Source organism: Pelophylax lessonae, assembly GCF_965119305.1.
Source record: "Pelophylax lessonae genome assembly, chromosome: 1".
NCBI lineage: Eukaryota > Metazoa > Chordata > Amphibia > Anura > Ranidae > Pelophylax > Pelophylax lessonae.
The window spans coordinates 454,305,714-454,449,892 of record NC_138768.1 but is presented as its reverse complement, the minus strand read 5'-3'; the positions used below and the strand labels follow the sequence as shown (position 1 = coordinate 454,449,892).

The window sequence follows — 144,179 nt, the reverse complement described above, 5'->3', positions numbered from 1 at the left end:
AATTAGGATGATGGCAGCTATGAGTTGGTATGTAACTAACTATTTCTGTCGGTGGTTTTGAAATGGGTTCTGATGGATAGTCCTTCTTCATTTTGTTGTATAGTGAGGTCTAGGAAGTTTACCTCTTTTCTGTCCCATGTTCCAGTAAATTTTATGTTGTAGTCATTGATGTTTATTTCTTGAAGGAATTTCTTTAAGGTGTCTTCTGATCCTGTCCAAATTATGAAGATATCGTCTATGAATCTTTTATACATCAAAAGTTCTTCTTTGTGTGTTTCAAAAATCTCTTCATTTTCCTACTTACTTAGAGATACATTTGCGACACTAGGGGCATATCTTGCCCCCACTGCAACTCCCTTATGCTGTCTGTAATAGGAACCCTGGTGCCAGAAATAATTACTATTCATGGCAGTTTTTAATAACTTCAAGAGGAATTTTCTTTGCTTCTGTTCCCAATGTGATTTCTCCTCTAAGGGCCATTTCACTGCTGATATTGGTGTAGAGGGATTCTACGTCAATAGTCGCAAGGATAACTTATTTTTCTTTTTCCATTGGTGTGTTATTAAGGAGATTGATTAGATGCTTGCTATCCTTTAAATGTGAAGGGTATTTATCCACTAACAGTTGCAAATAGATATATTCTCCTATCCGGGAGAAAAGGGAATTTATCCCACTAATTATGGGTCTTCCAGGTGGTTTTGTAGGATTTTTGTGGATTTTCGGGAGTTGGTAAATAACCAGCAATTTTGGTGCTTCAGGGAGTAGATAGCGGTATTCTTTATTAGTAAGGATTCCTTTTTTTTTTGTGCTTTTTTGAGGATTTTCTTACATCTGTTTCTATATTTTTGTAGGGGGTTCATTTTTAGTTTCTCATATGTTTCCTTGTCATGCACTAGTTTATTTAATTCCTCATAATAATCTTCAATCTTCTGAATAACAATTCCTCCCCCTTTGTCAGCTGGACGGATAACAACGTTTTTCCTTTTCTCCAACTCTCGTATTCCTTCCCAAATGTCTTCTTTTGGTTTGTACCATTTCTTCTTCATTGTTTTTATATCTTGTTCCAATAGGGATTTAAATGCATCTACAAAATGATTCATTCCACACTTGGGGTTGAAGATGGATTTGTTTCTCAGTCCACTATGGACATATTCTTTGTTCTCTTGTGGATTAATAGTGTTGGTTTTGTCTTAATATTTATTTTTCTTATACATTTCTGAATATCAATATATACATTAAAAGGATCTAAAAGCTTGTCAGGTGCATATTTTAGGCCTAAATCTAATACTGCTAATTCTTTGTCTGAGAATGCTTCGCCGCTTAAATTGAAGATACCTTGGCCTAGATGTCTCTTTTTCATTTTGTTCCTACCCCCTCTACATCTTCTGTATTTCTTACCCCCTCGGGTCCTTGTTGGGGTGGTGGTAGTGGGTAGTAGGGCCGGTATTGTTGGTGGGGGGATGGTTGCCAATAGCCTCCCCTTCCCCCCTTACCCTTCGGTAGTATGGGCGATTCCAGCCTCTGTTTCCTCTGTGGGGTTTGTAGTGGTATGGCTCTCTGTCTCTGTAGTTGTTTCCTGTCGGGGGGTTCCCTGGGTTCCCATCTGGGAAAATCCCATCTTGGGGGTCTCTCTGGTGTGTAGTAATTCCCTTGTGTATATTCCAAGGGTTGGTAGGGGTTGTATGTATGTAGGTACATTATATGTAGTATTTTGATAAGACGGATGTCTATATCTTTTCTGGTCCTGATGATATGGTGTCCTTGATTGTTTTGTGTCCTCTATTCTATTCGTCCAGGAGTAGGTGTAAGAGTTCCCTGTTGTTCTCTTGGTGGGATTGATTGTGGGGGTCTCTGATTTGGATAATACTCCCTTTCTATTGAAGATGATCTGGAGTAGGTAACACTCTCAACTTTGATTTCTTGGCACTTGTAAACTAGGTTCCGGTTGTAATCACCTATATCCCTTTGGCATTTCTTTGTCTTTTTATATTGGGTATCTTTATCTAATTTGTCTAAAAATGATTTTAGTTGTTTGTATTTCTCTTTGTATTCATTTGTGTTAGCATAGGGATCTAATTGTTCTTTGAGATTGCTTATAATGGTTAGCATAGGGATCTAATTGTTCTTTGAGATTGCTTATATTTTCATTTATTTTTATCAGGTTCCTCTTTCTTCTAGCCACAATTAGTTCAAGCAGATTTTTCTCACTTTTATTGAAGAAGGAGTACCAATCCTTCTCAAGTTCCATATCATCCATTCCATCATTGGGTGCAATGTCCCATCTAATCTTTTCTATAGCTGCTGCTAAAACATATATATAAATATATATATATATATATTTTTTTTTTTTTTCTTTATTCATATATCATCAGGCGCGGGGAATATACTCTGGTATATTTTTTCAAACTAGGGGATTGTCTAATGTAATTTTTTTTAGTTTACCAGTAATGGCGGCAATCAGCGATGTTCAGCGGGACTGTGACATTGCGGCGAACTGATATTTTTGACACTTTTGGGGGAACCAGTGACATTACTACAGTAATCAGTGCTAAAATATGCACTGTTACTGTATTAATTACACTGACAGGGAAGGGGTTAACACCAGGGGAAATTAAAGGGTTAAATGTGTCCCTGGGGGATGCTTTATAGCAGTGTGGGGGATGGGCTTTCTGCATGAACACAGAGACCTGTGTTCCTAAATAAGAGGAACACAGGATCCCTGTGTTCATAACTAACAGAACAGTGGTCTGCTGTTTTTGCCGCGGTCTCCACGAGGAGCGATCGTGGGTGCCCGGCGGCAATCGCGGCCACCGGACCTGCTGATCGGCTTCCTCTGGCCAATGGGTGTGCACGCGCCCCCGCTAGCGGTTGCGTGAAGCGACGTACAGTTGCGTAGTTTCACGGGACAGAGCCGATACGCCGCAGTAAAACTGCGGCGGTCGGTCTATAAGTGGTTAAAAAACTGATATTGACGGGTTGCAGATGTAAACTGATGTAAATGGATGATCATCCAATCACATCCGTTTTTCCATAGCGATGCATTGATGTCCATTTTTCATCCGTCAACGGATGGATGAAAAATGGACAAATGGACAGCATGTGTGAAAGGGGCCTTCATCCATTCAAAAAAACGGATGTTGACGGAAGCGGACGATCATCCATTTCCATTGGAATGCATTGATGTCTGTTTTTCATCTGTCGACGGATGGATGAAAAACTGACGAACGGTGTGTATGTAGGAAGCAGAAATCACCAACCAGATAATTACTGCTAAGTTGTAACTTGTATATTCTAATAATAACCAACTGTAATTATTTCTTGATTGCCTAATATTATGAAATATTTTTAAATAAGTAGCATCGTCAGCAGTCGGTAATTCACTATTACCTTAGACTAAAGTCAGAATTAACCCTTTATTTCTAGCCTCCTTCTAGCTGTCAAATCCAGAAGAGAACCACAGCTGGAAGTGGCATGTGAATACTGTCATTGTGCTCAAATGTTGGATATTCAAATGAACCAGTCAGTGGTTTGTTCTACCTAAATGGGAGATGGTGGAACCCTGATAAATAAGTATAAGAGGAATAAAACATTTCTGGAATCACTGAGCAAGGTAGGTTATAGGGATTTGAAGGTGACAGCAGGGTTTTACTTTACCCTGTGACATCAGCATTCAGGTAGCAAAGCAGGCAAGCAATGAAAAAAAAAAAAAGATTTTTTGTACTCACTATAAGATCCTTTTCTTCAGTACATAACAGGGGGACCTCCATGGTTAAGCCCAGAGGGTGGGGTGAAATACGTTGGGGGCGGGGTCTTGATAAATCATGCTTTTACCTGCTAACTGCTCGGCTTGGCAAGGTGTGCAGCATCCCGCTATTTATATTATCTATACAAATCCAAAAGAATACCTGTTTGTCCTGATAAAATTCTTGTGAGCTGATAACTTCCTTATTATTTAGATTAAAAAGTTGTAGGGGGGGTTGAGGAGAAGCCTGTGTCCTTTGCGATCCATAATAAATGAGGTAGGCAGGGCTGACACCACATGCTTACTATTTCAGAGCTGAAAAGTCACTGGGAGGAATCTAATAAAGGAGTTACAAACCTTTTTTGGCAACATGGCACATTTTAAAATGGCCTGTGCATAATTCAGGAAAGCTTGGTAATAAAAGCTTTCTGCAGAAGCAATTAGTTCTTACGTCCATCACTTTTAAAACCTTCGATATAGCTGCAACAGATTATAAAAGAATTACTGCCCTTCCGTAGATAAGAAAACTTGTAGTAATTTATTTATTTCAGGTACTTAAATAGCGCTTTACATATACAGTATCTCACAAAAGTGAGTACACCCCTCACATTTTTGTAAATATTTTATATCTTTTCACGTGAAAACACTGAAGAAATTACACATTTACAATGTAAAGTAGTGAGTGTACAGCTTGTATAACAGCGTCAATTTGTTGTCCCCTCAAAATAACTCAACACACAGCCATTAATGTCTAAACCACTGGCAACAAAAGTGAGTACACCCCTAAGTGGAAAAGTCCAAATTGGGCCCAATTAGCCATTTTCCCTCCCTGGTGTCCTGTGACTCGTTGGTGTTATATGGTCTCAGGCAGGGCTGTCTTTAACACAGGGCAAAAGGGGCAGCTGCCCCAGGCCCAGTCATTGTTGTGGGGCCCAAGGCAGCTTCCCCTTGAGCCTGCACTGCCCGAAAATAGTTGATAAGTGGATTCGGGGGGCCCAAGAAAATGTTTGCCCAGGGTCCAATCAATAATAAAGATGGCCCTGGTCTCAGGTGTGTTAAATTTGGTGTTATTGCTATCACTCTCTCATACTGGTCACTGGAAGTTCAACATGGCTCCTCATGGCAAAGAACTTTCTGAGGATCCGAAAAAAAGAATTGTTGCTCTACATAAAGATGGCCTAGGCTAAAAGAAGACCCTGAAACTGAGCTGCAGCACGGTGGCCAGGACCATTCAGCGGGTTAACAGGACAGGTTCCACTCAGAACAGGCCTCGCCATGGTTAACCAAAGAAGTTGAGTACACGTACTCAGCGTCATATCCAAAGGTTGTCTTTGGGAAATAGACGTATGAGTGCTGCCAGCATTGCGGCAGAGGTTGAAGTGGTGGGGAGTCAGCCTGTCAGTGCTCAGACCATATGCCGCACACTGCATTAAATTGGTCTGCATGGCTGTTGTCCCAGAAGGAAGCCTCTTCTAAAGATGATGCACAAGAAAGCCCGCAAACAGTTTGCTGAAGACAAGCAGACTAAGGACATGGTCTACTGGAAACATGTCCTGTGGTCTGACGAGATCAAGATAAACTTATTTGGTTCAGATGGTGTCAAGTGTGTGTGGTGGCAACCAGGTGAGGAGTACAAAGACAAGTGTGTCTTGCCTACAGTCAAGCATGGTGGTGGGAGTATCATGGTCTGGGTCTGCATGAGTGCTGCCGGCACTGAGGAGCTTTAGGTCATTGAGGGAACCATGAATGCCAACATGTACTGTGACATACTAAAGCAGAGCATGATCCCCTCCATTTGGAGACTGGGCCCCAGGGCAGTATTCCAACATAACAACATCAAACACACCTCCAAGACGAGCACTGCCTTCCTAAAGAAGCTGAGGGTAAACATGATGGACTGGCCAAGCATGTCTCCAGACCTAAACCCTATTGTGCATCTGTGGGGCATCCTGAAAGAAAAGGTGGAGGAGCGCAAGGTCTCTAACATCCACCAGGTCCGTGATGTCATTATGGAGGAGTGGAAGAGGACTCGAGTGGCAAGCTGTGAAGCTCTGGTGAACTCCATGCCCAAGAGGGTTAAGGCAGTGCTGGAAAATAATAGTGGCCACACAAAATATAATGACACTTTGGGCCCAATTTGGACATTTTGACATTTGGAATATGGGGTGTACTCACTTTTGTTGCCAGTGATTTAATGGCTGGGTGTTGAGTTTTTTTGAGGGGACAGCAAATTTACACTGTTACACAAGCTGTATACTCATTACTTTACATCAGTGGTCTCCAAACTGCAGCCCGGGGGTCAAATGTGGCCCTTTTCTTGCCTTTATCAGGCCCCTGGGATAGTATTTCTCCCACTGATACAACATATTATTCCTTCTACACCAACAATGGGGCATAATTCCTGTCACTGATACCAACAATAGGGCACTATTCCTACCACTGACCCCAATAATTGGGCACTATTCTTACCACTGACACCAACTGCAGGGCCCTATTCTTCCCACTGACACCAATGATGGGGCACTATTTCCTCCACTAATACCAACAATGGGACAATATTCCTCCCACTAATACCAATGATGAGGTATTCTTTACTCCCATTGACACCAGGGTACCACCACTGGACACAGTCCAGCCCCTGCCAAGTCTGAAGGACCATAAACTGGCCCTTTGTTCAGAAAGTTTAGAGACCCCTGCTTTACATTGTAGCAAAGTGTCATTTCTTCAGTGTTGTCACATGAAAAGATATAATAAAATATTTACAAAAATGTGAGGGGTGTACTGACTTTTGTGGGATACTGTATATGCAATATATGCAATTGCACATTTATTTGTGAAACATGGTGCTGATGAGTATTAGAGCAGTGTTGTCTTGGCGGGTACAATTATCTGGGTGTCTTAAGACCAATTGCAGACAAATGTGACATGTTGTATGTACAGTATGTCTTGTAACTTCAGCCTAGTCAAATGATTCAATGTATTTTGTTATTTTATTACAGCACCATATGTCATCACTTTTTAATGCTCAGGAGCAACAATGTAGTCTCGGATTACTCTGATCATCTATGGTAACACCAATACAGTATGTGAAGAACAAACACAAAGTTCTACACTAACACAGCAATGCATTTTGCAGGTAAACATGTATTCGTGGAAGAACACAGTTAATGGCATATACCAAATGTGGCATGTAATTAGAATTGCATTGTTCCTTTTGTATCTACTATGTGTTCTTCATCTGTAAATGAAAGGGATATGATTTGATCTGCCCTAATTACCTCTTTATTTGACTTTTCCCCTTCAAGTAGAGCTAAAGGCAAAACTTTGTTTCATTTTAGATAGAGAAAGAGAGGAAGGGTTACTGTCAGTTTTTTGTTTTTGCCATCTGTGTTACATTTTTACTCTGAAAGGGCAGATCTTTGATCACTACAGTGGAGTGATAAATTATTTTAAACTTTTAACCTCTTCCGGACTGCCCGCCGTCTTTTTACTGCGGCAAGGCAGCCCTCCCGAGCAAACCGACGTAGACCTACGTCGGTTGTGTGCCTGCAGTCAGGGGACGAGCACGCGCCACCGGCGACGCGCTCCCGCTCCCACTCGTCAGCGGGGACTCCTATGCACGGGGCAGGGGGCTCCAATTGCCGCCTGACACCCGCGATCGTTCCCCGCTGAGAGAGAAGAACGGTCAGCTGTTGTAAACACAGCTGACCGTTCTTCTCCCTGGAATGATCATAGAGCCCCTGTGACCCTTCTATATAGTATCACAGATCTCTATGATCATTTCACAAGCCACACCCCCCCCCCCACAGTTAGAATCACTCCCCTAGGCTCACATTTAACTCCTTGATCACCCACAATGTTAACCTCTTCCCTGCCACTGTAGTAATGCCACTGGTCTCCCCAAAAGTGTCAAAAATGTCAGTTAAGGGCCCGATCTGTCCGCCACAATGTCGCAGTCCTGGTAAAAATTGCAGATTGCCGCCGTTACTAGTAAAAAAAAGAAAAACAAAAAAAATTACATAAATCTTTCCCGTAGTTAGTAGACACGATAACTTTTGCGCAAACTATTTAAAATACACTTATTGCGATTTTTTTTTTTTTTTTACCAAACATATGTAGCAGAAAACAAATTGGCCTAAAATGTTAAAAATTTTAAATGTTTTTTTTTTGAGAATGTTATATAGCAGAAAGTGAAAAATATTTTTTTTGATCAAATACCATAAAAATAAAAATTCAGCGCTTAAAATCAAATGGATGGGTAAGCAGCTGTACACCAGGATAGGTCAAACCTACCAAAACCTATAATATGCAATAAAAGAAAATAAAGTGAAGCGCTATAAAATTACAAATAGTGCATAAAATCATTCACATTAAAATGTATAAAATGCACAATAAAAAGCATGTGAATCATAAATCATAAAGTCCTTAAACGCTGATTTCCAAAGTGAAAAGCAGGAATAAGTAAAACGACATTGCAAACGTGACTCCTCCACCACAGATAATACAGCCTCTCACCTCCTGTATTCGACCACTAGGGGTCACAACACTTTGTATCAGTAAGCATCAATATGGAGACAGCCAGAAGATCTGTATATCCAGGACCCAACAGGTTCTCAGAAACTCATGTATGGCAATCCGGAAAAGATAAATAAAACGATCTAATGCTCTCCGCTTAATTAAGGACATTTATTAAAGTAAAAAATAAAGCATCACACTCACAAGCAAGGCACTGTCACAGTGCCAGATAAAAGCGAAAGTGCAGGCATGTGTTCCAGGATCTCAGAGAGCTGCGGGTGACGTCAAACTCCTTCCCCTGTAATATCAATTTTATTTGGGTACACTGGAAGATTTTCCTGCTTAATGACCAGGCCCTATTTTGCGATTTGGCACTGCATTAAACGGACAATTGCGCGGTTGTGCGACGCTGTACCCAAATAAAATTGCTGTCCTTTTTTTCCCACAAATAGAGCTTTTTTGGTGGTATTTGATCATCTGTGTGATTTTTATTTTTTGCACTATAAACAAAAAAAGAGCGACAATTTTGAAAAATAACAATAATTTTTCACATTCTGCTATATAACATTCCCAAAAAAAAAAATTTTGAAATCAAAATTTACCATTTTAGGCCAATTTGTTTTTTGCTACATATTTTTGGTAAAAAAATATCGCAATAAGTGTATTTTGATTGGTTTGCACAAAAGTTATTGCGTCTACTAACTACGGCAAAGATTTATATCATTTTTATTGTTTTTTGTTTTTTTTTACTAGTAATGGTGGCTATCTGCGATTTTTTTGCGGGACTTCGACATTGCGGCGGACAGATCGGACCCCTAACTGACATATTTTACCCTTTTGGGGGTACCAGTGACATTACTACAGTAATCAGTGCTAAAAATATGCACTGTTACTGTAATAATGACACTGGCAGGGAAGGGGTTAACACTATGGGTGATCAAGGGGTTAAATGTAAGCCTAGGGGAGTGATTCTGGCTGTGGGGGGGGGGGGGTTGGGCTTCTGAAATGATCATAGAGACATGTGATCCTATGTAGTAGGATCACATGGTCTCTGTGATCATTGCAGGGAGAAGGACAGACGGCTGTGTTTACATCAGCCTTCCGTCCTTCTTTGTCATCTGGGAGAGATCGCCGCACAGGCACAGGCTTCCCCGCTGACGAGCGGGGGCGGGAGCGCGCCGCCGGTGGTGCACACTTGTCCCCTAGCCTCCTGAGAGCGAGTGACGTAGAGCTACGTCGGTTCGCCTATGGGCGGCTGCCTGCAGCAATAAATCTGCGGCGGGCGGTCGTAAAGGGGTTAATAAAATGAAAAATGTGTATTTGTCTTTACATTTTTGCACAGGAGCCTGTGGACCAATGCAGCTGTGAGCAGTGCATTTTTGGTGCAATGCATAGGTTCCTGCAGATTTTTCCACCAGCCTCAGGTCCATACAGAGGTACAGACCTTTATGATTATGGGGCTGGAATGAATAAAGCGTGGACTACAAGTGCAATGAAGTCACTTGACTTTCACTCCACTGAGATCTACAAGTCCCTCTGACAAGGTGGTAGATTGAATTGTAGTCTTCCATTCACAGATCCCACATACAGCTGCGCAGAATTTAAAACATATCAGATGTGTACAGAAAGAAGAAGTCCCCAATTCTGATAAGTGGGGAGCAGTTTGAGGGTGGAGGCTGTGGAACGAGACCATGTTTTATGATGCACTTTAAATATGGGTTTAACATAAAACATGGTCATAATGGTGGACTGTGCTTTTAAAACTGCTTTGTCCATTAACCACTTCTGGACCAAGCCCATTTCTGACGCACGTTGTTTACAAGTTAAAAATCAGTATTTTTTGCTAGAAAATTACTTAGAACCCCCAAACATTATATATTTTTTTTAGCAAAGACACTGGAGAATAAAATGGCTGACGTTGCAATATTTTTTTGGTCATGCGATATTTGCGCAGCGGTCTTTCAAACGCCATTTTTTTGGAGAAAAAATATATTTCACTGCATTTAAAAAAAACTAAACACTAAAGTTAGCCCATTTTTTTGAAAATGTGAAAGATGATGTCACACCGAGTAAATAGATACTAACATGTTACGGTTTAAAATTGCGCCCACCCACGGAATGGGGACAAACTACGGTCAATAAAAATCTTCATAGGCAATGCTTTAAAAAATTTTAACGGTTACCATTTTAGAGTTGCAGAGTAGCTCTTTTTTTTAAATTATTGCTCTTGCTCTTGCAATCGCAGCAATACCTCACGTGTGGTTTGAACAGCGCTTTAATTTGCGGGCACATTTTTCATTTTAGCACAGGTTTAAAAAAAAAATAAAAATCTGATCACTTTTATTTCTGTCACAAGCAATGTAAACATCCCTTGTGACAGCAATAGGCAGTGACAGGTACTCTTTATGGAGGCATTGGGGTCTAAAAGACAGTGTTGCTCATCTTACTTTAAAAAAGTAATTAGTTACAGTTACAAATTACTTCTCCCAAAAAGCAATTGAGTTACTGACTCAGTTACCACATTGAAAAAGTAATTAGTTACTCAGCAAAGTAACTGTGACTTTTTTTACTATTCTATAATGCAATTACGTTCTATAAGATCTTTAATAGTGGTGGCGGTGTGGCACACTGTGGGGGTCTGAGTCCTGAGTCCTCCTAACTGTGAGTAACTGTATTTTGTTTTGTTTTTTGGTACCTGCTCCCTGAAATGGTGGTGGCAGTGTGGTGGCGGTGTGGCACACTGGTGGTGGTGGCGGTGTGGCACACTGGTGGTGGCGGTGTGGCACACTGGTACTGGGACAGTAGAGCAGGGTCCCCATAGATCCCACTTTAGAGCAGGCCAGGGTCATCATCAATCCCCCTTTAGAGCAGGGTCCCCATAAATCCCCCTTTAGAGCAGAGTCCCCCAAAGATCCCCTTTAGAGCAGGCCATGCTCCCCATAGATCCCCCTTTAGGGAGGGGTCCCCATAGATCCCTGTTTAGAGCAGGGTCCCCATAGATCTATGGGGACCCTGCTCTAAAGGGGGATTTATGAGGACCCTTTTCTAAGGGTGGATCTATGGGGACCCTTCTCTAAAGGGGGATCTATGGGGACCCTGCTCTAAAGGGGGATTTATGAGGACCCTGCTCTCAAGGGGGATATATGAGGAATCCTTTATAAGGGGGATCTATGGGAACCCTTCTCTAAAGGGGGATCTATGGGGACCCTGCTCTAAAGGGGGATTTATGAGGACCCTGCTCTAAAGTGGGATATATGGGGGACCCTGCTCCAAAGGGGATCTATAGGGCCCCAGGGCCTGTTCTAAAGGGGATCTAGGGGGACCAATTTCTAAAGGGGATCTATAAGGGACCCTGCTCTAAAGGGGGATCTATGGCACAGATCCCTCTTTAGAACAGGGTCGCCATAGATCCATCTTTAGAGCAGGCCAGCGTCCCCAAAGCTCCCCCCATAGATTCCCCTTTAGAGCAGGCCAGGCAGGGTCCCCCATATATCCCACTTTAGAGCAGACCAGGCAGGGTCCCCCATATATCCCACTTTAGAGCAGGCCAGGCAGAGTCCCCCATATATCCCACTTTAGAGCAGGCAAGGCAGGGTCCCCCATATATCCCACTTTAGAGCAGGCCAGGCAGAGTCCCCCATATATCTCACTTTAGAGCAGGCCAGGCAGAGTCCCCCATATATCCCACTTTAGAGCAGGCAAGGCAGGGTCCCCCATATATCTCACTTTAGAGCAGGCCAGGCAGGGTCCCCCATATATCCCACTTTAGAGCAGGCCAGGCAGGGTCCCCCATATATCTCACTTTAGAGCAGGCCAGGCAGAGTCCCCCATATATCCCACTTTAGAGCAGGCAAGGCAGGGTCCCCCATATATCTCACTTTAGAGCAGGCCAGGCAGGGTCCCCCATATATCCCACTTTAGAGCAGGCCAGGCAGAGTCCCCCATATAATGGAATATTGTTACCAATACTTACCGTAATTTTCCTTTCCTGGCTCTGCGTCATGCCATCATACTACGGGTCAACTCCGCCCCTCTGACCCCCATAGGACATCCCTGAAATAGCATAAAAGGCAGGCAGTACCTGGTGGAGGTGTTCTGTATGAGCTCGTGACGGACCAGGGAGGGTTTTGTGCTGGCATGACGCAGAGCCAGGAAAGGAAAATTACGGTACAGTTTTCCATTTTCCTGGCTCTGCGTCATGCTATCATACTACGGGACTTAACTAGCCACAACACAGGGTGGGAAGAATAAATTACAAACACCAGGTACTGCTGCAAGAAACTAATTGTAATATCTTGATACAGCAGAAGACACTACTGAAGCTCCCATCTGAGCATACTGGGATGACATCACATCCAGCTTAGTGTTTTATGCAGGTATTAGGAGATCTCCAACCTGCTGCCTTACAGACCACGTCTGCCGATACTTTGGACCAAACTGCCCAGGAGGATGACACCGCTCTTGTGGAATGTGTTCGGATCTCCTGAGGAGGGGGAAGGCCTTCCAGGAAGTAAGCTGTTTGGATTGCTTTAACTATCCCTGTCGAGAGGACTCTTGGAGGCCCCGGCATACCCATCCTAGGACCCTTTGGGAATACAAAAAAAGAGCATCTGTTTTCCGGAACGAGACCGTTCTGGGCAGCTATGTCTGTGGGAGAGACTTCATATCCAGATCATACCATCTAGGCTCCTCCAAGTCTGATTGAGAAGGTGAAAAGGCTTGGGAGTACCGATTCCCAATTAAAATGAAATTCCGACGAGACTTTAGGAAGGGACTTCGGAGAAGGTTGTAACACTATGCTGACCTGAAGGAAGGTGCAGAACGGCTCTTTGTAGGAGAAGGCCGCAGCGTCTGAGCCTCATCTGGCTGAGACCAAAACTGTCAAGAAAACCGTCTTTAATGTCAGGTCCAATAAAGGACTGTCCGAATCTGGGGAAAAAAAGGGGCTTTTTAGCAACCCCGTTAATACTAACAGTAAATCCCACTTTGGAAAGAAAAGGACGAATAGGCGGGTATATCTCGATTGCCGCACGGAGGAATCCAACTACTAGAGACTCCTTTGACCATGAGGTACAGTAAACCCCCCTCCATTGCGGGGGTTACGTTCCGGACCCAGCCGCGAAAAGTGAAATTCCGCGAAATAGAAAAACCCTATTAAAATGCATTGTAGGCATGTTTATTTTACTGTCACTGTACGTGTAGAAGCATTTTAAGGTCTTTAAACACACTTTTAAAACAATAGAAACTTATTTAAACACATAAAAGATACTAAGAGACATAGCAAGAGCTATGGAAAACACAAAAATATTTCATTTTTAATGATTTATATAGTAAAATAACATTACAAAAAAAAACGCGAATTACCGGGACCGCAAAAACTGAACAGCGATGGAGCGGGGGATTACTGTATTGGTAAGGGCCAAAAGTGCTGAAATTTGTACTGTAAGCATGTTGAAGCTTAGTCCTGAGTCGAGGCCGTACTGCAGAAAATCCAATATATTCGCCACTGAGGGGAAACGGAAAGATAATCCCTGTTAGACTGAGAAATCCTCGAACCTCTGCCACACTCTATAATAAGTGGCCTTTAGTAGATTCTTTCCTGGATTACAGAATGGTGGACATTACCCATTCAGAGAGATCTAGATTCTGGCGCTTGCTCCTCTCAAATTCCATGCAGTCAAGGCCAGACAGGCCGAGTTGGGGTGAGTGTGGCCGTTGCAGATCCCTGACCTGAGGGAGCCTTATTGGAGGACACACCGCCAGACGACAAAGAAGGGGAAACCATGGCCTCCTCGGCCCGAATAGAGCTATCACAATAGCGGGTACTCCCTCCTCCATGATCTTCACCAATGATTTAAGGATCAGAGTAATTGGTGGAAATAGGTAGATCTGCTTGAAGCCCCACTTCTGATAGAGAGCATCCTGTGCCAGAGCTTGCGGGCCGAAGAAGTGGGAAAAAAAAAACGTGACAGTTGAAATGTGTCGCCATTAAGTCTATCTCGGGAACCTCCATTGCTCGACAAATATTTTGGATTTTGCATCCATCCTGTGTAGTTGGTGAAGTTTCTGCTCAACTGGTCTGCTAGGGTATTCTGAGGGTCCGGGAGACACAATGCTGAACAGTCCAACAAGTGGGCTTTGGCCAAGGAGAAGATCTCTGCAGTTACCTGGAGAAGTTTCAGACTTCCTGTCCCCCCTTGTTTCACAATGTGCGATACTGCCGTTGTATTGTCCATGAGAAGTCTGACTCTCCTGCCTTGGATTACGAGCTGAAACGTCTTCAGCGCCTCCCTGGCCGCTGTTCGTTCTAGGAGATTCAAGGAACATGGCAAACTCTGGTCCACACTCCCTGCACTTTCAGTTGTAGGCAATGCGCCCCCCAACTCTGGAGACTGGCATCCGCAGTAATCGTGATCCAGTCTCCAGGGCTGACGGGCCCGCCCAGGGAGAGGTTGCTCCTCTTGGTCCACCACAGAAGGTTGTTGGAAACTAAGCAAGGAACCTGGAACCTCTGGCTGAGAGAACCGCGGCGCCACTGGCTTAGAAGGCAGAACTGAAACCTTCTCCTGTGCCACCGTGCCCAAGGCACTGCCAGGATACAGGCCATTAGGAGACCTAAAAAAACTCATGCCTCGATGAACCGTGATTTCCTTTGAGGACCTAATCCCCTTGGTCCCCGCACAGACTCGATCAATCTTCTCTCTTCACAGGAAAATCTTGTATTGGACTGTACTGAAACCGCCTGCCCAGGTAGGTTAGGCATTGGACGGAACAAGTTGGCTCTTCTGCACATTCACCATCCACCCAAATTCTGATTGGGTCTGCAAGACTTGATCTCGGCGGTCTATGAGAAAATCCCTGGAGTGAGCCAACACCAGGCTATAGTCCACATAATGCTCAGGATCCCAGGCCCCAGAAAGATGGGCATGACCTTAACTAGCACTGAACAGCTATCTAGGAGTAAGTAGACTGAATTCAATTCTACTAAAACTTGACAAGATGAAAGCTCTTGAGAGTCCTGCAGGCTAAGGTGTTAACTAGCAGCAGTGCTCCTAGGTCGCTCTAAGCAGGATATCACTGAGGAAACGAATGCCCTAAGGATAGAGAGTACCTCCAGAAGGGTTCTGGGGCGGGAACCATGACCATAAACATACCCGGACCCAGAAGGATGGACATGACCTTCGCTTGCAATGAACAGCGATCCAGGACTTAAGTAGTCTGGATTTGGATCTACTAAAAATGAACATGATACTCCAAGATCTAGAGGGTCCTGCAGGCAAAAACGTTACTTAGCAGCAGCACCCCTACTTCGCTATCTGCAAAATGTCACTTGAGGAAATAAATGCCATAAAGATTGATAGTACCCTCAAGAGGGTTCTGGGGAGAATGCCAACCAAAAACATACCATGACCTAGGTCAAGTCATTATCTACTAGAAAAAAACCTGAGTGCTGGCGAACCCAGACTATAGGAATATGTAGACTAGCGTTTGCTAAGTCCAGAAAAAGGCACCAGCCCTTCCTTACCACCAGAATAATGGTTTTCCAGGATTCTGTCATAAAGACAGGAACCTTCATAAATACCTGCATGTGCTTAGCACCAAGAATCATCCAAAGGCCATCTGACATTTGTGACACAAGAGAGGGAATGAATATTCATGCTCCACCTCTGCGTCCGCATCGAAAGAATGCCCTGAGCCAAAAATCACTCTTTAAAACTGTTGACAGATTGGTGGAGCATGGGAGCTATGGTAAGGAAGCAGGAAACTGCTGCAGAGATGAGAACATTAGCGATCATTGATCCTCAAACATTTAAAAATGTCTTCCAGGGTATGGGAGGTAATGCAAACATTGTACACTGCTTCTTTTTAAAACCTGCATCTGACCATAGCTCTAGAGCAGTGATAGCGAACCTCGGCACCCCAGAACCACACCTCCCACAATGCCCAACTATATCTCAGAGTGTATGAGCATCATGGGAAATGCAGCCCCAAAACATCCAGGGTGCCAAGGCTTCTGAAACCACAAGCCCCCTGTTGCCTCTGCATTGAGGAAGCATGCCTATGGCTGTTAGACTCTGCAAAGCCTCAGAAAGCAGAACATGCAAGGGCCCCCCATGGACTTACAGTGGTGAACTGTCCCCCACAGCACTGGGGCAGCTTGACTCAGAACCCTAGAGAAGCTAAGTGCACAATTATCAGTATTACTGCCCTCTGCTGGTTAAGAGGCATATGTGCTGCTGTACAGAACCTAGTGTTCCCCGGTGGTCCCCCATTCATCCACTAACCAGGTCTAAACCTGCTTAGCTTCTGAGATCAAGCACATACAGGGTGGTGTGGTGTGGCCGTAGGCTATCACCACTAAGGCAACTCTGATGCTGTAGTGCTGGGCCATCCTGAAGAGCCAGGCAAACAAGCCTTTACCTGAAACTGAGAAAACTTTACACAAGCTTCCCAACCAGAGCCCTTTCTCCTCCACATGGAGAACCTTATCTGCTCTAAGCAATAAGGACTAATAGGATAGCCACAGGCTGCACAAAGTGCCAGCTTATGCTGTTGTCTGTCACCTACAAACAGAACTAACATTGTTTTTTGTCCTTGCAGCAGGTAGCAGCAGTATTGTAAAGCAGCACAAGCTGTATGCCAACACTTGGGAATGGTAACTGCATCCAGTATTCACAGTAACTTTGTGGCTACAAATAGTGGACAGGAGAACCTCTGACTACCCCATTACGGCATAGACACATTCTCCTTCCTGGCAACGTATCCTCCCAGCACCTCATTGTGCTAAGCATGAGAGGAAGATCCTTGGACTACCTCCTTAAGGTCTTGCTGAAATATCCTCCAAATTAGTGATAAGATAATGTGAAGCATTCACAGCCGTGTCAATATTTCAGTATGTGATCTCCTGGGGAATAAAATCAAAGTTGCAGGGTGCTTAGTTCACATTCATCCCCACAACACTGTGGCTCCACACTCGATCAGGTCCATTCAGAGTGACCAACTTACGAAAATTTATTCCGTCCTGGCCACATACATTGCTCTCTCTTTTTTTTTCCAAAAAAGATAAAGAAAAACAAAAACGCATTCCTTCCCAAAAAACATCTTCAGTGCTTTGAGGCTGGCGGCAGCTTTAGACAAAAATACCCCAAGCTTCAACACAGGCAAAGTAGACCAGGATGTGCATGTACTCACAGTGAGGGCAGCAGAGACCCAGTTACACACAGTGTATTGGCCACAGAGGAAAAGGAAGCCAGCTGCACCTGCAGACTGTCTCCACTGATTAACCAAAAGCTCCAAGGTGATCAGAGGAAGCCTGGGCTGGCCCCCTCCCCCCACACTGGAGCATGCAAAACCACCATCTCTAGTGAACTACAAGAGCCAGCAAGCACATTTAAGGGGAGAAAAATACAGCAAAAAAATTGCCAGCCAGCTTCATAACATCATTCATACTGTAACAACAGCGAGGAAAGAACCTCCACTGTAATGTGATGTACGGCATCTGTGCCAGTTTTGACTGCCAATTAATGGTATCAGTATGAAAATGCAGCAATTTATACTGCAATGTAACTTACCCCCAGCACCAAGGGGAACCCACCATCGAGGGAGATTTACAGCCCATAAGAGGGGGTCTTCTTACCCAGGAGAGAGGCTGAACCTGGGAAGGCCACAAGGAAGGATAACATATTTTTCAAGGTGTCCGGAGCGAGGACGAAAAAAAGAACACCTCCACCAGGTACTGCCTGCCTTTTATGCTATTTCAGGGATGTCCTATGGGGGTCAGAGGGGCGGAGTTGACCCGTAGTATGATGGCATGACGCAGAGCCAGGAAATCCCACTTTAGAGCAGGCAAGGCAGGGTCCCCCATATATCTCACTTTAGAGCAGGCAAGGCAGGGTCCCCCATATATCCCACTTTAGAGCAGGCCAGGCAGAGTCCCCCATATATCCCACTTTAGAGCAGGCAAGGCAGGGTCCCCCATATATCCCACTTTAGAGCAGACAAGGCAGAGTCCCCCATATATCTCACTTTAGAGCAGGCCAGGCAGAGTCCCCCATATATCTCACTTTAGAGCAGGCAAGGCAGGGTCCCCCGTATATCTCACTTTAGAGCAGGCCAGGCAGGGTCCCCCATATATCCCACTTTAGAGCAGGCCAGGCAGGGTCCCCCATATATCTCACTTTAGAGCAGGCCAGGCAGAGTCCCCCATATATCCCACTTTAGAGCAGGCAAGGCAGGGTCCCCCATATATCTCACTTTAGAGCAGGCCAGGCAGGGTCCCCCATATATCCCACTTTAGAGCAGAGCAGGCCAGGCAGGGTCCCCCATATATCTCACTTTAGAGCAGGCCAGGCAGAGTCCCCCATATATCCCACTTTAGAGCAGGCCAGGCAGGGTCCCCCATATATCTCACTTTAGAGCAGGCCAGGTAGAGTCCCCCATATATCCCACTTTAGAGCAGGCAAGGCAGGGTCCCCTATATATCTCACTTTAGAGCAGGCAAGGCAGGGTCCCCCATATATCCCACTTTAGAGCAGGCCAGGCAGAGTCCCCCATATATCCCACTTTAGAGCAGGCAAGGCAGGGTCCCCCATATATCCCACTTTAGAGCAGGCCAGGCAGAGTCCCCCATATATCCCACTTTAGAGCAGGCAAGGCAGAGTCCCCCATATATCCCACTTTAGAGCAGGCAAGGCAGGGTCCCCCATATATCCCACTTTAGAGCAGACAAGGCAGAGTCCCCCAAAGATCTCCTTTAATGAACGTTTTTAAAGTTCTGGTTTTGCTGTTATAGGAGGACACACACGTCACAGTGCAGAACGAATGAAGAGTTGACTTACATCTCTCATGACTCAGCTGGGACCCGGGCGGGCTGGACACACTGTGCAATGCTGACACCGGCGACGGGCATGGCAGGCACGGGCAGCAGGTTAGAGGAAGAACTTGGAAGTTGCTTCCGTTCTTCCTTCAGAGCGGAGGACTCAGAGCCTGGGGGGCAGGGCAACCTGAGCAGCACTGCACCTGATTGGCTAGGATAACGACGGCAGCACGGTCCTACCAACCGACCTTGTCTGCGTCTCCTCCTCTTCTCTTTCCTGTACCGCAGACAGCGGTCATAGAGGAGAGGGGGAATTACAATTACATCTTCTGCCATCTAGTGGCGGTAGATGTAATTGCGGTAACGCAGCCGAAAGTAACGGCAGCGGCGTTACAATGAGGGAACGAGTACTCAGTTAGATTACTCGTTACCCTCAAAAGTAACTGCGTTAAGTAACGCCGTTTACTTAAACGCAGTTACTACCATCACTGCTAAAAGACCCTAGACCCCTCCACTACACTTCAATGTATTCAAAATGGCAAAAACTGCATTTTTGAATACTGTCACTTTTTTAAATTTGGCCTTTAGCCGCCAAATAATCCGGACATGACGTCATGGACGCCACTTCCGGGTTACATCATCGGAGACCCAATCGAAGTCGAATCTGGCTTTGTTCAGGACTCCAACCAGCTAGCGGATGTGCCGGCTGGTTGCTCCCATCGGGAGACCCGGGCAGAGGTGCGGGAGGGGGGTCCCCACCCGCTCGCTGGGGTAACAACTGAGCAGTTCCCGAGCCGCATCGGCCATTGCCACCTGAAAGCCGACCGCTGGCTCTAAAAAATTATACTGGGATGATGCCTCTAGTTGCAGGCATCACCCCGGTACAACCACTTCTTGCAGCCGACATAGGGCTACGTTGGTTTGCGGGAAGTTGTTAAAGTAGTAGTAAACTCCGCTTTTGAACTTGTACCTACAGGTAAGCCTATAAAAAGGCCTACAGTACCTGTAGCTACTTGCAGTGTTTAGGAGATATTCACACTGGATGCAGTGCATGCACTCTGAAGTGACGGCATACCCATGCCCTTCAGAGCCCTGTGCCATAAACCACTACTCCCCTGTAGTGTAGCATACGCGGGAGTGACATCATCGCGGCTCAGCCATTCAAAAGACCGGAGCCAGCAAACCTGGAAGGAAGACCAGGGGAAGATGGAAACCTTGTCAGTGGGGGCAGCGCACCTCTGGAGGGCTTTGTTCTAAGGTAAGTATTTCATAATCTGATAGTATGCAATGCCATTACCTTGCAGGTTTTTTTTTTTGAAAGGCCGTGGTTTACTACCACTTTAATGCCCAAATTATTTTTCTGTTTAAAAGAAGCCTAATGCATTAGAGGTGCATCAAAGGAAGGGGGTGGCCTGATGTGGCCTTTGAACGGATGCTCTTCTTGGCACCTCTCGGCTCTCCTCTGAATAATCCTGATTAATCCTGCTTACCTGGTCCCCCATTTCGGCTGAATTCTCCTCTGGCTCCCTGGAGAGGAATACGACACTCTTGGTGTGTGTTTTGGTGGACGGGAAGGCAAAAGAAACAGACCCCGGCCAAGATGAGTATCAGCACGCTCTCCTGCCAAGATGGCTGCCACTCCGCCGCTCCTCAATCTTCTCTGGCGTCCACTTCAGAACTTTTTGGAGAGGCACCTGAACCATCTCTGCCGCCCTCCCCAGGGGCATCACCGCCACCTGTGCTACCCTCGTAAACCTCTCTGAGCGAGGACGGGCTGCAGGACGGGCTGGAGGATGACCCGGTTCCGGAACCTACCCTGCTGGATGTCCTCAGGACAATTTAGGTAAACCATTCCGATCTCATGGGTAAGGTGGAGGAACTTAAACTGGATATCACTATAATGCGCCAGGACATGCATAAAATTTGAGATAATTTCTCTGCTACTGAGCGTCGCATCAGTGATCTAAAGGACACTGTCATCCCTACCTTCCCAGAAATTAAAACCTGTGGCACTCAAATTAAATCATTGAGGACACGGTGGATGACTTAGAAAACTGTCTGAGAAGAAACAATCTCAGATTGGTTGGCCTACCTGAGTGGGTGGAGGGATCTGACCCAAGTCCTTCTTGGAGAGCTAGCTCATGCAAGAAATTGGCGAGGATTCTATGCTGTTTCCTGCTACCCTGAGAGTTGTTTACCAAGGCCAAGTTCATTTTTTTTCCAATCCCTTGTAAATGCTCTTTCTTGGTTTGAATCTCTGCATCAGCCTGGCCAAGCTTCATCTAAGCACACCCCTGAGACCTGAAATGGGCACTCCCTTTGGAAGTCTAATATCTATTTTGAATCTCAGCTCTTGGAAGCGGTCTGCAGGGGCAGGTGACTACAGTTCTGCCCAGACAAGAGAAGTGTGTCCTCTTCATGCAAAGCTTTTCTGCCATTGATAGTTATAAGTTTGTTCACTATTTGATCCAATTTTTTTGTTCCATAAACTTTGGCTAAGTAGGCTCTCTACATTTGCCTTCTGTTTAGGGATAAAGCCTGTTCATTGTTTTTGGTGCTGGGCAGGGGTACAATTTTTGTGGTTTTGTTTTCTATGATGTTTTTGCCGGTATGTACAGTATGTGGTGTGTATGAGTGTGGATGTTTTCTGCTTTGCCTCCCCGCCCAGGGTTTGCAGCTGTGAAGGGGCCTATTGCAGGCCCAAGAGGCCTCGTGCCTATTTTTTATCCTACCCACCTTAGTTAATATTTACCTACATTATGTCCGCTGTCACGTGCATCTCCTGGAATGTAAGGGGACTTCATTCTAAATTTAGGAGAGCTTCTTTATTTTAATTTCTTAAATGTCACAAACCACATATCCTATGCTTGCAGGAGACCCATTTGATGGGATCTAAAGTTCTTGCACTTAAAAAGCATTGGGTAATGTATGGATATCATTCCTACTATTCTAACTATGCCCGGGGAGTGTCCACTTTAATCTGAAAGGGTCTCCCCTGTTCCTGTGTCCGGGTGATTTCTGATCCCAAAGGGCAATATGTTTTCCTACTATGCATTTTCTATGCCATGCCATTGCTTCCGGTGGTGGTATACGTTTTTCCCCCAGTCACAGCTGCAATCTTTACAGAATTGAGTGTTCATTTGTCTGATTTACAAACAGCATGTACCATTATCTTGGGAGACTTCAATTTGGTGCTTGACCCAACTTTGGACTGATTGAAACCTCTCCATTCTTAATCGAAACTGTTCAGTCAGTGGTTTGCTTCTTTTGGATATGTGGATCTATGGCAATGGAAATACCCTATGTCAGAGTCTATCCATGTCAGTTTCAGACTTATCATGCTTTTTCCAGGCTGGACTATGCATTAGCTACTAGAGACTCAGTACCATGTATTCAAGCAGTCTCCTACATAGGTAAAACGCTAACTGACCATTCTGCCCTTCGAGTCAATCTTACATTGGGGCACAGATCATATTTTCGGATGTAGAGACTCAGTCCTCTCTGGATCTCCACATCTGAATTTCAAAACCCCATTCACACGGACATGACTCAGAATTGGGAGCAAAATGACTACTCTTCCTGGACAGGACCCATGTGGGATGCCTTCAAGGCAACTGTACGGGGTTTCTAAATCTCTAATATAGCTCATCATCGACAGATAAATCATGCTACTTTACAGGCCTTAGGGACCTCTTTAGATGCAGCTAGGGTCCAGTATACAGCACAACCTACTCTAGATTCCATGGAGTGTTAGTCAGAGCGCATAATGCTCTCCAGCTCCATATGGTAAATATAATACAGAAACAACAGCTGTATTTATCAGGTAGATTACATAAACGAAGTGGTAAAAATGGGAAGCTGCTGGCTTACCTTTCCTGCACTGAATACACTGACTGTTCTATACCATGGATACAACTACCTGATGGATCGGTTTCTTCTGATCCGCTGATTATTAACCAGACATTTCGATCCTTCTATGAAAATCTGTACTCTGAGCAAGGGTTGCCCATTAAAACTGAATTTGAGGGTTTCTTTGAGTTTATTCACTTCCCTGCATTAGATGACTCACAAAGACTCATAAGCCTCTGATGATTAAGGAAATTAAAGAAACTTCCCACTCCTTTCCTCCGAACAAGACTGGTTGGTCTACCTGCAGATGGTACCAAAACTATGTAGATTACCTAGCTAAAAGGTTACATGCGCTATTTGGTGCGGCTCTGGTGGAAGGTGAGCTTCCTGCTTCCATGTGGGAGGCACTGACAGTGGTATTGCCCAAACCTGAGAAAGACAAACTACAATGCAGATCTTACCGTCTCATCTCATTGTTAGTGACGTGGAAGTGCTTGCGAAGCTCCTAGCTATATGACTGCAGAAGGTCATTCCCCACCTCCTACACCCGAATCAGATGGGGTTCATGCCTGGAAAGAGCACTTATAACATTCCTCAGCTATATCTACACATATAAAGCAGCCACTGACAAAGAGTGGTTTGGTGATTTCGTTGGATATATTGAAGGCTTTCGACACTGTCCGGTGGTATTTTCTTTGGGAGACTAAAGGGTTTTACCCTTCAATACATTAAATGGGTCCGCTTGCTCTACACCAAGCCAAGGGCCAGGGTATGTGTGAATAAAGATATATTGGCAATGTTCTCCCTACAAAGAAGTACAAGACAAGGCTGCCCTCTCTCGCCGATTCTATTCACGCTTGCCACGGACGGTGATGGTGGGGGGCATTTGCTATGGTGGGTTATCTGAGAAGATCTCTCTCTATGCAGATGATGCGTTGATATACCTAGATGGTTCGGAGACGTCATTTGTCTCTTTGTTGAGGATGGTGGAGGAGTTTGGGGTGGTCTCTGGCCTACGTGTTGGATGGGACAAATCCGTGGCTTTTCCAATCGGCCCCAACCTTAAATATGTTTATATGCTTCAGTCAAATCTGGCAATTTGGCCCACCTTCAAGCAATTGGGGATCCAAATTCACTTGGATTTATCCACTTTTGAGTCTCTAAATATAGCACCAATTATATCACATATGGAGACTAGGCGTTGGAAACATTGGCTTTCAATTTGATTGGCCGGGTAAATATCTTTAAAAAGGTTTACCTACCAAAATTTTTAAAGGTTTTTTGGGCATCCCCAGTTTTCTTGCAAAAATTTTTTTTTAAAAAACTTGACTCCATTTTGACCACCTTTCTTTGGCAGTGGGCTCACCTACGTATCGTTAAAACATCTCTCCAGGCTTCCAAATCAAACGGTGGATTGGCTTGCCAGAATCTTCTGTACTATTTCTTGGCGTCACAACTTACTTTTGTTTATGACTGGCTTTGTGAGTCCTCCTCAAATTCCTCCGCCACTCTAATGTCTGCATGTTATGGGTCTAGGCCCAGTGTTATTGGCGCACTACATAGATCTACTTGTAAACATTGCTAACGCAACTCTCCCAATTATGTTAGCTGGCTGGCCTGGCACGAGGGTGGTAAAAAGATATCACAGATTGTTAGCGTGTCTCCTAATGGCCCACTGTGGCATAATCCAAATTTCCCAGGGCTATTGGGTCACCCAGACTCTCTTTGGTGGACCTGAATTGGGGTCACCATTACTTCACACATTTTTGTTACAAACCTTTTTATTTAGTTTGATTAATTGAAGGCTCGGAATGAAGTGACAAATTATTTTTTAGGTACCTATTGCTACGTCATGCTGTTTGGGCGCAGTTTGGGGGTCTGACCCAGGAGCTCTCGGAATCGCCAATCGAGGTACTTCTGTCATACCATGATATCAAAAAGCTAGTTACCACTGTCTAATTATGGTTCCAGTCAGATGTAAGCAACCCCTTCCATTTGGCTCAGCAGAAATGGGAGGTGAGGATCCCTGGGCTGTCTGAGGAGAGATGGAGGGAGGCCTCGAAGGTCTGTTTTCAGGATCTCATTAGCTCTTATAATCACTTTACACAATTTAAGTTTATACATCATCTGCATTACTCCTAGTAAATTAGCTCGTATGGGCTTTGACTCTGCTGTTGCTGCTTGTTCCCGCTGCAATTCATTGGGAGCAGATCTTATACACATATTTTGGACTTGCCCTAATATTTCAGCGTATTGGAAATGAGTGTTTTCTTTTTTTGATAATACCCTACATATGCCTGTGCCTCATACCCCAGAGGTTGGACTGCTTGGTATTCTAAATGACTTTATACACCGAACACATGCATGTGTGTTACTATTTCTATGCTAGGAAATGTATTCTATTGAGATGGAAGGACGTTGCTGCGCCCTTGGTACAAAACTTTTACAGTTTGGTGAATAAATACCTGTTTACAAATTGATACATAAGGGTAGGGCCTGCCCTAAAAGTTCTTTAAAATCTGTCAGCCCTGGCTGTATATTGCAGACTCCTTCTGGAAAGATACCCCATTATCTCAGCATTTATAAAAGGTGATTATAATTCAATACCTTTATAGTGATTGTGTGGTAAACTTCAAGCTGTGGGCTTCAGGGCTCTCCTGCTAGATGGCATGAGAGATGCGGAGGGGGTATGAGTGTTGTATCTGTGTGTCTGGGTTACTGGTTGTTGTTTTTTAAATTTCATCACTGAAAAAGATGGCTGAGCTATGTATATATAATGGCTCTGTGTTGTCCAGCCCTGATAGCTTTGTTACTCTGTCCTATCTCTCCATATTGGGTAACAATTGTGTCACCTACTTTTTTCTTAATTGGTTGGTCTCTTAAGGCTAATTGTTATATTCATTTTATTCATATTCATTTTATTATTCACCCTTCCTTGTTAAAATGTTATGATTTGGGATAATGTGACAAGAAAAGAAATAAACACCTTTAAAAAAAAAAAAAAAGAGGTGCATCAAAGTATGTGCAAAGTGGTTTCCCTAAAAAGCAGCCACAGTCTATATAGAAAAGTCTGTCCCTTGCAAGCATGCTGCAGAGAAGGACTATTGTTCTCTGTGTGAAAGCAGTGGTCTCTCTGCAGAAGACTGACAGAACCCCTGCTAAGTCTAAGCCAGAGCTCTCCAGTTAACAGGGATTATGAGCTTTAAGAATTTCAAGGCTATAACTCTGAGGCTTGGTTCACACCTATGCAGTTTGCTTTTGATCAGTTTCTGCGGTGCTTTTTACAGTGTATTTTTGCGGGTTTTTTTGCACATGCATTTTTGGCGCATGTTTTTTGATGCATTTTGCATTTTCTTGCCACTTTGTTGTTGGATGGATTAAAAATTGCACTACATGCTTTTCTGCAGCTTCTCCATTAAAGTCTATTGAATCAAAAATGCACCGTTTTTCTTTTTGAAAAGTCCCTGACCCTTTCCAAAAACCCAGTGGCTGAAAAAAGCATAGATGTGAACGTGTCCCATAGGAAACCATGTTAAATGGACTCTAGTGTGTTTCTGCAAAATGCTTTAAAAAATGCATAGGTGTGTGAACAGAGCATAGGCGGCTCTCTAATTAGGCAAATTAGGCGGTCGCCTAAGGCCTCGCACCTACAGGGGCCTCGCAGCCAGTGGCAGAGTGCCAAACATTTAGAAGGGCGCAGTGAGGGAAATCTCCCAAGTAAAAGATTGTTTTAAATCCTCGGATATAAAAGTTGCAGCAGTGTGCTGCAGTCCCTTCACTGTAGCTGCCAGATGTCTGTTGTCCGCTTACACTTACCCCGCCTTCTCTGCCTGGGGATTGGCCATCTGATCATGTAATTCTAAGATGTGGAGGAATCGGTGGGCGTGTACCTGCATCAGTAAGAAGTGACTGCCCGGTCAGCTCACTCTGCTATCATCGGTTGTTGCTCTGGGAGGAGAGCTCTGCCTTGGCCCAGGAACATACGGGTAACCAGGCCCCGACTTGTCACTCTGCAGGCTGGTCATAGATTTATGGTGTCTACTATGCAAAGGGGGTGAGTAGCCCCAGGGAAGTTGGAAGAGTCTTAGAATGGTTGGTGCAGGAGGAGGAGAAGAAGAAGGCCCTGGGTGGCTGGGGGAGGTTAGGGTGGATGGAAGAGAAGGAGAGGGTCCCTGGGTGGCTAGGGGAAAAGGAGAGGGCCCCTGGGTGGCTAGGGGAAAAGGAGAGGGCCCCTGGGTGGCAAGGGGAAAAGGAGAGGGCCCCTGGGTGGCTAGGGTAAAAGGAGAGGGCCCCTGGGTGGCTAGGGTAAAAGGAGAGGGCCCCTGGGTGGCTAGGGGAAAAGGAGAGGCCCCCTGGGTGGCTAGGTAAAAAGGAGAGGGCCCCTAGGTGGCTAGGAGAAGAGGAAAGGGCCCCTGGGTGGCTGAAGGAGAAGGAGAGGGCACCTGGGTGGCTGAAGGAGAAGGAGAGGGCCCCAGGGTGGCTGATGGAGAAGGAGAGGGCCCCTGGGTGGCTGAGGGAGGAGGAGAGGGCCCCTGGGTGGCTGGGGGAGAAGGAGAGGGCCCCTGGGTGGCTGGGGGAGAAGGAGAGGGCCCCTGGGTGGCTAGGGTAAAAGGAGAGGGCCCCTGGGTGGCTAGGGGAAAAGGAGAGGCCCCCTGGGTGGCTAGGTAAAAAGGAGAGGGCCCCTAGGTGGCTAGGAGAAGAGGAAAGGGCCCCTGGGTGGCTGAAGGAGAAGGAGAGGGCACCTGGGTGGCTGAAGGAGAAGGAGAGGGCCCCAGGGTGGCTGATGGAGAAGGAGAGGGCCCCTGGGTGGCTGAGGGAGGAGGAGAGGGCCCCTGGGTGGCTGGGGGAGAAGGAGAGGGCCCCTGGGTGGCTGGGGGAGAAGGAGAGGGCCCCTGGGTGTCTGGGGTAGAAGGAGAGGGCCCCTGGGTGGCTGGAGAAGAAGGAGAGAGCCCCTGGGTGGCTGGGGGAGAGGGCCCCTGGGTGGCTGGGGGAGATGGAGAGGGCCCCTGGGTAGCTGAGGAAGTAGGAGAGGGCCCCTGGGTGGCTGGGGGAGAATGAGAGGGCCCCTGGGTGGCTGGGGGAGAGGGATAGGGCCCCTGGGTTGCTGGGGGAGAAGGAGAAGGGGCCCTGGGTGGCTGGGGGAGAAGGACAGGGCCCTTGGGTGGCTGAAGGAGAAGGAGAGGGCCCCTGGGTGGCTGGGGGAGAAGGAGAGGGCCCCTGGGTGGCTGGAGGAGGAGAAGGAGAGGGACCCTGGGTGGCTGGAGGAGAGGGCCCCTGGGTGGCTGGAGGAGAAGGAGAGGGCCCCAGGCTGGCTGGAGGAATAGGAGAGGGGGCCCTTGGGTGGCTGGGGAAGAAGGAGAGGGCCCCTGAGTGGCTGGGGAGAAGGAGAGGGCCCCTGGGTGGCTGAGGGAGGAGGAGAGGGCCCCTGGGTGGCTGGGGGAGAAGGAGAGGGCCCCTGGGTGGTTGGGGGAGAAGGAGAGGGCCCCTGGGTGTCTGGGGTAGAAGGAGAGGGCCCCTGGGTGGCTGGAGAAGAAGGAGAGAGCCCCTGGGTGGCTGGGGGAGAGGGCCCCTGGGTGGCTGGGGGAGATGGAGAGGGCCCCTGGGTAGCTGAGGAAGAAGGAGAGGGCCCCTGGGTGGCTGGGGGAGAATGAGAGGGCCCCTGGGTGGCTGGGGGAGAAGGATAGGGCCCCTGGGTTGCTGGGGGAGGAGAAGGGGCCCTGGGTGGCTGGGGGAGAAGGACAGGGCCCTTGGGTGGCTGAAGGAGAAGGAGAGGGCCCCTGGGTGGCTGGAGGAGAAGGAGAGGGCCCCTGGGTGGCTGGAGGAGGAGAAGGAGAGGGCCCCTGGGTGGCTGGAGGAGAAGGAGAGGGCCCCTGGGTGGCTGGAGGAGAAGGAGAGGGCCCCAGGCTGGCTGGAGGAATAGGAGAGGGGGCCCTTGGGTGGCTGGGGAAGAAGGAGAGGGCCCCTGAGTGGCTGGGGAGAAGGAGAGGGTCCCTGGGTGGCTGGGGGAGGAGGAGAGGCCCCCCGTGACGCCAGAGTCAGTTGCCAGGGAAGAGAGTGGAGCTGAGCCAGTCCTGTATATCTGACATCAAAGCCAAACATGGTGGAGCTGGAGCCCTTTGCCCTACACAATGACAGCACCCAAGGTGGAAGGTGAGGGGTAGCGGGGCTGTGACATTATATAGCATATGGACTCTGTACATTATTGGTAGTTTTGGTTGGAGTTGTCTTTTAGATGTTTAACTCTGTTGTTTTTCCCCCCAGCTGTGAGGGACTGAGGAATGACAGCCCACTATGGGAGTTATAGTGCCCTAGAATGTGGAGGACTGAGGAATCCTACAGTGTAAGGGGGATACTCTGGAGACTCTGATGTAAAGGGGACTCTGTTAAATTTGATTTAAGAGGGGGACTCTAATGTAAAGAGGAATTCTGTGGACTCTGATGTAAGGAGGGACTCATGACCTATAGGGAAATGCTGGGGACTGTGATGTAAGAGCATATATATATATATATATATATATATATATATACACATACCCGATGTTTAATGATCTTTGATTAAAGAAGAATTGGTTAGAGAAAATTCTAGAAACTGTGAATTCATAGTACAAAGGTTAAGGCTCTTAATATATTTAATTTATACAGTTAATTTTTATCACTTGAATTATTTTTCCCATTATGGGCGTGAGTGGGGCCTCGTGTCCAAGTTTTGCCTTAGGCCTCACAAAGCCTAGAGCCGCCTCTGGAACAGAGCATGAATTCAGCAGAGGGTCTGCAGAGAGAAACAGAGAGTAAGGGTCCTTCTTTGCATGGTGGCAAGGGACAGGCTTTTTTTATTAAGGCTGTGGCTGCTTTAAAAATATGGACTGTGGGACAATGAACATTTTTTTTTTCAGATGCACACTGAATGTATTTAGCTGACTTAAATTTAAATCGGGCTTTAAGATCAACCATAACATTTTATCAGTACAATATTTAGCCTTGACTCCTAACAATTCACCTGTGCAGCAAACCAGTATTTTTAAAACCCTTTATATATCCTTCAAAATGGTCAAATGTCTAAGATTGGGTACTTTTAATGCCAAATATTTAAAGGGATTACCTGCAGGTATATGGATCGATAACCGGAACACTTTGCAATACCAGGATAGCTGTTATTTATGGAGTATGAGTTTAGAAAATAGCCTTATAAATCTTTCTGGACATTGCTGATATTAAGGGCCTAAAGGAGAAATAGGGCCAAAGCTATTTTGGCCCTACTTCTCCTGTGGGTCACAGAAATGCACTTAGTTCTGCACTCTCGTGACTCAGATTCAGCCGACAGCAGGCCAAAGTCCACTGTCGGCTGACATTACTCAGTTGGTCCAGGTTCTGGAGAGATTCCAACTTTAATGTCAGAATTCACCCAGATCCCTGACCGGCAGCTGGCTTAGCCTCTCAGCACGCTGCTGAGAGACTGAACCAGTTGTTCCCGTCCCGTCCACAGCCTGGTGCTCTTGTGAGCATTAGATGGGCAGAGCAGAGAGCCGGTGACTGACAGACACTGGCTCACTGAAGACAGAAAATTGAGCAATCAGTGGTCTTCGAGTCTTAGAGGCGGCAGGGGACACATGCAGCATTGCACCGATGCTGTATCCAACTAGGTGAGTATGATTGTTTGCTTTTTTCTTATTCTTTTTTCTTATCCTTTATTATATATTTAATAAACAGCTTCTTCACATATCAATATAAATAGAGTCTGCCGGGGGAGGCCCCCTTGACCCCTGTGTCTGCCAGGAGGCAATTTACGATGACCTGGTCTATTCAACTGGTGCTTTTGTAAGTAATCAACATGGAACTAGTGTAGTTTATATTTTAATGCTTATGATTATGTAAAATGGTCACATTGTTGAGAATATATATCTAATTTATGGTTGTTATACTGTATTTGACAGAACATAAGTTCCTCCTCTTTTTATGTTTGGGTCCTGAAGAAGCCACGCTTACGGCAAAACGCGTTGACCTACGGAGGTTACTTTCATCTAGCACTATCCTCGGATTGGGGACCTTTCGTGACACCATCCCGGTGTTGGAGGTAGTCACGACTGGTCCCTCCCTTGGGAGGTTATATGTGCAATATGTTCTAAGCACCATTGTTCATAATGTTTTTAATGTATTCATGATTGATTCATGTCATGTGACATAATTTTAATGTTTTTAATAAATATAGTTTATTACACTTTAATAGGTGGAATTGGTCTCATATCTATGCCAGTAAAGTCCTCCTATGACAGGATGGGGTCCTGTTTTCTTCTTTTTTTGTTTGTTTTTTAATTCCCCAACTTCTTTTTTTAATAAATTTGGGGGCAAAGTCGTCTATAAATACAGAGGTACAAACACATTGAGAATGAAGATAGATAGTGTGATGCATAAGAATAGAAACTAGAAAATAAATGAAGCCTGAAATCAAACAATAATTTATTATTTACCTACTATAAAAGTCAACCTATGAGAGAGGTTATTGCTGTCTACAGCACTACTCGTGATATTCCTTTCACTATATTGTTCGCTTGGACACACAAAAAAAAATCCTTTAAAATGTACCAAAAATGTTACACCAAGTACAAAACCAAATCCCTTTTTATTAACCAGTTTCATATAAATTACATAGTAGCAAAGTTCTCATAACAAGTTATCATCCACATATAAAAACTATTAAACACATGTTTCCATACAATCACGATGGACTGATATACAGTATATTCAGCCACCGGAATCAGAGAAGAAAATTTCCCCTTGACGGCAAACCTGAGCCTTCCTAGTAGAAATATTTAGTGAGACAAGATTACAGTTAGTCTAAAAGAAATGGTTTAACATCTTGCTTTTATGTGTAATACTTTATCCAGAATTTGTATTCTGTGTACTTTTAATGTGAGGTTACATGACATATATATATATATATATATATATATATATATATATATATATATATATATATATATATATATTATTAAAGTGCGCTAACAAATAATGAACCAAGTGTTCAAAGGTACATGGATGGTAACCGGATTTAAAAAGTCATATGCATTCAGTCCAAAACAAAAGTGCAAAAACTGTGAAAAAGTCTTTCTTTTCAAATTGGAGTGAAGGTAAGGGAGTGTTGGGAGGTGGGTGGGGCCTCGTCCCAAAAAATGATCCAAAGTGATTCTCAGTGGCCTGATATACACATGTGGACACCCAGTGTTAGGAGTGGACTCTTACCACAATGTGGAGAGATGTGAGCATGTACTTGGTTGTGTCTAGAAGTCCCCAACTGATCAAGCTGGCAGAGATGGCTCTCGGAATGGACCGGAACAATCAGCTGCTTCCGAAGTGGGGGGGGATCTGTAGGCTTCCAAGCAGGGGGAGATGCCAAGACAGAGCAACCCAGAGAAAAGAAGAGGACTATAGTGCATTACCTTCGACTTTAATGATAAAACGAATGAGGGTACACTTACACATTCCGGACGAACAAACAGCAAATACAGGGCGGTCGCGGGTGTCTGCAGTACAAACCGGGACCTATGACAGCACGGCTGGCTCCCCCCTGTCATAGGTCCCGGTTTGTACTGCAGACACCCGCGACCGCCCTGTATTTGCTGTTTGTTCGTCCGGAATGTGTAAGTGTACCCTCATTCGTTTTATCATTAAAGTCGAAGGTAATGCACTATAGTCCTCTTCTTTTCTCTGGGTTGCTCTGTCTTGGCATCTCCCCCTGCTTGGAAGCCTACAGATCCCCCCCCACTTCGGAAGCAGCTGATTGTTCCGGTCCATTCCGAGAGCCATCTCTGCCAGCTTGATCAGTTGGGGACTTCTAGACACAACCAAGTACATGCTCACATCTCTCCACATTGTGGTAAGAGTCCACTCCTAACACTGGGTGTCCACATGTGTATATCAGGCCACTGAGAATCACTTTGGATCATTTTTTGGGACGAGGCCCCACCCACCTCCCAACACTCCCTTACCTTCACTCCAATTTGAAAAGAAAGACTTTTTCACAGTTTTTGCACTTTTGTTTTGGACTGAATGCATATGACTTTTTAAATCCGGTTACCATCCATGTACCTTTGAACACTTGGTTCATTATTTGTTAGCGCACTTTGGTAATGTTTTCCATATTGCCATCTTCTCACGTTTAATTTAAATTTCAGTGCTGCTTTCACTTCACTTCTCATCACTTCAGGACTGCGCACCTATTTTCTTTCACCATATATATATTATTATTATATAGGATTTATATAGCGCCGACAGTTTACGCAGCGCTTTACAACTTGAGGGTAGACAGTACAAATACAATATACTTTAATACAGTAGGAATCAGAGGGTCCTATATATATATATATATATATATATATATATATATATATATATACAGTGCCTTGCGAAAGTATTCGGCCCCCTTGAACTTTGCAACCTTTTGCCACATTTCAGGCTTCAAACATAAAGATATAAAACTGTCATTTTTTGTGCAGAATCAAAAACAAGTGGGACACAATCATGAAGTGGAACGAAATTTATTGGATATTTCAAACTTTGTTAACAAATAAAAAACTGAAAAATTGGGCGTGCAAAATTATTCAGCCCCTTTACTTTCAGTGCAGCAAACTCTCTCCAGAAGTTCAGTGAGGATCTCTGAATGATCCAATGTTGACCTAAATGACTAATGATGATAAATAGAATCCACCTGTGTATAATCAAGTCTCCGTATAAATGCACCTGCACTGTGATAGTCTCAGAGGTCCGTTTAAAGCGCAGAGAGCATCATGAAGAACAAGGAACACACCAGGCAGGTCCGAGATACTGTTGTGGAGAAGTTTAAAGCCGGATTTGGATACAAAAAGATTTCCCAAGCTTTAAACATTCCAAGGAGCACTGTGCAAGCGATAATATTGAAATGTAAGGAGTATCAGACCACTGCAAATCTACGAAGACCTGGCCGTCCCTCTAAACATTCAGCTTATACAAGGAGAAGACTGATCAGAGATGCAGCCAAGAGGCCCATGATCACTCTGGATGAACTGCAGAGATCTACAGCTGAGGTGGGAGACTCTGTCCATAGGACTACAATCAGTCGTATACTGCACAAATCTGGCCTTTATGGAAGAGTGGCAAGAAGAAAGCCATTTCTTAAAGATATCCATAAAAAGTGTCGTTTAAAGTTTGCCACAAGCCACCTGGGAGACACACCAAACATGTGGAAGAAGGTGCTCTGGTCAGATGAAACCAAAATCAAACTTTTTGGCAACAATGCAAAACGTTATGTTTGGCGTAAAAGCAACACCGCTCATCACCCTGAACACACCATCCCCACTGTCAAACATGGTGGTGGCAGCATCATGGTTTGGGCCTGCTTTTCTTCAGCAGGGACAGGGAAGATGGTTAAAATTGATGGGAAGATGGATGGAGCCAAATACAGGACCATTCTGGAAGAAAACCTGATGGAGTCTGCAAAAGACCTGAGACTGGGACGAGATTTGTCTTCCAACAAGACAATGATCTAAAACATAAAGCAAAATCTACAATGGAATGGTTCACAAATAAACATATCCAGGTGTTAGAATGGCCAAGTCAAAGTCCAGACCTGAATCCAATCGAGAATCTGTGGAAAGAACTGAAAACTGCTGTTCACAAATGCTCTCCATCCAACCTCACTGAGCTCGAGCTGTTTTGCAAGGAGGAATGGGCAAAAATTTCAGTCTCTCGATGTGCAAAACTGATAGAGACATACCCAAAGCAACTTACAGCTGTAATCGCAGCAAAAGGTGGCGCTACAAAGTATTAACTTAAGGGGGCTGAATAATTTTGCACGCCCAATTTTTCAGTTTTTTATTTGTTAAAAAAGTTTGAAATATCCAATAAATTTTGTTCCACTTCATGATTGTGTCCCACTTGTTGTTGATTCTTCACAAAAAATTACAGTTTTATATCTTTATGTTTGAAGCCTGAAATGTGGCAAAAGGTTGCAAAGTTCAAGGGGGCTGAATACTTTCGCAAGGCACTGTATATAGTATTTATTATCCTCAACTCTGATGAAGGGGAGCAGCCATCAAAATGTGTTGGCTCCTAAATTTTGTCCAAAAAAAGTTTTCATCTTTGTTAAACCATTGAACCATAATGTATTTTTTAGGAAGAAATGTCACTGGCCCACGGCCATACCTTCTAAAACCATTTATTACTTTCTTAAAAAAAAGAGAAGAGAATGTTTAGTAGACATCAGAGCTATCTAACAGGGACTCTGAACTGTGAGGTGAGCAGATCAGTCCTTATTCATGCTGACAACTTAAATATATTCTGATCTGGAAAAAGCACTGTATGCAGTTTGTGAAGTCAGAACTCCCAATCTTTCTTCTTGTACATGTCACTGAACAAGAAAATATAGAATAATAGATCAACATGACAGCAAGCCAATAAGCATTTTCAGAAGCAGAGATAAGCAATGGCAGGCCAGATATTTCTCTCAGCACATGTTTCTTTTAAAGCAATTATCTTTTCTTGTCAATACAAATGTATTAGCATCTTGTATCACTTTCACCATACTTCTGCAATTAGGCTGGGTTCACACTGATCCGATGCAGGAACCAGTGCGATACCTGTGCAGGTTCCCGCATCGCATCACTCACAGGCAGTTCACACTGCTCTCTGCGAAGTGCTGAGGGTGTCAATGTAAAGTTAATGACACCCCAAATTGGTTTGCAGAACACAGTGCGAACTGTGAAATAAATCGGACGGAAATCGAATTGCATGGGTCTGAACACCCACCCATGTGATCTGATTCCAGTGGGGACCAAAAAAGGGTTCTACACCATTTTGGTTTGAATGCAATGCGAATTCAGCCATACAAACTGTATGGCTGAATTTGCATCGCACAGACATCCCATGTGATGTGCACAGCAATGCGGTGCGAATCACATGCGGTGTCTGGCACCGCAATAGTGTGAACCCAGCATTACTGCCATCAAAACTGCCCCTCAGATCAGTGAAATGGCTGGTAAATGTTTAACAGATATAATATAATTCCACCTCTATTTAAACAAAAAGATGGTAATGTAAAAATATAGAAATAAATATTCTAATGCTAGAAAACTCTTCAATCTGTAGCCAGCTCTTTAAATTCCCTCAGTCACAAGAACCTACTTTTTCATATATATAAGACATTCAACAAACTTATTATTATTTGCATTCTTTAAAGAGTAGCTCAACTTTCTTGAGAAAAAAAACTAGCGAATAAAAAAAAAAAAATAATAATATTGTAACTGAACGTTATTAAAAATTACCTTTCCTTTTCAATCAGCAGCGCTGTGATTTTCTGAAAAATGAAATGCAATATGGCTACCTGGAGGTGTTCTGTACACATATTGTGCACAGAACACCCCCTGAAAATGTAATTTCCTGCTTGAGTGATTGGCTTACTGTTTTTCCCAGAAGTCTACACTAAGATACAAGTTAGATTTTTTGCATCCCCTGCAACAAAAATATAATTTTTGGTGAGATACTTCCAAAGAGAAGTTGCGTCTAAAGGGATACAGACCCTGCCATTTTATTCATTAGAGCCCTGCAGGTGCAAAAGCTGATTGAATTATAAAACCACTCCCTTTAGACTCACTGAGCACATGCACACACAAAAAAACAGCTGTTTCTTCAGAATAACAAAAGTTAGGAATCTGCAACAAAGTTTGTTAAAATCCTTGAAATGTACATACGTTACCCAGAGGGGAATTATTTTTCTCAGCAAAAGTGGAGTTTAATAAAAACCTGTTAGCTTTATACTGGACTTTACATGACATAGCCAAGAACATTATCATCAAGGCCTTGTGCACACTGGACATTTAGCCCCAGTGTATGAGACTCTAGAGTTTAACAAGGGGTCGAAGGCAGGGGCTCACTGTCCAGTCCCAGAGATAAAAACTCGAAATGCAGACTGCTTGCATTCTGAGCATGCATTCCTGGGTGCAACCTGCCCTAAACGTTGGTAGCACTTGGTGTACCGCTCAGCTGTGGCAGCTTTCAACCTCTCATAGTTTTACAGGCAGTGGAGATGGACATGTGCCTTCTGCACCTAAACATTGAAGTCTAATGCACTGGGGTAAATGTCCAATGGCCATGAGAACTCTGGTCAAAGCCATTTTTTGTTTTGGATATTGTAAAAGGTTAAAATGTATCTCCGGTTTTATTGCTGTCTAGGTTCTCATTAGGGAAAATTTTCCCTGACATTTTTTTCTGGTGACCATGGTTCTCTTTCCCAATCTGCTAGTGCTGTATGTCACAACATTAGCCACTTTCACTGAAACTGGACAGCTTGGTTACTATGTAAATGTCCATAAAATAAAAAAATGAATTTATGTCCCGACTATTGGGACTACTATCATTACATGTACAAATGGTTATGATAATACAATATTTTTCACAACAGTGGTCCCCTATAGTGCATTTGAAAAAGAGCCTAATCTTGCATTTTTTATCTTACAGCAACTCATTTGTTGAGTGACATTGACATTTGAGGTGAAGAAGCCAAAATTAAAAATAACATCAGGAAAATACTTTCATGTCCACTTATGTATCCCCTTCAGGTGTCATAAAATAGTTTTTCAGTTCTGCTGCGATCGTTACCAGAAAACCATCTTTTTTCTACACTAGCTAAACTGTGACCACTAAGTGGTAGCGATGGAGGAATTATGTAAAGAACAAAAAGTTTCTCAGTCCAAATGTATGTGTCACTACATATTAGTAAGACAGCACTGTCACAGAAGATATCACTGGTTACATTATATGCATACTTAACTATGTCAGAATGCTTCATGTAATCAGATTGTCCTTGAAAATGTATCCCATGTACTTGGCATGTGTTTGCCTAATGTGGTCAACATGTTCCTTTCCTGGCAGAGTGTCCCCAGTGCTGTTTATGCTTAGTATAGTGCTTCAGGTATTGAATATGTCTCTGGCAAGAATACCATGTGCTCAGAATGTGCCAGGTAGTGTGTTTCATGGCTTTAGCATGTTCTTGGTAGCATGCCCTATACACTCATTGGGAGAGATTTACTAAAACTGGAGCGTGCAAAATCCGGTGCAGCTCTGCAAAGAAGTCAATCAGCTTCCAGGATTTCTTGTCAAGGCTTAACCTCCCTGGCGGTATGATTCTGTCAGGAATTCTGTTCCAAAAGCGGTACAATTCTTTTCATGGAAATTTGGCGTTATGTATTATAGGCCTACAATTCTTAGTAATTACTGACTTAAACCTGACCAAAACAAGTCTCTAGTAGACATCCCAGATGTGAAAAATTTGAAACACAAACAAGTGAATTATAATCGAATCAATAATATTATTTTATTATTTAATATATAATATATACTGTATAATAAAATTATATTATTGATTAGATTATAATTCATTCGTTATATATTATATATATATGTGTGTGTGTATATATATATATATATATATATGTGTGTATATAGATATATATATGTGTGTGTGTGTATATATATATAACGCATGAATTATAATCGAATCAATAATATAATTTTATATATATATATATATATATATATATATATATATATATATATATATATATATATGTGTGTGTATATAGGTATATATACATATACATATATATATGCATATATATATATATATACATATATATATATATATATATATATATATACACATACATACATACATACATATATATATATATATATATATATATATATATATATATATATGTGTGTGTATATAGGTATATATACATATACATATATATATGCATATATATATATATATACATATATATATATATATATATACACATACATACATACATATATATATATATATACATATATATAATATAAAATGTGTTATGTGTGTTGTGTAACGTTTTTTTTTTTTTTTTTTTTTGAATTTCCCTCTCTAGTTCCGCTCCCATGCAGCATTGCTGCTGCAGGGAACGGAACTAGGAAGTCCTCCTACCGACAGACGAGCGGCTGAGATCTCACTGGCGGTCACAGCAATGAGAGCTCATCGCTGGATCGCCAGGATAAGGTAAGAGACGCTCCGCTGCGCTGTCTGCATAGCTCTGCCATTCACCCCGAGCGTGACTCGGGGATACCGCTAATAGCAGAAAATTCCTACCCCGAGTCACGCTCGGGGATACCGCTAGCGAGGTTAATTGAACAAGCCAAAGTTAGCCTGCGGTCACACCAGGTACGATTTATCCACTTCAGCTCTGGAAGGTTTACCCCCCTTCATGAAAAGGCAATTTTTTGCAAAACGGCACTGCGTTACTTTAACTCACAATTGCGCGGTCGTGCAATGCTGTACCCCAAAAAAATTTATGTCCTTTTTTTCCCACAATAGAGTTTTCTTTTGGTAGTATTTGTTTACCTTTGCAGTTTTAATTTTTTGCACTAACAAAAAACAATATTTTTTACTTTCTGCCATAAAACACACCCAATAAAAAGTGTAAAAAATCAAATTTCTTCATCAGTTTAGGCCAATATGCATTCTGCTAAAAAAAAAATCCCAATAAGCGTATATTGATTGGTTTGCACAGAAGTTATAGAGTCTACAAACTATGGGATATTTTTACGTTTTTTTAAATGTATTTATTTATTTTTTACTAGTAATGGCAGCGATCAGCGACTTGTAGCAGGACAGCGACATTGTGGTGGACAAATCCAACACTAAGTGACACTTTTTGGGGACCAGTGAAACAATTAAGTATTTGACAAATATATAACAAAAAAAATGTATAAGTGTAAAGACATTCGGCTTGGAATGGGTGATCGTCAGGATGCATGGAACATCATTTTAACGATTTCTTCAAATGACTCGACGCGTTTTCAGGTGAAACCTTTCCTCATGGGTATAGTAAATGGAGCTATGGGTATTCCTACATTATGTTAAAAGAAAAACACATTGTTAAATCTGTTTTGAACTGTATTGTCTTCCCTCACATTATAAAGCGCTGCGCAAACTGTTGGTGCTATATAAATCATGTATAATAAAAATAATAATAATATATAACATCATCACTGCAATATAGTTGCATACCAGTCAAGATATTCCTGGTGATCATAAGCCGTGTGGATTAAAACCAAAAACCAAGAAAAAAAGGGGGGAAAGGAGGATGTGGTTGTCTCTGCCGCACCACACGCTTCAGAATAGGGATACTGGTGCCACCAGACCCTTGTCAGTATCTCACGGAGGTCCTCACTAAAAGGTGGGCCAGAATATCCCTGCGTCCCAGAGAAAAGCCTTTCTATAAAATATCAATACATATGGTGTATCTGATACATCATGTTTAAGGGACGAGGATTTGAAACACTGATGACAGCATATAAAGAATGGGGCAAAAAGGAAGCACAGGAGTCCTAAATTATTTCCATTTTCTTTCAACTTAAAAAAGTAGTCAAAAAAAAGATGACCAAATTAAAAGACAGATTGCTACAAAGAGGGTATTCTATAACCTGTTTGAACCTGTTTGAAAACCTGTTTGAAAAAAGCATACAGACGAGCCAGTAGGTCAACACGACATGACCTTCTCTTTTGTAAGAAAGACAGCACAAGATCAAACAACTCAAAAACCGATACACTACGAATTATTACCAAATATACCAGACAGCACAAGAAAGATGGAAATATTACCAAAAAAATTGGCATTTGTTGCGCATTGATCCATCGCTATGTCCCAATATACCCAAAAATCCATCCATCATCACAAATCATAAAACAAAATCCCTCAAGGACCATCTTGTCCAAAGTGAGTTTGTGTGGGAATTTAGAAAGGATCCATGCGAGTGACTGGGCACATACATCATATTGCCAATTCATGAATACTGATAAAAATATTAGACTCCCTAATGGGAATATGTACAGACCCCGACACTATGCTGACTGTAGGACATATATATATATATATATATATATATATATATATATATATATATATATATATATATATATATGTGTAATATATTTGTTATACGATTGAAACAATGTGTTTCCATTTACTATACCCCTGAGGAAAGGGTTCACCTGAAACGCGACGGGTCGTTTGGAGGAACCGTAACAATGATGTTCAATGCATCCTGACGCTCACCCATTCCAAGCCGTGAAAATGTTTTATTGTCTTTACACTTATACATTTTTTTGTTGTACATTTGTCAAATACTTCATTGTTTCACTATATTCTATTATTATATGATTGGTAATAAAACAACGATTTTACTACTCTTTGATGTTTGGTTGCTTTCAAAGTCCCATCCTTATAGGGTTTTTTTTTTATTTACATTATCATGGGGACAATGGCCACCAACATTGTGGATTCTGAATAGTGGGGTACTCTACATATACTTTTTGGGGACCAGTGATACCAATACAGTGATCAGTGCTAAAAATATGCACTGTCACTGTACTAATGACACTGGTAGGGAAGGGGTTAACATAAGGGGTGATCAAAGGGTTAAATGTGTCCCTAGGGAGTGCTTTCTAACTGTGTGGGGGTTGCTTGTACTGTGGGAAGACAGAGATCCGTGTTCCTGCTTAGCAGAAACACAGGATCTCGTCTTCCCTTGTCACAGAACGGTGATCTGCCTTATTTACATTTTCTGTCGAACGATTGGTGGGTCCCAGCTGACCCACTGATTAGCTCCTGCTGTGTCCAATTATAGCGGAAGCTGGACAGAGAATCTCATATGGTTAATGTGTCCTTGGCAGAGTGCTCATTGTGATAAACATGTCCCTGTCATAATTTTTCATATATTGGGCAGCACAGAGACTAAGTGGTTAGCGCTCCCGTCTAGCAGCACTAGGGTCACCAGTTTAATTCCCAACCACGACATTACCTGCCTGGAGTGTGCATGTTCTCCCTATGCCTTTATGAGTTTCTTCTCACACTCCAAAGACATGCTAGTAGGTAAATTGGCCCTAGTATGTGTATGTATGAATGTGAGATAGGGACCTTTAGATAGTAAGCTCCTTGAGAGCAGGGACTGATGTGAATGTAAAATATATTCTGTATGTGTAAAGCCCGGCGTAAATTGATGGTGCTATATAAGTACCTGTAATAAACAAAATTTAGTCACCATGTCTCAGACAAAGTGCTGTTTGTCCCTGTCTCAGTGATCCTTGTGTCGGCATGTCCCTGGCAAAAGAATCTTTTATGTTCAATTGTCCCTTCTAGTGTCCTTTTGTCTTCACTATATCTCTGGAAGAGCACTGAGTGTACTCGGCATATCCCTGACAGTGTCCATAGTGTTGTAAATGTCCATGGCAGAGAGTGTCTTGTGTTTAGCATACTCAGTGTGCTTTGTATGTCCCTGGCAAAGAATCCAACATACTCGGATATGTCTCTAGCTGAGTATTAGTAAAGTTAGCATAGCCCTTACAGAAGATCTTTTTGTGCTTAGCTTGTCCCTGACAAAAAATCCCACATAGTCAAAACGTCTCTGGCAGAGAGATTAGCATTGCTCTTGCAGAGTGTTCCTTGTGTGGTGCCCAAGGTATACAGCATTTCCCTGGCAGAGTGCACAAGTGTGCATAGCATGACATTGCAAGGAGTCAGCTTTTCCGCAGTAGAGACTCAATAAAACAGAATGTCCCTGGAAGCATACTTCTTGTACTTGGTAGCTGAGTTCTCGGTGTGGTTGATACTTCCCTGAAAAATTGCTCAAGCACTCCGCATGTTCCTGACAGAGTGCTATATGTGCTCTTTTTTACCCTTTCAGTAGACTTCTATGTAGTTTGCGTGCTCCTAACGGAGTTACATTATGACCCTGAACACATTCTTGGGCCTCCATTCCCAGTTCAGCAGCTGCTGCTCTGTGTACTGAGCCTGCGTTGTTTCCCTTCACTGCTGCAGGACAATGACAGAGACAGAACTGCAGGCTTGGTATAGAGATAGCACTCTTAGGCTAAACAGCCATACAGCATAGCGTAGGTAGCTGGGTTAAAATATCCAATATTTTGCAAATCTCTTGGCAGATAACACAGTTTCTTTTGTTTCTAATTAGGAATTTAGCTATTTGTCTGAAGCGGCTCTTTCAAATATTACTACTTTTAAGCCTCATTCACACTTCACATAGTAGGAACATGCAGTCCCGCTCAGGTTATTTTTTCCCTGCGGTTTTTGTGCGTTTTCGCACTTCATGCCTAGTCCAGCCTGATTGCTTGAATGGGCTGCCCAATGTGTGACAAACACACCAAAAAAGCTACAGAACCTATTTAGGAGTGGAGTGTTGCACATTTTTTCAGCATGCGTTTTGGCATTTTTGCTACATGAAAAAATTTGCTAAAAAATGTACATCTGCTAACTGTGTTTGAGGTACCATTAACAATTACAGTAAGGGCTCTTTCACACAGAGGGACCGTTCAGATCCGCTTGTCCGTTTTTTTGGCGGATCTGAACTGTCCCCCTATGCATCCCTATGGGGTATCGGATGTCAGCAGAGACATGTCCGCTGACTTCCGATCCGTCAAATCTGGACGGATGGAAACCCTATTTTCCATCCAACCAACGGTCCATTCCCATCCGATTCCCCCATAGAGATATATGGGAAACTGAGAGCAGTGTCTCCGCAACAGTGCGGAGAACAGCTGTCATCCTCCTGCTCAGCGGGGGATCGGCGGATCGATCCCCCGCTGAGATAAACTGAGTCCGTCTGACAGACACATAGTGTGAAAGAGCCCTAACAGTACCTCAAGCTTGATGCGTGATTGCAGCGTGTTTTTTGCGCAGCATAATGCATGCTTTCTGTGCTTTCAGAAAAGGCCAAGAGTGAATGCGGCTTTAGGGCATACTGTATAACACATATCCTCAAATATGAAAGTAATACATACATGGTATACTAATACTTTCTCTTTTATTGTTGAATCTACTCTAACACCACTTACACTGAACTTGTGCCCAGACTAGGCATACTAAAGTATTTGCATATTCTAAACAAGCAGTTAAAGCATTTTTAAACAAATCGTCATTCACCTCTTTGGCTATTAGGAAGGTAGAGAAATTCAATCTTAGGCCTCATGCACACAGACGCCTTAAGGAATCTGATGTAAGTTTTGGGTGCATTTTGGGGCCCAGGAGAGAGACCTGTAGCATATAGCTGCCCTTAGTAATGAATGGCTGTATGTTAAGTGCATATATTCTGTACTTGCGTATACATGATGCACAAGGGCGTAAATCCTGGGAACGTATTGATTTACGCCCATGTGCGAGTTTACGAAAGCACGTCCTATACCTGTGTACAACTACTATCCAACCATTCATTATTTTGAATGGCTGTACACTGCAATTGTCTCTCCCAAATGTGGAATATCACCTGCAACATACATTGGCTGCCTCAAATTGCTCATGTGCATTAGACCTACATTTTACAGCAGAGGCACAAAATTTTGAGAGCAGATCTTAGCAGCTTTCCAGCCTTCTATATTAAACACTTAAAATGGGTTTCAAAGCTATTATAAACTGACTTCAGAGCCCTTGTTGAGGTTTTCAGAATGAATTTATTTCCATTACAAGCAGCTAGAGAAATCTCTTTAAGAAATTGACTTCAGTATCCTTGTTGAGATTTTGAGAATACATTACTTCCCAGTACAAGCAGCTAAAGAGGTTACTGATGTCTTGATTTAAACCTTTTTAAGCCTGCATTTACATCTGAGCAAAATGTATTTCTGGCGATTTTGAAGCATTGTTTGGGCATTTAAAGCATTTTCAAGTGGTTTACAAGTATTTTTGCAGTTCTAGAGATGGAGAGGAGTTCTTCAGGTGCAAACAAACAGGCACAACCATTGAAATCTATGTAGCCAAAAACACCTGATTAGGCTATAAATTTGTATTTCTTTGAATGCAGGGTGTAGAGCATACAAGTGACTAAAGCCTCATTTTTTTTAATTCAACCCAGCAGGGCTCAACAGAAAAAAACTACTGACAGCTCAAGAGGAGCCACTGTACTATGTGACTTTAGTACAGCGATCTCCCCTGCTGTGCCATTGTGTTCTGACAGAGAGGAGTCCCCCCCTCCCCCCCACCCTACCCACCAGAACTTTCTGGTCAGCGCTTTCAGTCATTGGGAGATGATCGTCAGACCTTTTTCGGTCATGCCCCTTCAACAGAAGCTGGCCGAACTGGACAAATGTCAGCTGGTTTCTATTAAGCTGGCCGATGCCGCCCAACATTTGGCCCATGTGTACTAGGCTTTAGTGTTGAAATGTGAACAGGCACAATTACAAACATGAGTTTCGGGATGTTGGGTGTAGTCAGGCATAAACACAATACAAAACTCTCAGGTGTGAATGGGGGCTTGCTGCTTGTTATGAATATGTAAACAGTTTAATGTAATGCCCATAATATGGGCAGGTATGCACTTTAGCAATGGACCTAAGGCATAAAATGAACTTTATGATCACTGCTTCCATAAGGTATAATTTACAGCCTGAAGTAAACTCCTTCTTGGTACCACCACCTACTCCCTCATTGACACTTATTTCCTATGAAGAAGCACTAACTGGCTTCCGTTTATACCTCTTACACAGAACCCACTAAAGAAGCAGCAATGTTAAAAATAAGTGGAAAATTAAACCTGGATTGAGATCCTTCTAGGATTTCAGGACTATAATTGGTATTTATGAGAACAGAACATCTAAAGTATTTTTTTAATAGCCGATAGGCTGGATTAGAGGTTTCAGTAAGCTTAACATTGCTGCCTCTTTGAATGTGATTCATTTTGATTACTAATTTTAGATATATATAATGTAGTGAAATTTCAGCTGAAACATCAAAATGTATGCTTAACCATGCAGTAATTAAATCCCAGCAATGCACTGAGAAAAAAAAAAAAAACAAACACTATTATTTTTAGTTTGTTATATTTAAGAAATACTGGAACATTTCATAAAATTTCTGCAGTAAATGCACCTTAATAAAAAAAAAAAAAACATAAATAAAAAAGATAATAATGGTCGATAACAAGTTAATACTCTAGTTTCCAGATTGGGAGAATTATGTAGCAGATCTGACAATACAATAGCTAAATTAAATTAAATAAAATTAAACGTCAGTTCGTTGTAACGCCTTGTTGATGGTAAACATAAAAATGTCTTTTCACTGGACGGAAATAAGGGTGCAGGACTTCTGCATCAGATAAGACGGATCTGCGGTTGCTATACTCTCTTTTTCTTTACAAAACCATTTACCATGGGCTGCCTGTGTTAAAGAAATATAGAAATATATTACTGTACTATAATGACTTATATTAAAATGCATGACATATATGAAAGGATTAAGTTTTGTCTACATTTTGCAATTACAATAATTATGTAATGTAATGTACCTGTAGCTTGTCAAAATTGTATAAAGTGAATTGCATTCCCTATCTTCACTGCATACTTTTCCTACTATTCTTCTGGCCATGTAAAGTAATGCTTGTATAAGGTCATCCTCATGTTTAAAAAACAGAGGTGATGGCTTAGATCTTGTTGTAGATGCCTTACATGATTAAATTCCCAGAGAGCTTAACCTTGGCTTTTAAGAAAAGGAGACCGGGCATGCATTCTAAATTAGCTGAAACAACCCTTTCACTCTATGAACCATAATGATTTTAAGTCATGATATCAATATAAGCCACTGACGAAGCCTGATTGCATGAACATGTAAGTTGGAGTCCTTGTGCTGTAGTGTCATAGCCGCAGCATGACTGGATACCTTGTTGCTTGTTTTTTGTTTTTTTTATTTTAACTGGTGTTTTTAATGTGGTTTTACATACCCTTGGCCCTGACTGGAGATAGTTTATCATTCAGATCTCTACTAGGGGTACCTGCAGTCAGTGATACATGGTGGGTTTTATATAGTTACCTGCCTTCTGTTCAGACATTCCAGTCTTCCAGCATTTACTTCCTTTGTCCCCAAGGTGCAAAGGAAGCTGATACTGGAAGATGTATAGGTAGGTCATATGTAAACTATGTCCCGCCACTTACTGCAGTCCACAGAAGTCTGTCCTACTATGAAAGGGCTAGATAGTTGTGTTTTGCTCCCCAAGCCAAAGTTTTACAGACCTCCCCTACTTGGCTCTGTTCTTCCTTCTAAAGCACGCCATAAATTAAACAATTTTCTCACCTTCCACTCAATCACTCGATTCCCCCATCAACAATGACTGTGCCTCCCACAGCACTATTGTAGTCTGTCAATGGGGGGGGGGGGGGTGTGGGAAGCCTTCGTGACCAGGGATACAATGATTACTGCTAGCAGCTATAGCCGCTGGCAGTATTTCTGTGTAGAACCATTTGACAGGCTGGTTGTACCCAAATCGAATGATGGATCATCTAGGGCCCAATCAGCCTGCCCATACATGGATCGAAATTTGTCTGGTCCCTGCTGAACCAGCCAAATTTTGATCCATCAATGGCAGGCTTAAATGTTGTTTGAGTTTTGTGTACAAAAGGAGTCTTTTCTTTTGGTGCATAAGTATTTTATTCAAGGAAAGTGCATTAGCCCAACAACGTCCACACACTGGAGAGAAGGCATGGGTCCATGGGAGACTGAGGCATCTTCAGTCATGATCAAGAGCCCAGGCCAACGTTTTACAGACCTCCCCTACTTTCCTCTGCTCTTCCTTCTAAAGCAGGCCATAAATTTTACAGTTTTCTCACCTTCCACCCAATCACTCAATTCCCCCATAAACAATGACTGTGCCTCCCACAGCACTATTGTAGTCTGCCAACTGGGGGGGGGGAGGGGCCATGGGAAGACTTCCCAGCCAGCAGGATACAATGATTACAGCTAGCGGCTATAGCCGCTGGCGGTAATCTTATGTAGAACAATTTGACAGGCTGGTTGTACCCAAGTGGAATGATGGATCCCCTTGGACACAATCAGCCTGCCCATGCATGGATCGAAATTCGTCTGGTCCCTGCTGAACCAACCAAATTTAGATCCATGTATGGCAGGCTTAAATGTTTTTGAGTTTTTGTGTACAAAAGGAGTCTTCTCTTTTGGTGCGTAAGTATTTTATTTGAGGAAAGTGCATTATCCCATTGCTGTCCACACACTGTAGAGAAGGCATGGGTCCATGGGCGACCGGGGCATCTTCACTGTGATGGCTGTCAATGGGCTCCCGATCATGACTGGTCAGGTAATCAGGACGTCTGTCCCGCTGCCAAGACATAAAGACCCATTTAAAGGGATGTCAGGGCTGGTCAGGAGGAGGTTAAAACATGTCTTTTAGATCTTTGGAGCACTATTACACACAAGCTGGGATTTAACTCTGGAAGCACTACAAAAATATAAATATATACCTAAAGAATCCTCTCTTGTTATAGGTTGTACTCTGTCTTTACAGATGATTAAAAATCTGTTTAATATTATATTTATTGATTTTTATTGATTTTTTTTCATTATAAAAATATATAAAACATATTCATAGCAAAAAAAACAACAAAAAAATTGCTGCAATGTACAGTATTCAAAGAAAAAAAAGGGGGAAAAACCACCACTCCATTCAAACTTACTCTGGAGGTTCAAACTTCCTGTACGGCAGTAGAGCCTTATATATAAGTTTGGGCATACATATACCTTACTCAGAAATAACATAGGAACTAGATATATGAATATACATATATTACCATAGTAACCTATCTCAGATACCTTCCAGTTGGGTAGCCTTTAGCCATGCAAACCAATTTTTTTCAAATTTATTAGGGCATTTTTTGATATGTCAATTTTTCCCCAAAGAGAGAGACATTAACCTCTTTAAACCAATCATCAACTATTGTAGGGGCAGGTGAAAATCACTTCCTAGCCACTAACTTCCTAGCCAAAAACAAGAGACAATTAATAGCCAGCAATGAAGAGTTATTTAATTCCAAAAAACTTCAGCTCCTCCAAAACACAACTGAGCGGGACAGAGGGGATTTGAATATCATATATAACGTTTATCATATGCACTATTTCTTGCCAATATCTAAATAGGTTGGGACCATTCACAACATGTGGTTCAGTTTGCGGGGTCTCAATGGCCTCTAGGACAAAGAGGGGTGCATCTGAGAGTGGCCTCTGCTGTATGGAATTATATTAAATGTAATTTGGTAATGAATACTCATGTGTCCATTGTGAAACTAGGCCCTTGAAGTCTGTAACTGACCTGACAAGGTTTTACTTTGTATTATTGCATGAGTAAGCTTAAAATTATTTCTCTATAACTTTTCAAAGTTAAATCCACAACATGTTAATTTCTGAATTTCCCATTCATTCAGTATTATAGAAAGCTATTGAACTTACTTGTTGTCCGAAGTGTTCTTGAGTGAATATAATTTAGAATCATTTGAGACTTTTGCTTTCTGGTTTTCAGAAATATCATACTCCCGGACATCATTCACTTCTTTAACTTGACCTGTTACCACTTTCACGACAAACATCACTATGTACTGAGGAAGTAAATAAGACATACATTGAGTGGGAAACAAAATACTAAAATACACATTTTTGTTATTTATTTTTTAACTTGTGTATACTGTCAGAAAACGTTCTTGTCACATGCTGAAATGCTGAGGGTATATGCATTACTCACCATTACATTAAAGAACAACTATAGTCAATATAAAAAATTACATGTACTGTATGATGCAGTTTTTCAGTCCCCCCTGCAAGCAGTTTTATTTATTGTTGATCAGTAAAAATTGTACGGTAGCATTGTCAGGTAAGTCACAAACAATCTAAATCAAACGTTAGCTATTTAAGTTGTTACAGCAACAGATTTATTTTTCTTTTATGGATTAAAAGTGAATCCAACTATACAGCAAATTGAAATGTTTAAAAAAAAAAACTAAGGAAAAAATACTATTTCTGGAGTTAGAATTTACACCATAGAAATAAAAGCTGACTGGTAAAAGTCACCCATGCACTCTGTAATGTAACAGGCCTGGTCTGATACACATCCTCTCACTCTCTGACCACTGAACTCTGTGTGAAGACGTGTGATAAGGGGTATTGACACAAATCATAACAGCAGAGTGCAAGAGCTGCAGTGGAAGAGTAGGAAAGCATTTTCTAGCAAAAATTTGTAAAAATCATAACATATGGTAGATATAAAGTGGGGGGGGGGGGGCATTGTCAGCATTCCAATAATACAAGGAATACAACAAAAAATGTAAGAACAAAATCAGGGCGGCTAAAAAAGACTAAGAAAGACACATAACAGAGGAGTAAAAAAAATCCCAAGGAATTCATTAGATATATCAATAGTAAAAAAGCAAATTCAGAGCACATTGTCCACATAAAAAAAGATGCAGGGAGGATAATTGCAGATGACACAGAGAAGGCAACCATTACTAAATGCTTTCTTCTCCTCAGTTTTTACACAGCAAAAGGAAGGGTATACTGACCACGTCAGTATTGTTAGTAGCACATCACAGGGCGTACAGTTGTGGCTACCAGAGGCTGGAATCAAGGAAAGACTTGCTAAGCTTAACACAAATAAATCACTAGGACCAGATTGCTTGCATCCGGGAGTCCTCAAAGAATCCAGTTGGGTTACAGCTAGACCATTGTTCCTAATCTTTGTGGAGAGCATACTGGCAGGAACTGTACCAGCTGATTGGAGAAAAGCAAATGTGGTACCAATATTCAAAAAAGGGCAGAGACATATTCCTAAGAAACTACAGGCCAATCAGCCTAACATCAATTGTAGATAAATTACTGGAGGGGATGAACAGGGACTATATCCAATAATTTACTGATGAAAGCAGTATCATTAGTAGTAATCAGCATGGGTTTACGCAGGGACGTTCTTGTCAGACCAATCTGTTAACATTTTACGAGGAAGTGAGCTGTGATCTAGATAGGGGGAGGCCTGTGGATGTGGTGTATCTGGGTTTTGCAAAGGCATTCAATAAAGTTCCCCATAAATGCCTATTCTACAAGCTGAGATCTGCAGGCATCGACCATAAGGTTTGTTCTTGGATAGAAAACTGGTTACAAGGGCGTGTCCAAAGGGTAGTGATAAAAAAACATGTACTCAGACTGTTCTGGAGTGGTAAGTGGGGTACCCCAAGGTTCTGTCCTGGGACCAATTCTCTTTAATTTATTCACAAATGAGACAGAGGATGGGATAAATAGCTCAATCTCAGTTTTTGCGGACGACAAAAATTAGCAGGGCAAGAACTTCACATCAGGAAATAGAAATCTTACAGAAAGATCTGAACAAGATAATAGAATGGCCAACCGCATTGCCAAATTAGGTTTAATGTGGAAAAATGTACAGTAATGCACCTGGGGGCTAAAAACAAACGCAAACTACTCACTAGGAGAAAACCACTGGGGGAATCAAGGATGGAGAAAGATCTGGGGGTCCTAGTGCAAGAAAGACTAAGCAATAGCATGCAATGTCAAGCTGTAGCTACCAAAGCTGGAAGAATACTAGCATGCATAAAAAGGGGGATATACTCCAGAGTAGGGATGATCGAACGGTTCGGGTCGACCATCGGTTCGGCCCGAACATTGGGTGTTCGAGGTTCGGCCGAATTTAGAACTTTTTGCCCAAAAAGTTCGGAATTCGGCAACCAGAACCGCCCACAATGCAATGCTTCAGGAAATGGGCTTTAAAAGCCCGTGATTGGACCAGAACCATTAGCAAAAGCCAATTGAGGGGGCAGGAGAATGCTAGGAATGTGATTGGAGTGACTAGGGGGTCCCTAGACCAATCATTAGTGAATACGCCCCCCAGTATATAAGATCGCCCCTGCCAAATTCCTAGCATTGTTATACTGGACATGGAAGAGAGTGGAAGCAGTTCTGTTAATTTTACTTTAAAAGTGTCATTTAGCTATTTTTAGTGTGAGGAAAGGGATATCTAGTGTAGTTAGAGTGCTCCTTTACACTTAAGTTAGCTTCAAAAAATTAGTTTCTGTAGGGAAAGTATGAAGTGCCAGGGTGACCGTAATGTAGTGTAGGGGAAACTGACTGCCATGGCAGGCTGACCGACTGACCAAACCCTTCCATACCAGGGTGACCGTAATGTAGTGTAGGGGAAACTGACTGCCATGGCAGGCTGACCGACTGACCAAACCCTTCCATACCAGGGTGACCGTAATGTAGTGTAGGGGAAACTGACTGCCATGGCAGGCTGACCGACTGACCAAACCCTTCCATACCAGGGTGACCGTAATGTAGTGTAGGGGAAACTGACTGCCATGGCAGGCTGACCGACTGACCAAACCCTTCCATACCAGGGTGACCGTAATGTAGTGTAGGGGAAACTGACTGCCATGGCAGGCTGACCGACTGACCAAACCCTTCCATACCAGGGTGACCGCAATGTAGTGTAGGGTGAACTGACAGTGACTGCCATGGCAGGGTGACCAAACCCTTCCATTTCAGGGTGACCGCAATAGAGAAATGATCATTTCTCTGAATAGCTTCGGAACACCAGTATGGCTTCTCACCAGCAAGCATTTTTTATGCTGCAGGGGCTGCCACTGTCAGTGCTTTTTTGAGGACATGTTTGATGTCAGACATGACATCTGAACATGTGTATAGGGGGTATATATACACATATATGTCTGAATATATACCCCTAGACATATATAGGTGTGATAGTAGCAGAAATAAATGCTTGCGCTAATGAAATCATTTACAGTAATATATTTCTGCTACTATCACACCTATATATGTCTAGGGGTATATATTCAGACATATATGTGTATATATACCCCCTATACACATGTTCAGATGTTTTACCTGCCTCAAAAGAACCCAAAAAAATGCCAAAAAAACGCTAGCGTCAAAAAAAAAAAATGCCCAGGTGTGTTTTTGCTGGCATTTTTTGGGGGGTTTTGGAGGCAGGGAAAACATCTGAACTTGTGCACAGTACCACTATACACAAGTTCAGATGTTTTTCCTGACTGCAAAGAACCCAAAAAAATGCCCGCTATTAAATTAATAGCAGGCGATTTTTTGGGGTTCTTTGCAGTCAGGAAAAACATCTGAACTTGTGTATAGTGGTACTGTGCACAAGTTCTGATGTTTTGCCTGCCTCCAAAAACCCCCAAAAAATGGCAGCAAAAACACACCTGGGCATTTTTTTTTTGACGCTAGAGTTTATTTTTGGCATTTTTTTGGGTTCTTTTGAGGCAGGCAAAACATCTGAACTTGTCTATAGTGGTATATAGTGGTATATATACACACATACTTATATGTTTATACACACCTAGACATATAGGTGTGATAGTAGCAGAAATATATTAGTGTAAATGATTTCATTAGCGCAAGCATATATTTCTGCTACTATCACACCTATATATGTCTAGGTGTGTATAAACATATAAGTATGTGTGTATATATACCACTATAGACAAGTTCAGATGTTTTGCCTGCCTCAAAAGAACCCAAAAAATGCCAAAAAAAAAACGCTAGCGTAAAAAAAAAAAATGCCCAGGTGTGTTTTTGCTGCCATTTTTTGGGGGTTTTTGGAGGCAGGCAAAACATCAGAACTTGTGCACAGTACCACTATACACAAGTTCAGATGTTTTTCCTGACTGAAAAGAACCCCAAAAAATGCCTTCTATTAAACCGGGAGAGAAGCTAACTACCTGTCCTGAAAGAAAGTGTTCTAATACAAACGATCTTTTTTTTCTGGTTCTGGACATGTTACAGAGCTGAAACTTCACATGCACACCTTTTAGACCCCCCAGATACGAAATCCAAAAAAAAAAATAAAAAAAAATCTCTTTTTTTTTTTCAATAATTGGCTTTTTTTATCAAAAATGACAATTTTTAAGAACTTTTTTTTTGTGTGATTTTGTGTCTGGGGGGTCTAAAAGGTGTACCTGTGAAGTTTCAGCTCTGTAGCATGTCCAGAACCAGAAAAAAAGATCATATAGGTGTTAAAGTTAAAGGAGGCTCCCAACCCACATCCCGGTTCTACTGAAAAATTATCTTTTTTTTTTTCATAGTTCTGGACATGCTACAGAGCTGAAACTTCACATGCACACCTTTTAGACCCCCCAGATACTAAATCCAATGTAAAAATCAAAAAATCTCTCTTTTTTTTTTAATTTTTTTTAATTTTTTCAATAATTGGCTTTTTTATCAAAAATGACAATTTTTAAGAACTTTTTTTTGTGTGATTAATAGTTAATGGGGCATGACCCAGAACCCTGGGCACTTTTTAGGGGCGTTTATTGGGTTTTAGGGCTTAAAAATTGTGTTTTTTGATTACCGAAGTTCGGGTCCCATTGATTTCAATGGGGTTCTGAAATCCGGGCCGAACTTTCGGGAAGTTCGGATGTTCTGGCCGAACCGAACTTTTCAAAAGTTCGATCATCCCTACTCCAGAGATGAAACTATAATCCTGCCACTTTATAAAAAATTATATACAATACTTCAATTGTCTTTAAACTAACTTAAAGTTGTGACATGTGACAAGGTTGAGTTTATTGTTAAAGTGTATATATAAAACTTTTTTTTTTTTATTAATTTTGGATAAACCCCCTGTGAGGTGTTTATTTTATTTTATTACAGGTATCTAATTATGCAGCACTTTACATGCAATTACTGTTCATGTTCCCACTGTGCAGACCGAAATTTCTATTCATGTATAGGAAGCTGGTTGTACAGAAATCAATCTACCGATAGACTTCTGTACAACCGCTCTGTGAAATTTCTGCTGCTCGATCAGCGCCACTGGCTTTACCTGGTAGCACTGAGCAGAAAAACTGGTTGTACAGAAATCAATCTAACAATAGACTTCTGTATAACCGCCCTTTGGATTTTTAGCTGCTGGATCAGCACCACTTGCTATTCCTGGCAGCACTGAGCAGTGTATTCTGATGGCGGGGAAGTCCCCCTGGTGTCAGAATACAAAAGGCACAGTGGGAGGATTCCCCCATCCACCTCAAATGTGTGGATGGGGGAATCCAGTCTTTTTTTTTTTTTTTTTGTTAAACCTGCTGGTGGAACAAAAAAAAAAAGGAATCAGCTATGGGATGCGTTAGACAGAAAGTGACAGGAAATCCAAAATGTTACAGTTGTCACAGAACAAGAGGCGATAGGAAATCTTCTAATAAGGACACCTATTATGGTGGTAACTATCTCATTTCATTTTTCTTTGCTTGAAGATGTGCTCCCTAAAATGAATAACACTTTATTTCTGTCTAATCAAAAGAGATAGCAGTAGATTGGATTGAAATAAGATCAAGGCACATGTGGCTAGTAAATAAGATAGATTAACATACTGAACGTCTGAAACTGCAAATTAAGTAACTACAAAATTGTTGATGTCAGCCAGGCACATGTCACTAAAATTAAAATCATCCCAGATGGACTCTCCAAAGCAGAGAAGCATCATCAACACCAAATACTGTAGCTCATGATGCAGTCATGCTGTAAAAAAAGCATAAACGCTCAAAATTTAGAAGACAATGAGCAGAAAAGAGAAAATAGGGATGGGGAGGATCACACATAACACAGACTTAAAATTTTATTTCTATTTAAAAATTCATATCAACACGTTACATATAAATAACTTAATTACATGCAAAGCCAAATTTCCTGGGTTGTAGTATAGCACACGATACCAAATAAATGGCACATATGGTAATCATTCACTACCAGAGTTTGTAAACTTTTTGGACTATATGGTAATTTTTAAAGCCACAGAGTATTTAATAGGACATACATTAAAATTAGGTAAATGAACCTGGGCATGTTTGTCCAGATTACATACTGTAAATACCATGGGGTTGCTTTACTAAAACTATAGAGTGTAAAATCTGGTGCAGCTGTGCATGGTAGCCAATCAGCTTCTAACTTCAGCATGGTAAATTTAGCTTAGACAAAAAAAAAAAACCTGGAAGCTGATTGGTTTCTATGGAAACTGCTCCATACTCCAGATCCTGTCTTTTGATGTTATTTGACTATGCCCTGACAAGCTGCCCACCCCAAAAGCCGCCCCCCCGCTTCTCCATTCACATTTATTTTTTCCCTCTTTTCCTTCTTTACAAGTCACATACCCCGAGCACTATATGAGTCAAATTGCCTTACCTTAACAGGTGGTCTGTAGAAGACTTGATGAAAACCTTTCATTGGTGCCTACAGCCTGATCCCATGCTTCTCATCACCAGCTAATCCTTTCCCCTTAATTTCCCCCATGCTTTTTTTTTTTGTGGACTCGCTACTAAGATAGTAATATATTGTAATATAGGTGAATCTAATTCAGTGATGGAAGAGTCAGGCCTATGTCTTACAGCTTGTCGGTATAATATTGTAATATGGGTGAATCTAATTCAGTGATGGAAGAGTCAGGCCTATGTCTTACAGCTTGTCGGTATAATTTTATTAAAAAAAAAAAAATTCATTACATCAGGATTCATACACAGAGGATTCAGCTTCATACAGCATTCAAAGCAAAACAGGAAAAGGACAAAATAATACCATGCCTCCTGGCTTCCTTCTTTACAGCAGGCCTTTTGCCTTGGTCCTCCGGACCATATAACAACACACCTGTGCTCATGTACAACAGTTGCAGCTCCCTGTTACATAAGCCCACACCCTGGCTCCCATATGAAACCCTCTTATTTCCTAGCCTGAGTCCACCTAGCTTTTGGGAGGAGCACACCTGTCCCATCAATGGAGCAAGATCTGGATGCTGGAGGCATCTTCCCTCACAAAGCTCTTTAAAGTCTCTGAACTCTGGAGCCCAATTTGGGAATTACAAAACCTTGAGAAAGCTGAAGAAAACACTATTTTCTGCTCAGTACAAACATTCTGGGGCCCCTCACTCTGCATTCACAAAATCCCTGTGCGCTTTCTACCTCCATTAACACAGTGGCAGGACCTAGCACTGTCACAGTATGTTTCATCTGAATGGGAGACTTTTCTTCTATGTCTCTGAATTTACCTATGTAAAGTGTACTACGAATTTCATATCATATTTGAAAATCTTTAATTGAAATTATTAGGAAAAAAAAGGTTAATTGTTTTAAGAAATATTTATTCTCAACTTTGCAAATATCATGTGCTATAGATATATTAAAACAAATCTGTACAACTGAAACACTTCGGGGTCTATTCATCATTTTTTTTCCCCACACAACTTTCACCCAAGATTCACAAAATTTGCAAAAATGTGTGACTATAGGGCAAAAGCTGTATGAATTTTGTGTGAAAAGATTTAATTAGACCCCTAAAAACCTCAGTCTGGCTTTCTGTCTGTATATCAATTTGCTACTTTGCTTTCCCTTCCTGGAGACAGATTTGGGCTGACTGGGACCATAGGAAAGGTATCAGCTTTGAGGCCCCCATCCCTTTGATGGACATTGAGACAGATTGCAGTAGGCACAGAGAACCTACCATATTTTCATTGTCTGTAAGACTGTATTAGACAGACAGGTGCAGAACTTTGACCAACTGCACTATCCCCATGGTTGACTGCGGGAGTATGAACGTTGTATTTGGACTCATAGACATTATTTAGGCCTAAGGTCTTTCTGAGGTTGCCTTGTGGATTGTCTGGCACTGTCCCTTCCTTTCTGACAAAAGTGCTATTTTTAATTAGAAGGAATTCTGGCTTATGCACAGCATACACCAGTGTCAGTTGTTAGTTTACAGTACAAGTGATAAATTAGTTCTTTCATGGTCTTAATTAAGTGGGTTTGATTTACTATAGGCAAATTGGCTGTTCGTTTTGCAAGAGAATTTTTCCTTAGCTAAAGTGAAGCTCTGCTAACTTTCATCATCCAATCATGTGCAAAATTTCCTTGGATTGGGTATTCTTTGCAAAGTGAACAGCCAAAGATGAAAAAAATGTTGCAAAATGAACAGCCAATTTGCCTTTAGTAAATCAACCCCAATGTGTATGTCCCTAAATACATAGATCTTCTTTATACGGCATCTTATAAATGCCAATAGAATTCTCGGTGACCTCATATCACCCCCCAGATTGTATTTTTTGCATATGTTAGCTTGATACTACCCCTGTGGTCTACCTACTCCTTACTCCCTGCCTGTTACATAAAGTTTACTGTAATAGTCTCTGATTTGTATGTGTCATTGCTCCCATGCTCCCTTTCCTTCTTGAATATCTCATGTTGTTGGTTGCATCATGAACCTACTTTGTACAGTTTATCCTTCTGTAACCCGGTTGATATTTTGCCCTAATAGAATATTTGAATAAGAATTCTCAGTGACCGTTCCCTATATAAAGTGACTAGAAATCTGTCAATAATACATACAGCTGCATGTCAAAAAATTTGAATATCATCAAAAAGTTAATTTATTGCAGTAATTAAATTCAAAAAGTGAAACTCATATATTATGTAGATTCATTACAGGCAGAGTGATACATTTCAAACATTTATTTATTTTAATTTTGATGATTTTGGCTTACAGCTAGTGAAAACCTAAAATTCAGTATCTCAGAAAATTAGAATATTGTGAAAAATTTCAATATTGTAAACTCATGATGACACACTCTAATCAGCGAATTAACTCAAAATTCTTGTAAAGATTTCCTGAGCCTTTAAATGGTCTCTCAGTCTGGTTCAGTAGGATACACAATAATCGGGAAGAATGCTGACTTGTCCAAAAGACAGTCATTGGCACCCTGCTCAAGGAAGGTAAATCACAAAAGGTCATTGCTAAAGAAGCTGGCTATTCAGAGTGCTGTATCCAAGCATAAAAATGGAGAGTTAAGTGGAAGGAAAAAGTGTGGTAGAAAAAGATGCACAAGCAACAGGGATAACCACAGCCTTGAGAGGATTGTGACGCAAAGGCCATTCAAGAATTTGGGGGAGATTCACAAGGACTGGACTACAGCTTGTGTCAGTGCTTCAAGAGCCACCACACACAGACGTATCCAGGACATAAGCTAAAACTGTCACATTCCTTGTGTCAAGCTACTCCTGAATCAGAGACAATGTCAGATGCATCTTACCTGGGCTAACAAGAAAAGGGACTGCACTGTTGCTCGGTGATCCAAAGTCTACTTTTCAGACAAAAGTCAATTTTTCATTTCAGTTGGAAATTAAGGTCCCAGAGTCTGGAGGAAGAGTGGAGATCACAGAATCCAAGTTGCATGAGGTCCAGTGTGAAGTTTCCACAGTCAGTGATGATTTGGGGAGACATGTCATCTGATGGTGTTGGTCCATTGTGTTTTATCAAGTCCAAAATCAGTGCAGCCCTCTACCAGGAAATTCCAGAGCACTTCATGCTTCCCTCTGCTGACCAGCTTTAGGGAGATGCCAATTTAATTTTCCAGCAGAACTGTTCGACCATGCAGGCCACAAAAAGCAGATCAAGATAGCTGGGTCTCTCATGGCAGTCATTCTAAAAAGGCAGTCTGACTCCAGATAAACATCTGTATGACATGGCAGTTTCTCCCTAAAGAATAACTAAACCCACTGATTTAACTGTTTCCCCAGTTACATTCAAGGCATGCTGGGAATAACTGTCTCTGTTGCTTGTGCCTTCAACCAAACTGTTATGGTGTCATAACTGATCACACGTGCACCACTATGGCAACTGCAGATCAAACAGAGGCTAAGATGGCAGTTTCCTTGGCTGTAAAGGAGAGGAGGGTTTAGTTACACCTTAACTCTAAAGTGGGGTACACACTATAAGAATATCGGGCAAAGGATTGCTCAATTCTCCTCGTTGTTTCACATAAAATTGAAACTGAAAATTCTCATACGATGAAGGCTTTTTTTTGTTGTTTATTGTTTCTCATCATGCGCAGTCTTTCTCTTCTGATTTTACTTGTATGGAAATTGTACAAAAATGGTACACATTAACCGCTTCTGGAGCGCCTACTGCACATTTACTGCAGCAGGGCGGCGGGGGCTGCGCGAATCAACCTACCTGTAGGTCGCTTCTTCTTCTTCTTGGTCTGGGGTGCGCACGCGCACTGCCAGCGAGCCGCTCCCACTGTGATTGGAGCCAATCAGTGGGTCCCCGAAGCAGACAGAACTGTGGTCTGCCTATGTAAATAAGGCAGATCGCTGTTCTGTCAGGGGAGAAGATAGAGGTATTGTGTTCCTGCTAAACGGGAACATGGATCTCTGTCATCCCCCAGTCAAAGCAACGCCCATACAGTTAGCAAGCACCCCCCAGGGACACATTTAACTCTCTGATCACCCCTGGTAACCCATTCCCTGCCAGTGTCATAAGTACAGTAACAGTGCATTAGCACTCGTTATTGCCATAATGTCACTGGTCCCCAAAAAAGTGTCAGTAAAGTGTCAGTTAGGTGTCCGATTTGTTTGCCGCAATGTTGCAGTCCCACTAAAAATCGTTGATTGCGCCATTACTAGTAAAAAAAAAAAAATGCTATAAAAATATCCCATAGTTTGTAGACGAGATAACTTTTGTGCAAACCAATCAATATATGCTTATTAAGATTTTTTTGACCAGAAACGTGTAGCAGAATATATATTGGCCTAAATTGATGAGGAACAAAGATTTTTTACATTTTTTTTATCGGATGTGTTTTATAGCAGAAAGTAAAAAAATTTTTTTTTTTTTTTTTCAAAATGATCATTTATTTGTTCATAGCGCAAAAAAAAAAAACAAAAACAACAACAGAGATGAACAAATACCACCAAAAGAAAGCTGTATTTGGGGAGAAAAAAAAAGGACATCAATGTTTTTTGGCTACAGTGTCGCACAACTGCGCAATTGTCAGTTAAAATAACGCAGTGCCGTATCGCAAAAAATGGCCTGGTCATTAAGGGGGTAAAACCTTCCGGGGCTGAAGTGTTTGAACGAAAATCGTTCAGTCTGTTCCCATATGAGAAACATTTTAGAGTTTGTCCCTTTGGAAATTTTCGTATGAAAAGTCGGAATCGGCTGTCGAAAGTTGTGCACATAGTTACATAGTTAGTCAGGTTGAAAAAAGACACAAGTCCATCTGGCTCAACCAGAAAACAAAAAAAAAACAGACAAACTATACGAAAATCGTACAAAAGTTCTTTGGACGAAAATTCTCGCCCAATTTTCTTATAGTGTGTATGAGCCTTAACTGATGACATGTATGATTATAGGCAGGCTGTATAGATGAGCACCACCAAACTGATAGCTATCCATGATCCCCATCCACCCAAAATATTCTTAAAAATCTCCTAGACCTAAGAACATCCATAACCTACTCCCTTCCCCCAAACTAAACCACTGGAACTTGAAATATTCAGTAACAGTAGATTAAAGAATACTCACTGATTCTTTTCTTCAGCCAGCACACACTGTGCATTGATATATGGCTGATTCCCACATGCTGAAATCAACATTCAGCCAAACACATGACAAAACATTCATTGTTAAATGAGGGAGTATGCAAAGAAAGAAGACCTTCAATGTAAAACAAAGTACATACATTGAATATTATTAGCTGTTTTACCCAAATTCAGATTTACGACCTCTCAAGCTGTCTACACAAATAACACTACATATAACCTCACTGTAATATTTAAACATCCATGATTACCTCATTCTATTGTTTATTAAAATTCCACTTTGTGACCTTTCCCTTCAGCCTCCTAAAATTGCATGGCAGAAGTGCTTTAGAGTACCGTGCAATCTACTGTTCCCTGACTTTACTGACAGTTATGGACAACTAGGCAGGAAATGACAGGGAAACGAGAGGAAGTATGGTATAAGCAATTATATGCTAAAGCACTGCTACCCTTTTTTATTATCCTAAAAGTCTGGCTCATATTGTTTAACCACTTGACCCCTGGAAAATTGACCCCCCTTCATGACCAGGCCATTTTTTTGTTTGTGATACGGTACTGTGTTATTTTAACTGACAATTGCGCGGTTGTGAAATGCTGTACCTAAATAAAATGTATTTCCTTTTTTTCCCACAAATAGAGCTTTCTTTTGGTGGTATTTGATCATCTCTGCGTTTTTTATTTTTTTTGCACTATAAACAAAAAAAGACCAACAATTTTGAAAAGAAAAAAAATATTTCTGCTATAAAACCTATCCAATAAAAAAATTGAAAGAATCAAATTTGTTCATCAATTTAGACCAATATGTATTCTGCAACATATTTGCAAAAAAAATTCCAGTAAGCGTATATTGATTGGTTTATGCAAAAGTTATAGTGTCTACAAACGATGGGATTGACCGATTATAGGCAAAGCCGATATATCGAGGGCCGATATGCACTTTCCCTGATATATCGGAATCGGCCACCAAGGTGGCCAATATTACCGATATTTCAGAAAGTGCTTGTACCGGAGTGATGCCTGCAGCTAGAGGCATCACCCCGGTAGCGGCATCCATAGCCGACGGTCGGCTGTCTTGTAATGACAACTGATGCGGCTGAGAAGTTTGAAACACACAGCAAAGAGAAGAAGAGGTGGGGGCTGGCTATACCTCCCATCCACATTTTGAGCCTAAAGCAGAGGTCCACCCAAAAGGGGAAGCTCTGCTTGTTCGCACCTGCCCCCCCTCTCCAATGCCACGTTTTGCACTTTTTGGGAGCAGCAAGTACCTGGTTTTGACAGGTATCAGCTCCCACTTCCGGGTAAGATCACCGCAGGGATCTCCCGAGTATTTACGGAGACATGTCCGCTGACATCCGATCCGATCAGTCAAATCTGGATGAATGGAAACCCTATTTTCCATCCGTCCAGCAGATTGGATCGGTCCGTTCCCATCCGATTATCCCCATAGACACAGCTGTCATCCTCCTGCTCAGCGGGGGATCGGCAGATCGATCCCCCGCTGATAAAAATGGACTCCATCTGACGGACGGAGTGTGTGAAAGGAGCCTTAGTGAAGATGCTAGCGCCTGCACTTGAAGCTGATTGACGAATCGGCTCGGGATGCAGACATCGCTGGATCCCTGGACAGATAAGTGTTCTTATATAAAGTCAGTAAAGGTTTTTTTTTTTTTTTTTATGCCCAGACTGTAGCTCCTTTTTAAATCAGGGTGGAGCTACATCCAGAATTGACAGTGATAATAAAGTGTTATTAATAATAATAACTAGTTAGTAATGATTAAAAAAAAAAAAAAAAAACAGCACAGATCAGCACAGGACTAGGTGCTACATGCACTGGGTCCCCTGAGATAGTCACAATTTTTAAAGTTGTAGTGATAATTCATCTTTAAATTATTCTTTAACCAACTTTTCTACTGGAGCATTTTTTCATATTTTGCACACTTTTTTTTTTTTTTAACTTGAAAACTACTATAAATCTGCAAACAATTATCTAGAGATCGTGTAGAACAAAATGTTGGCAGTTGCAATTTTTTTTATGGTGAACTTTTGCGTAACTGTTTTTAAAAACTCTATTTTCAGCAAAAAATACACTATTTGTTCATGAATACATGAATCTTAGTAAATACAAACACAATATACTACCAACATTTTGATAAAATATTAAAAATAGAGTTGCATCAAATAAATGGATATCAAACACGTCAGACATTAAAATTGTTTACATCCACAAAATGGTGAAAAACTATGGAACCCAAAATTGTCCATAAACTGCACTTCTTCAAAAGTCTTTACAGGTTATCATTTTAGAGTAACCTATGGACAATGACACTAAAATTATTGCTCTTGCAGTCATACTTAACATGTGTACGCACTATGCGTGCATTTGTGTTAGGGTTTGTGCACGGGGACAAAAAAATTGTTTTATTTATTATCTTATAATTTAACATTTTAACTTGTGCACCTAGGAGATGGTACAAAATTATAGTACCCAACATTGCCCATAAGCAATGCTTCAGAAACCTTTACAGGTCATCACTTAGGAGTCAACCGAGAATGTTGGCCCTAGAATTATTGCTCTGGTGGTGATACCTAACATGTGCACATACAGGTGCATCTCATAAAATTAGAATATCAGTAATTCAATTTAAAAAGTACAACTTATATTGTTTATATGGATGTGTTACACACAGAGTGATATATTTCAAATATCTCATGCTTTTAATTTTGAGGATTATGGCTCACAGCTAGTGAAAACCCAAAATTCAGTATATCAGAAAATTAGAATATTACATAAGACCAATAAAAAAAAGGATTTTTAATACATAAATGTTGGCTTACTGAAAAGTATGTCCATGTAACACTCAATACTTGGTCGGAGCTCCTTTTGCATGAATTACTGCATCAATGCGTTATGGCATGGAGACGATCAGCCTGGGGCTGGTTGGTCCACTGTGTTTTATCAAGTTCAAAATCAGTGCAGCCCTCTACCAGGAAATTCGAGAGCACTTCATGCTTCCCTCTGCTGACCAGCTTTATGGAGATGCTGGTTTATTTTCCAGCAGGGCTTGGCACTTGCCTACACTGCCAAAAGTACCAATACCTGTTTTAATGATCATGGTATCACTGTGCTTGATTGGGCAGCAAACTCGCCCGACCTAAACCCCCATTGAGAATCTGTGGGGTAATTTATGCAAAAGAAGCCCCAACCAAGTACTGAGTGCATACTATACTGTACATGGACATACTTTTCAGTAAGCCAACTTTTCTGTATTAAAAATCCTTTTTTTTTTATTGGTCTTATGTAATGCTCTAATTTCCTGAGATACTGAATTTTGGGTTTTCACTAGCTGTAAGCCATAGTCATCAAAATTAAAAGAAAGAAAAGGTCGAAATATATCACTCTGTGTGTAACACATCTATATAAAATATGAGTTTCAATTTTTGAATTGAATTACTGAAATAAATTACCTTTTTCATGCTATTCTAATTTTAAGAGATGCACCTGTACATGTACATGCACATTCGCATTCAAATGTTTGCATTGAGCAACAGAGTTGCTTTTAATTTTTTTTTTTTTGGCATTTAATTAAAATGTACATTGTTTTTCAATACTTTATTTTAAGGTAACACACAGTAAGTACAGATACCTCAGCATAGGCATGTCAAAAATGAAACATGTACATAGAAAGGTCAACACAGCAAAAATGAATTCCAAGCATAGGATGCAGATATACGTTTGAAATGGTGACCTGGAATACCAGGTGCTAGGGAGTCTCTGTAACCCGCATGACAATTTACACGGTAGATATCGATAATATATAAGAAGCAGCAGAGAAAGATAGACCCAGAGGGTCGCAAAAATTTACATTTTTTAACATTTTTTCTCTTTCACTCATTTTTATTGAAGATTTTGACAATAACAAAAGTAAAGGATAAATCGATCACAAATAGTAGCCCGAAAACCAAAGATTGACAATAAAGCAGTTTCTCCATTGTACAAAGTATTGGCATGAGGAAACACAAGGGATAACCTAAACATAAACCATAGAGGAGAATACCTAGGTATTGTTGATTCTAAAAGCGAGAGGAGTGTACCATTAATCAGATTAGACTTGAAGATTTATATGCTCAATACCATTGGTCTCACTCCAGTAACAAAGGTCCATTTCCATATTTGTTGTAACATTTTGAGACTTCTTCCAGGCGGAAGGCATTCAGCCCCCAAAATTCTATGCCAAAGCATGTTATCTGTACCTTACCTAATTGTAACAAGAAAAATATGTTCTCTGGGTCAAACCCACAGTTTACTAGTCATACGTTCAATGGCTTTCGACCTCCTTAATGAGGAGGCGATTACATCAAATGTTAGCAAGGGTGAGTATTGCGCTCAGCAATCAGCTCTCACTGTAAAGTGCTTTAATGCATATGTGATTGGTCACAAACTTGCAATATACAAATAACCTAATTCAATAAATGCATAAATAAATATTGCATAAATTAGTGAATAAATAAATAAATCAATGGTGGTTTATGTGATGAACTAAAAGTCCTTAAAGTGCTCAGTGCAGACTGTGTCTTAAGCAAACTATCTAACTATCTAAATAACAATCTAAGCGGGCAAGGTCCTGGGATCAGCAGTCAGATATTTGATCCATGAATCCCATACCTTCTCAAACAGCTTCATTTTGTCATTGAAGATTGCCGTTAGATGCTCCTTTATCATGGTCCAGGAGAGTTTGTGTTTAAAAAGGTATGACTACTGATTTCCAGCACCTGGCAATGATGATTTTAACCAACACAAATATATAAGTGATGTCCTCTGATGTCTCGGGGTCTCCTCCACCATGCTGCCTAGTAACGGATGTTACCGGCATTTAATCAGATTAACTTGGGTGAGGGAAAAATGAAGTTATATACTCTGATCAAAAATGCCTCACATTGGGGCCCTGCCACCATATGTGAAGCACTGTCCCCTCCTGACCGCAACCTCTGAAGCATAGCAGAGGAGACCCCAGGGTATAGGCAGTAAGCCTAACCGGTACCATGTACCTTTCGTAATAGCACTTTATAGTTTGCCTCAATAAGGTATTGGCAGTAAGCCTAACCGGTACCATGTACCTTTCGTAATAGCACTTTATAGTTTGCCTCAATAATGGAGATGTTGATGAGAGATCTCGAGGCTTCTTTTTAACACTTTTTCTAATAAGTCCCCTTTATTATAGCATGGGCAGGTGAAAGGTTCTCTTTTTGACTGGTATAGGAGAGCTCTACTCACTGCCTACCTGGAAAGATGGGAGTTTAGTGGCACCAAACATATCCAAAAGGCATGGGCAAACCCATTCCTCCAAGGTCCACCCCATAAATGGTTTAAGGGGGTACCCCAGGTGTGCCTATACAGCCCTTGAAGCAGAACATAAAAAAGTGATGTGCACAAAAGGGTGACATTACCAGTCTAATAAATAAAAAAAATGAACACAATGAAACCCATAAACTCTATTGGTATAACCCAGATAAAATTTTCACAGATCCGCAGAATGCAGGTCTCCAGACTTATCTTGACCTGGGTGTGGGAACAAGTTAACATGTTCCTATGAGAGCTTGTTAATGGACATCTGCTCAAGATATCAGTTTCCCTTTTACTACCTACCTTTGACGGATGTTACCGGCATTTAATCAGATTAACTTGGGTGAGGGAAAAATGAAGTTATATACTCTGATCAAAAATGCCTCACATTGGGGCCCTGCCACCATATGTGAAGCACTGTCCCCTCCTGACCGCATACCAACTCTATTGGTATAACCCAGATATAATTTTCACAGATCCGCAGAATGCAGGTCTCCAGACTTATCTTGACCTGGGTGTGGGAACAAGTTAACATGTTCCTATGAGAGCTTGTTAATGGACATCTGCTCAAGATATCAGTTTCCCTTTTACTACCTACCTTTGACCCATTACCCCTTTTCCTATCCCTTGTAATTAGAATTTACTGTATGTATATGTCTATTTGTACATAAACCCCTATTTTAACATCTGACTGTCCTTGAATAAGATCAATTAAACCGCAAACAGAGGACATTCTTCAAGGGAATGTGGCCACCAACAGGAGCTGACATTATTTTGTACCGAAAGTCCTACTCCTGCAGATGACAGTATAACCCAATCGTGAAGAACAGAGCAATCTATGTCCAACATTAACCTCAGACAAAAGGGATTTTATGGCGATTACAAAAAATCTAATTGTATTTTCCGTTCAGATCCCCTTTAATACAATCGAACAGAAACATGCAACATTCATGTTATGTTTTGAGAAATGAAGTAATTGCAGGTTGTGCAAGAAACTGTCACAAAGTTGCGTACTTACCAGAAACCAATAAATATTCATAAGTGTCAGTGCAAATAGGAGAACATTGAAGAAGAAATAAAAAGGGATGTCTGGATTAGACTCAAGGCTGGAACAACAAGTGACATAAAGCACTTTCATAGGAAACCAGTAGAGTCGGAACCAGAACCTGTAGGGAAAGGAATGTGACACTATGTAGAACTATATAAACAATTAGATATTTAGCAGCTGATGTGAGAGGTCACACATACGACAAGTTACAAAAGTATCACCTTACCAGCTCACACTAAATAGGACAGATCCAATATCTGTAATGATGCTGTTCACTTTGTGGTAGGTTCCACCTCTTGTTTTGAAGTAGACGTTTAGTTTGGAAAATTCTAATACTATGTCATTAACATCATGATGAAAAAGTACCAGAATCCCAATGTTGTGGTACCTAGAAAAACACGTGATAAATAAGCTTGTCATTATTTCTGCAGGTTAAAAATTGACTTTTACTTAAAAAGTAGGGTTGATTTACTAAAAACAAATAGACTTTGCACTTTGTGTAGTTTCACTCATTTTCCCCAGAGCTTAGTGAATGTAGTGAAACTTCACTTTGAATACCCAATCAAGGCAAGGAAAATTAAAAGAAAAAAGCATTGGCTGTACATGATTGGATGATGGAAATCAGTAGAGGTTCACCGCATTTATTAAGCTCTGGGGAAATTGAGTGCAAATGCAATTGCAAAGTGCACAATCGATTTGCCTGCAGTAAATCAACCCCAGAGACTTTTAATTAGAGTATCATTATTAGTTCCATTTTAGTTAAAATGGAATGAAAATAAAGGGATGATTACTTAGTGATGGTAAAGCAAACAGAGAAGAGGGTTTCCCAATTTGTCATGTGCTTATCTACTATTTGTCTGGTCATACAGGTACAGAATTTAGGCCCCATTCACACTTTGCAATTTGAAATCGCAGACAGAATTGCCATGATTTTGCCTGCAATTCCAAATCGCATGGGGTGTTTGGATGCCAATCTTTCTAAATGACAACCCAAATGTGGTGCGATTTTACCACGATTGTCATGCGACAGAATCACATGACAAACGCAGAAAAACATACCTTTAAAAATCGTGTGAAGCTTGTTGCCCATAAAAAGATGCAAGAGCTGCTTTTGGTATATATGTATATGTATATATATATATATATATATATATATATATATATATATATATACACACACACACACACATGCGTATATATATATATACGTATATACATAAAAAGTACAGTAAAACTGCAGGAAAGAGCACTGGGGGGTAATCTAATGTGAATTTATTTTATTTTGAATTGTATCAGTGTGTTTGGTGTGTTTTACATTTGAATTTGCCGCCGGTTCCACCCCCCTGCGAACGTCACGTCGCAGGAGACGGAAGCCGGGGTACACAGAGCATCGGGAGGAAGATCCGCCGCCACACACCGCCGGGATACATCGCTGGATCCCGGTGACAAGGTAAGTAACCCCTCTAACAGGATCCAGCGATCTTCCTAGCGGTACCCTGAGTGTGGCTCGGGGGTTACCGCTTTTGGCACTGAAATTTAACCCTGAGCCACACTCGGGAATACCGCTAGGAAGGTTAAGTAACACCCTTTAATAATCAACTGTTTGGTGGACATCTGTTTAATGATTAATTAGAATCCCCTGTAGTTGAAGTCTTGGTAATTAGGATTTTGTTGTCTAAAATTTTGCTTTTCTTCTAGGACTTTCCTTGGGGTGTACTAATTTTTGCAACATGGTCTTGAATGAATTTGTTAGGAAAAAATACTTTTTTGTGTGTGCAAATGAACAAATCTTGGATGCAATCAATGGACAGCATTTGTAGGAGTATTTTGTAGTAACATGTATAGTATAGTAGAGAATGTTGATTCTGAAAGGAAAGTAAAGGTTTTCTGACAAATCTTTTGAGGTGCTCTCATTTTATGCTGAACACTGTACGTGAGTCTGCACAGCTGGCCCGCACTGTAGCACTAAAGCTACAGTGCGTGGTCGGCAAGCGATAAGGAATTTTTAAGGTCTTGCTTTACATGAAGAGCCTGACTCCATTAATAACTATGGTGCTAATGGACACCAAACATCTATTCCCTATCCCAGCCTTTTTCAACCAGGGTGCCCCAGGGGTGCCTGGAGGTTTCTTTAGGGGTGCCTTGGCAAAATGCCTAAACATTGCCTAAAATTTGTATACAAGCCAGCCAGCGTGTGGATGAAGCCTGCCTTTTAGTTACAAAAAGCCACAGGTTTTTATTGTGCACCAATACAACCTTCTAGCTGCTGGCGTCCTAATGACCAATGTCATCATCAGTTAATATGGAATATGTAATCCGCCTGCACAGCATCCTTGTACCCCCTCTCCATCAGCGTTGGGGTCACATTAGCTGAATGATGGAGAAAAACTGAGTAAGAAAAGAAACATTGGAGTACTAGTGAGGACCAGTTTTCAAAAGTGTACTTGCTTTTGAAGACTAAATTCTCTCTAACATTGGGTGTTCTATGGGTTTGGATGCTGCTGCATTATGTAAAACTATTAGAATATTTTTTACATTTTAGAATGGGGTGCCTCGAGACTGTCCATAATTTTTAAAGGGTGCCTCAAGATTTCCATGATTTTTAAAGGGTGCCTCTACTGAAAAAAGGTTGAGAAACACTGCCCTATCCCACAGTACTGTCCTCTCTAATACAATAGGAGGTGGCTGATTAGGTACTCATTTGGCAAGGATTGGTAATCATATCCTGTTTAAGAGTTTCCTACTGGCTAAAGCAATTTTAAAGTTCCATATATTGAATATCAGCTTTCAATGTCAGACCATTACACATGTTCCTAAAGGTCACATGGTATGCGACATATAAGTGCTACAGTTCACAGATTAATTAGAATGCAGTTTTATGTCCTTAATTTTCAGGTAGTGATTCCAATTTCCATTTATGGCTCGTTTCCACTGAGCTTTCTGGTACGGTTCGGTTCGGTACGGTACGCTATTTATGTCGTTTCCATTATGAATGGTACCCTAATTCCGAACCGTACCGTACCACTTTTTTGGTACCCTTTCGTTGGGGTACCAAGCACATTAGTACCGTACCAACAGGGTGGAGCTACACTCTGCAGAACTTTGATTGGTTGACAGAGAATCGTCTATCACAGCTTTCCTGCTACACTACGCCTATCATGAAAGGGTACTATTGGCAGTGGAAACGCAATGTGTACCGTTCCGAACCGTACCTTACTGAACCGAACAGTACCGTAGCGTACCACTCAGTGGAAACGAGGAATTAGACAAACAGTAGTTGGGAAATGCAGGGATGGACAAATGTCTCCCTAATAAAATAGGTCATGTTAGTATGGCTGACTTCAGATTAGCACACTCATGTCACAAAGTCTGCATTTACATACAGATCTGAGCGCTGTCATAATGTGCAGTTACTCACAGCAACCACATTACGTTTTTTAGGCTTTTCTATTTCTAACTGGCTGCCTAGAAATGTAATCAGGGTTTTGTTTAATATACATTAAAGCCCAAGTCCAGGCACAGCAAATTCTATGATTGAAGAATATGTAAAGCCAACATTTCATATTCCTGATATGTGCCTGCTGTACCATGTACTTGTATGAAAAAGTATCCTGTACTCTTTTTGTATTGCTTCCCTTGTGTGAAATCCCCGGTGTTCCTGCCAGCCCCTCTGCTTTCCATTAGAAAAATGACCACACTAAGCAGGAAAACACACCGTGGTCAGTTCTCTAGCTCCTACAATGATCAGACCTCTCCTGAACCCCCCCCCCCCCCGCACAGCCAGTCACTATGAAGCTCAGTGTACTGCTGTTTCTCCTCCCCCAGCTCTTATGCAGCTAAGATCAGTGGGAAAGTGATCACTTATAAAAAAAGAGGGGGAAAAGGTATTTATAATTTTTTTTATATCTATACACAAATCTTGTGCCTAAAATGGGCTGTTTTACAAGGTGAGGGTATACAATCACATATTGTAGATAATTTACTATTTCAGGAGTTCAAATTAGATATTCTGATATGTACAGCAGAGAGCCACACTTCTGGCTCCTCTCTGAGTAAGCAGGGCTCTAGGGTACCACAAGGTCACTGCTCCACTGTGGGGCCTGCAGAAGTACAGGGCTCTCCTGGGCTGATTTCAAGCACTGTACCTGCCCGAGCCCATGCAGAACTACTGTTCTGTCCAACGTGTGTATAGATGACATGCTATAACCCCAAGACACCATTCCCTTGGTCAAGAGCTGTCAGAGTCACACTTTCACTAAGCCTTGCATTCTGACTCCATTGTTGCAGACTACGTGCACCTGGGTCCTGTGTTGTGTGTTCTGGTTGAGGGGTCCTGTGGTATATTCCTCTTACACACCATATTGGAATTGCTCCTGTGATTGAAAGGTTACTGCAATGATTCCTGACTGTTCACGGTATAAACCAAGGATGAAATATGTCACTGGCACAGCTTGACAAGCTTGTTTCAAAGTTTAAAGCTCCTTTTTTTGTAAGATCACATAGAAAATCTATGTTGGGGTTGAAGCGTCCACTCCCAGGACAGTAGAGTACACCTCTTTCCATTAACCATCACCAACTCCTGGTCGACCAGGTTTACACTTGTATTCAGAATCCTGTATATCCCATCAGTGCATCCTTTTATGGGTTGCACCAATTCAGCCAACTGTAGCTTTACTGAGTACTGGCCCACTTCAGGCGCTTCCACTTAACCATTGCTTGTGAATAACGTAAATATAGACAGGAGGACACAATGGCCTAATGTATTACCAAACTACACTTTATTATTATACTAAACAACTAAAACATACTCACAAAAGTGCTTCTATAATAGCATTGTCAAACAAATCACACTAAAGAAGGTCCAACTGTGTGGCGATGTCAGCAAAGCCAAGCCCTTACTTCATTAGGCAAGCTAAGGCATTTCAGGAGATGCACTCTCTTCCTCAGAGCTAAACCCACCAAAGAAGGTTCAACTGTGGATTGGATGTCCACCAAAGAAGGTCCAGCTGTGGGGCGATGTCAGCAAAGCCAAGCCCTTACTTCAATAGGCAAGCTTAGGCATTTCGGGAGATGCACTCTCTTCCTCAGAGCTAAACCCACCAAAGAAGGTTCAACTGTGGATTGGATGTCCACCAAAGAAGGTCCAACTGTGGGGCGATGTCAGCAAAGCCAAGCCCTTACTTCAATAGGCAAGCTTAGGCATTTCGGGAGATGCACTCTCTTCCTCAGAGCTAAACCCACCAAAGAAGGTTCAACTGTGGATTGGATTTCCACCAAAGAAGGTCCAACTGTGGGGCAATGTCCACCAAAAAAGGTCCAACTGTGGGGCAATGTTCCAGGCATCGCTTGTAATTAATGTCAATCCAGCCAGAAGCAACGTCCACGATTTTTACTGAATGTTTGCGAGATACAGTTCCGTGATGCTGCCTAAAAACCACAAGCAAACATACCAATAAAAATTGTAAGAGTCTTTACCCATCTTCAAGGGCATTACATAAGTCCAATGTTCCATGGTCAGGGGTGCACTTATTAAATGATCCCAGCACACCAGGGGTAGTCGGGGGAGGGGGGGCAAGAACACTGTCTCCTAACCTACACTCCATGATGTTGTTGCTCTACACTGGAACAACTCTAAGCCCCACCCACTACACTACTTATATGGGATCCTGCCAGAGATGCCATGAAGTCAATAGTGAAAGATCTTCCGCTCTATCATAGTAAGGAGCAAGTTAGTGCAGCCAAACAGCAGCTTTTACTAACACGGGTCTCTCTGAAAGAGGACTGAGGAGGGAAAACGGGTCTATACCTCAGGCTGCTCTGTTAGGTCTGATACACCTAATTTTATGTCTTTTTTGGAACTATGAGTTCTAGTATGGAACTACATGTCCCAGCATTTATACTGGAACTAGTATTTCCACAAAGGAGAGGAAGCAGCAGGACTGGAGTATGTCATATTCATTTCTTATTCTTGTTACTGTCCCTGGGATTGTCATTGCCACATAGGGGGAGATTTACTAACACTGGAGCACTCAGAATCTGGTGCAGCAGTGCATAGTAACCAATCAACTTCTAACCTCAGCTTGTTCAATTAGGCTTTGGCAATAAAACCTGGAAGCTAATTGGGTTCTATGCAGAATTGCACCAGACTTTACACTCTCCAGCTTTTGTAAATAACCCCCATATTGTCATGATTGTCCATTTGTCCATTTTTTGCCCATATAGTGTCACAATTGCTCACTTGTAGCTGTCATATTGTCTGCCAATTTGTTGCTATGATAAAAGCTGTCAGCATCCCTTTAGAAGTGATTAACCCTTAGGAAGTATCTCACCAAGAATGACAATTTTGTTGCTGGGGATGCCTAAAACCTAAATTGTATTACATTTAGGGGGAGTTCTGTAAACAATGGATTACAGAACGAATTCAGGTTTCCATATTGCATTCAATTTTACAGAAAATTACAGCACTGCAGTATGAAGAGGAAAGGTAATTTTTAATAACATTAAAGTAAAACATGGCTTGTGCAGCAATTATATGTGATTTTCTTTTTTTTTTTTTACTTCTTCAGGAAATTGTAGTTACCCTTCGGGTTTAAGCTTAGGACCACCCATGCACTCTAGCCAGTATATACTGCTCTACTTCTATTTATGTTTTCCTCCACTGACAGACTGACAGTAGAGTTTCCTGTCCTCCGTTGAACTAGTATTGATCACCAGAGTTTCATAAAAACAAATGGAGCTGCTTTCACCCTTCACTACAAAAGACTGACAGGAGATCCAATTTCCAACACCTGATAACGGGGGCAATAACCAATATGCATTTGGAGGAAAGTCACTATGCGACATATTGACTTTCCAGACTCTATCTCAAAGATATAGTTGTATCTAAATAGACCAGACTGTATAACATTGCCCCAATACATTTTTTGAAAACAACAATTTGGTTCCCCATACCTCAAAATGAAAGATTTTTGTGTTTTTCATAGCTCTTGCTCTGTCTCTAAGTATCTTTTATGTGTTTAAATGAGTGTGTTTAAAGACCTTAAAATGCTTCTACACGTACAGTGACAGTAAAAAAATCATGCCTACAATGCATTTTAATAGGGTTTTTCTATTTCGCGGAATTTCACCTTTCGCGGCTTTTAACGAGTAATGGCGGCGATCTGCAATTTTTTTTGCGGGACTGCGAAATAGCGGCGGACAGATCGGACCCTTGGCTGACATTTTTGACACGCCGCCGAGAGAGGGGAATGTCTGGTAGGTCTACGTCGCCAGACGTTATCGAGCCATTTTGCCGCAGTAGAGCTCTAGTGAGCAGTGCGGAAGTGGTTAAATGGTACATTGTGCACCAGTTACCTTATACCCCAGTGCTGATTCCAAACATGTCTTCCTAAGCTATCCTACAGTGTAATGGATCAAAGTCACAGTTTCCTCTTATGAGCAAAGCTAATATCCTGCCCTGGGGACCAGATATTTTTCCCTGTTCGTTATCTTCTTGGGTACAATTCCCCTTAGGTTTGGTTCACATATATGCAACTTGGATGCGTTTTAAACCGTAGTTCCGTGTAACAGACAGTGGGGGCGCACACGTGCGATTGGCCAGACGGGGAGCCAGTCAGCGGGTTCAGGGGATGCGATGTCCGCCGGCCACCCACAATCGCACCCCATAGAGACAGAATGGTGGCCTGTCTATGTAAACAAGGCAGACCATTGTCCTGTCACAGATGAACACAGGGATCCTGTGTTCCTACTAGGGATGCACCGATCCGATATTAGGATCAGATATCGGCCTCGATACTGGCAAAATAGCTGGATCTGGGATCGGTAAAATTAACAGATCCACAGGCCGATCCGGAGGGGAGGTGGTATTACAGCAAAGTTCAATACTGTTTTCTGCTTGATTACTATTGTATGTTCAAGCAATAAACTGTTTTTTTTTCTTGTGGTTACATTTTATTGTTTTTAATTCTGAGTTTGACTTTGATTACATAATATTTTAGATTTTGAATGCACAATTGTTATAACCAAACAATAGTACCGGTATTGACAGATACGCAAAGCCAGGCATCAGTACTAGAAAAGTCGGATTGGTGCACCCCTAGTTCCTACTATTTAGGTACACAGGTCTCTGTGTTTATCTATTGAGTACATACCCCACACAGTTAGAAAGCACTCCCTAGAAGCATATTTAACCCTTTGATCGCCCCTGGTGTTAACCCCTTCCCTGCCAGTTTCATTAGTTCAGTAACAGTGCGTATTTTTAGCACTGATTACTGTAGTAACGTCACTGGTGCCCCCAAAAGTGTCAGTTATTTGTCCGCTGCAATGTCGCAGTCCTGCTAAAAATCACTGATCGCCACCATTACTAGTAAAAAATAAATAAATAAATAAAAATGACATAGATCTTTCCATTAGTTTGAAAATGTGATAACCTTTGCACAAACCAATCAATATACACTTATTGGGATTGTTTTTTTACCAAAAATATGTGGCAGAATACATATTGGCCTAAACTGATGAAAAAATTTGATTTTTTAAATTTTTTTATTGGATATGTTTTATAGCAAAAAGTAAAAAATCTTGTTATTTTTTCAGAATTGTCGCTATTTTTTTATTTATAGCGCAAAAAATAAAAAACAGCAGAGGTGATCAAATACCACCGAAAGAAAGCTCTATTTGTGGGAAAAAAAAGGACATACATTTTACTTGGTTATAGCGTCGCATGACTGCACAATTGTCAGTTAAAATAACGCAGTGCCGTATCGCAAAAAATGGCCTGGTCATTAAGGGGGTGAAAACCTTCTGATCCTTAACCTCCCTGGCGGTATGATTATGTCAGGAATTCTGTACCAAAAGCGGTACAATTCTTTTCATGGAAATTTGGCGTTCTGTATTATAGGCCTACAATTCTTAGTAATTACTGACTTAAACCTGACCAAAACAAGTCTCTAGTAGCAGTGGCGTAGCGTGGGTTGTCAGCGCCCGGGGCAAGGCAAGTAATTTGCGCCCCCTAACCTGCGGACTTTTAGTACTCCCCGAGTCCCTTCCTACAATAGTACTGACCAGCCTGATTCCTATACTGACCTACCAGTCCACTACGCTAACATACCTGATTCCTGTACTGGCCACTACATTGACCTACCTGTCCCCGACACTGACCCTTACAATGACCTACCTGATTCCTACCTGACCACTACACTGCCCACTACACTACACTGCCCACTACACAGAGGACACCACCGCGTCATCGAGCCCTTACAGGGGGCGGGTCGGGGAGGATTGTGAGAGCTTAGAGGAGGCGGGACGGAGGCACATGCAGGGCTGACTTAGAAGACGGCGAGGCGGGCTCCAGAAGCGAGGCGGGGCTCTGCCACTGGCCAGCCCCGCTGCCGCACATGACAATGTTGGCCCAATCACAGGGCGCCGACTGGCCATCGTTTAGCCTGAAGATGGCGGCGGCTGAAGTGACACGCTAGGAAGAATTTTTAAAGTTTGCTAGAGTGACACTGGCGTGGGATGCGCCCCCCCAAATGTTGCGCCCGGTGCGGCCGCCCCCCCCTGCACCCCCCACGCTACGCCACTGTCTAGTAGACATCCCAGATGTGATAAATTTGAAACACAAACGCATGAATTATAATCTAATCAATAATATAATTTTATTATATAATATATAATATAATATATATATATATTATATAATAAAATTATATTATTGATTAGATTATAATTCATGCATTACATATATATATATATATATATATATATATATATATATATATATATATATATATATATATATATATATACACACACACACATACGTGTATATAGACGTGTATATGTGTGTATATATATATATATATATGTGTGTGTGTGTACATACATATATATATACATACATACATACAGTACATATATATATATATATATATATTATAAATGTTATGTGTGTGTTTGTGTTTTGTGCAACGTTCAATGTTTGAAATTTCCCTCCCTAGTTCCGCTCCCATGCAGCATTGCTGCTGCAGGGAACGGAACTAGGAAGTCATCACACCGACGGAGGACGGACGAGCGGCGGGGATCTCAGACGGCTGGCGATCACAGCAATGGGAGATCATCGCTGGATCGCCAGGAGAAGGTAAGAGACCGCTGCGCGCTCTGCCCATCCACCCCGAGCGTGACTCGGGGATACCGATAACAGCATGGAAAATCCACCCCGAGCCACGCTCGGGGATACCGCTAGCCAGGTTAAAGCATTTGCTACCCCCCAAAAAAAAAAAAAAAAACAAGAAAAAAAAAAAAAAAAACAGATACTGTTTCCTTAAAGTATGTTATACAGCACAGTGCTTGTGCTGTGTCATTTGGCACACCATACTACCTAAAAAACCTGGCTGATCCTGCCAGTTTCTACCCTCCCCCTGTAAACTGCCACTGTATATCATGATATCATAGCTACGGAGCCCTGATACCGTGGTCAGTGTACTTGCCTCCATCATCTGCAGCTCTCCTTTCTGTCTCCTGTGTCCTCCTCCCCCCTCCCCTCCCTGCTTGTCTACTTGTGTCAGCCCCCGCCCCTACTCTCCTGCTGCTCTCATATTTATAATAAAATAATCCCATCCACTCTGTAATATAACACTAAGTGCTCCTGTGCCTGTCTTATAGAAAAAATATGCCAATCTGTACCTATATCAGAGCGGCTCCCAGCGATCACGTAACCCCTTGGCTCTTTCTCTCCCCCTCTCTTCCCCCCCCTCCCTGGCTGATGTAAGTGGCAGTGCTCAGCCCTGCCCACTTGAGCTGTCAGCCGGGCAGAGGAGAGAGCCCAGGGATCAGCTGATCGCTGGGAGCTGCTCTGATATAGGTATAGATCAGCATATTTTTTTATAAGATAAGCACAGGAGCACTTAGTGTTATATTACAGAGTAGATGGATTACATTTATTTATAGTAGTAGCTTAACAACCACTTTAAGTGGTTAAAGGCATACAGTAAGTACTACTCCACACACCCAAAACTATATACTGTACACATTAATTTTAGACAAAGTAATTAGCCAAATGCTATTGCTGACTTCATAAATCATGCAATTGTTCAGGGCTGCACCTTTCTATTCCTGGCTCACAAATCACAGAAACTCCAACATCAGCATATACATTTAGTTTAAATGGCTTTATCTTAACTATTACAATATACAATATAATGTGACACTGTTGGTCTATCTGTCTCTAGTTAAAGCAACCCTGTTATTATGTAATAAAATTAAAAATAGTCATACCCAGAAAAGAAACAAGCGAATAATTACTTACCTTTCCCACTGCTCACACCATCAGACTGAAGGCCCGTACACAGGATAAGAAAATTGGAAGTAAAATTTCGTCTGACAAACGATCTGCCGATTTTCGGATTGTTAGTATGGTGCTTTCGGCAGCCGATTACGAACTTTCGTACGACAAAAACTGGATGTGCACCCTATAAAATTTTTATCGTACGTGAACACAATGTCCGATTTTCGTTTAATTAGTACAGTTTTCGTCCGAAAAAAATCGTAAGAGCAGGACTAGGCATGCTCGGAAACAAAAGAAACAATACAAAACAAAACATGACATCACTTCTGAAGTTGAATTCTGTCGTACGAGAATATTTCTATGAAAGTAACCTCTTCACTTTCCATACAAGACTAGCATGCAACAAAAAACGGACCAAAATTTGTCCGATAATCTGATCATGTGTACGAGGCTTTACAATTCGGGGGAGATTTACTAAAACTGGTGCACACAAAATCTGGTGCCGCTGTGCATACTAACCAATCACCTTCTATGTTGTATTGTCAAAGCTAAATTGAACAAGTTATTGTTAGAAGCGTATTGGTTACTATGCACAGCTGCCCTGGATTCTGTGTGCACCCGTTTTAGTAAACCTCTCCCTTTGCTTGTGAGAAATCCCAAGCGGAAATCAAAAGAAAAGCAGTTTTGAACTTCAGGGTCCCCCGCAGTGCTCAGTGGATTGGGTCCTATGATGATGTGTACAGTGCTGTATTCTGACCTAGGCCAACAAGGCCCAGGCCTAGGGCGGCACTTTGCAGGGGGGCAGCAAAAAAATATTTCATTACTTGTATAATGACTATGGGCTTCCTATTTATTATACAAATAAGTGAAATAATCCTATAATTACAATCAGTGGCAACAAACACAAGTCCAAATATCTTAAAAGAGTAATGTTACTAATCCCGTGACATAAGGCCGTACTAATGGGCACTGATAAGGCTGCACTGGTGGCCACTGATGGGGCTGCACTGGTGACCACTGATGAGGCCACACTGATATGCTGCACTGATGGGCAGTAAAGAGGTGGCACTGATAAGGCTGCACTGATGAGGCTGAACTTATGGGAACTGATGAAGCTACACTGATGGGCACTGATAGACTGTGGTTATGGTCTGTGGTTTACAGATGACAGGGTCGGTCATAAACAGGAAGGGGTGTGGCCTTTACAGGAAGGAGTGGGTCATATTTAAATTAGGAGGTGCACAAGTTTAGTCAGGCCTAGGGCAGCACAAAACCTAAATACACCACTGGATGTGTAGGTCAGAGGAAGAAACAAGAGAACACTGTAAGGGACCCAGGAAATTGACACTCCCGGAATTGTCAGTTTTCCTTCAGGTTTCAGTCAGGGATTTCTCTCAATCCGATCAGCATCCCTGCAGTGCAGGATAGGTATATATTCACTTGCTTCTTTTTTAGGAATAGCTACAGTCTTGTGAAATGTGATATTTATTGCCAGGGTTACTTTAAAGAATCAGTCCATCCAAAGCTGATATTTCAGTTTTTGGTAGACAACGAAGTGCTAAACCAAACAAAAGTTTATTTTATGACTTGGGAACTCTGTTGGTGAGGTATCTGCGCTTGTGTTCCTGGGTCTGAACATCTGCTGTGGCCAATATGAGGTGTTCCCACACTGTTTGATGCTATTTATTTTATATCATGAAGAATGCAACAGGAGTGAGTTGGAACACACAAAAGGTAGGTAGGAACACCCAAATCTCCCTCTTGAAATATCTAAGACTTAAGAGAAGCCAAGGGCTGACTCGTATCACCTATCTGTGGACTGAGCCCAGTTATAGCCCCCCCAAAGACCCCTACCCCTTCTTTCTTTCTGGAGGGTTTTGGAAAGCAAGCAAAGGACAATTTTAGACTGTACAGGCAACAGCTTGTAATAAAAAATGAAACAATTTATTAAGTAACAAATGTTAAAAGAAAATCATACAATAAATACATTTTTTTGTAGTTAAAAACAATACTAGTGCTGATAGAATTCACTGTGTATATTAATACACCAGAAGAGCTGATAAAGTGAGTCTTCATATGCCTTTCTGGATGTTGTGCCCAACCACTGAGCTTCTTCTTCTTCCATTCCTGCACTGCACACAACCTGGACACAGATGGCATAACTCCTGCTCCCCACACAGCACACAGATGAGATCCGATTCCTTTACACAAAGCCACAGTCTGCACAGTGTGTAGCTGGCTACTGTAGTTGCACTGTCATTCTGACCAGGGAATTTCACAGGTCAGAATTGCAACATAACAGCCAGCCTTACACTGTGTAGATCATGACTGTGTAAAAGAGAATCCAATCTCAGCTATGTGCTGTGTGGGGGGAGGAGCTCTGCTGAGTCTCTGTCCCCATGTCCTGCCAGCAATGACCCTTTCCTCTGCCCTGCCAGCAGTGATCCCGGTGTTTCAACCTGCCAACAGTGACCCCTGTCCTCTGTCCTGCCAGCAGTGACCCCTGTCTTCTTTCCTGCTGACCCCTATGCTCTTCCCTACTTACCCCGGTCTTCCGCCCTGCTGATCCCTGTCCTCCTCCCTACTGATCCCTTGTCATCTGCCCTACTAACCTCCTGTAAACTCCTGTACACTCCCCTGTTGACCTTCCATCTTCTAGCCTGTTGACACCCTGTACACTGCCCCACTGACCCTTTGACACGCCACTACAAAATAATGGACTCTGTACAATGTCCTACAAACTGCTGACCCTATCCTCTGCCCTGCTGACCCCCTTGTACACTGCCCCTCTGAACTTCCATCCTCTGCCTCCTTGACTTTTTGTACTGCACCCCCACATCAGATCTGGCCCTGAGGCTAGTGTGGAAGGATATTTTCAGATTGGTACAGGTCCAATATTTAACTTACCGGAAAGCATAGGAGAAAAGTATAAGTGTAAAGGTGACTAAATGGTGCAGAATCATGACAACGGAGTCCTTTCTCCATGCATCCATATATAGGGTTGCGTATGTTGAATGTGCGTAGAAACTGCCTTGAACCAAATACAGAAGGGCAATTTCAGTGGGAACATCTGCTCCTGATGTCCAACCTAAGTTTCAGCAAAAGACCACAAAAAAAATTAAACAGAGATCAGTTTAATGTGAATCAGATTCAGCAACAGGTTTTCTTTTTTTAAAGCAGAACACCAAAGATGCATATATTTACCTTTCTTTCTCTCTCCCTGCTTCTCCGTTGAACTGCAGGGAGCAAAAGGAAATCACAGTGTAGGCTATGAGCCCTCAGTGACATAGTTCATTTAGGGCTAAGGGGTTTATGTTTGACAACACTTACTAGCCCAGAACTGAAGTATGGAGTTAGTCACATGCTTCTCTATACCCAAAAGTATTGGATGTCTCCCAGTTCTGAAAAGAGCAGCAGGGGAACTAAAGAAACCTAATATATGCGGGGGTGGAAAAAAGCAAACCTGATTGGAAAAAATATGGGTTTGCTGTAAAGGAGAACTCCACAAAGTACTTTTTCCATCTAAAAAGGACACATAACTTATATTTAAAAATCTTCAACCCTTTCAAGGAAGAAAATAAAACTTGTAACTATTATACCTATATGATTTGAATCTTTGCGTGTACATAGCCACCTCTACTAAAACACATGTCAATGCTAAACAAGTCTAATAAAGGGAATGACAACTTTTCCTTTCTTGTAAGTCATACGTTCTCAAAATATAAAGTTGATTCAGTTTTTCTCCAGACACCTGTGCTGCAGTATGCAGGTGTGACTACAAGCTCCATAGAGATGAATAGGAGAGATGAGTTGGAACTGGTAATTGTTCCGGCGCCGTAAAGTTTATTTCCACTTTTGCAGTCAAATTGGGCTAACACCTACTTTGACCCAGGGAACCTGGACAGGAGCAGCAGCGGCATTTACTGGAACTTAAGAATATTGGATGTGTTACTCCTGCACTACCTAATGTGAAGATATAAGGTGTCAAAAGATATACTATATATTGTCAAAATATATATTGTGAAAAGTATTGGGACGCCTGCCTTTACACGCATATGAACGTTAAGGACATCCTAGTCTTAGTCATTAGGGTTCAATATTAAGTTGGCCCACCCTTTGCAGCCATAACAGACAGCCATGTCTTTATGGACCTTGCTTTGTGCACTGGTTCAAATCATTTGGTGGAGGGAGGATTATGGTGCGGGGTTGTTTTTCAGGGGTTGGGCTTGGCCCCTTAGTTCCAGTGAAGGGAACTCTTAAGGCCTCGGTATACCAAGACATTATGGACAATTTCATGTTCCCAACTTTGTGGGAACAGTTTGGGGATGGCCCCTTCCTGTTCCAACATGACTGCGCACCAGTGCACAAAGCAAAGTCCATAAAGACATGGATGAGTGAGTTTGGGGTGGAGGAAGTTGACTGCCCTGCACAGAGTCCTAACCTCATCCCAATAGAACACCTTTGGGATGAATTAGTGTGGAGACAGCAAGCCAGGCCATCTCGTCCAACATTAGTGGCTGATCTCACAAATACGCTTCTGGAAGAATGTTAAAACATTCCCATAGACACATTCATAAACCTTGTGGACAGCCTTCCAAGAAGAGTTGAAGCTGTTATAGCTTTAAAAGGGTGGGCCAAATCAATACTGAACCCTACAGACTAAGACTGGGATGCCATTAAAGTTTATGTGCGTGTAGAGGCAGGTGTCCCAATACTTTTGACAATATAGTGTATATTGATGTGGAGCTGCTGCTGACATCAATGTGCGTTTCCACACTGAGTGCTAATACAATACAAATGTGCTCAAATTAAACAAATAAAGGCTAAGGTTACCATCGATTAATGCAATAATTTTCTCAGCAATAAGTTGTTGCCCAGCTTAATGAGTCAAACATTCATATACATAAAAGTCAAGCAAAATAAAAATACATCCAATGTGTTTAATTATGTGATAATTGTGTCAAAAGGGGTCACTGTGATTTCTCCATATTGCGTGTGGGTGCCTGAAATCCTCATACACTTTGTGCCACCCTAGTGCTCTGTGCTCTCAGAACTCTCATCTCAAATTAGGTGTCATATAGCGCATATATGATTATCCTCTCCAGTTAGGAGTGGTGATCACCTCTTCCTCTCTCCATCTGGGGGGGCCCTTCGTTGGTACCTTTTCCTGGACCCAATACGTGGGATATTGTACCGTTAATAACCAATCCGGTTAATGCTGCCTGCATGCCTCTCTAATGTATGGGTAGATAGCCTCTTATGGTGCAGTATTGTGATGGTTTAAAAATGTCCTATTTAAAATTCAATGCACTTACATTTTAAAAGATTCAAACAAGCTTAAATTTAAAATTATATATAATGCCAGTTCCAGTCCGCAGCTGTCTCCGCTCACCCTACGCGTTATGTCACGGGTCACGTGACTTCATCAGGGGCTCTGAGGGGGGTCCCCCTGATTCTTTAATATTTTTACTATGATATTTGTTCTATTAGATTGGTTGTGGAGGGGGAGAGATTGGCTGAAAAATCACCTAGGATAGATTGGCACCTTCCCCATGGAAAAAATGTGTAAAGAAAAGGGGGGGGGGGTATCTAAGTCTGCCAAAATGGGTAGAGTTAGAACCAAAGGGGATTTAAATGTGCCTCTAGAAAAAAGATCAATACAAAATAATTTTCTAAAAAATATACCAAAGTTTATTAGATGTATTTAAAAACATGTAACATACACACAATACATAAACAATGTATGTGATAAAAACAAGCATTACATATATTGTGAAGCAGACCATCGAATTATTGCATATTGATGAGCCTACAGGGGCTGTGTTGTTGATCAAACTGATGCCGGAACTACGCGTTTCGCTATAATGCTTCGTCAGGCTTCAGCTGTTTGAGCAGATTCATAATACATATACAAAGATAGTCCTCAATCACTGGTCAGAGTAGGCTAGAACCTATTAAGCAGAAGGTGTATGTATAAATCACTTGATGTCCTAAAACAGGGGTGTAGCCGGCAGCTCCCCAATAAAAGTGGTTGGCGAAAATCTTCTTTGTGTGATAAAAGTTCAGACAGTGATAAGTTGCTGCATGCACATTCACTGATTATTGTCCAAAAAAAGACAACAGCGAATGAAGGGGGTGCAGGGAGGGAAGTGACAAGGAAGGGTGAAGGAATCCAAGTATAATCGGGCCGGTCCGCACCACTATCGGAAGGATATACGGATTATCACATTAATATATATACTCCAGACCATCCTCTAAAGGATGGCTCTTTAAACTTAAAGATTGAACAACCACACTATAGATGTAATCCTTTTTTGGAGGAATATTTTCCTTTCCCAATTATACTTGGATTCCTTCACCCTTCCTTGTCACTTCCCTCCCCCCCCCCCTTCATTCGCTGTTGTCTTTTTTGGACAATAATCAGTGAATGTGCATACAGCAACTTATCACTGTCTGAACTTATATCACACGAAGAAGTTTTTCGCCAACCACTTTTATTGGGGAGCTGCCGGCTACACCCCAGTTTTAGGTTATCAAGTGATTTATACATACACCTTCCACTTAATAGGTTCTAACCTACACTGACCAGTGATTGAGGACTATCTTTGTATATGTATTATGAATCTGCTCAAACAGCTAGAAACGGACAAAGCATTATAGCGAAACGCGTAGTTCCAGCATCAGTTTGATCAACAACACAGCCCCTGTGGGCTCATCAATATGCAATGATTCGATGGTCTGCTTCACGATATATGTAATGCTTGTCCTTATCACATACATTGTTTATGTATTGTGTGTATGTTACATATTTTTAAATACATCTAATAAACTTTGGTATCTTTTTTAGAAAATGTAAGTATTTTGTATTGATCTTTTTTCTAGAGGCACATTTAAATCTCCTTTGGTTCTAACTCTACCCATTTGGGCAGACTTAGATACCCCCCATTTGTTTTATTAGATTTTTTTCTAAGTTGTTCCTACTATTTAGCTAGGTCTTGCTAGGTAATTTCTTTAAAAACAGGGGGCACCAAACCCCAGTAAACTTTGATCTCTTGCATGTTGTTAAGGTTGCCTACCTCTAACCTACTTTATATTTGTCACATGCCCCCATGCACATAGCATACATTAAAAAAAAAATTGAAAATTGCAGCTTATCATTTTTTTTTTTTTTTCACAAAAAGGTGCTTTATTAAGGTAATTAAAGCATATGACAAAATAGCATTTTTATGCTCTATGCTACAACTTACAGCACGGAAAAATAATGCATAGTTATTTGTTTATAATGGGGATAGGCAGCTGTGTTTGCCATGATTATCTGTTTGCTTTGTGCAGGAAAATATTCATTAACAATTGTAACTAAATTTAAACACTGTCTGCCCTAAGAAAGGGTTCCATTGTGTGTTAAACAGGACAGACACTGTTTAAAAAACCTAGCAGTCAGCCATGACACCTTTTCCTGAGAAACATCTAGAAAATATAAAAAAAATAAAAATAAAAAAAAACATTTTAGGTATGGTTTGTGAGTGGAAATGCGTAACAAACATAATGGGGCTTTCTCAAATTTGACTGCAAGAGTGGAAATACATTAGAACCAGCTGCTCCATGTCTGGTATTAGTAAGTTTAAGGCTGGGTTCACACCTAATACCGATGCGGCTCACAGCAGGGGTCCGGTGCATCCCTGTTCTCCATTTCAGGAAGGAATCAGGTTCGAATTTTTGCCTGAATTTAGGCCTGAAACGGAGACAAAGGCTCACAGAACCCCTGTGCAATGAGCTCCGCGGCAGCCCTGGAGATGTGTGAACCGGCTCCATTGAGAGCCGGTCACAATCTCCTGTCATTAAAATTGGATGCGGGGAAACCCGCATCCAATTCGGATAAGTGTGAACCCAGCATAAGTTCCTGAAAGAAAGCAAACAGAAGTGAGGGGTGGACAGGAGTTAACATCTACCCTTTAAAACAGTTGATTTTTCAAGCCCTGGACTGACGCAGGGGTAGGTGGATGTAAATAGACACAAACTACGGCCCTCCAGCTGTTGCGAAACTACACATCCAGACATGACTAGCTACACAATACAGACATGACTAGGCATGATGGGAATTGTAGTTCCTGAACAACTGGAGGGCCGTAGTTTGAAGACCCCTGCTTTAAAGAGACCAGTCCCTTTTCACACAGGCTTGAAAAATCAACAGGTGGACCTGATTGGAAGCTCCCTGCAGGTCTATGGGCAGGCGGTTGTGTCTATTTACATCCACCTACCCCTGCGTCTGTCCAGGTCTTGAAATAAATGGAAAAGGACTGTATTTCTGGACCTAAACGTGATGGATTGGAGGTAGCCTAATGTCAATGGACACAGGCTCCTCTACATTGGTGGTAGAAAGTGCCCCCTATTTTGAAGATCAGAGGAGAAGTGCCTCCATTAATCTGGCCATAGATGCTTCAAATCTCGGCTGGTTTAGCAGGGAGCAGTCCCAAGTCCATCCATCAATCCATTGGAACACCCAGCATGTCAGATTTTTACACACGATTATTGCAAGTGGCTATAACCGCTAGCAATATTCACTGAATTCCCCCAAATCGGGAGAACACAATAGCTCCACAGTAGGGATTCCCCCATCAACACAGCCAGTCAAGTGATTTTTGAGGTACCAGAAAACCACATCATCTATGGCCTCCCTTACAATGGCGGTCAGCAGAAAAGAGCCCCTTACATTTATGTTAGAAGGACAAGGGCCCTCATACTGGTGGCCAGCTAGAGGAACAATGACTTTTACATTAGCGGTTTCGATAGAGTTTAGTCAAGGAACCTCTAGCAACCTCTGAAGGAATCCTAGAGTTCCCTGAAACTGAAAACTCCATGAAAGTTTCCATATGTACATCTTTACACATACCGCGGAATGTAGAGGGTGGGTCGTGAAAGAAGTTGTGCTTGGTGAAGAAGAGAAGATACGAGCAATAGGACCATGATGCACAGTAGAAAAGGAATTTCCAGGCACTCTCAGGAACTTTCTCTGCTTCTTTTGGCCGCAATCGGCACCATTTACTAAATGGCTGTAAAGAGATGAAGAAACACATACTATAGGTTCAGAGCCTGAACACATACATAAAATACATTTGTGGTAACGAAAAAGAAATCTGCTGAAGAAAATATTGTGCATTAAGAGGGCCTTTGAGCTAAAATCACAATGCACATGAGTCTTCAGAAAGCTTTTAGTGCCTAAGGAATTGCTCTGCAGTGAATAATTGGGACACGTCATGCTTAGTGAATCAGAGACTTCGCAATGATTGAAGTCATCTGTGCCAAGAAATCTGACAGTATCTTCACACAGCTGTTCTGCAATGGAATGAAAGAGACTTTCTCCATTGACTACATAATGTCATTGATAACCCCACTAAAAGAACCAGAGCTACTGTATATAAATATGCCCCTAGTCAGGATGTAGTGTGAATGAAAGTTTACAATTTGTGGGCATAGATATACGGGGAGTCACTAGGTTCTTTTCTGCTGTCAGCTTGCTATGTTTAGGATGGGAGGTAATCGTACCTCTTGTAACCCTCAGCACTTTTCCTGTGCTATTCCCTGAAGTCTAAATTTAGTTACCAGCTATCAGGAGATATAAACAAGGGACATGCTTCATATAGCACATATAGAAGGCCCAACATATTACAACGTGCTCTATATAAGCTATTTACAATAGAGCTGCTCCCGGCAAACAGACCAGGCTCAATATCAATTCATATGGTGCATGTGTTTAATGTGAGGTACAGATATGCATAATATAGAAATAGGAATTTTGAATGGGCTTCCAACTCACCAAAATTCACAAAAAAAATAAAAAAACAGACATGTACCACTTTTTAATGCAGCACACCACAAAGAATGACAATTGATTGCACTGTTGCATGCATTTTGATAGCATGCAGTAAACATTTTAACCACTTGCCGACCGCCGCACGACTATCTACGTCGGCGGTCAGCCCCTCACAGGCAAAGTGACGTAGGTCTACGTCACTAGCTTGTGAGGGTCTAGGGAGCGAGCGCGCGCCCCCGGAGGCGCGCTCCCGCTCCCGAGTGGTCACGGACCCCCCCGCGCGTGTGACCGGCGGACCCGATGTCCGCCGGCCACTCTGCGATCGGCGGGGGAGAGGGAGAAAGTCAGGCAGCTTGTGTAAACAAGCTGCCTGTCATTCTCCTCGCTGTATGAGAGCTGATCATCTGGATCTACTATGTAGATCCGTTGATCACTCTGCATACAGCTGAAGCCCCAGCCAATCACAGTTAGAATCACGCCCCTAGGGACACACACAGCCCCTCCCTCTCAAATAAAGTTAACCCCTTCACTACCAGTGTATTTTTACAGTAACAGTGCATATGTATAGCACTGATTACTGTAGAAATGTCACTGGTAACCCCAAAAGTGTCAAAAATGTCAGTCAAGGGTCCGATCTGTCCGCCGCAATGTCGCAGTACCGCAAAAAAAATCGCAGATCGCCGCCATTACGCGTTAAAAAAAAAAACAACAAAAATGACAAAAATCTTTCCCTTAGTTAGTAAACGCAATAACTTTTGCGCAAACCAATCAAAATACGCTTTTTGCGATTTTTTTTACCAAACATAGGTAGCATAAAACAAATTGGCCGAAAATTTTAAAAAATTTTGATTTTTACATTTTTTTTGGGGGAATTTCATATAAAAAAAAAGGGAAAAATATTGCTATTTTTGCAAAATGGACGCTCTTTTTTTGTTTATAGCGCGTGATCAAAAAATCGCACAGGTGATCAAATACCGCCAAAAGAAAGCTCTGTTTGTGGGAAAAAAAGGACGCCAAATTCGTTTAGGTACAGTGTCGCACGACCGCGCAATTCTCCGTTAAAATCACGCAGTGCCGAATCGCAAAATACCCCCTGGTCGGAATGGGGGTAAAATCTTCCGGGGCTTAAGTGGTTAACCATGCATTACCACCAAGCACTAGCATAAAGCAGTGTACGGCGGCCGGATCTTCTGCCCGATATTGTGAGCCCCGGCTTCCGTCTCCTGCGACGTGACGCTCGCAGGGGGGGGGTGGAACCGGCGGCAAATTCAAATAGTAAAACACACAAACACACTGATATATTGTAATGCTATTGGATTACATTACAAAATAAAATAAATTGACATTAGTTTGCCCCCCAGGGCCCTTTCCTGCAGTTTTACTGTACTATATATATATATATATATATATATATATATATATATATATATACACACACACACACATGTATATATATATATATATATATATATATATATATATATATATATATATATATATACACACACATACACACACACACATACAGTGCCTTGCGAAAGTATTCGGCCCCCTTGAACTTTTCGACCTTTTGCCACATTTCAGGCTTCAAACATAAAGATATAAAACTGTAATTTTTTTGTGAAGAATCAACAACAAGTGGGACACAATCATAAAGTGGAACGAAATGTATTGGATATTTCAAACTTTTTTAACAAATAAAAAACTGAAAAATTGGGCGTGCACATTTATTCAGCCCCTTTCCTTTCAGTGCAGCAAACTCTCTCCAGAAGTTCAGTGAGGATCTCTGAATGATCCAATGTTGACCTAAATGACTAATGATGATAAATAGAATCCACCTGTGTGTAATCAAGTCTCTGTATAAATGCACCTGCACTGTGATAGTCTCAGAGGTCCGTTTAAAGAGCAGAGAGCATCATGAAGAACAAGGAACACACCAGGCAGGTCCGAGATACTGTTGTGGAGAAGTTTAAAGCCGGATTTGGATACAAAAAGATTTCCCAAGCTTTAAACATCCCAAGGAGCACTGTGCAAGCGATAATATTGAAATGGAAGGAGTATCAGACCACTGCAAATCTACGAAGACCTGGCCGTCCCTCTAAACTTTCAGCTCATACAAGGAGAAGACTGATCAGAGATGCAGCCAAGAGGCCCATGATCACTCTGGATGAACTGCAGAGATCTACAGCTGAGGTGGGAGACTCTGTCCATAGGACAACAATCAGTCGTATACTGCACAAATCTGGCCTTTATGGAAGAGTGGAAGAAGAAAGCCATTTCTTAAAGATATCCATAAAAAGTTTTGCTTAAAGTTTGCCACAAGCCACCTGGGAGACACACCAAACATGTGGAAGAAGGTGCTCTGGGCAGATGAAACTAAAATCAAACTTTTTGGCAACAATGCAAAACGTTATGTTTGGGGTAAAAGCAACACAGCTCATCACCCTGAACACACCATACCCACTGTCAAACATGGTGGTGGCAGCATCATGGTTTAGGCCTGATTTTCTTCAGCAGGGACAGGGAAGATGGTTAAAATTGATGGGAAGATGGATGGAGCCAAATACAGGACCATTCTGGAAGAAAACCTGATGGAGTCTGCAAAAGACCTGAGACTGGGACGGAGATTTGTCTTCCAACAAGACAATGATCCAAAACATAAAGCAAAATCTACAATGGAATGGTTCACAAATAAACATATCCAGGTGTTAGAATGGCCAAGTCAAAGTCCAGACCTGAATCCAATCAAGAATCTGTGGAAAGAACTGAAAACTTCTGTTCACAAACGCTCTCCATCCAACCTCACTGAGCTCGAGCTGTTTTGCAAGGAGGAATGGGCAAAAATTTCAGTCTCTCGATGTGCAAAACTGATAGAGACATACCCCAAGCGACATACAGCTGTAATCGCAGCAAAAGGTGGCGCTACAAATTATTAACTTAAGGGGGCTGAATAATTTTGCACGCCCAATTTTTCAGTTTTTTATTTGTTAAAAAAAGTTTGAACTATCCAATAAATTTCGTTCCACTTCATGATTGTGTCCCACTTGTTGTTGATTCTTCACAAAAAATGACAGTTTTATATCTTTATGCTTGAAGCCTGAAATGTGGAAAAAGGTAGAAAATTTCAAGGGGGCCGAATACTTTCGCAAGGCACTGTATATATATATATATATATATATATATATATATATATATTATACTTTAACTTATTTATAGTTTTTTTTTTATATTATAATTTATGATTTTGTGTTTCAAACTTTATCATACCCAAGATGTTATAAAGAAGAACGCACAGTAAAAAAAAATCATATGTAAATAGTTGGTTTAGGCTGCTCGTCCTTAAGCACTACATGCAAAATAATTGTACCACTTTCAGCACCTAAAATCAGAAACAATCATACCGCCAGGGAGGTTAAAGCAGCTAATGGCTAAATGGCTAATTGGGCCCAGTTTGGACATTTTCACTCAGGGGTGTACTGACTTTTGTTGCCAGTGGTTTAGACATTAATGGCTGTGTGTTGAGTTATTTTGAGGGGACAGCAAATTTACACTGTTATACAAGCTGTACACTCACTACTTTACATTGTAGAAAAGTGTAATTTCTTCAGTGTTGTCTCATGAAAAGATATAATAAAATATTTACAAAAATGTGAGGGGTGTACTCACTTTTGTGAGATACTGTAAGTCCATGTGATCTTTCGGAGCTATTCCCTTTGTTTAAATATGCAAATGTAGTTCTACAGTGATTTCTTAAAAAAAAAAAATGAATGGAAAGGAGGAAAAAAAAAATAATAATATGTACTTTCATATACAAAACAAAACCCCCATTGTTAGAGATGATAAATAGGAATTGTCAAAGAATGTAAGGGGAAATTCTCATGAATTGTTGCTGTGCATTACACACTTGAGTCTGACAGCCCACGCTAACACTGCATACATCCTGTTAACCACTGTGGTATGACTACCTCCGCTTTAAGCTGATTCAAGCCTGCTTACCGTGTGCATGTTGTAAAGCTTGTGCTGAGTGTCGGGACAATGAAGTTACAGTTTCTCACATAAGCACAAAGAAACAACTCATCTGTATTGAAGAAATGGGCCCATACAGAATTCTAATTCTCTATATCATCTCTGCACTCCTGGGTTATAATCCTTTACTTTTCACAAATAACAGAAACATAGCGATGCAAAGCATACTATTCAAAACATTTTATTATTTTTTTTATTTAGGGGTGGGATGACCATGCACATGTATTGCTTTTTCAACCTTTATAAGGCTACACTCACATGGGTGCATATCTGTAAATAGTGTGCAATTAAACATCCTAAGGGCCCTTTCACACGGGCGGTCCGATTAGGTCCGCCTGTCAGTTTTTCAGGTGGACCTGATCGGACCCTTCAATCTCCTCTATGGAGTGGCGGATGTCCACCTGCCGCCATCTGATCCGATCCTGCCTACAAAAACTAGGCGGATGGTGGTCCTATTTTCCATCTGTCTGGTGGATGAAAAAGGATCAAATGGAAATGGACAGGTGGTCTGTTTCCAACCGATTTCCCCATAGAAGAGAGCAGGACTGTGTCCATGTCAACTCTGCACAGTTAGAGGACACGGACCTGTCATCCACCTGATCAGCAATTATCAGCGAGCGAACTCCCGCTGAGCAAGCGAAATCCGTAACAAGGAGGTGCCCGTGTGAATGAACCCTAAGGCCAGGTTCACATTGTATGACTGTCGATCCAGCTTTGCCCTGCGACATCAGTCCTATGTCGGTCCTACTTCCATCCGTCTAGATTGAACAGCATACGATTTTGCTCCAACTTTGAGATTGTCTGACTTGTCTTTTGACCAATCAAAACAATTCCAGTGCGACTTGTGTTGGACCGATTAAGACGGCTCTCATAGGGAACCATTGATCTGTACACATCATGCGACATGTGCTCCCAAAGTCGGAGCGTATGTCGCACCAGTGTGAACCAGGCTTTATACTATAGCCGCATACAAACTGCCTGATTAGCTGCAGCCATTTGTGTGCAGCCAGAAGTCCGGGGGAAACCTTGTCCCTGGGCACACACTGGGATTGATTTACTAAAACTGGAAATTGTAAAATCTGGTGCAGCTCTGCATACAAACCAATCAGCTTTCAGGTAATTTGTCAAAGCTTAATTGAACACGTTGAAGATAGAAGCTTATTGGCATTGAATAAAGAGGGGGTTTTTTGGTGTCTCAAGCCAAAGTGGTGGGACTTTGTGGGCAAGTAAGTATCAATTCAAAATGAGTAAAAAATGTATCTAAATTTATTCCAATAATACATAAAGATAAATAAAAGTAAATATATATATCAATGATGTGAGCATTTGTGTTGGGTACATTTGAGATACATTTTTTACTCATTTTGAATTGATACTTACTTGCCCACAAAGTCCCACCACTTTGGCTTGAGACACCAAAAAACCCCCTCTTTATTCCAAGACACAGGGACGGAGGCAAAACCTACTCATACCACCCTAAGATCAAAAACCCCCACCCCCTCGCTTATTGGCATTGATGCATTCACACTAACTACCAGCAAGAATAAGTCCTTACATTTAAAGAGAACCTATCATATCAGATCCATCATGTCTGTTAGCGGGCATCCACTCAACTGCTGCCGCCGTGTTCCTCATCTTGTTGTGTCACTGCCACATCACCAGCCGCCCCATTAAAGTGAATGGGACTGTTGGTAAGTCAACAACGGGTCAGAGGAGGAGCCCTGTGGGACAGAGACGACAGTTATTACAGTAACAGTGCATATTTTTAGCACTGATTACTGTAGTAATGTCACTGGTCCCCCCAAAAGTGTCAAAAAAGTCAGTTAGGGGTCCGATCTGTCCGCTGCAATGTCACCATCCCACTAAAAATTGCAGATCGCCGCCATTACTAGTAAAAATAAATAAAAAGGACTTAAATCTTTCCCCTAGTTTGTTGACGCGATACCTTTTGTGCAAACCAATCAAAATACGCTTATTGGGATTTTTTTTTAACAAAAATATGAAGCAGAATACAAATTGACCTAAAATGATGAACAAATTTGAATTTGATTAAAAAAAGTATTTTTTTGGGGAATGCTATACAGCAGAAAGTGAAAAATATTGTTTTTTTTTTTTTTTTGTTTTTTTTCAGAATTGTTGCTTTTTTTGTTTATAGTGTAAAAAATAAAAATTGCACAGGTGATCATATACCACCCAAAAAAAAATCTCTATTTGTGGGGGAAAAAAAGGACATCAATTTATTAATGTCCTGTATCAAATTTATTTGGGTACAGCATCGCACGACCGCGCAATTGTCAGTTAAATTAACGTAGTGCCAAATCGCAAAAAATGGCCTGGTCCTTAACCACTTAAGCCCCGGAGGATTTGGCTGCTAAACGACCAGGGGGTATTTTGCGATTCGGCACTGCGTGACTTTAACGGACAATTGCGCGGTCATGCGACGCTGTACCTAAACGAATTTGGCGTCCTTTTTTTCCCACAAACAGAGCTTTCTTTTGGTGGTATTTGATCACCTATGCGATTTTTTGATCATGCGCTATAAACAAAAAAAGAGCGTAAATTTTGCAAAAATAGCAATATTTTTCACATTTTTTTTATATGAAATTCCCCCCCAAAAAATGTAGAAAATCAAAATTTTTTAACATTTTCAGCCAATTTGTTTTATGCTACCTATGTTTGGTAAAAAAAAAAAAAATCGCAAAAAGCGTATTTTGATTGGTTTGCGCAAAAGTTATCGCGTTTACTAACAAAGGGAAAGATTTTTGTCATTTTTGTTGTTTTTTTTTTTTAACGCGTAATGGCGGCGATCTGCGATTTTTTTTGCGGTACTGCGACATTGGGGCGGACAGATCGGACCCTTGACTGACATTTTTGACACTTTTGGGGGTACCAGTGACATTTCTACAGTAATAAGTGCTATACATATGTACTGTTACTGTAAAAATCCACTGGTAGTGAAGGGGTTAACTTTATTTGGGAGGGAGGGGCTGTGTGTGTCCCTAGGGGCGTGCTTTCTACTGTGATTGGCTGTGGCTTGAGCTGTAAGGGCACTGATCAACGGATCTACATAGTAGATCCGTGTGATCAGTGTCTTTACACCGAGGAGAATGACAGGCAGCTTGTTTACACAAGCTGCCTGACTTTCTCCCTCTCCCCCGCCGATCGCAGAGTGGCCGGCGGACATCGAGTCCGCCGGTCACACGCGCGGGGGGGGTCCGTGACCACGCGGGAGCGCGCCTCCGGGGGCACGCGCTCGCTCCCTAGACCCTCACAAGCAAGCGACGTAGACCTACGTCAGTTTGCCTGTGAGGGGCTGACCGCCGACGTAGATAGTCGTGCGGCGGTCGGCAAGTGGTTAAGGGGGAAAATCTTCCGGTCCAGAAGTGGTTAATCAGATATGCGGCCAGGAGGCAGTAAAAGCAGACAGCTGAGCTACAGTTTTACTGTCCACCTAAACAAGGGCAGGCAACTGCTACAGCTGTACACATATTGCGGCTTTGCCAAAAATGAAGTGTTCAGAGGGCAGTACTGGCCCGTTCAAGTTAAAGGGGACTGTAATACAAAAACGTGTACACAGGGAGAACAAACATACTCCATGCAGGTAGTGCCCCTTGGTAGAAAGGGAACCATGGACTCCAACATTACTAAGCCGCTGTGCTGCCAATTTCAGCATTACCTAAACATAGACTACTCAGCACTACTGGGATCCTCCCTTTCCCCACTAAATCCCAAGCATAGTAGATTTCTGAATACAGTAACTTGTCCGTTGTAAAGGTTATTATTTTTACATTTTTCATATGCTGCTGAGCATCCTCATAAACGGTCTTTTACATAAGTGCACCTTTTATTGGAAAATAAGAAGCTATGAAAAAAACATGTTCTAGTGTAACCTTTCTACAAATCAGGTTGGTACCACTGAGTTAACCAGGTTGCTATGGAGACAGAAGGATGACAGTGCTTCTGCAGCTGCAGACCTCCAGCTATACTTGCATCCCTAGTTTCTGAACTGCATTTGGATCATGTTTTTATTGCTTTTGTGCTATGGCACATTTATCCTGGATCAGTTTACAGTGAAGTCATATTCAGATCCGTTTAACCACCTCCTTCCCAAGCCTATTCTGACACTTTGCTCCTACATGTAAAAATTGACTTTTTTTTTTGCTAGAAAATTACTTAGAATATCCAAACATTATATATATATATATACACAGAGTATATATATATATATATATATATATATATATATATATATATTTTAGCAGAGACCCTATATAATAAAATAATGTGTGTTGCAATTTTTTATGCCACACTGTATTTGCGCAGCGGTTTTTCAAATGCTATTTTTTCAGGGAAAAAAACACATTCATGCATTAAAAAAAAAAAAAAAAAAAAAACAGTAAAGTTTGCCCAATTTTTTTTGTATAATGTGAAAGATGATGCTACGCCGAGTAAATAGGAACCGAACAAACAAACTACGGTGCTTAAAATTCTCCATAGGTGAGGCTTTAAGCGCCTTTACAGGTTACTAGTTTAGAGTTGCACAGGAAGTCTGATGCTAGAATTATTTCTCTCGCTCTGACATACAAATATCTCACATGTGTGGTGCGATCGCCCTTTACATATGCCTTTCTGGAGTAACATATACCTTCGCATTTCCGCGTAAGCATGGTAGGACAGGGGTGAATCTTATTTTCTTTTTTTATTTATTTTATATAAAAAAAACTTTTTACATTTTTTTTTGTACAAACTTTATTGCTAACACAAGGGATGAACAACATCTCTTGTGATAGCATGGGCCGTGATGGGTCCTCTTTATGCAGAGATTTGGGGTCTATGAGATCGGTCCGATTGGCTGCTTCTCTCACATGTGTGGTGCGATTACCATTTACATATGCATGCGGGGGTAACGTATGTGCTCGCATTTGTGCATAAGCATGGTAGAACAGGGGCGCTTTAAATTTTTTATTTTATTTATTTATTTTTTCCATTTTATTTCCATTTTTTTTACCCTTTTCTGTACAAACTTTATTGTTATCACAAGGGGCGAAAAACATCCCTTGTGACAGCATGGGCCGTGACAGGTCCTCTTTATAGAGAGATTTGGAGTCTATTAGACCCCAAATGTCTCCTGTGGCCCCCCATGCAGCCGATCGGACAGAGAGCGCTCCGATCAGCTGCTTCTCTGGCCGCTGGTGGACAGGTAAACAAAGACGCATACTCGTCGCTCCTGGTTTCCAGGGTTACAGAGAGAGGGGAACAACTTTAGTTCCTCTCTCTGTACGGGGCAGCCATCGCCGCCGGCCGCTTCGCTCCTGGCCTCCGCGATGACACCGGAGAGCCCAGGAGAGGCAGCGGCGGGAGGGGGGTGGGACCCCCTTCCGCCACCCACAGAAGTGATTGAGTGGCTAATCAGCCACTCAGATCACTTCTGCTTTGTAGAGAATTGCTGCCTGAAAATAACTGTATTGGGATGATGCCTGTAGGTGCAGGCATCATCCTGGTATAACCACTGAAACCCAAGGATGTACTGGCACATTCTTGTGTGGGAAGTGTTTAAAGTAAATGCAATATTTTTGACAGTTGCTTTGTAAAAATAAAATACCTCTAATGATTTCTGTCCCCTATCTGGCTGCTGCTGTATTTGGTACTTTCTTGTCAAACTGGCGGTCCTCCAGCTGTTGCGGAACTAAGTCCTATGAAGCTTTGCAGTTACAAGTATGACTTCCATAGGCAGAGGCATGATGGGACTTGTAGTTCTGCAACACCTGGAGGGCCACCAGTTTCACACCCTTGCTTGATAGTCTATTCCCACCAGCCGCTGCGGTACAATCCAGTGGCTGATATGCAGTGCTCTGCAGTGGGGTGGCTGCAGTATCCATTAGCAGCACTCTACACTGTTCACTTTTTTTTTCCCAAACTTTATTGACATGTCACACAATTGCATTTCATCAACTTCTATCGACCACCACGTCGGTGCGAGGTGGTGAGTAGTCTCGTTTTGTGCTGCCACATAAAAAAAAAAATACAACAGCAGGCTGTATTAAGTGCACACCACCGTGTGAACCGGCCAAGTAGGAGATTAGGCATTTTGCCTTGTCTTGCAGTGGGGGATTGCACCAGAAAAAGCCACCCAAGGGGGTTGATTTACTAAAACTGGAGAGTGCAAAATCGAATTGGATTGCATAGTTGTGAAAACCCATGAGATCCGATTCTGGTGTGGACCCAAAAAAAAGGGTCCTGTGTGAGTTGTGTCCGAATGCAATGCTAATTCAGCCATACAATCTGTATGGCTGAATACATCCTTAAAAATGGCTGAATCCTTAAAAAGTATGGCTGAATTTGCATCACACAGACATCGCATGTGATTTGCAGAGCAGTGCGCTGTGAATCACATGTGATGTCTGTCATATGTGTGAACTGGCTCTTAATGATTAACCACTTGCCGACCGCCGGCAGTACATATACTGCGGCGGTCAGCCCCATGCAGGCAAAGCGACGTATCGCTACGTCGCTCATTCCCGCCGCTCTGGGGCGCGCCCCCGGCCCCACTGATGACCTGATTGGGTTCAGAACCGATCAGTCATCAGGTCCAGGCCAGTTGATCGGTCCGGCCCAATCAGATTCTGTTCTGTGCCTGTGAAATGTAAACACAGGCACAGAAAAGACCTGCTCTCCCCTCCCATGATCCTTTTTGGATTCATCGAGAGGAGAGAGCAGATCTAAAACTGTGTGTACTGCACCAGCACACCCACACACACTTAGATAGGCACATTTCACCCCCGATCACCCCCCCAGCTAACCCCTACACCCCCTGTCACAACACACACTGCATACAGTATACAGCATTTTCCTATATACCCGTATAACTGTGACTTGTGACCAGGTTTAGCGATTGCAGCCCTTCCTTTTACACTTAGGATGGGATACCCGCCATCCCCCCAATAAAGATTTAACCCCCTGACCCCCCCCTGATCACCCCAAGTTAACCCCTTCCCCCCTGTCACATTGCACACTAATATACAGGTAATATAGTGTTTTACTGTATTTTGCATTAATGTGATTGTGACTTGAGTTAGCGCTAGCGAGTAAGTTTCTGCCCCAAGGAGATTTAGGGTCCCCGCCACCCCCCCAATAAAGATTTAACCCCCTGATCCCCCCCTGATCACCCCTACACCCCCTGTCACAACACACACTGAATACAGTATATAGTATTTTCCTATATACCCATATAAGTGTGACTTGTGACCAGGTTTAGCGCTTGCGGCCCTTCCTTTTATACTTAGGATACCCGCCACCCCCCCAATAAAGATGTAACCCCCTGATCCCCCCTGATCACCCCAGTTAACCCTTCCCCCCTGTCACATTGCACACTAATATACAGGTAATATAGTGTTTTACTGTATTTTGTATTAGTGTGATTGTGACTTGAGTTAGCGCTAGCGAGTTAGTTTCTGTCCCAAGGAGGTTTAGGGTCCCCGCCACCACCCCCCAATAAAGATTTAACCCCTACATCCCCTGTCACAACACACACTGCATACAGTATACAGCAGTTTCCTATATACCTGTATCAGTGTGACTTGTGACCAGGTTTAGCGCTTGCGGCCGTTCTTTTTAGGTTTAGGGTCCCCGCCACCCCCCCAATAAAGATTTAACCCCCTGATCACCCCCAGTTAACCCCTTTCCCCCCCTGTCACATTGCACATTATACACACGTAATATAGTGGTTTACTGTATTTTTGTATTAGTGTGATTGTGACTTGAGTTAGCGCTAGCAAATTATTTTCTGTCTCAAGTAGGTTTAGTGCAGATCCCCGGCGCATAGTTAGAAATAACCCCTTGATTACCACACACACACACACACACACACACACTTCCATTACTAGTATAGTTTTTGAACAGATCAATATCTGATCTGATCAGAACTATACTAGCATCCCCATAGTTTAGGGTTCCCAAAACGCGGTGCACGATCAGCACTGATTCCTGCCAGCACCTGCGTTTAACCCCTCTGTAAATTTAGTTACTAAAATGACCAAACGTTGGTACAGTAGTGCAGAGGCTTACAGTATACTGGCCGTGTCAGATGAGAGCGATGGGGAAGCCTCACTGGCAGAATCAGGATCAGTATACGAACCTGAACAGAGAAGCGGCTCCCTGACAGATAGCTCAGACGACGGATGGGTCCCTGTTAGAATCAGGCGTACCCGACCCCCGAACAAGTTGTCTGCGTTGACGAGTCCCTGATTAAGTTTACTGGCCGCCTTGCTATGAAAAAATATCTCCCCAGCAAGCGTGCCAGATACGGGGTCAAACTGTACAAGCTCTGTGACAGGGCCACAGGCTATACAGTTAGTTTCCGGGTCTACGAGGGAAAATATAGCTCTGTGGATCCCCCCAACTGCCCAGACTACATAGGGAGCAGCGGCAAGATAGTTTGGAACTTGGGGTCAACCTTATCCGGAAAGGGGTACCATTTGTACGTGGACAATTTTTACACAAGTGTGCCACTATTTAGTCACCTGCTTGAATTACAAATTGGCACATGTGGCACCTTGCGACCTAATTGTCGGGGCTTCCCCCAACGGCTTGTAAATTCCCGTCTTAGTCGGGGGGAGAGAGCCTGCTTGAAAACTGACAAATTGCTTGCAGTGAAGTGGAGGGATACACCGAATGTTTTCATTCTGTCCTCCCTTCACGCAGACACGACAGTCAAAATTACTACGGCAACTGGCGTTATGGAGAAACCCCTCTGTGTCCACGAATATAACCTTAATATGGGAGGGGTGGACCTTAACGACTAGCTTTTGGCGCCGTATTTAGTTGCCCGTAAAGCCAGACGCTGGTACAAAAAAGGGTCTGTTTATTTACTCCAATTGGCTATGCTGAATGCCTTTGTCCTATACAGGGCGTCAGGACGAACCGGATCCTTCCTAGAATTCCAGGAAGCGATCATCAATGCCTACCTGTACCCAGGAGGTGTTCCTGTCCAACTTCCCCTTCCAGATGCAGTGAGCCGGCTGCATGAGTAGCATTTTTCACATGTCCTCCCAAGTACCCCTACCCAAAGACACCCCCAAAGAAGATGTCATGTCTGTAGCAGGCGCGGATTTAGGCGTGACACCCGTTATTATTGTCCCACCTGTCCTGACCAACCTGGTCTGTGCATCGGGGAATGTTTCGAGCGCTACCACACACTAGTAGAGTTTTAGTGTAGGGTACAGCACGACATAGTGTAGGGCACACAAACACAAGGTCTCGAAAGATGTTCGATGGCTATCGACATTTTGAGAGACCCAAGCTGGAAAATTGCAGTTCACAAAAAAAGTGTTAAAAAAAAAATACAAAATAAAATATAAAATAAAAAAAACCAAAAACAGTTGTCGTGTCAGTTATTTTTATGTTCTTCTACTCTTCCTACTGTACTTTGTTTTTCATTCTTTTGTTAACCTGTTTCTCCTGCAGGTACCCGTCGGCTGTTACACTGATTTTATATATTCTGACACAAACAGCGTTTGCGCTCAGCATATATGGATACCTCTGATGGCAGCAGCTGTGGTAGGTTGATTTCACCACTGCAGTTAAAATACCTTTAGGTATACGTGGAATAATGTCATGTATACCCACCATTAAATCAGTGGGTTTGGTTGTTGGGCGGTTAATGGTGTGTAATACTACACAATATTCCTGTGGTGATTTCTGTTAGGTTCCCTTTATTTCGTTCAGCCCACAGGCTGCATGAAAAAAAAAAAAACCTACACTATATGCCAAACAAGGACCAGCAATGTACTGGTACGTTGCTGGACTTTGAGTGGTTATACCAGAATGATACCTGCAGATTTAAGCATCACCTTGGTATCGTTTTTTACAGCCAGCGGTCGGCTTACATGTAAAAGCAATACTAGTGGATAATTGGCCGCTAGACTGCTTTTACATGCAGTGGGAGGGGACTCCCCCCTCCCCTCCCGCCGCCTTCCGCCACCTTCTGCAGTTGTTCTCGGGCTCCCCTGTCCACCGGTTAACCCAAGAGTGCAGCCAGTGGTTCAATTATCTAACCATAGAGCTGATTGGAGATGAGAATGGCTCCAATCATCTCTATGGTCTAAGATAACGGAAGCTACGAGCATTTCATGGCTTCTGTTTCGCCAGAAATAAACAGCGCCATTGGGAAATTGGGAAAGCATCTTATCACACCAATTTTTGGTGTGGTCAGATGAGTTAAGGTCAGAGGAGAGATCTAGAGTCTAAAAGACCCCAATTTAAAAAAAGACTACCTGTCACTTCAGATTGCTATCATAGGGGATATTTAAATTCACTGTGATAACAATAAAAATGATTAAAAAAAAAAAATGAAAGGAAAGGTGACAAAATAACATAAAAAAGCAAAATAAATAAAAAATAAAATAATCAAGCCCCCCTTGTCCCCCCGTGCTTACGCGCAAAGGCGCACTCAAGCGTTGGTCTAGTGTCATATGTAAACCGCAATTGCAGCATGCATGTACGCCAGTAATTCTTGCAGTAGACCTCCTCTGTAAGTCTAAAGTGGTAACCTATAAAGACAAATATTTAAAGGCTTTTAAAAATGTAGGTAGTTTGTTGCCGCTGCACAGGCGTGCGCAATTTTTAAAGCATATCATGTCTGGTATCTATTTAATCGGCATAAGATCATCTTTTAAATTTTACCAAACAATTTGGAATTATATAGTGTATTTGTGCATTAAATTAAAAGAAATTTATTTTTTTTGCAGAAATTGCGTTTGGAAAATCTGTGCGCAAATACCGTGTGACAAAAAAATTTGCAACATCCACCATTTTGTTCTGTAGGGTCTCTGCTTTAAAAAAAATATATAATGTTTGGGGATTCAAAGTAATTTTCTAGTAAAAAAAAAAAATATTTTTTCATGCAAAGAAAAAGTCACAGAAAAGGCTTGGTTTTTAAATGGTTAAAAGAGTGGGTGATGTGTGGCTAAGATTGAGCATAAAATGCTGATACAGTTCAAACACCCCCTAAATGACCCCTTTTTGAAAAGTAGACACCCAAAGCTATTTGCTGAGAGGCATATTGAGTCCATGGAGTATTTTATATTTTGCCCTATGTTTCGGGAAGGTGACAATTTTTTTTTTTTTTTACACAAAGTTGTCACTAAATGATATATTGCTCACACATGCCATGGGTTTATGTGTAATTACACCCCAAAATATATTCTGCTGCTTCTCCTGAGTACAGGGATACCACATATGTGAGACTTTTTGGGAGCCTAGCTGTGTACGGGACCCTGAAACCAATCGCCACCATCAGAATTTCAAAGGGCGTACATTTTTCATTGCATTTTTTTTTTTGTTTTTTTTACACAAAGTTGTCACTAAATGATATATTGCTCACACATACCATGGGTATATGTGAAATGACACCCCCAAATACATTCTGCTGCTTCTCCTGAGTACAGGAGTACCCCATGTGTGAGACTTTTTTGCAGTCTAGCCGAGTACAGGACCCCAAAAACCAATCACCACTTTCAGGGCGTAAATTGTTGATTTCACTCCTGACTACCTATCACAGTTTCGGAGGCCATGAAATGCCAAGACAGCACCAAACCCCCCCCCCCCCCCTCCAAATGACTCCTTTTCGGAAAGTAGACACCCTAAGCTATTTTCAGAGAGGCATGTTGAGTGTTTTGCAGATCTCACTTTTTGTCACAAAGTTTAGGCAATTGAATAAAGAGGAAAAAAAATGCATTTTCCCGATATTCTTCATTTTCTAAAAAAAGATGAGAGCTGCAAAATACTCACCATGCCTCTCAGCAAATAGCTTGGAGTGTCTACTTTGCAAAATGGGGTCATTTGGGGGGGTTTTGTGCCATCTTGGCATTTCATGGCCTTCAAAAGTGTGATAGGTAGTGGAGTGAAATCAACAATTTACGCCCTTAGAAAGCCTGAAGGTGGGGATTGGTTTTCGGGGTCCTGTACATGGCTAGACTGCCAAAAAGTCTCACACATGGGGTATATATATATATATATATATATATATATATATATAATTTGAATGACAACTTTGTGTAAAAAAAAATGTTTTCAAACACCTGTGACAAAAAAATGAAATATTCAATTAGCTCAACATGCCTCTCAGGACATTCCTTAGAATGTCTACTTTCCAAAAAGTGGTAATTTGGGGGGTGGGGGGTTGTACTGCCCTGCCATTTTAGCACTTCATGAAATGAGATAGGCAGTCAGAAATTAAAGCTGCGTAAATTCCAGTATTTACACACCATAGTTTGTAGACGCTAAAACTTTTGCGCAAACCAATAAAAATATGCTCATTGAAATTTTTTTTTTTGTTGGTCAAAGACATGTAGCTAAATACATTCTGGCCAAAATATATGACATAAATTGAGCATATTGGATATTTTTTAAAAGACAAAGTTGAAAATGTAATTTTCCTCAAAATGTTCGCTCTTTTTTTTAATTAATATCTCAAAAAATAAAAAGCGCAGAGGTGATCAAATACCACCAAAAGAAAGCTCTGTTTGTCGAAAAAAAGGACGTAAATTTAGTTTGGGTACAGCATTGCATGAATGCGCAATTGTCAGTTAAGGTCATGCAGTGCCAAGTTGAAAAAAGGGCTCTGGTCTTTGAGCAGCCAAATCCTCCGGGGCTAAAGTGGTTAATCGTGCAGATCTAGCTGGTGGGAATGACTTCTGATTATGTAATGACTGACGATCAAAGTGGTCACTTGATTAGGCAGTCCTTCCTGGCCCCCTTGGTGTAAAGATCCAATTAAAGAGATGTGTTAGCGCTGGTTCACATATGTGCGATGACAGAAATTTGCTCTGAAAATCACATGCGATATCTGTGTGATGCAAATTCAGCCATACAGATTGTATCTCTGAATTTGCATCGCATTCGGACACAACTCGCACAGGACCCTTTGTTGGGTCCGCACCAGAATGGGATAGCATGGGTGTTCACACCTATGCAATCCGATTCATGTCCGAACTGACAGTTCGCACTGCGGTATGCAAACTGATCTGGGGGTGTCATTAACTTTGTATTGACACCCCCAGCGATTCGCATATGGCAGTGTGATCTGCCTGCGAGTTGACTGCGATGCGGGAACCCGCAGTGGATTTGCAGGTTTCCAGCATTGCATATGTGTGAATCGGGACGAGTTGGATGGGATGGGGTAATGTTGCCATAGGCAAACATGGTGCAAACACAGCCAAGCACCAGTATGCACATATAAGTCAAGATCACTAATAAGTAATTTCAATGTTTGACAAGAAAAGGCTGCATTTCACCTGCTTTGCAGCAAACCACAAGGCAGATCGGATGCAGCATTTGAACTGCCATGTGTGCTGCAGAGTTGAAGTCAATTGGATTTTGCTGACCTGCGTTCCAAACATACATGAAATGCAGATAAATCAGAAGCTGTAAATGTTGCTGTAAGTAAACTGAACACTACATAAAGTGGTGAGAAAGGAAGTAACTTTGTTATTGGGAAGTAAAAAGTCTGTAACCAAATACCTGTCTGCTGTATATAGGTCAGCCTTTCTCAACTATTTTCATCCCAGAGGAGCCTTAAAATAATCACTAGGTCTCAGTGAACCCCTGCAATAACTAATTCATTGGGGAACAGTGGGAAAATGCTCCTAAGGCTGAGTTAACACTGGCATTGAAAGCAGGAGTTTGAGAGGCGTTAAAAACGCCCCTCAAACCCCTATGCAAATGATACAATAGACAGCACACAGTGCTGTTCATACTATCAAAACATGAATCGTTAGCGTCTTGTTGCTTCAGTATTGAAGCCTCATGTCAAGTCAGGAGGCGTTTAAAGCCTTTCAACACCTCCCATTCAAGTCTATAGTAACGCATGTTAAACGCTCTGGCAAGCAGTTGCAGTGCGGTGCGTTTGCAAGGCGTTAAGATTAGTTTATATAAACAAGTGAAGTGGCGCTGTGCTAAAAAACTATTCTAAAAAAGTTGTTATGTGCAATAATGACATTGACAGTAGAAAAAGACTTCAAACTAAAATTGTGATATTTAAAGAAACCAAAACATAGTCCATTCGCACCAATAATTAAACACCAGTGCAAATACATAAAGGGATAATGGCCAACACAATATTCAAATTGTATCTTCCCCGTGACAGTGTGTACTTCTACCACCAAATGTGATATCCTCCACCAAGACAGGATGGCCTGCTTACCAGAGATATAGACCTCAACAGGTCAACAACGCTTTGGGCTTTACCCAGCCAAGGCCTTGAGTTAGTAGACTGGTAGACTCTCCTACATAAATCTCCGGCCAATGGTCTAACTTCACAGCCTCTCAAAAGTTGACACTACCCATAGAATGCAATAAAAATTTGCCATAGTGTAAAAACATGCTTTATTAGTATATAAAAAGAATGCACTTACAACAACATGGTATATAGCCCGCATAAATATCATAGCCAGGCCGGCTGTAGCAACTGTGCCTGTCCACCAGGGCAACGTCATTTGTGACGAAACGAGTTGGGTTCAACGACATGCTGACATCACCGTACTTAGAGCTCTCGAAAGGATAGGCGTAGTTGCTACAGCCGGTCGGCTATGATATTTATGCGGATATATACCACGTTGTAAGTACATTCTATTTATATACTAATAAAGCATGGTACGTTTTTACACTGTGGCAAATTATTATTGCATTTTATGGGGAGTGTCACCTTTGAGAGGCTGTGAAGTTGGACCATTGGCCGGAGATATATATAGGAGAGTCTACCAGCCTACAAACTCCTCCAGAGACATGAGGCCTTGGCTGGGTAAAGCCCAAAGCGTTGTTGACCTGTTATGGTCTATATCTCTGGTAAGCAGACATCCTGTCTTGGTGGAGGATATCACATTTGGTGGTAGAAGGACGGGAAAGATACAATTTGAATATTGTGTTGGCCATTATCCCTTTATGTATTTGCACTGGTGTTTAATTATTAGTGCGAATGGACTATATTTTGGTTTCATTAAATATCACAATTTTGTTTGCAGTCTTTTTCTACAGTCAATGTTATTATTGCACATAATAACTTTTTGAGAATTGATATTTAGCACAGTGCAACTTTACTTGTTTATATTGTTTTATTTGTGTCTATCTCACATTTGAGTTGCTGCTCTGGATTGTTTAATATAGCGCCGTTTTTTTTCCTTTAACGTTAAGATTAGTATATTTCCTGTAATGGAATAGGCATTTGTTGAGTAAATAAACCTTAACACTCATCAAACGTTTCAAAATACCAGTCTAATGCCCATACTAAAGCACATTAACGTGAGCCTAACGTCCATACTAACGCTATAGGAGTGTTTGTTAAAGTGGAAGTAAACCAGATTAATGAAATATGACCTGGGCACATCTATCTGTAGTGTTTACTTATCTCTCTCCAAAGCCCTAAGTCCAGTGTCTTTCTAATGCTCAGTTCTTTAGTTATCAGCATGATAACTTCTGACAAGTTCTTCAAGATAAAAGCAGCTGGAAATTTGTGTTGGGGTGTAAATAGATTAGCAGAGAGCTGGTTTATTCACAGCACAGCTCTGCACATTCCTTCCCTCCTCTGCCTATGTGGAGTAGGGGGTGTGTGCCTTTCTTCCAATCAGCTGTCACACAGTATATGCCAAGACTACACTCCCAGTAAGAAAAAATCTAACACAATGTATACTTTCTAAGGAATATATAAAGCTAAGAACAGCAGATACACATATAAATCTTATGTAGGGAGATTTGCTTCATCTCTGTGTATCATCTGAGGCTGCTTATTTCACTGGGTATATGTGAGGGTTTACATCCACTTTAAGTGTTAGAAATTTAGTCAAGTGTGAACAAGCCCTTACGTTGGTGGTCAGTGGGAAGAGTGTCCATTGAATGGTGGTCAGGCTTACAGATGGAAAAAACGATTATTAGTGTCATACCGCTGGCTCATCAGATGGGAGGTTAATTAGCCACAACTCAAAGAACCCCTAGTAACCTCTGGAGGAACCCTAGTTGTGAATGGCTATGTTTTTTTATAATATGGTGGTTGAAGTTGATGGACTAGGAAACTATGGGTAATAGGAGGAGTGACCACTTTACCCAGTACATTTAAACAATTATTAAACCCTATGTAAAGAAAAAAATATATATACAGTTGCAGACTTCAACACTTACCATTTTTTCATGATAGTTTTTTTTCTAAATTTGCCTTTAATTTGTTCTTTCCAAATGCCTGCTTTCCTGGGTTTCGTTTTTGGGTGGCACCATACCCTAAAATGGCCATGGAGCCACCTTTGTGTATACACTCCCTTCTCACAATGCACAGAATTGTCTAGCATACCTGCGAACAGATAGTCCCTTGATTCACAGCTGCCAGAACGCGCGCTGTAAAGGGCACAGGGTGCATGCTCCCCTACCTGGAAGTTAGAGGAAGCGGCACTGTGGCACCTGATGCCACGGCAGTGAGCAGGAAAGTGTTCCTGCAAACATGTAACAAAAAATAAAAAAATAAAAAAATGAAAAAACGTTTGACTTGTTTTCATAGAATATATTTATTAAAAAAAGAAAAAAAAAGTGGACAATTTAGTACTACTCTAACCACTTACTGCCCACAATAAACATCCTGGGCAGCAAGCAGTTACACCAGGATCATGGCTGAAGCTGGCGATTGGCTTTCCTGTAAAAGTGCCTTTCAAATCACTTTTACAGTGCTGTGGAGCCCCCCTCCCCTGTTCTGCCTGCCACTGTTCCAAAGCTCTCCCATGCCAATGGGGAGCCTGGGACTACTATAAGTGTTCGTATCAGCTGCCAACAGAGGAGATGAGCCTCCTCTGTGATGAATGGAGCTGGAAGTAACAATGATTTTATCACATCCGGTTTCGGTGCTGTCTTTCCCTGGCCCTTACAGCCAGGAAAGCATCTGAGCAAACAGATCTTCCAATGGGGACACCAGGGATTTCCTCACTTTGAAGGGATTTCCATTCCCTTCCTGTTTTGGTTATGGGACTGAAAGTGAATGGCCTCTGAAGAGATATCCACATTCAAATCAGAGTCTCTCTTCAGAGGGAGTTTGACAGGCAGTGAAGAGGCATTATATTGCTTCCTCAGCACCTGTTTAACCAGTTACTACCCGCCCGCCATCAAATGACGGCGGTGCGGTGTACCTATTATCCTGGGACGCCGTCATATGATGGCGCACCAGAACAGCCTCTCTCGCGTGCCCCCGGGGGGCGAGCGGCGATCGTGACCGCGCCGTGTTGCTAGGACACGGCGCGATCCCGATCTCGGTAAAGAGTCAATGACATGACTCTTTACCCATGTGATCGGCTGTGTTCAATCACAGCCGGTCACATGTAAATGAGGAAGTGCCGTTATTCGGCTCTCCTCGGCTCACACTGTCAGTGTGTGAGGCGAGGAGAGCCTATCAGTGGCTCTTCCTCATAGGGGACACAGGGAAATGTAATCAGGGCACTGATCACCAGTGCCCTGATTACACAAGTGTGAAATAAAGTGCCATAACTGCCCACCATCAGTGCCCACAGTGCCGGCCATCAGTGCCCGCAATCAGTGCCCATAGTGCTGCCAGTCAGTGCCCATCAGTGTCTGCTCATCTAGGCACTGATGGGCACTGGCTGGCAGCACTATGGGCACTGAGTGTGGGCACTGATGTGGCTGCCCATCAGTGCCGCCTATCAGTGCTCATCAGTGCCACCCGTCAGTGTCCATCAGTGCCACCCCTCAGTGCCCATCAGTGCCGCCTGTCAGTGCCCATCAGTGCTGCCCGTCAGTGCCACCTCTCAGTGCCCATCATTGCCACCTATCAGTGCTCATCAGTGCGGCATATTAGTACCTCCTCATCAGTGCCCATAAGTGCCACCTCATCAGTGTCCATCAGTGCAGCCTATCAGTGCCGCCTCATCAGTGCACATCAGTGAAGGAGAAAAATGTATTTATTTTCAAAATTTACTCACAGAAAATAAGAAAAACTTTTTTTTTTCAAAATTTTCTGTCTTTTTTCTTTTTTTTTTTGTAAGAAATAAAAAACCCAGAGGTGATTAAATACCACCAAAAGAAAGCTCTATTTGTGAGAAAAAAATGATAAAAATTTCATATGGGTACAACCGCGCAATTGTCATTCAAAGTGTGAGAGCGCTGAAAGCTGAAAATTGGCCTGGGCAGGAAGGGGGTGAAAGTGCACTGTAGGCAAGTGGTTAACCCCTTAACCCAGCTCCAGTTCAGCTTAACCACTTAAAGCGGAGTTCAGGCCTCAAATACCTTTTTTAACTAAAAATACCGCTATAATACTAATCCATCGCCCTTTACAGAACCTCTATTCTCATGCTTACAAGGTGTACAGTATTGGATTTTAGTCAAAATCTTACTTTTAAAAACGCTGTCTGGGCGTGGCCATCTTGGATGTGGGCACCTGAAGCCGCAGTGTAATCTGCTGTGCCCTTCTTCCTGATTTCAGGGAGTGTTCTGGGAGTTCTTCCTGATTCCAGCCTCCTGGGAGTGATGACAAACAGCTCCCAGGATGCAATGCAAAGGCGGAAGTCATGTGGGTGGCTGCAGCCACAGAGGGGGGAGAAAGAGGAAGTACAATCAAAAGTGCCCTGAAAATAAGGCAAGGGACCCCCGAAAAAATTGAAAATGCCCAATTGTTGATTAGCATAGCGAGCACTCCAAGAATCACTGAAGTGCAAAATAGGCCGGAACTTCGCTTTAAGGACCGAGCCCATATTTGACACATGCTGTTTAAAAGTTAAAATCAGTATTTCTTGCTAGAAAATTACTTAGAACCCCCAAACATTATATATATTTTTCTAGCAAAGACTCTGGAAACTAAAATGGCGGACATTGCACTATTTTTTTGTCACGCTGTATTTGCGCAGCAGTCTTTCAAACGCCATTTTTTGGAAAAATTATATTTTAAAATGTGAAAAAAAAACAGTAAAGTTAGCCCATTTTTTTGTATATTGTGAAAGATGATGTTACACCGAGTAAATAGATACCTAACATATTACGGTTTAAAATTGTGCACACCCGCAGAATGGCGACAAACTACGGTCCATAAAAATCTCCATAGGCGACGCTTTAAAGTGGTTGTAAACCCACTTTAAAGACTTGTACCTATATGTAAGCCTATGATAAGGCTTACCTATAGGTGCTATAAATATCTCCTAAACATGCACCATTTAGGAGATATTTACAGTGCATGCAGCCAATGACGTCATCGGCGCATGCGCTCTGAAGGAACGGCCACCCGTGGCGTTCCTTCAGAGCCCTGTGCCGTGAACAGTGGCTCCTGCGCGCATGCGCGGGAGTGATGTAATCTTGCCTCCGGCCGATCAGGTGGCCGGAGGAAGCAAACCAGGAAGCAGAACGGCCAAACATGTCGGCCGTCCTGTCACTGAGAGGGCGGCACGGTGGGGGCTTTGTTTTAAGGTACTTCATAATGAGCTAGTATGCAATGCATACTAGCTCATTATGCCTTTCTCTTTACATGTTTTTTTTTTCTCATTTTTTTGGCTGAGTTTACTTCCTCTTTAAACATTTTTAACAGTTACCAGTTTAGAGTTACAGAGTAGCTCTTTTTTTTTTTAATTATTGCTTTCTGGCGATGACGGCAATACCTTACATGTGTGGTTTGAACAGCAATTTCATTTGGGGGCGCGTATACATTTTTCTTTCGTGCGCGAGCTCACGACGACGGGGGTGTTACATTTTTTTTTTTTATTTTAGCACAGGTTTTACCAAAAAAAAAAATCTGATCACTTTTATTGCTGTCACAAGCAATGTAAACATTCCTTATGACAGCAATAGGCAGTGACAGGTACTCTTTATGGAGGGATCGGGGGTCTAAAAGACCCCAGACCCCTCCACTGCACATCAATGTATTCAAAATGCCAAAAACTGCATTTTTGAATACATTCGCTTTTTAAATTTGGCGCCTTAAGCAGCCGAGTAACCTGGACCTGATGTCATGGATGCTGCCTCCGGTTACGTCATCAAAGACCCGATTGAAGCCGCATCCGGATTTGATCGGGACTCCAAACAGCCAGCGGCTGGTTGCTCGGTTCTCCCGGTGGGACAGGAGACCCGGGCAGAGCCATGGAAGGCAGCGGGGTGGGGGAACGATCGAGCGGCTCCTGAGCTGCATCGTTCATTACTGCCTGAAAGCCGACCGCCGGCTCTAAAAAATGGTACCGGGATGATGCCTCTAGCTGCAGGCATCACCCCAGTACAGCCACTTATTTTAGCCCACGTAGGTCTATGTCGATTTGCGGTAAGTGGTTAATGGGTCATGTTCGGAGGGTGATACTGCCTGCTAAATGTGACAGTGTGGATCATTTTTGCCTCGCTTCCATATGTACACCCCGTTCTGTTGCCTTTGCAGCTTAAAGTATAACTAAAGGCAAAACTTTTTTTTAAAGTTTTGGATAGAGTGGAGAGGGAGTTCTCACTTCCTGTTTGGCTATGGGACAGGAAGTGAGGGGAAATTTCCCCAATGGGACACAGATGGAGAAAAAAAAATCTGACAGGGGTTATAACCCTCCCTTACTCCATCCAAAATGAAAAAAAAAAAAGGTTTGCCTATAGTTCTATTTTAGAGTGGTAAAGCCTCAAGGATTTGTAGCTTAATGCATTAAAGCGGAGTTCCACCCAAAAGTGGAACTTCCGCTCATTTGCTTCCTCCAACCCCCCTCCCTCCGGTGCCACATTTGGCACCTTTCAGGGGGCAGGGGGGAATGGGTACCTGTTTTTGACAGGTACCCTTCCCCACTACCGGAAGACAGGGCCGCTGCGCCATCCCTCTGAAGTTTGCCCCCCCCTCCTTGCCCCGCCATCGAGCCAATCCAAATGTCCAGTAGGCTTGGTTCAATGGGCATTAGGGTTCCCCCGTGAAGCAGCAAGGCTTCACTGCCGGGTTCCCTCACCGTCAATGGCAGCGGCAGCACCCGACAATGGATAGAAACATTGTGCCGACATCGTTGGACTGCAGGACAGGTAAGTGTCCTAATATTAAAAGTCAGCAGCTACAGTATGTGTAGCTGCTGACTTTTAATTTTTGGAGGGTGAGAGGAGGCTGGAACACTGCTTTAAGCTAAAAAAAAAACCTCTGTGCTGCAGGAACTCCCCATCCCCCGATTCTTACCTGAGCCTGATCCAGCGACGTGCAATAGAGCAGCAGCTCTCCCTGCTGTCTCTCTCTTCATTGGGCAGAGTGATAGCAAAGGCAGCCATTGGCCCCCACTGCTGTCAATCAAATGCCATGATGAGGGAATGGGACTGAGTTGCCCAGTCTCTGTCAATAGACTGTCAATAGATGCAGACTGGAAAGCTTAGGAGCAAGCACGCAGGGGTGTCCCCAAGAAAAGTGTTTTTCCCTAGGGGCATTCCCCGAAGAGGAGCAGCCAGGAGCGCCAGCAGGGGACCCCAGAAAAGGAGGATCGGGGCTGCTCTGTACAAAACCACTGCACAGAGCAGGTATATATAACATGTTATATTGGTTTAAAAAAAAAAAAAAAAAAGGTTTAGAATCTCTTTAACCACTTGCCGACCGCCGCACGACTATTTACGTCGGCGGTCAGCCCCTCACAGGCAGAGTGACGTAGGGATATGTCACTAGCCTGTGAGGGACTAGGGAGCGAGCGCGCGCCGCCGGAGGCGCGATCCCGCTCCCGTGTGGTCACGGACCCCCGCGCGCGCGTGATCGGCAGACCCAATGTCCGCTGGTCACTCGCGATCGTCGGGTGGAGAGGGACGACAAGCCGCCTGTCATTCTCCCCTGTGTAGGAATGGTGATCATACGGTTCTACTATGTAGGACCGTTGATCACTGTTCCTACACCTCAAGCAACAGCCAATCACAGTTAGAAGCACGCCCCTAGGGATACACATAACCCCTCCCTCTCAAAAAAGTTAACCCCTTCACTGCCAGTGTAATTTTACAGTAACAGTGCATATGTATAGCACTGATTACTGTAGAAATGTCACTGGTAACCCCAAAAGTGTCAAAAATGTCAGTCAAGGGTCCGATCTGTCCACCACAATGTAGCAGTCCCGCAAAAAAAAAAAAAAAAAATCACAGATCGCTGCCATTACGTGCTAAAAAAAAAACCAACAAAAATGACAAAAATCTTTCCCTTTGTTAGTAAACGCAATAACTTTTGCGCAAACCAATCAAAATACGCTTTTTGCGATTTTTTTTTACCAAACATATGGTAAAAAAAAGAAATTGTCCCAAAATGTTAAAAAATTTTGATTTTTACTTTTTTTTGGGGGGGAATTTCATATAAAAAAATTTGAAAAATATTGTTATTTTTGCAAAATTGACGCTGTTTTTTTGTTTATAGCGCAAAAAGTAAAAATCGCACAGGTGATCAAATACCACCAAAAGAAAGCTCTGTTTGTGGGAAAAAAAGGACGTCAAATTTGTTTAGGTACAGCGTCGCACGACCGTGCAATTGTCCGTTAAAGTCACGCAGTGCCGAATCGCAAAATAGGCCCTGGTCAGGAAGGGGGTAAAATCTTCCGGGGCTTAAGTGGTTAAAGGGGAGCAGTTGTAGGTCCTGCTGTGATATGTGCCCCCTCTCTGCTGCCTTTGAAGCTTAAGGGGAATGGCTGAAAGCAGTGGCGGCCTGTGCATAGGGGGCGCCAGGGCGCCGCCCCCCCCACAAAAAGAAAAAAAAAATTACAAAAAGAGCAATAAAGTTTTTTTTAAAAAAAAATTGCGTTCGCCGGCCTATGTGGAGGCTGTGGGGGGGGGGGGGGGTGGGGTTTACGACCCAGAAGAGGCGCCGATTGGCTGACTTCTGGGGGCGTAACCTGGGCGCAGGGCATAGCGCTAGGACACCCCCACTTTCGTGATATCCTGGCTGTGATTGGTCCAGTCTCCAGCCTGGACCAATCATCATCCAGGACATCCGATTGCTGACCCCGCAATGGGGGCGGTGCTGGTGCGTGCCCAGGAGAGCAGGTAAGTGATTGAAGCCGACCTGTGCCATGCCTGTACCATCACCTGTGCCATGCCTAAAACATCACCTGTGCCATGCCTAAACCATCACCTGTGCCATGCCTATACCCTCACCTGTGCCATGCCTGTACCATCACCTGTGCCATGCCTGTACCCTCACCTGTGCCATGCCTGTACCATGCCTATACCCTCACCTGTGCCATGCCTATACCCTCACCTGTGCCATGCCTGTACCCTCACCTGTGCCATGCCTGTAGCATCACATGTGCCATGCCTATACCCTCACCTGTGCCATGCCTGTACCATGCCTATACCATCACCTGTGCCATGCCTGTACCATCACCTGTGCCATGCCTGTACCCTCACCTGTGCCATGCCTGTACCCTCACCTGTGCCATGCCTGTACCATCACATGTGCCATGCCTATACCCTCACCTGTGCCATGCCTGTACCATGCCTAAACCCTCACCTGTGCCATGCCTAAACCATCACCTGTGCCATGCCTGAACCATGCCTATACCATCACATGTGCCATGCCTATACGCTCACCTGTGCCATGCCTGTACCATGCCTATACCATCACCTGTGCCAATTTCTGAACCATGCCTATACCATCACATGTGCCATGCCTATACGCTCACCTGTGCCATGCCTGTACCATGCCTATACCATCACCTGTGCCAATTTCTGAACCATGCCTATACCATCACATGTGCCATGCCTAATACGCTCACCTGTGCCATGCCTGTACCATCACCTGTGCCATGCCTGTACCATCACCTGTGCCATGTCTGTACCCTCACCTGTGCCATGCCTGTACCCTCACCTATGCCATGCCTGTACCATCACCTGTGCCATGCCTGTACCATGACCTCAAAGTCACGCAATTTTTTTACCGCGTTTTTTGCCGCAAAGCAATACCTATTACATTTTTCTTTTTGCGCCCCCCCCCCCAAAAAAAAATTTTGATCACCAGCCGCCACTGGCTGAAAGGGTGGTAAAACCATGGCTTAACCATGCTTTTCATTCTAACCAGCTGTCATTGGTTATGGGCAACTAAAGGAACATTGATGACAAGCAGAAATACTCTTCTCATGATTCAATACAATATGAAAGTGAGAGCGTGATGAATCCTATGTGTCCAGCTGTCTCCTCCATATGACAGTAAGGAGATTAAAAGGAACTTTTTATTTTTATTGTGATGGACAACCTTCCACCTGTTACCATCCTCCGACATTTCTCTCTGCTTTAGGAACATGGCCCAGTGTACACTTTTAAAGCAGCATAAAACCCAAAAACAAAACTGTAATATCTTGCAGCTTGTCTATTCCTAAATGTTGTGTCTGCATTCCTTTTCTTTTTTTTAGGCTTTTTTTCCCTTCATTTTTACCTGGTGATCCAGCCGGTAAAACACATCCTGTCTTATGCTGGCCATACACTATACGAAAAATCGTTCAAACTCATTTCCGAAAAATGTGAGAGCAGACGATCGTGCCATCATGTAATGATCGAATTTTGATGGATAAACCGTTCAATGGACATAAAATGAATCCGTTTTTTGTTCACATATGCCTAGTGCAAACAGTTCGGGCGAGAAACACATTAACCTTTTAAATTTATCGTTCGTCCAGCAGAATTTTCCAAACTGTTCCTTCGATTTTTTTTCAGCTCTGAAAAGTTAAAACCGATTTTCTATTTGTGCCCATTAACTGGAGAAAAAATGAACGAACGGACCAAATGACAGATTTACGAACGATTTTTTGGATAGTGTATGGCCAGCATTAGGCCTCTTTCACACGGGCGGTCAGGTCAGGTGTTTTTCAGGCGGACCTGATCAGGACCCTCCAATCTCTTCTATGGAACGGTGGATGTCAGCAGACACATGTCCACTGACACCTGCCACCATCTGATCCGATCCATCAAAAACCTATTCCCCATTTGTCTGGTGGATCGGATTGGATGGAAATGGACAAGCGGTCTGTTTCCATCCAATTGCCCCATAGAGGAGAGTGGGCTGTGTCCGTGCCTGCTTTGCATAGCGGAGTGGACATGGACCTGTCATCTGCCTGCTCAATGGGGATCAGAGGAGAGATCCTACACTGAGCAAGCGGATCCAACTTCATGCAGGCGTCCGTGTGAAAGAGGCCTTATGGGCCATACACACTATAAGATTTTCTGAAGACTTTTTCCTTTAGATTTACCAAAACCAGATAATATGAGATTAAACCTAAACACTTTCCATTTGTATGCAATCTGGCAGGCCCTTGCACTACATAGAAAAGGTAAATCTGAAGGAAAAAGTCTTCAGAAAATCTTATAGTGTGTATGGCCCTTTAGAGTGTCTCTAATCTGGATGAAGGAGCAACGGAGACACCTTTGGACAGCAGTATTGTCAGTCTGTGGAGAGGGTAGTGTTAGATGGACTAGCACATTTAGATGGACTTGAAAAACAAACTAATGCTGAACTCCAGCTAACACTTTTTAAAGCGGTGTTCCACCCCCCCCCCCCCCCCCCCTCGAAAAATTAAAAGTCAGCAGCTACACATACTGTAGCTGATGACTTTTAATATTAGGACACTTCCCTGTCCTGGAATCCAGCTATGTCGGCACCCCAGCCAATGTTTCCATGGGCTGTCAGGTGCTGCCACCACCATTGACAGTGAGGGAACCCGGCAGTGAAGCCTTGCAGCTTCACAGTCGGGTCCCTACTGCGCATGCCCGAAGCGCGCTGCGCTTGGTTACTGGCCTAGAAGCGAAGGAAGGAGGAGGGAACGGAACTTCTGACGTACCTAGCAGCGAGGTCCGACGAAAGTGGGGACAGAGTACCTGTCAAAAACAGGTACCCGCTTCCCCTCCCCCCTGAAAGGTGCCAAATGTGGCACCGAAGGGGGGGAGGAGATAGATAAGCAGAAGTTCCACTTTTGAGTAGAACTCCGCTTTAAGATGTTACAGCAAACACTTTTTCTTTTCCCTTTTGGGATAAAGCTTTTACATAAATGAATAAAAGCTGATCATTTTAATCATCGCTGTCAGTATTAAATGATTTGCAACAACCCGCTAACTGCCACTTTGTCTGGACAGCCTGCCCTATTAAAGTTAAAAAGTAACAGATTTAGTGCCGTTTCACACATATGCGATGCAGCAACCCTGCGAATCCACTGCGGGTTCCAACATCGCACTCGACTCGCAGGTAGTTCACGCTGCCATATGCGAACAGTTAGGGGTGTCAATACAAAGTTACGTTCGCATATCGCAGTGTGAACTGTCAGTTTAGACATGAATCGGATTGCATAGGTGTGAACCACCATGCGATCTGATTCTAATGCAGACCAAAAAAAAGGGTCCTGTGCGCGTTGTGTCCGAATGCGATGCAAATTCAACCATACAATCTGTATGGCTGAATACATCCTTAACAATTAAGAATTCAAAGATGCAAATTCAGCCATACTGTACAATCTGTATGGCTGAATACATCCATAAAAATTGAGAATTCAGCCATGCAATCTGTATGGCTGAATTTGCATCGCACAGACATCGCATGTGATTTCCAGAGCTGCGAATCTCATGCGATGTCTGGCATCGCATATGTGTGAACCGGCACTCAGTGTTAAATGATTTGTATCAACCCGCTAACTGCCACTTTGTCTGAACAGCTTGCCCTGTTAAAGGAAGTTACAAAGTAACAGATTCACTGAACAGTTCACCAGGTGAAAATAAAGGGGGAAAAAAAAAAAAGAAAACTAATGCAGCCATCACATCTAGGAATTAATAAGCTTTAATTCCATTTTTGTTTTGGGGTTTATTACAACTTTAAAGCGGTGTTACTGACCTGGAAGATCCATCTGCTGGTCGCTCTTCGGAGACCTGTCCATGCCAGGGCACACAGGACCACGCACAGCATCTCTATCCAGGTGAATTTGGCATGTGCTTGTAATGTATTCCAGGAAGATGTCAGGCCACAGTCTTTACACTCTTTCAGCTCTCCAAGGAACCGTTTCCCACTTTTAAAGAGAAGGTCCATGTACCCCAAGGAGGAAGGGATCTGGATGTCTTGTATTTTACGCTCTTGCTCCATGATGGGCACAGTCACAATTTGATGACTTTGTTCTCCGATAGAATTCAGCACGCCGCAGACACTGCGGTTCTTTTCTTTTTTTTTTTTTTTTTTTTTACCAAATCTGCTCCAGACTAGCTTGGCACATTAATAAATAAGAAGAATGCCAGCGAAAGAAGAAATCCATTAACAACCTAGCCATCCATTTAGGAGAGAGAATTTGTAGAAACATGAAAGCTCGCTGTTGAGGACCCCCTTGTACAAAGGGTTGCTCTGTGGCCTTATCTCTATAGATCTGATGATGCAGAAATAAAGGGGGGACAGACAAGGGGGGGGGGATGTACAGGGGAGGGAGAGGCTCAGAGCCCCCAGTCTTCTCTCTCTTGCTGGAGAATAAGGGAGGGGGGCAGCTGGTGCAATGAATCGCTTTCCCTCTGATTGGTAGAATGCAGTGTAGCAGGGCAGGTTCTAGCACAGAGGAGAGGCTGCTGCTGCTGCTGCTTGTTCTGTATGCAGATGGCAATCAGATCTGCAGAGGAAATCTGAGCAGGCAAGGCTAGGCTGGCATCCTATGGGTATCTTGGTACACCCAGTCCTGGGCATTGGCACAGTCTGCTTGCTGATAAAAGAGCACTCAGCCTGATATATTCAGAGCACGTTTGAATGGAGAGGCGGGTCCAGCAGGGAAGGAATGTCCGGCAGCCAATCGCTGTCAGAGGAAAGTGACAGAAGGGAGGGGAATAGAAAGTCATGTGATGTCAGATCCTTCAAGTAACTGTCCTCCAAGGCTCAGCACTGACCAGGAGACAAGTGTCATAGGATCTGCTGATAAGAGATGTAACAGCTGTGGATCCTCAATACATTCTATCTTATTAAATGAAATCGTGGACAGTCATCACTTTGTGATCTTGGAGTTTTTTATACATTATATTGTGATATATAAGATTTTATTTGAAACTTTCTTTTTTCTATAATGTAAATCATTTCTTCCTATGGTGGTCATACACGATTCGATTTCGAACAATCTGTTAGTGACAGGAAAAGGTTGCCAGTAAAAAATATGGCTGTGATGCATCGCATGCGCAGTTCCAGACTGCAGCCGGGCCGACACCACTCAAGTGCCTGCTACAGTGTGTTCGGGTGGTGCCAGAGGGGGACAGCTCTGGCTTAGGCGGTGCCATGGTGCAAGGCAAGCCGGGAGCGGGACTGTCAGAGTTGTTTCCACTGAGGGGACTACCTGGCGTGGAGAGAAACTGTCACTGTAACTCAGGAAGGGACGTGTCATCATCATCATCTGTGCTTCTGCATGCTGCTGTCAGTGCCACTGTAAGTGTTGGTTCACACATATGCGATGCGGGAACCCTGCAAATCCACTGCGGGTTCCCGCATCACATTCAACTCGCAGGTAGTTCACACTGCCATATGTGAATAGCTGGGCGTGTCAATACAAAGTTACCAATAAGCAGTGGCGGCCGGTGTATTGAGGGCGCAGGGGCGCCGCCCCCCCATCCATGCATCCGGCTCCCTAATCTGCATGCCAGACGCATGGATTAATGGGTTTTTTTTTTTTTAATCACCTGATTAGAGCCAGAGACTCTAATAGGGTGATGCAAAGGGTGGACCCAGGGTGCAGAGCAGTGCACCCCGAACCCACCCATTGTGTGACAATAGAGAATGAAAATTCACTATTGTCACACCGATCCTCCTCCTGGCCAATCAGGAAGCCGGACTGAAGAGAAGCCATCGCCGCGGCTGCTCCAGGGCTCCAGGTAAGTGCACTGGTCTCGGGGGGGGGGGGGGGCACGCTGCATTGAAGGGGGCACGCACGCACGCTGGTATCTGCATTGAAGGAGGCATGTACGCTGGTCACTGCATTGAAGGAGGCATGTACGCTGGTCACTGCATTGAAAGGGGGCGTGTACGCTGGTCAATGCATTGAAGGGGGCATGTACGCTGGTCACTGCATTGAAAGGGGGCATGTATGCTGGTCACTGCATTCAAAGGGGGCATGTACGCTGGTCACTGCATTCAAAGGGGGCATGTACACTGGTCACTGCATTGAAGGGGGCATGTACGCTGGTCACTGCATTGAAGGGGGCATGTACGCTGGTCACTGCATTGAAGGGGGCCTGTACGCTGGTCACTGCATTGAAGGGGGCATGTACGCTGGTCACTGCATTGAAGGGGGCATGTACGCTGGTCAATGCATTGAAAGGGGGCATGTACGCTGGTCACTGCATTGAAAGGGGGCATGCACGCTGGTCACTGTGCATTGAAAGGGGGTATGCACGCTGGTCACTCTGCATTGAAAGGGGGCACACTGGTCACTGTGCATTGAAAGGGGGCACGCTGGTCACTGTGCATTGAAAGGGGGCACATTGGTCTCTCTGCATTGAAAGGGGGCACGCTGGTCTCTCTGCATTGAAAGGGGGCATGCTGGTCTCTGTGCATTGAAAGGGGGCACGCTGGTCTCTCTGCATTAATAGGGGGCACGCTGGTCTCTCTGCATTGAAAGGGGGCACGCTGGTCACTCTGCCATGAAAGGGGGCACACTATACCTTATTTACTGAAGGCCCCTTTCACACTTTTGCGACCTCAAAGTCACGCACTTTTTTACTGCGTTTTTTGCCGCAAAGCAATGCCTATTACATTTTTCTGTTTGCGCTCCCCCAAAAACTTTGAGCACCAGCCGCCACTGCCGATAAGTTCACATGTCACAGTGCGAACTGTCGGTTCGGACATGAATCGGATCGCATGGGTGTTCACACTGCCATCTGTGAATTGCTGGGGGTGTCAATACAAAATTAACGACAACCACAGATCTTTTCGCATATCACAGTGGGAGCTGTCAGTTCGGACATTAATTGGATTGCATAGGTGTGAACAACCATGCTATCTGAGTCTGCAGCGGACCCATACCTGCCAACTGTCCCGTTTTTCCCGGGACAATCCCGGCAAATAGGAGCCTGTCCCGGGTATTTTACAGTGTCCCTGTTAATCAGGGACAATGTAAATCACAAAAAAAAAAAAAAAATTTTTTTTTTTTTTTTTTTTTTTAATTTTGTGCCACACAGTGTCGCTCTCACCCCAGCTAGGAGTTGTTGTTCTGGCAGCAGGTTGTCTCTCTCTCTGTGCCCGCTCACTCTTCCCGCCTGTTGCAAATTTAACGTGTCACCGAAGGCAGGGTGTCAGCATGGTGCACTTTCCAAAATCCGCCAGCAGGGGGAGGCAGCCTTCCGACAAGCTGGAGGCCTCACACTCCATTAATTACTACTATCAATAATGTTTTTTTATAGATATAATTTATACACCTGTTAATTGATACATATATATATATAGTTTTATAGCTCTAGATAAATGTGTGTACATATCTGTGTATGTGTATGTGTGTGCATATATATATATATATTGCTCAAAAAAATGAAAACAGACCTCAGTCCTCAAAGGGAAAAATCTCATGCTGGATATCTATACTGGTATGGACTTGTTAATGTGTTAGGATAATATGGACTGGGTAATGTGTTAGGATCTATACTGGTATGGACTCTGTAATGTGTTAGGATGGTATGGACTGGGTAATGTGTTAGGATCTATACTGGTATGGACTGGGGAATGTGTTAGGATCTATACCGGTATGGACTGGGTATTGTGTTAGGATCTATACTGGTATGGACTGGGTAATGTGTTAGAATCTATACTGGTATGGACTGGGTAATGTGTTAGAATCTATACTGGTATGGACTGGGGAATGTGTTAGGATCTATACCGGTATGGACTGGGTAATGTGTTAGGATCTATACTGGTATGGACTGGGTAATGTGTTAGAATCTATACTGGTATGGACTGGGGAATGTGTTAGAATCTATACTGGTATGGACTGGGGAATGTGTTAGGATCTATACCGGTATGGACTGGGTAATGTGTTAGGATCTATACTGGTATGGACTGGGTAATGTGTTAGAATCTATACTGGTATGGACTGGGTAATGTGTTAGAATCTATACTGGTATGGACTGGGTAATGTGTTAGGATCTATACTGGTATGGACTATGTAATGTGTTAGGAAGGAAAGGATGCTACATTGTTTTATGTAAATGAAAATGATCACCCTACAGAGGGCTGAATTCAAAGACAGGTGAATAAAGTGTGAAATGTGCTCAGGTGTGACCATACAAAAAATGGAATATGTAAATATAAATAAAGTGTTAGGTGTAAATAAGTACAATAAAACCTAATTATACCAGATAGTATAATCGTACTTATTTACACCTTGCACTTTATTTATATTTACATATTACATTTTTTCTATGGTCACACCTGAGCACATTTCACACTTTAGAATTGCAGGGAAATGTGATGAGAATTTTAAACTTTAGGCAAAAGTAGTGCAGCTGAATGGGAGAATTATTCCAACTCTGCTACTTTGGCCTTAAGTTTTCAATTTCCTGTAAGTCTCTCTTTATGAAGTAGACCCTATAATCTGATAAGTAGGCGGAGATTAATTATGTGGAGTGGGCGGAGCTTCGGGGAAGTGGGTGTGGTAAGTAATTGATAACTGTGCTGCAAAGTGTCCCTGGAAATTTTTTTCAAATGTTGGCAACTATGCGGACCCAAAAAAGGGTCCTGTGCAAGTTGTGTCTGAATGCGATGTGAATTCAGCTATACAATCTGTATGGCTGAATTTGCATCGCACAGACATCGCATGTGATCTGCAGAACAGTGCGCTCCGAATCACATGCGATGTCTGTCATCGCATATATGTGAACCGGCTCTGAGGCTACATTCACACCTGAGCGTAGCGTTTTCGCGCATTTTTTTTACCACGATTTTACCGCGATTTTTACGCGATTTTTACCGCGATTTTTGTGCAGGCGTTTTTAGATTGAATAGAGACCAATGGAAAACGCCTGTAATCTGCCCAAAAAGAAGCTCATGTACTTTTTTGAGCATTGGGCGTTTTGCTCACAGCGTCAAAACGCTCAGATGTGAACAGGGGCCATTGAAATGAATAGGATTTGTCTTGTTGGGTGTTTTTTGAGCTGATCCTAGAGCAGAAAAACTCCCCAAAAACGCCCCAAAACGCCTACATGTGAACGGAGCCTGAGAGTCCATTTCATGTGTGTTTGCCGCCCATTCTAATTTCTTGCCCTCCTGAGCCCTGTCCCTGAGCTACTTACTATATCGGAAATAAAGAAGAAATATATTTTTGCTTTAATACCCACCTTCAATCACATTGCTAATTGCATATTGTACTTGTTTCTAGCCTAAATACTGACATTTGCACTTAAAGTGCTTGTAAAGTCACTCTGTCATGGTCATACAATCCCCTCTGTTAGATAACGTTATGCACCCCAGGGCAGTTGTTTCTTTTTCCAGTCGGGGCGCCCTTGAAAAGTATTTTCAGTCTCGAGGCACCCGTCCAAGGTTCGATTCACGTTGGGACACGCCCAAAATCGCACTCATTCCTGACACACAGACAAATGCTGTGCTCTTTAGGGGTGCCATTAATTCTTAGTGGTACTCCACACATTGGAAAACATAGGGTGCTTTTGGTGCGGCATCATTTTTAAGAAAGTGTCAGGGACTTCTTTCCCTGCATTTCTGTGGGTAGGAAAGTCCATTGAAATGAATGGGTTGCCATACACGCAGCACACATCCACACAGATGTGAACCAAGGGCTTGTTCACATGTCAGGTTGGAGGGGTGGTAAAACCACATGGTTGAGCTGTTTTTACCACCCCCCAACTTCTCCCCCTTTAGCTGCAGAGGCAGCAGCTGGGGGCGTACACATGCTGTGGTTGCAGCTGAGTTGACGGGGCTGCACTGCAACTTACTCACAACTGTGAGCATTGCATAGTTGGATGTAGTGATGCTGCATTTACAGGCTTAAAACAGGTGGTGAGGAGGCAACAAATTGTCTCTTTACCACCTGTCAAATGCCTCTGAAAAGTGATCTGAGCATGGATTGCTTTTCAGAGGAGCAGAAGTCCTTGCTGCTATCACAATCAAGCCCTAAAAAAGTAGTTCTGGTGGTACAGGAATAGGGGAGTCAGGATTAAAAGTAACATACATACACACACACACAGACACATGTGTACACACACACCAATGTACAAACACACACATACAGACATATGTACATACATATACAGACACACACACAAACAGACACATGTGTACACACACACCAATGTACAAACACACACACACATACAGACACACATACACACACACACACATGTTCACATGTGCACAGACACACACACACACAAAGTACACACATACAGACACATGTGCACACAGACACATGTACACACATATACAGACACACATGTTCACATGTGTACACACAAAGTACACACACATAGAGACACATAGGCACACACATACACAAATACAGACACATGTTCACACAGACTCATGTACACGTGCACACACACACACATGTACACACACACACACACACATGTAGACACACACACGTTTAAAGCCCTTTAAAACATTCTAGCACAGTAGCTTTTTCTCATTCAGATGGGTATTGCAATGTAGGGGAGAGTAGAGAGCACAGCACACTCCTCCTCCCTTTACTTTCACTTTTCTGAGGGTGACGGAGCTCCCTCACAGTGCTGATATACAGTTCGGCAGGGGATCGGGAGATGAAGCTCATCTGCCAGCCATTCTCTACCATGATCCTGCGGCACACCTCAGGACCTCTGGTGGCACACTGGTTGAGAAAGGCTGCCCCAGTGTATGTGCTTTATAAAAAATATTCTGTTTTGTAGGTTATTTTAGAGTGCCTCTCGGCGCTCACCTAACTGCTTGCTGCTCTCCTCTCTAGATCTGAGAACTACAGTGGGAGGGGCCGAGAACACCTGCTGACATCAGCCAGGTGGAGGGGAGAAAGGAGGAGAGCAGCAGGCAGTCACGTGAACACCGAGAGGAGCTTTGAAACCAGGTACAAAACAGCAAATTTTTTATAAAGCACGTACAGTGGGCACATAATGTTATCTAACAGAGGGGATTGTATGATCATGACAAAGTTATGGTAGTAGCAGGAAGAGATGGGGAGCATTGCTTTACTGTCAGTAGCTGACAAGCAGGGAGGGTGGGGGGGTTTGAGGACGGAGGAGAGCAGCAGATGACGGAGGCACGGTAACTGACTACGGTGTCATGGGCTCAACATGGCATGATAAACCATGGTCAGTTTACAGAGGAGAGGGCAGAACCAGGCAGGATCAGCCAGGTATTTTAGATTATACAAGGGGCCAAATTACACAGCACAAGCACTGTGCTGTTGTTCATTAAGGGAACAGGATACATTTTTTTTTCTTAGGGTTACAAACACTTTAAAGCTATAATTTTGTAACTTTTGGAAACGGCAGGAAAAACTTGGCTGTGCCAGTAAATTTTGGGTGTTGTGTCAGTAAATTTTTATTAAAGCTTACCTGTAGGTAAAATGAATATCTCTTAACCACTTAAGCCCCGGAGGATTTGACTGCTAAACGACCAGGGGGTATTTTGCGATTCGGCACTGCGTAACTTTAACGGACAATTGCGAGGTCGTGCGACGCTGTACCTAAACAAATTTGACGTCCTTTTTTTCCCACAAACAGAGCTTTCTTTTGGTGGTATTTGATCAACTGTGCGATTTTTACTTTTTGCACTATAAACAAAAAAAGAGCGTCAATTTTGCAAAAATAAAATTTTTCACATTTTTTTATATGAAATTCCCCCCAAAAAAAATGTAAAAATCAAAATTTTTTAACATTTTCGGCCAATTTGTTTTATGCTACATATGTTTGGTAAAAAAAAAAAAAATCGCAAAAAGCGTATTTTTATTGGTTTGCGCAAAAGTTATCGCGTTTACTAACAAAGGGAAAGATTTTTGTCATTTTTGTTGTTTTTTTTTTAACGCGTAATGGCGGCGATCTGCGGTTTTTTTTGCGGTACTGCGACATTGTGGTGGACAGATCGGACCCTTGACTGACATTTTTGACACTTTTGGGGTTACCAGTGACATTTCTACAGTAATCAGTGCTATACATATGCACTGTTACTGTAAAAATACACTGGTAGTGAAGGGGTTAACTTTATTTGAGAGGGAGGGGCTGTGTGTGTCCCTAGGGGCGTGCTTTCTACTGTGATTGGCTGTGGCTTGAGGTGTAAGGACACTGATCAACGGTTCTACATAGTAGAACTGAATGATCAGTGTTTTTACACCAAGGAGAATGACAGGTGGCTTGTTTACACAAGCCGCCTGACTTTCTCCCTCTCCCCCGACGATCGCTGAGTGACCGGCGGACATCGGGTCCGCCGGTCATACGCGCGGGGGGGGGGTCCGTGACTGCGCCTCCGCGGGCGCACGCTCGCTCCCCAGACCCTCCCAGGCTAGTGACGTTAATTAACGTCACTCTGCCTGGCCAGGGCTGACCGCCGCAGTAAATTTACTTGCGGCGGTCGGCAAGCGGTTAAACGTTCACTATTTAGAAGATATTCGCTTGTTTGACCAGGTGGTGACATCACGGCTCAGCCATTCAAACAACCAGAGCCCGTGAACTCGGAAGCAAGACCATGTGAAGATGGAAGGCCTGTCAGCGGTGAACAATTTCATTGCGACTTCTGCTAAATGAAATCGCAAACTGCAATGAAATCGGCAGTGAAAATCCCACTGATGTGCAGCTTTGAAATCGAGTTGAAGTAGCACAATTTCAAAGCCGCAACGGTGTGAACGGGGGCTCAAGGTAAATCCTTAATAATGTGCTAGTATGCATCGCATACTAGCACATTATGACATTACCTTGCAAGAGGAAAAAACATTTATTTTTTCCTTAAGTTTACTACTGCTTTAGCAATCACTTCTATCTTTCTAACATGTCATCTCATATTCACAATCACGAAAAAAGCATCTTAGTGCTGCCAATTGATGGAAAAGGATCCATAGTATTCCACCCCAGCCGATCGACCCAGTTTGATTCAGGTGTTGTTCACACTAGCAGGTGCACTTAAGTGCATGAGGTTTTTTTTTTTTCCAAGCAAGTTTCCACATTTGAAATTGAAATGAATGGGCTCACTGTGAATCTATATAAAAATGTGGGTACCGCTCGGCCCCTAAAGGATCCCCATCAATCACCAACTTTTTTTTTTTAAAAGCCCGTGGTGTGTGAATACACTTGAACTAACACCAGGTGCAAAAAAAAAGTGTATGGCATCTTGACCATGTGGTCAGGCAGATGTAAATAGGCAGGCATCGGTTTACATCCGAGTCCGTCTGGGGAAAAAAATGGTTTTCATCCATTTCTGTTTTTACAGACATAACTGTGACGGATTGTAGGTAAAATTATATAAACTGATACACGACCATTTGCATTGGCCAGACTATAGACCTAAGGGCTCTTTCACACGGGCGTTCCTTTTTTTTTGCCCGATCAGGTCCTTTTTTTTTTTTGTAACGGACACGGATGACACTTGTGTCATCCGGTCCGTATGTCCGTTTTTCATCCCATCCGTTTGCGGATGAAAAACTGACATAATGCATGTCTATGTAAATACGGATGTCTGCGGATGACACAACTGACATCCGTTTTTGCTTCCGTTCCGTTTTTTGAAAGGAAGAAAAAATAGGGTTCTCCTCCGTTCAAAAAAACTGAACTGAACTGAACTGAACTGACAAAAAACAGATGTCAGAGGATGATCATCCGTTGACATCCGTATTTACATAGAGATACATTATGTCCGTTTTTCATCCGCAAACGGATGGGATGAAAAACGGACATACGGAACGCCCGTGTGAAAGAGCCCTAAGTGCCGGTTCACACTTATGCGCTTGCGCTTGCAATGCGAATTTGCAGTGCGATGTTTACCTTGCGTTTCTAAATAGTACAGCGCGATTGCAATGCGAATTGTACTTGCGTAATCATGTTAATTAAGCTCAGATGCGATTTCTGCTCCGGCCAATCAAAATAAAATGGGTGTAAACTTCCTGTGGACTTCCTGGTTTTTGTGGGGAGAGTTCGTTGTGGAGTGTCAGCTGTGTTTTGGTGTGTTCTTTTTGGCAGTATGTTTCATTTGCCCTTGGTCATGGCAGCAGTTGCTACTGTCACTGCTGCAGTCCTGATCGATATGGACAAAGAGAGGAGGAGGAGGGTGAGGATGATGAGAAAACCAAGATATTGGGTTCATCCCATAATTTCAAATAGGGAAGACAGAGGTCAGTTCAGTGTCCTCTATAATCATCTCCGTCAACATGAAGAGAAGTTCTTCAACTATACTCGGATGTCAGTTAATAGGTTAGTATGTGAAAGGGAGTCTCTCCTTTTCCTTCTCTCTTTTTTGCTGCTTCCCTATTTCTCTCTTTTCCCCCTCTCTCTTTTCACCTATATCTACCCCCGAATCATTCCAGAAGCTCCACACGCGCCCCTTTTGCTTGCCACTTACATGTGTTGTGTTTTTTATTTCTTAGTTTTGACGAATTACTTGGACTACTCTTTTCCCGTTTGGAGCGTCAGAACAGCACCTTCCGGAACAGTGTTGTCCCTGCTGAAAGATTGCTTGTTACATTACGGTAAGTGTGATATATTTTGTGAAATGTCATGTATTTTTTTCTCCATATTATGCAGACAGATATGATGGCAAAGTCGCTTCCAAAAAAAGTTTTTCTTTATTTTTTATTTTGTTGCATATAATAACAAGAACAAAAACAGAAACATGATGTCATAAAAGACAAATTTGGACAACATGGCGGTAGAGTGGCAAGTGTCCTATCCTATAGATCCAAAAAATTAGGTGAACTCTCATCTGGATCAAGTGGTGTTGAAGAGCTATCCAAGGTGTTGGGATATAGCCTAAATGGCACAAGCGGGGATGGATTTCTTGATGGTCCCCTTGTGGGCCTATATTGTGGATAGGGTGGAGGTAAGTTTGATGCCAATGCACTTGATTGTGGTGTCGGTGGTGGTCTGCGGGAGGGGAGGAAATGGGAAGAAGTGGAGACATCCGATGTTCTCCTGTGGGGGGGATTACAGAGGGAATTGGAGAAGGAATAGGATATGGGATTTGGGATCTAGGGGTTTCATGAATGCTCCGGTATTGTTCAAAACTGGATGGATAAGGGTTTGGTGGAATGGCAGATTGAATGGGTGTTAAATTTGGGGTCTGAAGGAGTTAACTCCATTTTTCATATGCAATCATCTGTTCCCATTAGATAAGTCTGAGCCACACCTAACATTGTTTGAGGTATATGCAATATTTAGTAATTTATCTGGAGCTCAAGGTCCAGCTTTGCTGAGAAATGTTTTTCTTTTCTTTTTTTTGTTATCTATATGATTTTAGCTAAATTGCACTTTTTGTATTAGCTCATAGAATGTTGCCATTTCAGCATGTTTACTGATAAGAGAACCACTACTCCACCCTGCTTCTATCTATATAAACTGGATACAATATTAAAACTTTTGAGAATTGATTCACCCATAAACCTGTCTGCATGTCTCATTCTGTGGTGAATTCTCTCTCCCGGGTACCTGCTTACATATAATTGACTGGTCATCTGATGGTCGGATGGCTATCCATAGAAGGGTCAAGCTGACTACCAACAGTTTTGGGGGCTCGTCCGGGATTGGAGGGTCAAGATCTCGGCCCTGGTGAATAGACACTTTTGATATGTCTGTCTGTCCAGGGGTCCGAGACTCTGACCACGATTCCAATCTTTGAACCTAGAATACGCTCCGGGAGCGTATCAGGAAATAAGCGTCTCAGGGAGACGTTGTAACTAATAAGCGTCTCAGGGAGATGTAACTGTCTAAGAAGGACAGAATTTTTTTTAAAGGGTTTTAGGGAAACCTGGGGGTCTTCAGGGAAGACCCGTTCTTCAGGGAAGAACAAATAGATGTTGGGTTTCAGGGAAACCTGAGGGTCTTCAGGGAAGACCCGTTCTTCAGGGAAGAACAAATAGATGTTAGGTTCAGGGAAACCTGGGGGTCTTCAGGGAAGACCCGTTCTTCAGGGAAGAACAAATCGATGCCAGTCAATTCTGTGTAAAATCTTCTTTTGCTTATATCTTCCTATCGCATAGAGTTATAAGGATTAAAGTATAAGATAATTTGTTTGTGTGATCCAGAGGTTTTAATCGGTAAGTGTGTATAAACTGGTTGGTCACTGATTACTTCACTGTATGTCAACTAACCAAACCACATTTGGTGATCAATAAGATACGGGCAAGCCCGAGTATGAACGTGGTCCAGGCCCATTTTGTCTAGAGACCAGGTTAATGCCGGTATTATATCGGACTTAAAACCAGTCAAAGGTGGCACTAGTGAAGACGGTCATACTGCATTGAAGCACCATATTACTGGTTTGACATATATTGAAGCTGTGTAATGTAATTGTATATGACTTGTATACAGTAAATTGCGCCTGCGGACTGTTAATATAACACACTGTTCCTGATAGCGACTGTCACATTATTACTGTAAAAATTGACTGACCGATCGTAGGTTATCAGACAAATCAAGATGAATGTTTATTATGTGTATTGTTTGTTTGTCTATAATGGTGGGAAAGCCTTCTTGATAGCCACAATACCTGGAAGTATAAGGTGTAATATACATACACCAAATGGCTTTTCAGGAGGGTTTTTTAACCATAAAGAGGGTCTAAGGACCCAGATACATTTAAGTGATTTTGTGAATGTGTAAATCTTAGAGACATGTTTTGTTTATGGTTTTGTGAAATTATACTGAAGGTTTAGGTCTGATGCTGGCCATACATGATACAATTTTCTTACAATTTTCAGTACAGTTTTTCTTGAAATTTGCCTTCAGCTATGTAATACAAATGCCTACCTAATTGGATACAAATGAATATGTTTAATTTTGACCTCTTATTATGTGGTTTGTGGTGGATCTAACAGAAAATTGTAAGATAAAGAGTTGTCCGGACATGTATGGCCAGCCTTAGAGATATTAGGATACAAGTAAATCTTTTAGTAAATGTTTAGTTGTAATGTAAAGTACATGGAAAAAGCGGGGAGAATTGGTTTATTTATGCCCCGTATTAGTACAATAGAATAGGAAAAAAGCTACGTAGAGCTACTAGAAGTGAAAGTGAAAGTCTTTAAACACGTAGATATAGACCACAGCGATTGCCTATAGACAGAAGACGGGTGAGACTTTGGCGTTTTTGGGCAGTGAAGTGTCATTGCTGAGTAGCACAGTCTTAGAATTCAAACATTTGTCATTAATTTAAAGTCACAGTACATGTTAATTGTAAAACAGCAAGTTTCTGATTGGGCTACGAAATTTTTGTAAGGTTTTCAAAAAGCCATAACAGAGAGAGATGCAACTGGCATCTGATCTGTCTAAAGAAAAGCAGCCTGTCAGGGCGCATTTTCAAGGGCAATATCAGAAGATGTAAATAAAAGAGTAGGACATTTTCAACATAGGCCCCCCTATAATAATAATATTACCTTACAAATACCCCTGACCACACCTGCACCCCACAGTTTCATTCTCCAAGGCAGGTGTAGTTTTCTTCCTAATGTCAGACGAGCAGAAAATGTTTATGTGTCAGATACATTTAAAACCAGTACATTTCCTTACACGAGGGGAAAAGAGGGGGGGTCACTGCTGCAAATGCACTTCTACATTAGTTCCCTAATTCAGAACAGTTGTAGAATCCCCATACCTATGCAATTATTTTTATAAAATTTTTTAGAAGTTTTGCCATTTATACATTTGTGCCCATCTTGTATGAGCGTAGTAATAATGAATAAAAACACTATTTTATTAGAAAAAAGAAAAAATATAAATTGCTGTTGTCGGCAGGATATTTTGAAGTTATTTTTTATAGAATTATAGATAATGAAAAATTATATTTGGCAAATGTTCCCCTATGTGAAGGGGAGCCTTCCTGCAAAATTTTGAAAATTGGCTACTTGCCAAGAAAGCGTTCAAACGTCATATCTTTATTCCTGTCATAGCTATGGAATTTATTTTTGGACAGAAAGAGTTACTGCAATTAGTGTGACCATTGGACCCTGTTGGCACAGAGCCAAAAGTTTCAAATCAGATTAACTTTTTATCTGATTATAGTTTTTAAATTATATTTTATGGGTATCCTCTATTGAAAGAGGGGAACCTCTGGCCAGATTTTTGTTAGAATGACACGAAAAAAAAGAAAAAAAAAAAAAAAAGTTTTTGGAAAATTGGCACTAAGCCAAAAAGTTTTTTAGTTCTTTATCTAATCATAGCATGCAAGTGGTATCTGATGTGCCATCTCTACTGACAGCCATACCATCCGATGTTACCCACTGTACAGTGATTGGTTTAAGTAGTGTGTTTTTTTTAAAGCGTCCTATTGGATGAGGAGACATCGCCATCTTTTTTCCTTGTTTTTCAGTCCAGGTAACTGACCTGGTGTAGAAATGCCTTAGGGTCAAGTAGACAATTCAATTGTCCGCTCTATAGTTCTCTAGACCATGCAAGAGGGGATGGACACCTGCTCATGGGTCAGTCCCGCTACAATATGTACATGACATATGTAGTCACTCTGTGGAGGCCAGTCAGAGCGAGTGAGTTTATTGAAATGTACATGTATGTGGACACAAAGTGTCACAGGAATTATGACAGTGGTGTCAGGAAAGTGTTGTTTACCTTGGTTTTGTTCTCACAGGTGATAGTAGAGTCAGTCATATTAGAAGTGGGTCTTGCCAGCCCACAGTGGGTCTTGCCCGCCCACAGGATCATTGCTTGTTATGGATCCGGACTGCTCCTATCTATAATAACGTTTTGAGACAAACCACAGGTCCAGAAATGTTACAAGAAATGTTAAATGCATTTATATATCTGAAAAATGCTATGGTTGTAGCGTCTGCACTGGGCCTCCCAAATCATGGAAAAATGTTTTGTGTTTATGCAAGGGACAATTGTAAGACCATGGCAGGTGTACTTGCCCAGGAGTATGGTGGTGAACTTTGCCCTATAGTTTTTGTCCAAAGATGGTCGCAGTCCAGGTCTAAAGGCATGCCTGAAGTGACTCCGAACATAGTACATAGCATCTTGTGAGATGGTAATAGGGATGGCCACATCATTTGCCCTAGGTAGGCCCCAGTTTTAAATGGGCTACTGGTATTAAAGGGTGTGTTACACCACAACATGATGTATAGGCAGCCATAGAGGGAGCAGAGGATGTTTTTGTAGTTCATTTCTTGCTCCAGGCCAAAAGATCACACATTATCAAAGCTACAAACGCATCCTACAGAACAGGTTTTAAGGACTAGGGTGATGTTTTAGAAAATGTTGGGAATCACCTTTTTCTAAAAGAGGGGAGCTCTTGTGTGTATCCCCGCAGCTAGCGCCCCACTGTATATTGCCTAGTATTATGGAATAGGACACAGGGGGTGGGAAAGAACATATGAGGTATTGCTGACAGTTTAGTGCAAGCATATGTTGCTAGATGCATCACCTGTATTAGGAACAAACAATCCAAACATATAAGGCCACACATGAGCATCTCCAATACCCATCAAACCCATTCACACATTTACAAATAGATTTCCCATATAGGCCCAAAGCAGGGAAGAAATAAGAGTTCCTTTTAGTCAATAGTGGATGGGTTCAGCAGCTGAGTGGAGACCAAAAAAAAAGGGAGATGCCCACACAGTGGCACGCATTCTCAGTCAGGAGATTATTCCTGGATGGGGGTGCCTGCTTTGAATTAGTTTTAATAATGGTCCAGCTTTCATATCAAAAAGATGCCAGAAACTAGTCAAAATCCTGAAAATAGAGCTCAGGAATAGTGGAAAGGATGAAAAGGACAAGTTGAGAAAAGGGTAATTGAAATTTTGAATCAAGTAGAACGAAAAGTTGCTCGCACCTTTCTTTTCTTTTCACAGATACCAACCCATTCCTTGGAGGAGGGAGATGACGTAGTGAGCAAGCTGTCGCCACATGACAAAACCAAGGCTGGATCTCGTTTTGGACCAAAAGACAAAGGTAGTCACAGTGACCAGAATCGCTGTCCTTGTGGAAGACCAACAAGCCCGGATCCATGCCAGTCGAGTAAAAAAGGTCAAGGTGGAGTGTGTGAACAAGATAAAGACACAGATAAAGGAGGTGAAGCAGATGTGGAAAATCCTTGAAGAGCGAGTGAAGCAGGTGTTATAGTCTCTGAAAATTAGTAAAATGACTGTATTCATAGCAAAGAACTTTGACAAGCTGTGGATTGTGTTGGTGGCACTAGTATTTTTAGTGTTCATCCCAACCTTGATCATAACTAACTGTATATATCACCCAGCGGATCTGTGGCCCCTTGGAGGAATTTGTGGGACCCCTAACGCCACCAGCCCAGATATAGTATCATAGATAACTCAGAAAAGGAATAAAAGAGCCCTGTCCCATAGTTCAACCTCCAAGATAGCCATCACACAAACAAATGGCATGACACAATTTTAGTATAATTCCTCTAACACACAGGTAGCTACTTTTATAGTGCCTTATGAAACGATACTCCCTGGTAGTGAAGATACCATACGGTATAATGATAGGAGATTAGGCCCAGGAACTGTATTTATATGTGTCACGGACAAATATTGGGGAGACCATTGTGACTATTTGGGATCAGTGGGTTGGAAGACGATTGGGAGTACAAACCTACTACTAGCAAGGATAAAAATAGAAAGACACTTATAAGCAGAATGACAATTGTTAAACATGTTCCCGAGCAATTTAGCTTAACCATAGAAAATCCTAGTCCAGAAGATAGTAGAACTTACGTTTTGGGTATCCGGTAGAGATCAGAGTTCATTAGCTTCAGAAAGCCTTTTTAGCTAAAAGACATATATGGCTCTTCTGAGTGGCCATCACAGGTACAAGAGACGAATCCTTTAAGGCCCTGTGTGCAGACTTTGGGAGAAATGGTAGCTATAGCAGATCCCATCTGTGAGGATACGATGCCCATAGAGACAGGGTGCTCTGATGTAAACTTATGGTTAGAATGGATGAGGTATAGTGCTAGCTCACATAACATGTCAGATTGCTATGTCTGTGGAGGAGCTAGGCTGCACTTGGGTATGTTGCCCCTTAACATCCCTGAGAATGTAGAAACTTGTTTTCTTAGCCTCTATACCAATACCTCTAGTAACCATTCTAGCTGTGAAACATGGAAAAAGGAATATCCCATCATAGCTGGAAAATTTAGGCCCACTGGGTCTATCACCATTTACCCAGGTAATTATACATGTTACTTCAGACATAGTTACATAGTTACATAGTTAGTGAGGCTGAAAAAAGACACAAGTCCATCCAGTTCAACCTATGTGTGTGTGTTTGCTTTTAACCGTACATTGTATACCCCTGTATGTTGTGGTCTTTAAGGTGTCCATCCAATAGTTTTTTGAAACTATCAATGCTCCCCGCTGATACGACTGCTTGCGGAAGAGAATTCCACATCCTTACCGCTCTTACAGTGAAGAACCCCTTTCGCACTTTAAGGTTAAACCGCCTTTCCTCTAGTTTTAGTGAGTGGCCACGTGTCTTATTGTATTCCCTTACTCTAAATAGTTTGTTCCTTATGCTAGGGTCGCCAGTACAGTATTTGTACATTGATATCATATCCCCCCTCAAGCGTCTCTTCTCCAGAGAGAATAGGTTCAGTGCTTGTAGTCTTTCCTCATAGCCGATGTCCTCCATTCCCCTAATTATTTTTGTTGCCCTTCTCTGGACTTTCTCCAGTTCCAGCACATCCTTCCTGAGGACCGGTGCCCAGAACTGGACAGCATACTCCAGATGTGGCCGGACCAGAGTCTTGTAGAGTGGAAGAATAATCTCTTTATTTCTGGAGTGAATCCCCTTTTTTATACAACCCAGTATTCTGTTGGCTTTTCTTGCAGCGGCTTGGCATTGCATGCCACTTCCAAGCCTGTTGTCTACCAGTACCTCCAGGTCCCTTTCCATCCTAGACTCACCCAGAGGTTCCCCCCCTAGTGAGTAGCTTGCTTTCTGGTTTCTGGCCCCCAAGTGCATTACTTTACATTTTTCTACATTAAATCTCATCTGCCATGTAGTTGCCCACCCCGTTATTTTGTTCAGGTCTGCTTGCAAGATTTCCACATCCTGCATAGAAGATATTGGCATGCCTAATTTAGTATCATCTGCAAATACTGAGATTGTACTAGATATCCCCTCCTCTAGATCATTTATGAATAAATTAAACAGGATTGGTCCCAGGACAGAACCCTGGGGGACCCCACTTTCCACACCCGCCCAATCCGAGTACTCCCCATTAATCACCACCCTCTGTACTCTCCCCTGGAGCCAGTTCTCTATCCAGGTACTCACCTTATGGTCCATACCTACCTTCCTTAGTTTGTACAGTAAGCGTTTGTGGGGAACGGTGTCAAAGGCCTTTGCAAAGTCCAGATACACCACATCCACAGGCTTACCTTTATCTAAGTGGCAGCTCACTTCATCGTAGAAGGTTAATAGATTGGTTTGGCATGAACGATTTTTCATGAATCCATGCTGATTACTACTTATAATACCGTTTTCATTACTAAAGTCTTGTATGTGGTCCCTTATCATCCCCTCCAAAATTTTGCAGACTACTGATGTGAGGCTGACCGGCCTATAGTTACCCGGGATATATCTCGGCCCCTTTTTAAATATTGGTACCACGTTGGCTTTTTTCCAATCAGCTGGCACTATACCTGTCTGTAAACTATCCTTAAAGATCAAGAATAATGGTCTGGCAATCACCTGACTGAGCTCATTTAGAACCCTTGGGTGCAAGCCATCCGGTCCCGGGGATTTATTTATGTTAAGTTTCTCTAGTTTAGCTCTAAGTCTATCCTCTGTTAGCCATGGCGGCACTTCCTGAGGTGTATTATTTAGTTCGGCCTTACAAGCGGGGTTCGTGTAGCCCCCCGATTCCTTTGTGAAGACTGAAGAAAAGAAATTATTTAACACTTCCGCCTTTTCTCTGTCCTCAGTGGCCATTTTTCCTTTATCATCTTTTATGGGGCCAATGTGTTCTGGCCTCGCTTTCTTACTGTTTATATACTTAAAGAATTTCTTGGGGTTCTTTTTACTCTCCTCCGCTATATGTCTCTCGTGTTCTATTTTAGCCACCCTGATTTCATCTTTACATTTCTTATTACACTCTTTGTAATGCTTAAATGCTGCCAATGACCCCTCAGTCTTGTATTTTTTGAAGGCCTTTTCTTTAGCTCTAATATACATTTTTATGTTGGAGTTTAGCCACCCAGGGTTTAGTTTTGCTCTTTTAAATTTATTTCCCTGTGGAATGCACTGGCCCACCCCCTTGTTAAGTATGCTCTTGAAGCACTCCCATTTTTCCTCCGTGTTCTTTGTTCCCAGGGTTCTATCCCATTGGATATTTTCTAGCAGCGAGCACAGTTTAGGGAAATTGGCTCTTTTGAAATTCAGTGTCCTTATATTACCCTTGTGTTTCCTATTACTGTAATTAATACTGAAACCAATTGACCTATGGTCACTGTTCCCTAAGTTGTCCCGTATTTCTATATCCGTGAGCAGGTCTGTATTGTTGGTAATCAGTAGGTCAAGTACCGCATTGTTTCTTGTCGGTGCATTCACCATCTGACCCATGAAATTGTCCTGCAAAACATTTAGGAACTGCCGAGCCTTGGCTGAGTGCGCGGTTCCTTCTGCCCAGTCTATATCAGGATAATTAAAGTCCCCCATTATAATGACATTTCCCATCCTTGCTGCCAATCCTATCTGTAACATGAGGTCCACCTCACCCTCCTCCCTCTGGTTTGGGGGCCTATAGCATACGCCCAATATTACCTTCCCCACCGTGCCTTTCCTTTGAAGCTCTACCCATAGGGATTCTGCCTCGTCCATAGCTCCATTATTAATATCATCCCTCATATTTACCTGGATACTGTTCTTAATATACAAACATACCCCTCCCCCTTTTTTACCCTCTCTATCTCTGCGATAAGGGGAATACCCCTGAATGGTCACCATCCAGTCATGAGAGCTGTCAAACCAAGTCTCAGTTATCCCCACAAAATCTAAGTCCTCCTCAAACATCAGCAGCTCCAGCTCTCCCATCTTGTTGGCCAGGCTTCTGGCATTGGTATATAAGCCTCGTAATTTTGATGTTTTTAGGCTGCTCTCTTGATTTTTCCCCGTACCCACATAGTGGTGGGGGCAGGTATTTAGGGAACTTTACAGAGGGATATTGCTCCACCTACAGGTCCACTATAATAGAGTATCAAACAATGTCTCTGGGAGACATTTACTGGATATGTGGAGATATGAAAATAAGGTTTAGGTTGCCTTTGAAGTAGACAGGAGAGTGTGCCCTTGCCAAAGTTATAATGCCCCTACACATATTTACTGAAAATGACAAAAACACATACCAGCTTAAGGGGAACACTAGAACTACAGGAAAAGAAGAGAAGCTCCTATAGGAAGTTTTAATCTACATGTATATATAGATACCATGGGGGTCCCTAATGAATTTAAAGCTAGAGACCAAGTCGAAGCCGGTCTTGAGTTCTTTATCTCTCCCCTTGTCACCATAAATAAAAATGTAGATTGGATAAATTATATCTATTATAATCAGCTGAGATTTGTTAACTATACAAGGGATGCCCTAAAGGGCATAGCAGAACAACTAGAAGCCACTTCCCAGATGGCATTCCAAAACAGAATGGCTCTGGATATGATCCTTGCAGAAAAAGGTGGTACCTGTATATACAGTATATTGATAAAATAGATGGATGCTGTACTTACATTCCTGATAATACTGGCCCCAACAGTAAGGTCACTCTGGCCATTCTGTGTAACTGAAAAAGAATTCTGGCATTGACAACCCTTGGGATCAGTATTTTGGATGGTTTAATAGTTGGAAACAAGCCCTAGTGCAGCTAGGAATTATCATTGTTAGTATATTTGTTATAGGTGTCGTAATACTTTGTGTAGTTCCGATCATGGGAGTAATGGGTAACAATAAGGAGGAACACGTACTTGAGGCGAGCAAGGAATCCAAGAACATGTGTCGCTTCCTTTTATAATTTCTCAGCCAAGGAGACTGTATGTCCCTTGATGACACCATATGTATAATAAAAAAAACATGTATAAGTTATGATTTTTTAAGAGGGGATTTGAAGGAGTTAACTCCATTTTTCATATGCAATCATCTGTTCCCATTAGATAAGTCTGAGCCACACCTAACATTGTTTGAGGTATATGCAATATTTAGTAATTTATCTGGAGCTCAAGGTCCAGCTTTGCTGAGAAATGTTTTTCTTTTCTTTTTTTTTGTTATCTATATGATTTTAGCTAAATTGCACTTTTTGTATTAGCTCATAGAATGTTGCCATTTCAGCATAGGGGTCACCATTGTCCGGTAAGTGAACACCCAAAGGGGGAGGACCGGCACTTGCTCACTGCACCACAAAAGATTGCATGTTTGTGCACTTTCTTCCTGGCACTCCAGCACTTTCGTGGGACATTTTTTGGGACTGTGTATATCTTATCATCTACTGAGATCTTAAAGAACTATTATATCTGGACTGGCACTTTATTTACATAGTACATGTTTACATGGTTTCTACACTCCAGCCCCATTTTTGCACATAATTGCACGGTGCACTTTATGAGTTCTTGAGTAGAACACAATTACCTAATTATTATACATGATTCACCATTGTTTGCGCTGTGATATATTTTTCTTGCATTTCAGCATGTTTACTGATAAGAGAACCACTACTCCACCCTGCTTCTATCTATATAAACTGGATACAATATTAAAACTTTTGAGAATTGATTCACCCATAAACCTGTCTGCATGTCTCATTCTGTGGTGAATTCTCTCTCCCGGGTACCTGCTTACATATAATTGACTGGTCATCTGATGGTCGGATGGCTATCCATAGAAGGGTCAAGCTGACTACCAACAGGGTCCATGTATTCTCTTGCGGGAACTGTCGTGGTACAGAGAATGAATGGATACAGTTTTGTACTGCCATTCTCATCTCAAAATATCTTTCCGGCGGGACCTCTTTGAGAAGAGGCACTAAACTGTGGGCAAATAGTGTGTGTGGGCATCGCTGTGCATCTATTTGCTGGCTGATGCCAGACATAATGTCTAATAAATGTTTTGTCTGCTCATTATCTTCCGCCTGAGCAGTTGCCCTGCTGCCTCGCCTCCTGTGGGACGTAGAGCCTCGACTGCCTTGACTCAGTGGCCTGGTGGAAGGCGTGGAAGCGTCAGTTTCATTGTACTCCACTTCCGGTTCCTGAGCGGATATGGACTCATCCAAGCCCTGTGCCTCAATTGCTATGTTATCTACATTTGATGAACATGCAAATGCAATGCCTTCCTCTTCATCAACTGCTGCATGCTCCTCCTCCTCCCGTTCCTCCTGCTCATTCTCCACCTCCTCCCAACTTGCTTGTGTGCTGCAATTACAAATATGTAACTACTTTTCATTATCCGCTCCAAATACAATAAAGATGATAGGTGGGGATTGGAAGGTGAGGGGGTTGGGGGTGGGGGGGGGGGCAAGAGGGAGGGGGAAGGATGGGTTAATAAGTGAAAGAGGGAATTTGACAATAACTTACTTCCGCATTTCTAGAACCGGTACCAGAAAATCCAGACATCTGGCAAAGGCATAGGGACGCTTAGGGGGGGCACCGGATCCACTTCTCGCCTCACGTTCTAGTCTCTTATACCTCTGCGTGGTGTCCTTGAGGCTACGCCATCTTGTTCGGATTAGTGATTCTGTAAGCGATAAACATGACTAATAATAATTTTCTATTTTTTTATTTCAGGTACCTTGGAACTGGAAATTCATTTGCGAGCTTGCATTATGAATTCAAATTGGGGAAATCCACTGTGAGCACAATTGTGCGTGATACCTGTATTGCCATTTGGGAGGTCCTAAGAGATGTGGTGATGAGAAAACCAACCGAAGAGGAGTGGATCTCTGTAGCTGATCTTTTTTGGGAGCGCTGCAACTTCCCTAACTGTGTCGGTGCAATAGATGGCAAGCACATCAGGATTGTGAGGCCAGTTGGTAGCGGTACCAAATATTTTAATTACAAAAAATATTTTTCAGTGGTTTTGCTGGCAGTGGCGGATGCAAATTACTCATTCACCTACATAGATGTTGGTTCGTACGGGAGCAGTTCCGACTCCAGCATTTTTTCCCACTCCAGTTTTGGAAAAATGCTACGTGCCAAAAGCCTGGACCTCCCACATGAACGACCACTGCCTGGAACATCTCAGCCCAGTCTCCCATTTGTTTTTGTTGGGGACGAGGCTTTTGCGCTTTCAGAACACCTGCTACGCCCGTATGCAAATCGCTCACTGACTATCGAAAAGAGAGTTTTCAACTACAGGCTCACAAGAGCGCGCAGAGTTGTGGAGTGTAGTTTTGGAATTCTAGCAAATAAGTGGCGATTTCTTCACACACCAATGACTCTAACCATAGATAATGCCATAATTGCTGTCAAAGCTGCCTGTGCACTCCACAATTTTGTTAGATCAAGAGATGGATACCTCTTCGAGGACTCGTTGATGGATGATATGGAAGGTGCAGAGTGGATCCACACCAGGGGAAACTACAGAGGGGCCAACATCAGGGAGGATTTTACAGACTTCTTTATGAGTCCTGCCGGTCAAGTGCCATGGCAGCTTGATGCCATTCAATAAAGAGTGTTCATCATTCTCTGTACTTTGTTTAAATAAATACACTATTGTTAAAATGTTCAACATTGCGTAATTCAATTATTTTCGTTTGTGGTTACCTACTGAGCATGCATGGTCTTCCACTTGCTCCGTCCTTTGGAGCAGGGCCCCCCATAGATCCCCTTCAAATCAGGGCCCCCCATAGATCCCCTTCACATCAGGTTCCCCCCATAGATCCCCTTCACATCAGGGCCCCCCATAGATCCCCTTCAAATCAGGGCCCCCATAGATCCCCTTCAAATCAGGGCCCCCCATAGATCCCCTTCAAATCAGTGCCCCCCCATAGATCCCCTTCACATCAGGGCCCCCATAGATCCCCTTCACATCAGGGCCCCCATAGATCCCCTTCAAATCAGGGCCCCCCATAGATCCCCTTCACATCAGGGCCCCCATAGATCCCCTTCAAATCAGGGCCCCCATAGATCCCCTTCACATCAGGGCCCCCATAGATCCCCTTCAAATCAGGGCCCCCATAGATCCCCTTCAAATCAGGGCCCCCCATAGATCCCCTTCAAATCAGTGCCCCCCCATAGATCCCCTTCAAATCAGGGCCCCCCCATAGATCCCCTTCAAATCAGGGCCCCCCATAGATCCCCTTCACATCAGGTTCCCCCCATAGATCCCCTTCACATCAGGGCCCCCCATAGATTCCCCTTTCTGTGATAAATATATACACACAGGAACCATAGAAAATATCTTCTTACCTTTATGTTTCCGCACTTGGGGTGTGAATCCATTCCAGTCCTGATACAGGCT

At 42.6% G+C, this 144,179-nt stretch overlaps 2 protein-coding genes across 2 annotated transcripts; one reads left to right on the top strand and one right to left on the bottom strand.

The window, feature by feature from the left end:
- Nucleotides 1–45,879: 45,879 nt before the first annotated feature.
- CERS1 (ceramide synthase 1) lies at nucleotides 45,880–120,282 on the bottom strand. Its single transcript, XM_082243057.1, has 7 exons — nucleotides 119,463–120,282; nucleotides 87,719–87,878; nucleotides 81,736–81,916; nucleotides 67,774–67,935; nucleotides 67,518–67,665; nucleotides 49,217–49,362; nucleotides 45,880–46,147 (listed from the first exon to the last, which is right to left on the bottom strand). Exons 1-7 carry the CDS (start codon nucleotides 119,706–119,708, stop codon nucleotides 46,105–46,107), a joined length of 1,086 nt encoding a protein of 361 aa, XP_082099183.1. The 5' UTR covers nucleotides 119,709–120,282; the 3' UTR covers nucleotides 45,880–46,104.
- Nucleotides 120,283–129,764: 9,482 nt separating this feature from the next.
- Nucleotides 129,765–143,387, top strand: LOC309546876 (uncharacterized protein; the record flags this gene model as incomplete). Its single annotated transcript, XM_082246572.1, has 3 exons — nucleotides 129,765–129,973; nucleotides 130,147–130,248; nucleotides 142,505–143,387. 3 exons carry the CDS (start codon nucleotides 129,765–129,767, stop codon nucleotides 143,385–143,387), a joined length of 1,194 nt encoding a protein of 397 aa, XP_082102698.1.
- Nucleotides 143,388–144,179: the final 792 nt, after the last annotated feature.

Excerpts from the sequence above, each read along its gene's own strand:
- CERS1 (XM_082243057.1), bottom strand. The coding sequence starts at position 119,708 with ATGGAGCAAGAGCGTAAAATACAAGACATCCAGATCCCTTCCTCCTTG. Across the intron at positions 49,363-67,517 it reads TGAATATTTATTGGTTTCTG|TACATAGTGATGTTTGTCGT; the intron begins GTAAGTACGCAA and ends TTACTTCCTCAG. Across the intron at positions 46,148-49,216 it reads AAGAACACTTCGGACAACAA|GCAGCCCATGGTAAATGGTT; the intron begins GTAAGTTCAATA and ends TCTTTAACACAG.